Raw genomic sequence first — 144,179 nt, forward strand, 5'->3', positions numbered from 1 at the left:
TGAAAGTGATAAAACCATGGGTCAGCTGTTGCTTTGCAAAGGGATTTTAATCTTTAACAAGAGGGCAATCCACAGCTCACATCAATACCTTGGCAAGCAGAGAGTAGCCAGCCTGGCTGGACAGAGTTACAATGACATTTCAGATGTTCAGAACTAATTCATCCTGTAAAAACATTGAGCTCAGGTTGACAGCCATCACTGACACGTGTCAGTGTTACTTTGCAATATTATGCAGTAATGGATTCCAAAATGGCTTTATTGTTTTGACCTAGTATCATGAATTGAGAGGCAATCCCTGGGGAATATCCTTTCACTAAGACATAGATATGAAAAATGCAAAATGCTTAATATAAAATTCAACTCTAGTGGGATTTGGGTTGGGTTTTGGGGGGTTTGGTTTTGGTTAGGTTTGGGTTAGAGTTTTCTTAAGGATTAAAACAATGTGTCCAAGGAATAAGCAAAACCCCCTCAACTGGTATCCTACTAAAGAACTATACAAGGACTGCAACATACTAACCTTTGAAGAGGAGCCATATGGAACATTCTGTATTTAAGAACATCAACTCCGGATTGTGTGGAAAACTCTAAAATAAGGACATGACTAAGCTGGCCTCTTTAATCACTAGAAAAAGAAACAAAACGGGAAATATCCACCTTCCAGGCCCCACCCTGTGCAGGGCCCTGGAAAACAAGCCCTGCTGCACCAGCAGTCAAGCTTTCCTGTATTAACTCCCCAGGGGGTTGATTGCACTGTCCTTATTGTGGGTGACTGCTTGAGGTCCAAAATTCTTTCCACTGTAGTTATTCCTCAGAAATCCAAACATGATTAGGAAAGCAGAAATATATGGTGGTAGACAGTATACAGTAAGGCATACAGAACCAACTGTTCAGAACTGCCAATCAGGAGGGGTGACAAAACAAGGCTACCAGCATGACAGCTGTGGAGTTTATGATTTTCAAGGCACCTTTTGCAAAAGGAGCAGGAAAGTAGTTCAGAACTCAGAAAAGCACTGCGGTATCACATCTGTTTCTCTCAAATAGGCAATTTTCAGCACTATTTTCAATGCAAAAAATCCACATATTCTTGAAGTACCGTTCACCAGAACACATTCTCTTCTAATCTATTTTTAAGAAGTTCTAGTTTAATCTTGCACATAGGATTTGATCAAAGAATGCTTGAAAAGTTATCTTCTGAAATCAGCAAAAGCCTTTAAGCATTCTAAATAGGTGATGGGTTTGCTTCATTCACATTTCTACCTTACATTACTCTAAAATAAATGAAGAACAACAAATGTTCTTCCAATATTAGCTTATTACACTGACAGTTTCTCAATGTTCCCCTCACATTTTATTCTTACTAGGATCAAATCACAATGTACCAGCTAGTACAGGCAGTGTATTATGCCAGGCACTGTACGCACCTGTTGGAAACGGCTCTTATCCGAAGGCTTCACAACGAAACAGAGAAGACAGGCATAAATGAGAAACTGTAGGCACAAGAGAGATTGCTTTTCCTATGATTATAGCACAAAATAGGTCTTAAAGTAGGAGATAAACTTCACATTTCCTAGTCTGCTGTTCTGTCTCTTTCAGCATGCTACTTTGCAGTATACAACTGGGCTGGGGTTTTTCTTTCTCTTCTATTTTTTATAATTTGGGGGTTTAATAAAACTTGGGATCATTGGCAAATCCCAGCTGGAGATCACAGGGAATGTTGTCTGTTAAATGCAAGTCCAATGGCTCTGGCCAAATTAGTGCCTGCCAGCTAACCAGCAATATTTCTGTGGTGCTAACTACTGTGCTTGAAGCGTTCACACTCGAAACAGAGGTTGGATTGTATAGACATTTTTTCCCCTTCAACTTTGATAAACAAGCATTCCTGCTGCTTGCACTCCTCTGGGGAATTCACATTCAGCATTATAATTTCCAATTCCTCAGCCTATCGAGTACTGTTGACGTTTTATTTCATAGCTGACAGAAGAGCATGAAGTGACTTTTTTTACCTCAGAGCTGGTAAATCTTCTCAGAGGCCTTAAGGAAGAAACAGTATCAAGCTATGTAAGAAAAAAATGGAAAAGTTCACATGAAAATTGCATATATCCTTATTTTTACAACTGCAGTGAAGGTCAGCTGGTATTAAAGATGACATATACTGATCCATATTTCACTTTCTATTCTAATTATACACACTTCTTTACTGCAAAGTCTGGCAAAAAATACCCTTCTGTAACAATGTGTTGAACTTTCATCCTAATCACATAACTTACGTTGGAAACTGTTCTCAGGAAAGACTGGTTAAAAAGCTTTAAAGATGAAAGAACTGCATACTTACACATTTTATTGCATGCATGGCATTATTATAAGCTTAAAACTCAAGTGAACATTTCTTCTGTTGAACTGGAATCTGAACTGAGAAACTTTTTAGCAGTAGATCTTCACTTCTACTGAAAGCTTCAGCCCTGAGGTGATGAAATCACCCTGAATGCCACAGGGAGAGAATGCCATTCAGTAAGCAGTGATTGTCTAGTTGGAAAGACCAAGAAAGTAATCTGTAGCCTTTTACATCTTTAATGCAGGACAGAGTTTAGTCATTTTGGACAGAGATAGATTAGATGTGTCTGAGTGAGTAACCTGAGGGCAATTCATTAATTAGAGAGAACATGCAGCTGTGTATGAGTAAAATTAGGAAGGGAACGCATTTGCAGATACATGAATGACAGCATCAATGATTCCTTCTCAATATTCCTGTTTATACTGTCATAAAAGCTTGACATTTTTCTGCCAACTGATTGTTTACTTTTGGAGACTTTAGAGGTGGCTGTGTAAGTACAGGTGGATGAACAGAGCACAACTAAAATCCTGTTCCAAATTGCATTTATCCAGCTCCTCATGGTTCACTTCAGAATGGCAGTGCATGGTGTTTTGGCCAAATCAAAAAGTGCGGTTAACTGACTTATGAAACTAAGTTTGGGAGCTGAATGGCCTTTCTTATAGGTAGCTATACCCAGGGCACAGGTGGAAGGTGACAAAATAAAAGACCAGACTCAGCAGTGAGAGAGATCAGGAAGTGAAACAATGATTATGAAGCTATAAATATCTGCTGCTGTCCTCCAATTTGCAAATTTCTGATGGATAAGACAGAAATCCTATTCAACCAATACCACCACAGTAATGAATATCATTATACCACTCACCATTTCCCTGTTCTCCTGAGAAAATTATTGTTTAGAGACTAGAGATTGAGGCAGCTTGAAATTAGCCATCCTTAAACATGATGGAAGAGGAGGAAGGGTTGACAGTGCAGTACATTCTCGTTTAAAAGGTTTTTCTTTATATCACTGTGCTTCAAAACTCAGACATGTTCTTTAATTTGCATTTAATTTCATTACTGACAAAACATAGAGAGGGGAAGAGAAAACAGCTAAGCAAGCAGAATTGCAAAATTTTCTCTTTAACTTCAGAATTGAGCATATTGATATTTTTCTCCATGTGCTTTACAAATGAAGAGGTCATAGTTCCCACATTTAGACCATCTAGAATCTGCTTTGAGATTCTAAAACATTAGAAAGAAAAAAATCTTAATATGATGAATTGCCTACGCATATTTCATGCCTTGAAAGATTAGCCAAGGTGTATGACCTGAAAACACTACAGCGAAGTCCTTAGACGTCAGATGCAGCAAGTAGTTTTCTTTGTATGCAAAGAAAGGAATGTAGCTTGGTCCTGTTGGTGCTATTGTTCCCTACAATGATCAGGGGTATATCTAGTTGAGATACTTCTTTAATCCCCAACCAGCTCAACTTTCAATTCCCATCCCCCTCCCCGCCCCAACCAAAAACATTTGCAATGAAGACAGATGATGAAATTTAGAAAGGCAAATAGTGAGATTGATGGTAACACTGAGAAGGAGCCACAGCTCAAAGGGTAGGTGTTTTAAAGGTCAGGCTCAGGTGTGTTGCTGGAGTTGGAGTTTACACAATAGACTCATTTGCCATGTCTAGTGAAAGGTTAGCGTACTAACTTCTGTATCAGAAATCAGTCAGATGTAATACAGGCTTAGTCCATCAAAGCTTTAGGTGATTCCCATGCATGGGAACAGATTTTTTTTTTAATGGAATCCAGGATTATTTTGTCTGAGTTTAATTGAACATTGTAAGTTAACTTTCGCCCAGGACTACACATTGTATTTTAGGAGCCTGATGTCAAAGAAAAAGGTGCACATTATTAAACTCTCAGAAATACCCATCTCCCACTTGGGCAACAGAAGAGGTACCCAGAATTTTACTCACTTGGAATTGGGTGGCAGATTTATTTGAAAATCTGGACTAAAGCATTGCAAAGGTGAGTTTGTAAGGTCTTGAAAATCATTACCTTTTTGCAAGGGGGTGCTGAATCCTCTTGATAATCTGTCTCTTAGTAAGTAGTTGAAAACCAATATGTCCGATGGCATACAGAAGAAACAGTATGTCAGAAAAGATAAATCATAACACATTATTAGAGAAATACTTTGACATGGGCATGTGCTGAAAGGGTCTTAAGCATCTGAAGTGTCAGAAGTTAGCATTCCTTTTTTTTTAGTGTTTAATTTTGATTTCACAATAAAAGCCTGTAAGACATCACTGCAGTGTCAGTTAGTTGGAATGGAAGCTACATATACAAAAAGATGTAAAGAATCATAAAACAGAAATGCCTAAAAGGAAATCAGACACTATTAACAAATTAATTCTTCATGGGTCTGACAAAAAAGGGCACAAGAGAATTACTTAAGTTGCGTACATACTCATGGGAAAACAGATGCTTACAAAATCTAAGTAAGTATAAAATTCTTCAGCTACCATAGTTACTTTGGTATAGTTTGGATGGACCTCAGGTTAGCAATTTTGAATGTATCAGAGTGATAAATAAAATCCTTGGCAGAATGTAAAACTGTGATAGCTTAAAAGAGGAATTCCTTGAGGAAATCTGAGAGGCAGAACAGATGTTCTGCTTTTCAGATAGATGTGTTCAGCAAATGTTGTTCAATGGAAGAACCATGCATCCTTCATTTTCACAAGGTGAGGGAGACACTTGTTTACTGATGGAAGGGAGTTAACGGTTACTCCTTCTTTTTCGATAAATATTTCATTATATAACTACAAAGAGCGACAAATGAAACCTCCAAAGACAAGCTAATGGTCCAAAGCTTAATGGTTCTTTACAAAGCAAAGGACATATGACAGTTCTTTCCCACATTTGCTTAAAATGATTAAGCACATTCCGGGAAACAGAAAGGAATCTTATTCTGGTAAATTACTTTTGCAACATCAGGAAAAAAAAATAGACTTCTTTGCAGACATATAATAGTCTCTAAAGGAAAGATATTTATTTTCAAGCAAATGTAAACAACAACTTTGGAGTTTAGATGATTCCCAGTTCAGTTCAGCTAAAAAAGCCAGAGGTGAGAGCAAAAAATACTAATTGTCAGCTGACAGTATACCGTGTCTCACCTCGAGCTGTGAGAGTTCAGAAACTTGAGAACTGAGGTTCGAGAGATGCTCTGCTCTCCCCCAGGGGGCTGTATCCCTGCAGTCACGAGTGGCTTTCTTCAGCCCCTGCTTTGTAAGGGAGAGAAGGACTGTGATTCATACCCACACCAGTGGGCGGGAGGAACTGCAGCGTTGCTCTTGATGGTTCTGATCCACGTTTTTTAATATCTTTTGTTTCACGCCAGAGGGGCCAGTTGTTCAGTTTCACTTCCTCAGTCTCACTTAGCCAAATATTGAACCTAATAAGTTATGAGTTGACCAAACCTCACTTTGCTTGGCCAAAGAAACAGATATGCCCCTGTGTTTGGTCTGAAAACATTCAGGAGCATAAAACTCGTCTCTTTATCATGGCTTGTCCCAAAGATCCTGGCAAAACCTTGACAGAAATGTGACACAACCTAAAAATTACCCAGGCAATGAAGAGAAATGTGATGGGATTCATTCCTTACTACATGCAGAACTCCTCATTTGACATTAGTTTCAGCAGTTTTTCATGGAAAGGCATGGGGAGGAGACAACGTCTGAGCAGCACACATAAAGACAAAGGTGAGTTTCATGCCTTCGGGTGTGCTTAGGACATATGCTGCTGAATCACTTGTAACTGCTGCTCAGGCATTTTGCATGCTACTGAAATGTGACCCATCTCAGACAAAACATGACTATAAAGATATTTTACCAGCCTGTACTTTTCTGCTTTCCATCTCTTGTGACACACAGAAAGAAGTTTTGAAAAGTATCCCTCACGTTTTTCAAAGTTGGATTGACTCATAGATAACTCTGCACTGAAAGGAACTTGTTTCTTCTCCATGGTAATTGAGCTTTCTGCCTCACAAAACGTAGGTAGAAATTGTTCAGTAGTCATGGCACTCATGCCAAAGGATTGTTACTGAACTGATTAATCTCAAGAGCCTTATGTCAGCTCCCCATGCTCACCAGATTTTTGCGCCAGAAGTGCAACTAATTGAGAAGAATGGAGAGGTGGGAAAGCTTGAAAATTCAATCAGTGCCATGGCCCTAAGGCACTGCCACCCCTTTCTGTCCTTGCCCAACCCCCAGGAGTCCCCCCACCCTGCCCACAGCCCAGGACCCCATCCATGTCAGTTCCCTAAGGCCATGAGTCCCTACAACAGCAACACTATTAAGAGGGCCAGTCTGTAGCTCCCCAGAACCCTGCCCTGCCTGGCTATGGGCCCTGCCAAGCCAAGCCTATCTTCAGGACCATGTCCTGGCCCAGCCTTGGCCTGTCCCCAGCTCCAGGGAGGTGCCCGATGGCCAGGGCTGGGGCTGCCCCCGTTCTCCCCAGCTGCCCTGCTCCCAACTGGGGCAGTGGGACAGGCACGGGCTGCCAGGACCTGCCCTGGTGAACTCTGCAGGGAGCTCCCATGGTCCCCAGGGGGCCCCTGGCCCCTGCAGCACCTGATGAGAAGGGAGATGAACAGCTTCATGAAGATGAGTTGGGATTTCCAACATGTACAAATCTCACTGGATTTTCCAAAAGTTTTCCCTGAGGAAAGCTGCAATATACCCCTGGGGTAAATGCTTTTGAGGGGTCCCAACGCTACCACTTCAGTAATGCATCAGGAGCGCAACATTTGCCACAGCTGGAGACCCTCCAGGCCTAGTCCTGCTCCTCCCACATTTCCAGTCCCACCTGAGCAAGCTAATTTTGAGCTTTTTTTTGTATCTGCAAGGGCTTCTTAAACAATCTGTTTGATTAAAATGAACACACAGGAACCCTGAGGCTACAGCGAATGGGAAGCAGCCATGGAGTTCAGGGAGCTCCTCTGGTCCCCATGGGTGCTTCTGCAAGGGCTGAAGCCTGCTCTGACTGACAAGCCCCTCATGGTGCTGCAGCACTGGGGCAGTGTCAGCATGTCAATGTAAGGGGACAGCAGAACCTTATTTATGGACTTACTGACTTTACTGAGAAGGAAGACTGCATTCGCAGGCAGAGTATGGGGCAGGCTGTGAACTGCTGTTGGGTCAAACAAGAGTGCAGTTGACCAGTGAAAGAAGGTCAACAAGACAACATTTTGATTACCTGTTAAATATGTAAGGGACTTTCTAACAGAAAAGACAGTGAGTCTCAGAACCAAGGGGCAGAGAAATGATGAGGGATCTCCTTTATTCAAGGCATTTATGAATCATGTGACAAGCATCTTTGCCAGTGGCCTAGATATACTTGATGCCTTTCACCAAAACATTAGATGATTTATTGAGGTCCTTAACACGTTAGATTTCTGTGATTTCTGTATCTACTGCTGCTAAGAGCAAGGTATTTTTGCACTGTAGAGCAACAAACAGTATCTTATCCATATTTCTTACACAGTATCTAACCACATGTGTATTCGGCAGCATAAGCCCCCAATGGCAGTCCAGAAAAGAAAAACAAAACCCCATTTTGCTTCTGCCACTCCTAAAAGAAAGATTGTCTTTGATACCTTTGCATTAAAACAAAATTGTGGGAAGTAGAAAATGTTGGTGGTGTTTGCCTACAGGAAAACAAAATAAAATCCAGACTGAGAGTTTGACTTATTCTTCCATTTAAAAGAAAAATAAAAGGAAGGAGAAATCATCTCTTCTGAAAGTGCTAATCCCAGCGGCATTGTAATAGCTGAAAAATATCTTCTTCACATTCTATATGCAAATAATCTTTATCCACTTTTAGATAATGACATTTGGGTAGAGAAGAATAGATTTCCTGTGGGAATGCTTTCATGTCATGTGGCATTCGGTTCCTGAAAACAGCAATTGATCTGTAGGGGTCAAATCTACTTAAACTATGTTTAATATTACCAGAAATTAGTCCCTCAATAGTCTCTTTTCAAGCAAAATATCAGTAATCAGATGGCTTCTTTTCCATACACCAGTTCATACAATATTGCTGTTACTTTGTAGAGTTTGTATTTAGCAGTTTTCCCATTTTTGGATTCACACACTTGTTGGTGTTAATACACATAAGACCATAAAATGAATTCCCAGCAACATTAGTACAATCTGCGTGACCCCAGGTCTTCAGTTTTAGCAGTATTTATGCTACATTAGCAATGGGTCTTGTGTGAGCAAGCTTTTGTGCAGAAATTTTACTGTTCTCATGTGATAGCTCTACTTGATAGGTGCATTTGTAAATAAAGTGCTTAGAAACCATCAACAGAAAATGGCAGCTGTCAAAATCTAAGCTTTCACCTACTCAAAGTTTTGGTGAGAGGAATTTATCTCAGAAACACATCTCAGTTGGCTAAGATGTAAGTTTGATACCCTGCTTTGATTTTCTAGGAGCACCCTGGTATTTGCTTGTACAGACATTGGAGGAGCTGCACAAGATGCTATACAAATGCTATAACTTCCTGTGTTTTGCTATGAATACGGTGCTTAGGGTATTTGCATGAAAATACATACAACCCCACATTTGATGTGTTTATTTGCAATACAGGACACTTGGATTGAAGTCCCTGGGGCTAAAGGACTTAAGAGTTGTAGAGAGCAGAGTAGGAGATGTAAGAACATTAAAGCTGCTGTGTTGTCTCAGACCAGAGGTCCATCAAACCTGTTTGACTACCTCCAACAGCAGTTGCCAGCAGATGCTTAGGAAAGAATACAAGAACGGTGCATGCCTATATTGATGCTTTTTTCCTCATGCACTTACTGTTTCTGGGTCTCTGTGACTTAATCAATTACTGAGATATCAAGTGTATCCTCACTCTGATGTTCTGTCCTTATTTGACTTTTCCCTTTGAATGTGTCTAATTGCATTTTGAACTGTTTTGCACCTTTGACTTGCATTAGACATGTGAAACGAGATTCACAACATAATTAGGAGTTGTACCTAATCAAGTGTCTACTCTGGATTGGACTTTAAGATTCACTGTATCCTGGGCTGCATCAAAAGGAGCGTGACCAGCAGGTTGAAGGAGGTGATCCTGCCCCTCTACTCTGTTCTCGTGAGACCTCACTTGGAGTACTGTGTGCAGTTCTGGTGTCCTCAGCATAAAAAGGACACGGATCTTTTGGAACAAGTCCAGAGGAGGGTCACGAGGATGATCAGGGGGCTGGAGCACCTCCCATGTGAAGATAGGCTGAGAAAGTTGGGACTGTTCAGCCTGGATAAGGCTGCGTGGAGACCTCATAGCAGCCTTCCAGTATCTAAAGGGGGCATATAGGGATGCTGAGGAGGGACTCTTCATTAGGGACTGTAGTGATAGGACAAGGGGTAATGGGTTAAAACTTAAACAGGGAAGTTCAGATTGGGTATAAGGAGGAAATTCTTTCCTGTTAGGGTGGTGAGGCACTGGAATAAGTTGCCCAGGGAGGTTGTGAATGCTTCATCCCTGGCAGTGTTCAAGGCTAGGTTGGACGAGGCCTTGGGTGACATGATTTAGAGCGAGGTGTCCCTGCCCATGGCAGGGGGGTTGGAACTGGATGATCTTAAGGTCCTTTCCAACCCTAACTATTCTACAATTCTGTGATTCACACTGTGTCTCCCTCCCCCCCCGCCAATCTTATTTCAAAAGCATCTTTAATGTGACTAGAATTTCAAAGTTCAATACTTTTCATAAACCAAAACTTTTTTCCATTCCATTCCCTTGCTGTGATGCTCCAGTATACAGGGCAATACAAAATTGCCCTCTGTTGGTAGTAATTAAATTCTTCATCTGCGTATTATTAGCATTAGTGACTAGTCCTTCATATATAACCAGAGTCCATGGGGCAGTACCCAGTCTCCAAAAGCTGGTGCCAAGCTCCCTGCAGGGGCCTGAATCCATACTCAAAACTTACTGCCAAGCATATTTAACCCAGACTACAGTTTTGCTACTGAGGCAAATGGGAAGTAACAGCAGATGATGTCCAGGCTTTCCAAACTGATGTTGGCTAGACATCTCTTACTAGGCAAGAGGAAGATATAAGTTAATTTTTTTATCAGGTTTAGCATTCTCAGTTAATACGGTGTCAGCAATGGCTGTTTATAAGCAAAATTCAGTCAGTATTGTAGCTGACCATACTTACATATGAATCTTTACAAATTATTAATTTACACATTCATTACTGCTGTAAAAAATAGGACTATTGTTATTCCACTTAAGTACTATAGAACATTCACTTAAGACACATGAAATGAATCTAAAGAAAAGCCCTCAGACCACAGGTCATCCTCTGCTGGGACCCCTAGCACTAGGAATATTTCAGAAGAGGCATATTTGGAGTTCTACAGGTCTTTCTCTTATGTCAGGCATACCCGTTTCAGCAACTGAGAGAGGCAAATGTAGCAGAGATTTAAAACAACTAAAGAGCCCAGTACAGGCTCTGATTTATGTGGCTGGAGTGCAGTCTTGCTGAAAGGGACTTGAGGATCTTGGTGAACAAGCAACACGGGAACAAGCTGCTACAGTAGAGCACTGCTGCAGAAACAGAGGCAAGTTGCATCCTGGACTCTACCATTACTAGCAGAGATAGAGACATGATCAACCCACTCAGTACAGATCAGGCCACACCTGGAGTACTGTGTCCAGTTCTGGTCCCCACAATTCAAGAAAGTCCAAAGGAGAGCCACAAAGATGATCAAAGGATGAAGAACCTGCCCCACGAGGAAAGACTGAAGGAGTTAGGTCTTTTCTCCATGGAGAAGACTCAGGGTGGACCTCATGGCAGTATGCCAGTACGTAAAGGGCAGCTACAAAGAGGACAGAAGCTCTCTCTTCACAAGTTACACTGATAAAAGTTTTGTCCTAATCTAAGAAATAAACTTTAAACAGTGAGAACAGTCATTCATTGCATCCCCACTGTTGGAGGGGTGCTAGATAATCTCATCTAGGCTCTCCTTCCCACAACAGGTTAGGTCAGATGACTTTTCAAAGTCCCTTCCAACCTAGGTTGTTGATTCTATGATTTAAATCAGGGCAGGCTTGCTCTGCATGTAAGGCCACAGCAAGCTCCAAGATGAGAAGGACCAGACTGTGTTTGTGCCATTTCCCCAGTCTTGTGCCAAGAGGAGATCCTGCCAGAGATGCACTGGCTCTCATATGTCAATTGCAGAAGGGCTACTCTTTTCTGAGGCAGTTGTGTGCACAGCTGGTACAGCTGTATACTGTTGTGCCAAGTATTATTTGTTTCAGTTTTCAAGAAAAGGGATCAAATTCGGCTCCAAAAGACAAGTGAGAGCTGGTTAATAGAGCTTGTTGGGTAAACAATGTTGGAATAGAGAATTTAGTTTCATTACCATTGATACATTTGCAAAATAGCATCATTTCCTCAATAATTTCATTCAACAAAGGGGAAAGAAAAAGGAGACAAGTTGTGAATTTTTGCGAAATGCCCTTTTGTCAGATATTCTGAGGTTTGGGTTTTTTTCTTTTCCTCTTTTTCTTTTTCCTTTTTCTTTCCTTTTTTTCCCAAAAAGACCATTCATTTAATTTTATATTTCATTATATAATCTAAAATTTCCATATCTCAAAATGAAATATCCAGGACACTAATCCTTTATGAAATATCCTTCTGTGTAGAATTTATGAAGTTAAAGGTGCCATATCTAACAAGAACAAGTGGCCAAATGGAATTCTCACCTCCTGCAAGGCTCTTTTAATAAAAAATGGGGTCTATAAGGTCATGCTTTTTTTTTTTTTATTGCACACTTGCAAGAATCAGATTTGCTCACCATGCATAATAGCAGCTTGGGGACACATGCAATCCTATTATATACGGTCCCATTACCAAACTGCTTTGCCGGATACAGCTTCTACTGAATGATTTCTGTAGTCAGCTTTCCTTACACATCTTGTAGGAGTTACCTTTTGCTGCTGCTATTGTTCCTAACTCACCTGGTATGGACACTCATTCTCTGCTTTCTCATAAGGTTTTAATAGCACAGTCTGGTATGGTGGTAAGTTTAGAATTGCACCCATCATTTTATTACTGCTACCATGCCTTCTATCACACAATCCATTTATTTTTCTCATTCACCTGCTCTATTTTTGTCTCATAGCTGGTACTCTCTTTTGAGTCAAGTATTGTCATTTTCTGTGAGTGTCTGAAGGGCACCTACCACAACGAAAGGCCACACCAGCTGAAAAATGCTATTACATAATTGTGCAATAATTGCAATTATTATCAGAGACAGATACATATTACTAATCATAAAGACATCTGGAATAGCATTGTCTTTCTGCTTCACTGCGGTGGTCTTATTTTCCCAATTCTTGCTTTTCTTTATGCTTTTTAATCTAAATCTTTATTTTTCTAAGCAGGTATCTTTAAATAACAGGCTCCCTCAGTGGAAATGTCCCCTCTGTGTTTATCTGATGTGAACGCTGCATAGCATCCCAATTCCACAGATAGCTGTAAGTGAGACTTAGGTGACTGGCTGAATAATGTCCATCTTCATGGTGTCACAGAAAAAAATATGTGCTGAAGTTAAATATGAATGCACTCTCACTTGCTGTGTTTTGCCTTGTTTCCCATGCTCTGAAGCACTCTGCGTCAGTGCTCCAGGCTGGAGAGAGATGGCTGCAAGCAGGCAGACACATTGCTAGCAAGATCATCACCTCATCTAAGAAATGTCTGACTCTAAGCAAGCTGCAGCAGATTTCATGGGTCCTCCCTGCACAGAAGGCTGACAAGGTCACATACACTTCTTAGCCTCAAAGCTCCTTTCAGTCGTAGCTCAGCCATTCTGCCCTAGTTCAAAAAGCCCCTTCAGACAGATGGATAACTTCTATTTCTTTTATTCCCTGGCAGTGAAAAAGCAAACGAAATGCTTGGGATGCAGTGGAATTTTGTTCATTCTCGTCAGGCTTCGCAGAAGACTACGCTCTGCACGCTCTGTGATTTTGCTTTTTGACCACAAGATGTCTCCTACAAACCATGGAAATGGCAAAAGGCTGTCAGACGCTTGGCACTTAGGCTCAGTTTGCCTTACACCTGCCTAGTATGAAAATTGACTCAGATTCATCCCGCTTGTTCCAGCAATTCCAACAACAAGAATTCTGAATCATGGAAAGGGATTTTCAAATTTCATTTTAACTTTCATACTAGTTTATTATAAAAGTTAAAATTTCAGTCCCCGTGCAGTAGTGGTAAAAAGAAAGCTCGTCAGACCAAGCAGCCTCCAGGAAACCACCTGAGAGTACCTTCACAATGCATGTCCCATCTTCCACCCAAGAGAACAGCCTCCAAACAAGCAATGGTTAGCTTTTGAAAAAGAAACTTAAACTTCTTGGAGGGTCAGACTAACTGAAACAATCTGTAAGCATTCACAGAGACAGATTCTAAATGTCCTATGCGCAATAAGGGACCAAAAGACTGACAGACACAAGGTGCTGAGAAACAGCTGTGAAATACACACAACAGTGTGCACAAAACCAGGAACTTCCTTGAACTGCAACATCTCCAGGATAAAATCTTCAAGAACAGAGCAAGTATTATTAAGCTTTAGCTTTTTTATTAGCAGAGTTATTTTTAAGCTTGTCCAGTGCTGGTTTTGTCCTGGTCCACAGTAAAGCAGCTGTGCATGTAGCCTGCATTCATTGTTTCCATTCACGTCCAGTGAGGCCCTCAGCATGTAAACAATGCTTTACTTAATGCATTTCTTCCTCCACACTCTAATGCTACATTAAAAAGCAGGCTTGACCTTTGACTGCTCTTTTTCTACTACTACAGGTTCTCCTTCTGGGAATGTATTTGGCTGTAACTTGTAATGTACTGGACTGTCCACTTTGAAGTTAGAGCTAGTGAGGATGCTTGAGAATATTTGTTTATAAAACTTTCCATTAAAAAAGAATGGGAAGAAACCCACTGTATTTAGAAATTCAGCACATTTATTTTAAAAACACCAATTCACTGGTATTTTTGCAGCTTGAAGTTTGGGGGATTTAAAAGAAACTGGGCAAATCTTTAGAGATATTCTGACAAAATGTATTTTTTTGCCTTCATTGATTATCTTTTGCTGGAGGAAACTCAGATTGAAATGAGTTCTTAAAATTGAAAGTGTCTTTTATATTAAATTATATACTCTTGTAAGTGTGTCATTCAATTGATATTTATAATTTATAATTGCAGCTTGTAAGGCACAGAGGCATGAAAAAAAAAATTAAGTCATATTAATGGCATCCTTCAGATTGACAGGAAAATTCCCATGATTTGGGAAAATCACAAAGATGGAGGCAGGGAGGAAACCCTGCTCTCAGGATTACCAGTGCTGTACCACATCAACAGATATGCACAGATATCTGAATCAGGCTTCCCACCTGAAATCAGTGTCAGGGTGGTTGTGGTGGCAGTTCCCCAGGCAGCAAGCTCTGTGGAAAAAGAGCCTTAAGCAGATTTTGGGAACGGTAGCCTGCAGTGTAAGTCCCAGAGGCTGTGTTTAAAAATAGAGCCATTATGGATAGACAGGAGGCTGGATTGTTTCCCCTCCCTCACAAGCTCTCTACTATTACAGCACCTTTCCCATCAATAGGCTGCTTCTTCTTCCACATTTAAAGATGTGAAAGGGCTCCCTCTCCTCTATGCATTTGTCTGCCATTTAGCTCTACAGGACAAGCACATGCAATACATGTAAGGGTGTAACTTCATGCTGATACCTTGGAAGTTACCTTCTTTTTTCTTCATGGGTATGCTCTCCTCAACAGCATTTTCACTCAAGAACACCACTGATGTGGGTGAGGCTCCTTTAAAGGCTGTAGGATTCACCTGCTGGCAAATACAAGTAACTACCCCTCCCAAAAAAGTCAAGATTAAAAAGCCTTCTGGCTTTTGAATTAGGTTTTTATATAACTGATACCAGGGTCTGTTCTGAGGTATAATACATAAACTGATTTGTGCTCTTCATGTGAAATTGAATATATAGCTCCAAAGTGTACTATTAAATATTATGGTATGAAGGAATCACTCTAAGCACTTAGGTAAATTTCTGTTCTTGAAATATTAAACAAATTTACAGGGGCACTACGATTTTCTATAAATACCAAACCTATTTAGCCACATCTGGGGTTTGTATAAGTGCATAGGCTACTGCATTCCTTTATACAATGTGCATTATGCAATTTATTATTTATGCATGTTGTTTCTAATCCATCATGAATCATTGTTAAAATAAGATGTAACTCAGAATACTCAGAAAGATGTTTGAATGTGTTTCAATTTCAAATAAACTGTGGAAAATGTATAAAGAAATTTGTAATTACTACTGTCTGAGTTCTATGATGGTGAGAATTTAATTGACAGTTAATGAGAATTTAATTGAGTGGTGGCCACTGTCTTTGCTAAAATTGGTAGATAGGCCTTGAGCTAAAGTATTCTGATTTTCTGAAGCCTTCACACAGTGGTACCTCAGTTCCTTGATTTTCTTAGAGCTCACACAATTAACCACGTGTGTGTGTGTGTGTGCAAACGTATGTTATGTGTGCATTTCCTGTATGGGACTTTGAGAACACTGGTTAATGTTTGATTTGCCAAACACCTTTTATACAGGTGTGTTTGTGTTTCCTGCTCATTTTAGCCAGCATACCTGACATCTGACTAAAACCTTTGAATACTTAGCTATTATTTATTGGTCAAGTCACAAAATATGTTCACTTAGAACCAGCTTTAGCTTTAAAATAGTCAAAATTGGCTTTGTCCGACCTAATCTCTTCTCTCCTCCAAAAATGGAACAGTCCCATTAGGAGGTCTCTGCCTCCCTTGGCAGAGCTAATACAGAAAGAAGCAAACACTAACCAAAATACTAACAAAACACTAACCTTAAACTAGACAAATGCTCTCAGCATCTAAATGTACCAGGTTCAGCAAGAAATCAAACTCTTTGTACAAAAGCAGCAAGAAATTAACCCCTGCTGCACTTAACTTCAAATGTATTTAAGCATAAATCATTCCTTTGCTTGAAATAAGCTGCTGCACTTAACCTGAAGTAAACAGAATGCTTTAGCCCTCGTGTCTTAACCCTTACAGTCAACCAGAAACACCTAATTAACTCTGAAGGAACTATAAATTATTTGCCAGCACCAATTGTTTTTCATGTACATCTTGCAGAATTCAGCAGTAAACTGAACCCTTCAGTTCTTGTTTTCTTGAACTCAAACACAATTTCAGATCTTTGATATAAGACTAATTCCACTGTATCCCAGAACAGATCAAGCTATCCAGCTTTTGTTATCCTGAACTTAAATTCAGCCTACCCTTGATTCATTTCTCCTCCTATGGGTCTTAGAAGATCCTGAATTTTCCTGGATTCCTCAGATACCTGTGAACCAAACTACATGGTTTACATATATCCTGCTAATCCACTCCAACACTAGCCCAAACAGTGAGCTATTTTCCCCTACAAGGGTCAGTCCACAGCTTAACCCCGTGCATGTCTTGGATCCAGCAGTCATCTGACTGCCCTCTTAAGCCCTGAGTTAGGGCCAGACCCTAACCCTAGCTTTAATCAGAGCTCAGAGTTTAATCTGCAGTTGCGATTAGCATTTCCCACCCCCTGCTACCTTTCTGGATCAGACCTTTCCGGGTCAGACCTTTCCATCATAACCTCTAGCTGCAGTTTACTCCAAGGACCCACATCCTATCCTGTCCTGCTACCCTACCAGCAGTAGTCCCTATTCTAGCTTTAATGTTCTTGTAGAAATAGACAATAAAGACAGATTTTCATGCTTTGTTTTTCAAAACCCAAATCGTTACTCTAACCCTCAAATTAGGCTTAGAATTGACTCTTGTCTGTTCACTCCTGTCACCCCCAGCCATTGTCACATTTCAGTGGGACAGCAAGGAATAAAGAAATTCACCAAGATCCTGCAGCATCCATGTGAGAAGAGCTGAGTTTACTGTGGGAAAGCACAGTGCTTAGATGTAAGGAGTTGATTTTGGGCCCATGATGCAGTCAGGATTATGATTAGAGCTAAAATTCACCAGCAATGCCAAGACCAATGAGTCGCATTCATTTCTAGGCTCTTCAAGGTGCATGGTGCTTCTGCTAGGAGGGATGAGTGACAGGCGCAAGATTTGGGAAGGCTTCTTCTAGCTAATATTCAAGATAGGGTTTCAAAAGAAATGAGCTGAGAAGGAGTTTTGCTAATTGTTGAGTTTTGTAAAGCCTAATGTCAGAGCGACCCAATTATCTTAACTGGATGTCATGATTTAACCCCAGCTGACAACTAAGCCCCACACAGCCGCTCACTCACTCCCCCTGCCAAGTGGTATTGGGGAGCGGGTTAGAAGGATAAAACTCATGGGTTGAGGTAAAGACAGTTTAATAGGTAAAGCAAAAGCCACACTTTTGTGCAAGCAAATCACAATGAGGAATTCATTCACCTCTTCCCATGGTCAGGTAAGTGTTCAGCCACCTCCAGGAAAGCAGGGCTCTGTCATGTGTAGCGGTTACTTTGGAAGACAAATGTCACCACTCCAAATGCCCTCTTCCTTCTCCTCCCAGCTCTGTATGCCGATCATGATGCCATATGGTGTGGAACATCCCTGTGGTCAGTTGGGGTCAGCTGTCTTGGCTGTGTCACCCCCGCCAACTTCTTGTGCTCCCACCAGCCTGCTTGCTGGTGGGGTGGTGTGCGGAGCAGAAAAGGCCTTGGCTCTGTATGAGCACTGCTCAGCAACAACAAAAACATCCCTGAATTATTGACACTGTTTCCAGCACAGATGATAGACTGGTTTGGGTTACAAAGGACCTTAAGATCATCTAGTTCCAACCCCCTTCCCATGAGCAGGGACACCTCACACTGTACAATCTAAAACACAGCCCTATACTAGCTTCTATGAAAAAAATTAACTACCCCAGTCAAAACCAGCACACTGGAGCACAAGTGGGGATTCATGGATAATGTTTAAGCTGGAAGGAGGGACAGGATATTCAGTAGGACTTAGGTCACCTATAAAGAGAGAGCTGGGTTTCTTTGTGGACTTTCCAAGGCCAGAAGGCTGGTGAAGAAGAGAGCCATGGCCACATTTACTTTGATTAAGATGAGTTGGGAGAAATGGAGGACACTGCTTTGTCACAATTCTAGGACTGGGATCACAGATTCTGGGTGGGAAGGACAGAAAATTTGTGCTTCTTGCATCTTGCAAGCCTAGTACATCCTAAAGTCAACCTCTGTTTAAAGCTAGGTTTGGAAATGGCACTACATTTGGAGTATGGGACAAGGAGCTGGTACCAGGGATGGGGGGTTGTATCTGACAGAGATGCTCAGGATTATGAAGTAGGGGATCAATACTAGGAGTTGAAAATGGCTTTTCATTATTTATGCACCACATGGGAACTGTTTTAGGTAGTTGAATCTGCTTGTAGATCCTTGGCTTTCAGCAATGAGTTTTTTTTTTTTAAATGAGACTGGACATGCTCCTTTCCCCAGGGGAGACTGGGAAATCAGCTGAAATCATGCAGAGACATGAAGCATGGCTACAGTGGTGAATTCTGGGTACGTGAGCTTGAAAGAAGTCGGATTACAGAGGACTAGGTAATGTGCCAGGATTTCAGCAGGGAGGTAACCTCTGTGGCAGGCGCCCAGGGAAACAGGCAGGCTGGTTCAAGCGCAATGCACTGCAGTGTGGGATCATAGCTGAAGTGCTTGGAGTGATATAATTAACTTGAAAGAGGGATGCAGCTGCATAAACTTCACATCCCTACTCACTCTAGAGAAGGAGCAAGCTCCCATGATTGAAGCGTGATAAAATGAGCCCTTCTGAGTTTGGCAGCATGAAGCGACGCAAGCTGAGATCCAACAAGCGGCTTTTCCATATATGAGGGTGATCGTAACTCCTTTTGCCCATCCATCTGTGTGTACTTGCATGCTCCATGGAAAGATGTAACAAAATTATAATGTCAACAGTCATGAGAGTACTTGACCTGTTTCTTTCCCTTTATGACAGCCCATGGAGCACAAAGCTGGTCAGGCTGTGTGAGCCACCCCCTCCGAAGACCCACAACCATAGCTGCTCCTCCTGGGTAAGCCGGCACAGTGCCAGGCTTACTGCTGTTCTGCCAGAAACACACAAAGAACAGAGTGCAAATATCCAACAGAGATATTAAAATAAGGCTCATATCCTCATCCGGGGTAAATTACCGCATTACTGACTGCAGAAACATATATCATCTGAAGATGGTGAAGGGCCCATTAAAACACAGAGCAAAAGCACAACGGAAAAGCAAGCAGAAATCGGAATTTTAAACAGTGTGATGATTGCTGTGGAATTCCAGAAAGCACAGAAGCCTTGTCACAGGTAAGGCAATGTTAGCATCGGACCAGGACTCCTTAAATGCAACTTTCAATCCAGCATCGTGAATTCTATTACCCCACCCAGAGCTGTGGATAGGTTGTATTTCACTGCTCAGTGAGCCATGCTGGCAGTGCAAGAACATGTTCAGACATAAAAATGCAAATCAACTCACCTCATTAAATTCTACACAGGGGATCAAATGCTGTATAACAGTTACTTTTTTTTGTTACTCTTCTTTTTAATCAAGCATTTACAGAGAGGCAAGATGAATTCTTCCAGCTTTCTCATTTATATCAGGGCAAGTTCTCGGTTAATTCTTTGCTCTGAGAAAGAATAGCAGTGCTGTGGCCCATAAAAACCAGCTGCTGCTTACATGGGAGTTTAATGCCTTTGAATTAAACCTACGTATAATTTTTCAGCATTGTTTTACAATTTACTTACGGAAAGTGGTATCTTTATAAGTACCTTGTTACTTGAGGGGCATCTTTTCCCTTTTATCAGTCCCTCTGTTTATGGCAGACATAATGAATTACATTTTTTTAAATCTGCATTTTCTTCATTTTATCTTAGTCAGAAAGTCCTTGTGTTCACACCAACTGTGGAAAAAAAAAGTTTGAGACTTTTATTTTTTGCAGGAAAATTCATTTTCTGGGTGTTTGTTTTTTTGTTTGGTTAGGGGTCTTTTGGTGTTTTTTTTTTCCCAAGGGAAACATTGTATGACCCTCTCTCTGCGAGCTCATATACTGCACAGTGGGAGTTGGACATGCTTCACCAGTTGAAGGAGTTCTCAGAGACCAGCGTATAAATGTGCTCATGAGTTCAAATGCACTCATTGTGAATAAAGTGTCCACAGGAGTTGCAGAATAAACCCAACATGCTGAGATTTACAAGCATTCCAAGTTAAACCTTTAATGTGCAGCCTAACTCGCTCCCTTTTGCAACAGATTTGCCTTCAAGAACATGCAGTATTACACACGTAGAGAATGAACAGTAACTGTTTTCAGGTCCAGGATGGATATTCATCTTGAATTATTGTCCTTAGACTTAGTTGTAAATGTAAGATTTCTACGTATATAGCCATGTTAACTTTGTTTCTCTTGAAGAATACATTACGAAAGGGATCCCCAATATAGCTAAGGACAGGGAGGTCTCCCAGGGTGACTTTGAAAGTCTTCCCTGCAGAAGTTTGTCTTCAAAGGCTATCCGAGTTCAGACATTCCAAAGTTGCAGCTTTTTAAGTTCTCCAGGACTCTTCGCTGCTGTGTGGCCTCGGCACTTCTGCTATTTGGTTTTATTTGACTTGTCCAGAAAAAAATAAACCAGGTGGTACCAGGAAACCAAGATCATGTACGTACTAGCTTCCACAAGAGGGTGCAGTTGCACCGTTAAATCCGGAGCCAACTGCCCCTAAGAAAGATTGCAGCAACAGCTGCCTAGCTGCCTAGAGAAATGGCTAACAAAACAATAACAGGGAAAAAACAACCCAGATATACCCAAGAGCGGTGAAAGACGAGAAATGTATTGAAACACACTGTATGTATTAATAAACAGCAGTGTCTGTCAGGTAATGTTGACTAAAAAAACCTAATATGCTTAAAATACCTTTTAAACCTCAGCAGGATCCATTTGTAATTTGTTTGCTTTGAGCTAGTGAAGAGCTGCAAGTGCTCCAAAGGGAAGCCCCCAGCTATGAAATCCACGCTTCCATTTTAATTTGACTTCCCAGACATTCCCAGAAACATCATGCAGCAAGTAGAGTTATTTCCTGATTTTGCCAGCATAAATCCGCAATGACCCTGAGCCCTTCACTAGCTCACCCGCATTCCCTGCTGTGTGATGAAGCTCAGAGTTGCTTGTGGCCATTTTGCATATGGGACTAGCAAGGGTTGTTTATAGTACTGTAGTTTTTATTACGAAAGTACCCAACAGACCCACCAGGTGGACTAGCATCCCATTGTGAAACCTATACACACAAAGGACAAAAATAATTATATATGCCTGCAAGAACCAGGTGAAAGATTGTATAACATAGCCAACCAAACCATCCATGTGCCAACAGGCATGATGCCAACAGTCTTCTTCAAATACCTGTCTAGCTCAGTTTCATTTCAAATTTCAGTTTCTTGCTTTTCTTCCTCATTGGTCCCATAAGCTTGTGCACTCAGCGCTGTGCACTCCACATCTCTCATTGCTTTCTATCACTATTGAAATACTTTGGTCTGGCACAAGAGACTGGGCTCAAGTGTGGGTGAAATATGAACAGTGGTGGTAGATATTCAGAACATTTGACACTGGCTGGTCTGTGGGTCACCTCTGTCTGCTCTGAAACTCAGTGAATCACCTGTTTATTGTACTCAGAAGAGCGTCTGATTTACTTGTGTAATGGGAAAAAACAGGCTGTGTCTTCTGCCCACTACTGTCAAGACAAAACTTGCCCTGATATAAATGAAGCCAAGACAAACCTCATCACATTTAAAGCACAAGTTGCCCTGGAAAATAGACATTGATACAACCACCAGTTTTAGAAAGTCAGTGACTCACAGCCACTTTTACAAGGCTGTAAAATGGCACATCAGGTTATCATAACTACAAACTCAGGAAGAACACTGCATCCCACCTTTCCCCCAGATACTTTGCTGTTGTGAAAAAGAGGTTTGTGCCCATTTTTTAGAACCAAATTTAGCAGTAAGTTTCTAAGTATTAAATAATGGATTTTGCTGTATGTTTCTAAAGCTAAAAGTACAGTTTAAACATATAAGCTTTTGCTTGGTGGACAGAGATTTTATTTCTTTTTAAAGCAGTTTTCAGGTTTTTTAAAATGCCCAGTCCTAGGAAAACAGTTCTGAAATATCAGATGTGATTTTTCACCTCAAAGGCTCAAGCGTTCCACCAGAGCTCTTTCACATTCTTAAACAGAGTTTTTGAGTGCCCTTGTGAAACATCACATTTTAAATGTGCTGAATACTAAGTCATGCCACACAGATTTCATCACATTATTTTTGGTGCCTATGAAATGTACGTACCTTCACGTAAAATTCTTATTGCTAGGTTGGAGTTGCCATAAGATTCTCCAAGGAGGACATTTTCAAATGTGCTTGGTTTTGGTTTGACTGCTTCCCTCTATTGCTGCTCCAGAATTTTCTGTTCATAGCTTTTAACATAAAAGTGGTTTCTGCAATACTGACTTTTTTCCACAGGAAAAATTTGGTTATGCCAAAACAATGTAATTGGGAAAATAAAAAAGAATCCAAAGTGTTTTGAACTGTCGAAGCAAATATTGATGTTTTGCTTCAGGATGGTTTGTCATTACTCATAATGAGTTTGTCATGGTTTAGGTCCCTCATTTCCCCTGTCATCTGGGGTTCCTGAATGGATTACACTTTCCATCAAGAACAATAGAGTCCCTTCTAGCTGGGTTATGATGATGCATCAAAGATGTCCCGAGCCCACATTTTAAAACCAAAATATTTGTGAAGTTTCCAGGTCTATTTTTCTTCCCAATTAGAAAACAAAAGCAAAAATATGGGAAACAGTGTAGAACACAGAGTCTGATTTTCAATAGATTCTGTTTTGAAAGAATGAAGAGTAGGATAAGCAAATTCTTGTGCTTTGGAAAATCCCACTTGAACCAAAAGTGAAAGGAAAAACAAGCAGAAGGAAGCCGCATGTAAACCATACTAACGTAATATTTAATGCTATGTATTTTTCTTTAGCTTATATTTTTCTTTTCTTTAGCTACATTTATCTGCATGTTATTAACTACCATTGCCCCATTATTATGAGAATGAGAAACGTATCTTCTTATCCCATCACTTACAATGAGAAATTAAATACCAGATATGCAGTTTTATCTGGCTTCCACAATTGTTTAACGAAATGTAGGAAACCGAACAGTCAAAATACAATGCCACTTCTTTCAAAAATTCAAAGATTTTTATAGTCCCTCTAAAGTTTCACAATTCTCTGAAACAACAGGATCAGTTACTTGCACATTCAAATAAGGAGGGTGGGGAGGAATATTTGCAAGCTCCCTTTCTTAAAATAACTTAAAATTTGGAGAAATGGATGTTGGTAAAAACTGTCCTTTATATATATGCATATAAAAAAAATTAAAATTGTCCTTTTTATAGCTACCAGTTGTGCATTCATGGCATTTACTTAGTTCTCCTCAACCTTTATAGTAGCGTTTTTTTTTTCTCCTTTTGAAGAATATGAAAAAAAAGGTTCCGAGCACCCATGACGTATAATCACCAGCTTCAGCACTTGTGAAGGAGGGGCTCAGGTTGGGTTCTATTCTGCTCCTTTCCTCCCCTTAGAGCCAGATGCTCAAGAGACACGGTGATGAGACAGCATGACAAATCAGGAGCTTGCAGAACAAAAAGAGGAGCAACTCGGAAGTAGGTTTCCTTTTTTATTCATTCCTGTATGCTTTCTTTTTAAGCCAGAGGTGGAAAAGGGAAGAGCCTCTACCATTTTCCCACAATAGTTGTTGTACGGTGGGAGGTCCATTACAGCTCTGCGTTCCTATCTAATTGCAAAGAAATGCTGGCTTAGCCTTTGAAGCCTTGGAAGGGAGCATTTCCAGCCTCCTTGGTGAGTAGGGCTTGTGGGAGGATATGCAGATAGAGTTTTGGGAGAACTCACCTCCGATCTACTAAGCCCCTAAGCAAAGTGAGACTCTGCAGAGGCTTACTTACCATCAGGTCAGATGTGGATGTATTACTAACACACTATTAACACAAAGGGTATCCCTGACATCTGCATAGCAGACTTGTTAGATTTCAAATGACTGCATCCAGTTTGGAAGTAGAGGTGCTTCTCTACAATTCAGTTGGCAAAGTTGCTTCCTTTTAACATGAGAAAGCAGCAGATTTTCATGCTGCAAGTGTAAGAGCAGCAAGGCAGGCAATCACCAAGAAGAATCTTAGCCTCAGAAGCTGAAGTTGGGTGGCTATAGGCAACTGAAAACTCTTACAAACTGTACTAGTGACCATTAACCACAGGAAAGGCTACTGGCTCTGCTTTTAATAAACCCAGATTTCCTGCATCCCTTAATGAGTTTTTCAGATTTTAAAAATTAGGTTTTCCTCAAGTGCCTCTTCTTGAGAGGTTGTTACCTTGGCTGCCTCGTTCATGACTCTCATTTGCCCTGACATAGACTCTCAGGGAAGAAAGGAAGAGACTGCGGCTGCCTCAGGGAAGCAAAGCAGATAGTGATAAGGAAACCAAAGGGTATTTATCTGGAGTGCGCTGGGAACTAAAAAACATGCATGCAGAGCCACAGCAGGAGTTACACATCAGGAAAACAGAGCCATCTAATTCTTTCCTATTCACCACCACCACTCCCCATCTATCAATGCAACCACATTGGTGTTTCCCAGGTTCTGAAAATTCAGCCTGTTCTGACTGCAGCTGAGGTGGGACAAGAAATAACTGGTCTCTCCTTAATGGTGTTACCTCTCTCCTCATGTTAGTAAGCGAAACTGTATATATGTCACTTCCTGGCAAAACTGCATCAACACAATTTCATATTTTAGAAAACTATTTGGAGACTTAAACTGACCAAGCTCATGATGGAAAAACTACAGAAAAAAAAAATAGTTGCAGTCATGCCAGCAGACCTGAAGGGACTGTAACCTCCAGTTGAAGGACTGGTGATGAGAAAATGGAAGATGGGAGAGAAACAACAGAGATACAGGGCATGCTGAGAAAAAAAACCCTAAACATTTGACAACTGTCCAGTTTTCTGAGATCTCTAAATGGTGCACAACACTCATGTCCACCTGAAACACTTCAACAATGAACAGCCCCATCCGGATTGAAGCTCCACTCTAAGGATTTCTCTGTAATCCTAGACTGCAGGGATGACTGCTCCTGCAAACATTACCAAAACAATTAACTTCATCATGTTCATTTCTACATTAGGAAATAAGGCTTCCTGGTGCCCTGGGTTGTGGGAGACTATTATCCTCAAAACATGGCAAAAGCAACAACCTGGCATGGAAAATTCAGACGATCTGTTAGGCATTAATGCATAATAAAGGGCACCAACACATTTGTCTGAGAAACTTGTCCATCTTTAGTCAGGTTGGGAGCTCAGAAGAAAGGACACAGACTTGAGCAGGGCTGAGCATAAGAACTAAACACTGATGATGAGGAGGCCAAAAGATGGAGGAATACAGCAAGGACAAGAATGATGGGAGTGAATGGAGGAGAGGCTGATTAGGAAAGACTAGTCCCAAAGGGCCACTTAGGAAAGACTAGTCCCACAGGGCCACATTGTATCTCCGTAAGGAGGAGAGCACATGTTCCAAATCTCTCAATGGACCAAGTAAATGCATTAAATCTTTCTGGACATGTATGATTTCACACATTTCAGAATTTTCAAATATGAAATTTAAATAAAAAATGAATGTATCGGTGCAGCTTCCAAATTAAATCACGTGACAACCAAAGATACAGGATGTGTAGTGCTGCCAAAGCAGGGCTGAGCGTTAAGTGCTCATCATAGTGCACTTTCAAGTGTACTGCCCTTGAAACAAAAGCAGCAGTTATTTTAAGTAACCATAAGCAATACTCATGTGCAATTCAAAGGAGATTGGATATAAAGAGATAAAGATTAGAGTACAGCAATAAGGCTTTCATTACACAGTGTAATCCAGTGTGTCTGATATAACTGGATGTGACAGAAATGTAAATAGCAACAGGTTTGGAAGTACCAAGATGAGTTACCAAGATGAAGTCTAGCATGCTTTCAAAAATAACTTTAAATAATTCCAAATTGTTTGAATGAATGTTTTTCAAAAAAGAACCCTCCACATACTTGCTAAAAGTATAATATGCATAAGTAATTAGCCATGTTACACAAGATCAAACAGAAATGCTATTTGAGAAAGAATGGAATATTTAACCTTGCAAATAGATGTGAGAACTAAACACAACCCCCCCAGCCACTTGGAGAACGCAGAAGCATTTTAAGGCAAAAGGGGACATTTGTGACAAAAACATTTTGAAGTTTAACATAAAGCTTTGGAACAGGAAACAACAGGTCCATCACACAGTGACTGAGCACTCCCATTTCCTTACTGTACTACTATACTCCTGTGTAATTAGCATTACATCCAAGGAAGGTGTTTCACTTTTTAAAAATCAGTTATTTTATTAATAGCTTCACTTGAAGAAATTAACAAAACAAAAAAATCCCCACTTATTTAACTAACAATTAGAATATTCAGATTCAAAAGAAGTACCTAAGCTTTGCTAAACTCCCTATTCTTAAAAATATTGATGCAAGTGCTTAAAAGTAAGCATGTTACTGATAATAATTAATTCAAAGAAAAAATGCCTTTTGTAATATGATTACACAGTACAATGAGCAATGGGAACTTGGCACATGAATTTTAGGAGATGCTGCTATAAGATACTGCTTCCCACACTTTTAAAGAGAAAATGGGTAGGATGAGACCTTGACTACCATACTTATTTCTCAAAGTAAAGGCATGAATTTAGGTCCAGCAAAAAGTTTTTTCCTCTTAAAAGAAAAACGTTTGCAGGAGACCATGAAGTAGCACAATATTTTTCTGTTTATTCCGATTTATTGTAAAACAATCCCACTGTTTTCAAGAATGTCTCAACGTTTCCAAGTTCCTAAAAAGTAACCTTTGCTAAGTACTGTTAAAGCTCTTCAGGAAATCAATCTGCTCATCTCCTTCAAAATCTCCGGATATAAGTCCTGTATTCCCTGACCACAAATCACTGAACCCCCACCTATGCCTGAAATATCTTACTCTGCCTTCCTCCACCGCTGTTCCTTCTTTCTTTCCGTTCTCACACCTGTATTCCTCCTTATAACGCTAAAAAATATTTCATTTGGCGTAATATGCACTTTATCCTACCAACTGAGTAATTTGAGGAAAAAAAAGAAACATTAAGGATTTTAAAAATGACCACCTTTTGTAGGAATTAATTCAAATACATCAGGAAAAAAAAGGTATGTTTTCAAAGACAGTCTACACTTACAAAGGCATTGTCCACGTATTTGCACAAATCTTTAAGATTATGTTAATGCCATCTAAAAATACAGCACAGTTGCAGAGTTACTGAATGCTGACCCTATCTGAAGGGCTATTTGTTAACTGTATCCAACAAATGCAAAGATGAAGCTTATGAGGGCAGCTCCTCCCTTCCCTTCCCCATTTGAGAAAGTCAAAAATATTAATTTAAACCAAAAACGGATGGGAAATTCCTAAAATCAGGCACTGGCCTCGGCTGACCTGCAGCTGAGACTCGTGCCAGTTTCAGATGCCTCCTGAACAAGTACCGAGCAGCGCCACAACTTGCAAAGCGCATAGCACAGCACTGCCACAGATTTGAGACCTCATTCTGTAACAGCAGTGCAGCAGCATGAGGGAACTTTACCTAGATAAAATGTGGTGACAGGCTGCCGGCTCACAAGCCAAAAGTGGCAATGAGACCCCGAGTCCCCTCCAGCACACGAACACATATTGAACCACCAGCAGTTTGATGATTTTAAGTCACCTGTTCAACATTTCCTTATAAACATGAGGAACACTCAGACTACCAGTGACAAGTGCAAGACAATTTAAGCAGCAGCCAATTTTTCCACTGCAGTGAAAGCATGTCTAGCCTCCAAGACTCCTGACTCAAACTCCCATCTATTCTTTTACACCCATATGGTATGGGTCTGAGCTTGCTGTCAGTTATGGAACTGGTCATCTCATCTTCTCCCCAACTGCTCTGCTATTTTAATCACACTGTGCTTGAAACTAAGCATGCCAGTCTCTCCATTATTGACCAAAGTCAATCACTGGTGTGGCCCCAGTACTATCTGTGGCAGCTGGCAGCACATGTACATGTAAAACAGCAAGTGAGGGCCATGGTTAATGGCTCAGTCTTTCAGAAACCCGCCAAATCATTCCTTAGAGCAGTACTAAGGAGTGAAAGCAATGGGAGAGGTGTAATGGACTGAGAATCCCAGCAATATTTAGTGCCACACAGGCATAGCCAGGTGCTGGGAGAAAGGATAGCTATGTAACCCTACCCACTGACTCCAGGCCTGAAGCCTGGAAGCCAAATTACAGGGACAGCTGGCAACAGCCAATTTGCCTCAACTACGAAGCTGTAACCCAATGCTGAAAATTTTCTTAAGAAAAATTAGTAACTTTGAAGCATAATGAAGATGATGACAGAGCCCATTCTGCTTTTCAGGTATGTACATGTTGCACTGTAAAATTAAGCACGCAGCAATGTCTGCATGCATGTAACATCACCATCAACAGTGGAGGTCAAACCTTGCTCTCACTCATGATTACTATTAAGCCCAGCCAGTGCTGTGAAGTTGTGGCAGACCCAGAGCTCCAACCAGACTGCAAACACTCCTCAGTTAAATAATTCATTGCCCAGGACAATCTGCAAAACTCACTTTTGATTTCTAAATTAAAAATCAATTCTGTATAATGTGATTTAGGCTCCTGACATAACAGGAATATGATAAACTCCACCACTCAAACAAGATTACATGAGTGCAATTTATGGTAAGGAGCCTCTATATCTAAAACAGTTTTGCTTTTTTGTATTTTGTTGAGTGCTTCTATATTTATGGTCCCATAAAGGCAAATGTGTGTTTTTGCTTTATCTTAAATCAAAAAACACAAAATGGCTTTACTCTACACCACTGCCTGAAGGATAAACTGGACATCCTGTTTCAATGTTTTTAAGAATAAAATATATTACATTCTCATTAGTGAGCAATACAATTACTGGTTTATATTCAGTCTTTGAATGAAATAAAGAGGCAAGAGACAAACGCTACTCCAGTACCAAATTTGACTATTAGAGCACTGGAACAGTAAACTATAATGACGAATAAGAACTGCTTTTGCCCATGTAAACTTCAGTCTTTGGTTCTTTAGGGTTTCTTCCTTCCGCTTCTAGCAGTCCGCAGTTGTGAAAGCTAGACTGCATTTGAACGACCTTTCTCCGTGAAGCCCACCTTGACATAAATCCCGTTTTTTATTTCTTAAACCGCTAAACGCAGACTTCTGGAATGACGACGAGTGGGAAATCCGTAACACAAAATACCACGGAATTACTGGGGCGTTACTCGTAGCTTTGTCTATGCTCTATGTCACGACCACAGGTTTGTCCCGCGGGACAGCACCGGGCTCCCCGGCGCCGCTCCCGCCCCTCGGTCCCTGCGGCCCCCACGCCTCGGGAGGATCCTTATGCATGTTTGACCCGGAGAAATGAAATTCACCAAGCCTAAGCCGTAGCCCACCTGATTATTTTTCATTGCCTTTCCCATACCATACCACGCCACGCCGAAGGGCTCTGCTGCTGTGATCCTTCAGGTGCAGCTTCTCTGTCGAGAGGCTCACCGAGCCCCCCGTATTTAACCCGACAAGAGTCTCACGACCTAGCCCCGGCTCCCCGCTACCCGCACAGTGCGACTCCACCATGTTGGCTCCGTGCGCCGCGGCGCGGAGGAGGAGAAGGAGCAAGATGAGGAGGAGGAGGAGGGAGTCACCGCCAGCCCGACTCCGCGGGGGCAGCCCGGCTCCTCCCCGCGGCCTCCGGATCGGGCGTGGAGCTGCTGCCCCGGCCGGGAGGCGCGGCAAGCCTGCCCCGGGGCGCATGGGGCGGCTGCGAGGGGAAGCACGCCACAGAGGAGGAGCTGTGGTGCCCGCCGGAGAGCCCGACCGTAGGGGCGGGGAAGTCTCCTCCTCCTCCCGCAGCGAGGCTCTGGCTTCCCGCACGCACCGGAGCAACCGGCTCCCTCCTCCTGCTCCTTGTCCCTCCTCCCTTCCCCTCCTCCCCCCTTCCCTCCCCGGGTCGCCGCGGCTCCGGGAGGAGCGGGGGGGCCCCGCTTCCTTCCCTCCCCCCCTCCTTCTCCCACCCGCCACGCCGAGGAGAGGCAGGTGAGGACCCGGCCGCGTCCCCGCTTCCCCGCCCCGCGGGAGAGGCGGCCGCGATGGCGGCGGCAGCGGCGCCCGCCAAGGCGCTAGGCCCCGGCCGCCTGGCCCCGGCCTCTCCCCGTTGGGCGGCCCCGCGGGAGGGGGTGGTGGTGTGGGGGGGAGCGTCCCGCATCCCCGGCCCCTTCCTCCGCAGAAAGTTTCTCCGCAACTTTCTTCCGGGCCCGAACCCCCGCCCGCGGGGCTGAGGGGTCGGGCGGGAGCCGCGGCGTTCCGCGCCGCCCGGAGCTGCGCTGGGTTGGCCGCGGGGGGCGGGCGGAGTGGAAGTAAGTTTGTGAGGGGAGGCTGCCGCTGCCGGGCTCCCTCCGCGGCCCCTTTCCCTCTGGCTGCCGCGATCGCGGGGCGGCTGCTCGTTCCCCGGTGCTGGCGTTCACCGCCCGCGCTGGTGCTCCTGTCCTGGCTCGCGGCCGGGGGCAGCGGGGCGTAAAGGGGCAAAATTCGGGAAATAGATTTTCGAGTCGCTGTAGCTTGGCCTGCGCGGAATTATTTCATATTCTTTTACTACTGCTTTTTTTCTATTTATTTATTTTTTTACTCCCTTACTGTGCTGATTTGTGTCCCGGCGTCGTGCAGGAACACGACTGCTTTAAATTTCTGAGTCATTAATTTAAATGTTCAATCATCACAGTTCATCATGCCTCCTCGTCTTAATACGGCTAAACCAAAATGCATTGGACATGCACAGAGGCTCCTGTTCCTGTGGGGGCTGCGCCTAACTTTCTGCGCTGTGTGGACCTGCAGGCTTGCTGTGCATCCCACAGGCCAAGGGTTAGAGTGTCTTCCCCTCTTATACAGTATTATAAATATACAGGTTTATTGACTTAATTTCAGAATGGGACATACCAGACAAATATCTCCTATGTACGTGGGTAAAGTCCGCTTCACACTGGGAAAACTGGGGTAGAAGTATTTCGAACTGCCTGTGATTAAGGAGGCTTATTCAGATGTACCTGCTGAATTAAACCCTGAGCAGAGGCTAGTCATTAATTTAAAAGTAAATGTTTGGACTTAATTGAACTGGCAAAATGTTCCAAAACCAGAGTAAAACTTGGAGTATGTTGCCAAGGAAAGTGTATTGTCTTTAAGCTGATAATTCATAGCTGAATGAAATTTCAGGCAAAATTGACCTTTACTCAGGGAAGCAAGATACGAAAGCTTACCTCTGAGTCTTTTTCTTTCATTTTTGGACAGTAAGCCTTTGAGGAGGGATTTATAATTAAAATGGCCCTGTCAGTTGCACCTGCAGTTTCTCTGTCAGTGGGAAGAACAGTTTTGCTATAACTTGTATGTTTCTGCAGGCTTCATAGCTGTAAGATCTGTTCCTTTCCAAACAACAAAACCTTGTACTTCCACTCGAGTTTTGCATGCCTGTTTGCAAATTCAGCTCTAGGAGGTTGTTGCTGAACATGGGCATGGAGCAGGGATTATGGGGGTGTTTTGCACAGCCAGGGTGTTGGGCTTGATTTCGGGACAAGGTAGCGTTTGTGATGGCAGCAGGAGAGCAGTGTTGGTGCTCTGTTAAATTTCAAGCAAAAAGATCCAGCGACAGCAGGCATGTGAAAGGGTGACAATAGTTAGCAGGGATCACCAGTGATTATTCCACAAGTTTTGTTACTTCCTCAGGAGGTGCTGCAGCTTTATTTCCTCAAGAGGGTCAGCTCAGCAGCAGTGTCTCTGTGCCCTCAGCCCCTCTAGTAACTCTTCTGGCTGTTAGCCCATTTCAGACAAATTTGGCAGCAGTGGTCTCCCAGGTGAGCAGTTTTTACAAAATTCGTGGAAGTAAGGAAGCCAGGTAGGAGAGAACTCGTAACCGGCACGCTGGAGAGTTCATGCCATCACTTATCTTGAGCTGGAAATTGATGCAGGAAACGGGGCCTCCCTGGTCTTGCTGCTCAGAGAGCTACTGGTCCAGTTTTTAATAAGTGGACACCAGTACTGCTCTTTGAAATCTGAAAAGCTTAATTTGGAACGTGAGTAGTAAACATAAAGTAGCTTGAATCTGTATTTTGTATTATAAAGAGAGATTTTCAGGGGAATATTAATTGCCTGACAACAGGTTTTTTGGCTGTGAAATGAACAAAATTGAAAGAAAATTTAAGTTATTTGAAATGGCTAGAAGAATACTTCATAAATATTTGGTGTGCTGTGTGCTGTGTAACAGATTTATTGAAAGCCTGCAATTCAAAATTTAGGGGTTTTATCAATATGCATGTAACAGAGCAGAGACCTGCACTTCTGAACCAGAGGAATAGTCTTTATTTTGAGCTTTGCATACTTTTGCTGCTCCTGAAGAATGAAATCAGCACTCAGTTTGCTCCAATAAATTATGTCTGTCATGTGACAGTGATATGAAAGTCTGTGGTGTGGCAGATGTTAGTTTATGTGGTCAAAGTTTATGTTATGAATGAACTAGCTGCATGGTTTTACTTTTCTATCTGGCTGTCTGGGGGGCAAAAGCTGTGTATTTTCAATAGATAATTCCTTAGTGTGATCTGTTAGTTAAAAGAAGTACATTCTTTTATCTGTATTCCCTACTTGGATCCAACTATTTTGCCTCATGCTTTGATCACAGTTTGAGTAAGCTACGTTGATGTTAATTTAAAAATTGGTGTCAGTATTAGCACAAAGACAGCTTTAGGAGCATGTCCTTATTGTGCTGCATCACATCAAGCAGCCCTTTTCAGACAAGACACCTTCCGTGAATCTGTGGTTTGTGAAGCCTTCATGAAAGGTTTTGAGCTTGTAGTACTAGATGTCCTCTGCTAGTTGATGGAACAGATTGATTAGTGATGAATGTAGTTTCTCAAACTTCTGTAACAGAACGGTTTAGTTGTTGTCTTGGAGGAACCACCTCCAAGTAGATAGCACATTCTCAGAATTTATTTCATTTTTATTCTCCTTGAGAATGGCAGTAGGATGCTGATTTTATGATGTGGTAGCCACTATTATTTATTTACTTTTTTAATCCAAACTGCTTTGTGGTTGCAATATGATAACTTTTTTCAATCACTACAATCCCCAGCTGTGTTCAAACCAATGACTTAGGGCCTTAGGGTTCAGGATTGTGGTATCAATTGCCAGGTTTTGAAGGCAAACCTCAATAGATTCCCATGTGTATGCTGGATTTACTAGGGAAAAAGTCATATTGCAAAGATGCTGTCAACTAACTGTAGGGCAAGTTTAATTTTTGGTTTTAAGAGGTCATTCTCACTGCCTTACCCACCTGTAAGGTTTATCCATACAGATGCCCATGCATCAAAGCAGAAGCTGTCACAAAAGCAAGTTACTGAAATAACCGGGACTGCACCCTCAGGTAAAGTGAACAAGCATGGCTGATTGCAGGACCAGAGGTCACAATGACAGTAACATTAATGCCAGAAATTTAGTAAGTAAATGCTATTATGTGTGATTTTTGTTCCATTTAGATTTAAACACATATTCTTTAAAAATGTAAAGAATAACTGAAAATAGGATGGGAGATGCTTTTTCTGTTGTCACATTGGGTAGGCACCTGCATAGAGCACCTGGCTTCACGCTGTGTCTCAAAAGTCAGTGGGTCAAAGTTGTGCTCTGCTGAAAGGAGGCCTCGAGCTGAAGAGTCTCCTGCAAGGACTGTTAGCTCTGGCTTATCCAGGCTCCATAGCCCAGCAGGATACTGCCATAGGGATCAACATTAAGTGGATCCAGGGCCGTGTTGACTGTTACGGCTGAGACTGTAGTTTTGTTTCAGTTTTTCTTGACTGTAGTGTTAGGTAATGTTACAGGAGAGTGCCCAGGAAGTAATGGCCACTAGAACCTCAGACTGGCATCATCTGTATTTCAGCTACTTGGGTGTTTTAAGATGTTACACAGTACATTAGACAACTTTTTTTGTTAACCTGGCTGTATTTTATCTTTGTACTTTTGGAAGGCAAATGCTATTATAATAGTGTTACATGAAACTCTAGTAAGTATCTATGTTGACTACATCTGTATTTTAAATATTTATGTAAATTTTGAATTCTGATGGTGCTACTGAACTTAAACTCCATTTGTCTTTCAAATTGGTACTTCAGGGGGATGAACAACTGTGGCTTAAGATACATGTTTCTGTGGCTTTCTTCACACCAGAAGTCTAAAGAAGTCTGGGGAAAAGAAATGATTCTTCAGAAATGTTGAACCGTCCCTTCAGTTCAGACATTAGGATCAACTAGATAAGGCTTACAAAAGCAAATAACTTCATTTACTTCCATTGACAGTGGAGTTGAGTAAACACACTCGTATAAGTAAATCTTTGTAGATCAGGGTCTTTTAACTTAGTTTTGGGGAAACTTTCAGGAGCATTTTGTGGCATTAATCAGACATGGAAAGTCAGTCTTCATATTGGAAGACTTTGGTTCAGTGGGGTGAATTTCCTTTGTTTGCACATGCCCAAAGTACCTTTCAATCTTGCAAAACTGAGACAGTAATAATGCTTTATTCATGATGTGAATGACGGAGCATAAATGCAGGCAGGTCTTGGGTATGCTTACCAGGACTGAAGGCCCTGTAGCAAAAGAAGGGTCAGAGTGGAAGGTGGTGTTCATGTTCAGTCCCGTTCCAAATGTTTGCCCATGATTCAGTCAAACCCTCTGATGGCAGGCATAAAGTTCAGCTTCAGGAAGAAAACCACAGTATCTGGACTAAAGGTTTTGAAATTTTCAACCTTACTTAATGCCTTCGTGATTGTAAGAAATGGCAGTACTTATGCGAGGTATTTAAAGAGTAATTAGGGGTACTGTGATTCTCTTGGGCCTTCCAGTTGTATATGGTTATAGCTGCTTTGGCAGTCAGCCAGGAAAAGAAGACTTAAAACAAATTAATAGTGAACAATCCGGTTTTAATAAGCTATTTTAAGTATGGTTAGATAACAAAATTAATATTTATGCTTAAAGTGTGATAAAAGAAAAACAGGTCTGAGTTGTTACTTGTATCTTCTTGCTTTTCAAGAATGTTTTACTGGAAACTAAAATCATGACCAACACTTGTAAGCACAGAAGAATAAAAAAAAAAAACCAAAAAAAACCTCTAAAGTCCTTCTGTATACTGTGTTCTTCTTTTCCACACTCCTCCTGTTTCTACTTGGTTTTTGCCAGCTTGGTTTGTTCAACATAAATACTCTATTTTGCCAGCAACAGTACCCCAAAGTCCAGAAGACTGTGCCAAGGACTGTGGCCACAGGCTTTCCTAATTATTAGGCTCCCTTCCTGAGGATCGAGTATTGCCCAGCATCTTGGATGGCGGGGATCAGTGGTGAACCTCTGGTCTGACTCAGAGGTATTTGGGTTAGATGGGCTTCTACTCCAGTTCATAACAACTGGCCTTCCAGTAGGCTTAACTTACTGAACATGTACCTTAGAGATGCGCAACACTATTAAGGCTTTGGTCAAAGTATGATTCACTGAAAAATTAATGTAGAATTAATGTCTAAAAATTATTATTGTTTTCAAAATTACATTTATCGGAATCTGGCATTCATTTGCCAAACTGTGGGAAGGAAAATGTTATACAAAGAGCTGGTTGAGGAAGGAAATTTAAACATAAATACAAAGATCTGTATTTCATTGTAAAGTGTGTAACATAAACCAGTAAGTTTAGTAGTACATCTTCCAAGTTATTTTTTCAGTTCTCTTGTGTCTCCTTTCTTTGTCTTGATTCTGATTCTGGTTTTCTGCATGAGTGCAGTTTGAGATTAAAACCTTACCTTACTGATTTCCAAACCAAGATCTTCAGAAGCATGTTAACAGCCAAAATTTGTAGTGTTTCAGGTATAAAAAATTAAAAACATCTTAAAAATTAAAAATCTGCCCAAACCTAATAGCAAGCTTCACATTCTGTAAATCTGTAAAGACGTGACATTTATATTTATGTGAGGACTAAGCAAGGGGGCGATGAAATGGGAGGAAAGCTTACAGTGATAAAATGAGTGTTTTATGTCCCCTTTCCCATAAGTTCTCTCACTGAAAATACGATGTACCAGCAGAACTTACTACTGCTGCTGGTATTTTTGTTGGTACATAGTGTTTATTTGGTATTTGTGATTAACCCTGATTTCAGTAGTTCAACTGAAGCATTCCACATATCCTTAGAGATATGAACTTACATTGGCGCTCTGATGAAGCTGAAAACATGTAATAGTGCAGTTTATGCACTTGTAGCTAATTTCTGTTAATAGAAAATCTTGCAATATTTCAGTGACAAGTGAACCTGGAAAAAAAATTACTCATTTTTTTTTCCTTTTCCTAATGCAAATTTGTGCAATGCTTGGGTAAGATCCGTAGGGCAAAGGCCATTCTCTGCTTTTCGTGATAACTAACCCAGGTGAGCTGTGTATCATTCTTGTGAGAACGCTGTCCCATACTGCATGGAGATGGAAGGCTTGTGGGTTTCTTGTTTGTTTGGGGTTTTTCATCATAAATGTTAACAGTGCTTCTCCTGTTCGATGCACATGTTCATTAAATAAAGCCTACTAAAAGAACGACTGTGGTAAATCAGACCAAAAGTCCATCTAAGACTTTTTTTTTCCCCCTCCATCCAGGAGAAATTTTTAATGTCTGAAGTAAAAGGTTTTGGAAGTCTAGTGAAAGGGAAAGGCTCAGAATGGGTTCTTTCAGCAACAGATGGCAGTTCTCATTCTGCTTGTTTTAAATAAAAAGTGTTCAGGTTTTCTTCCAGCAGTAGTACCTGGAAATGTAAGTGTGCTCTCTGGTTCCTGAGGCGTGTGATATTTGGGATTTTTTGCCAATGTATGTTCTTTAATTTGGCTTTTCTGGGCTCATCCCCCCAAGCCTCCCCCTCCCATAAGTTCTAGGTAGAAGATGCATTAATAGAATGACAAAGTCCTGAAAGCAAAGAGAGGGAGGTGTTTAACTGATACCAATGATAAGTATTAAAAATTATTAAATATTATTAAAGGTTCTAATAGTATTGGCCAGATCAGCTCCTCTGTAGCTAACTGAAAAACATGCATTGGAGAGAGAAAAAGTGTATACTAGTCTCACTGTGGACACCCATGTTTAATTCTGTTTTCATAGTAAAGTTAAACACTGTTAAGAAACACAGCATGGAGTGATATACTGTTCATTTTGAATACAATTACTCATGAAGGAAAGAGAAGGGATAACCAGGATAATTCCTGAGCTGTTACTACTAACCAGTTGGGGAAATTTTCCTGAGTAAATTCCTTTTCTCAGCAGCCACACTTTTTAAAGCCTGAAAAGTCAGAATCATGATAATATTCTGTAGGAGTTGAAAAAAGGATTATGTGTTTGGGGTGTTTTCAGGTTTTGTTTGGTTTTGTTTTATGGGGATTTTTATTTTTTTAGTTCCTGCATTTTCACATGAATGAGCAAAATGCAAGTACAAAATTCTCAACTTCAGAAGACATAATAAATGCTGATTTGTATATGGCTTTAGAAACAAAGGTGCAATAGTAATATTTTTTTTTTTTACTCTCAGGTACAGTTTTGTACTGTATTTTAAGTACAGTTATACACTTAAAACACAGTTTATGAATCGTAGTGGTTGAGGCTATTTAAAGTGATAAGCTTTCAAAATAGCTTACTGGATAATTATATATATTATGTAATTTGCTAAAGATATTGATCCTTTCATTTTAGGAAGTATTTCTTAGCTTGTGTGCTGTATAAACCTGTAGAATAAATTGATTCAGGCTATCATGATGTACGTAAAATGAGACAAGTAGTTTATAGATGAGAAGTTATTTCCCTGGAAACGTTTGACTTGTTCATACTAAGTAGGTGTATTTAAATATTCTGGAATTAATTTGCATTGCCTATTGAATCTAGGGCTCCTTCCTCCCCCCTTTAGCTTAGGTCTGACATACCGTCAGAATACTATTGCAATTTGGTGCATACATTGTGAAACCATAGCCAAGTTAATACAAAGTGAGTTACGTTAACAAGCACGACACTCTGTGTATCCTCTGTGTTTTAGTCTTTTAGTCTCCAAATGTTTCTCACATTCTAGTGAACAGACAAATAATATTAAGTGGGGGATAAGACAGTCCTTTACGCTTGTAACAGCTTATATTTCTTTAGGTATTCTGGTGTTCAAATTCTTATTCCTGGTGGTTATGAATGAGCTCTCCTTGTTTGGCGATTTCAATTTGTTTCAAATTTTCATAGCTAACAATGTAGTTTGAATAGGTTTTTATCTTAGTATAGGTCATACAAAGAGTAAATATGGATATTAATAAAAAAATTGATGTAACAATATGTAATTTTTTTTTTTCTGCTTTAAATATTAAAAAATGCTATCAGAAGGGTGACTTTCAATTCTAACATGCACGTGGTCAGTCAGCATATGATTTGTGCAGGTCTGTATTTTATTTTTGCTGTTAGATGCTTAGAAGTAAATGTTGTTTACTGCGCTATAGCTAGTATATTATAGTCAGGTAACCAGTTAATTTAAGTTACAGAATCAAATTCTATTTAGGCATAGTAACCTGCCAAAACATTTGAGGCAGTGGAGTGATCATAGCATAAGAAATTCTTCAGGAAACCCTAACAGCACTGATGGAGAGTTGAAAAAGTTTATGTTACTGCTGCATGATTCCTACAGCTTGGAAACCATGCAATTAAACTTGCTTCTCTTAAAAGTATTTCCTAGACCTGAGCGGTTGTTACTTTTCCCCCTCAGTTCCTCTGAAACTGAAAAGATGAGGCAGATGCAACAGATAGTGTAGTTTTACAGTCACAGTATTTGAATAGAACTGTATTATCATTTTTTAAAAATTGCCACATAAACCAGTTTTCACATGCTTTATCCTGAAATGGAAATTAGACTTCCATTTTAAAAAAAATGTTTGTTTCATCAAATCGGTTGGGGGGGTTTATGTGGTTGTTGGGGTTTTTTTTTGTTTTTGTTTGTTTGTTTGTTTGTTTGTTTAGCTAACTAGGATGTGGAAAATCAACCTATTCTTATTCACAGAAATTGTAGCATTTCTGTTCTAGGACCTGATCCTTTTTCACACTAAAGTCAAGTGCAAAATTCCCCTTGACTTCAGGGAGAGCTGGATTAGCTTTACACAAAAGGACCAAATTGTCCTCTGGGATAAGGGGAGGCAACTCTATTGAAATAGACTTCATTAGAGTATAAAATGAAGACAAAGAACTGTTGCTTGCCTTTACAGGCGATGAAATTGGATCTGTTAGCTCAAACAGCTAGGGTAGTTTAGTTGAATCAAAGACCTTTCCCTTCTTCGAACTCAGTAGTATGGTTATACTAATTCACTGCATTGAACAGTGAGTGAGATCTTGATTATTTTTTACTACAGATATTTTACAGAACCTCGAATCTGTTTATGAACTCTCTTGTCTACGTGGCATAAGAATTAGAAAACTCAAACACCTTATACACTGTTAGAAATGTTAAAGCAGTTTATCCTTAAGTAGCTGAAGGGGATCCACAAACAGTTTAAATTTTACTAGGCTTTGTATGATAAATTGCATGGGGCTTGGTGGTCTTTGTATTTTCAGCATCAGGCTGGCATCCTGAGTGGCTTTCTGTAGCCTTGCTGAGGTGGAAGAGGGCAATTCATTTACACCAAAAGTTGGACTGGATTTTATCCCGTGTGTTTGCTCCTGGTGTCTGGAGTAATCCCAGTGATCTCCACAGTAGACAGTAGTGCCTTTGGCATCTTTTTTTTTAAGCTCTACACAGTGATATTGTGTACACAAATGATGATAAAATAGTATTTGAAAAATGAACTCAAATACAGTGATTACTTATGTAATGCTCTGCTATATTTCTTGTAAAACCTATCGTTTGTCACTCTTGCATATCAAGTGTTTCTTTCAGTGCTCCTGATATGTGTTGGAATCATGAATTAATTCAAGACTGTGATTATTTTGACCTAAGCACTGTATGGCTTTCTTGTACTTTCTCTTTGAACTCTCACAAAGGGAGGGGGGCTGGAACATTGTAATCTCCTTAGAATGATTTGAGAATGAGTCCTTAAATGCTGCTCCACATTTCTTTATTAACATTTCACATGTGAAATAATATCCTCTCCCTGGGAAGAATGCAGATCCACAGAGCTCCTAGCTGTTTAGCATACATAGCTCTGCAAAAACCCCCTCCACAAATAACTGCTACTGCAGTATTTAGCTGGTGTTGGCGGGTTAAGTACTAAACTGAAATTCTCCAAAACACTTGAGGTGCTAAATCTACAAAACAAGACGCAAGAACTTTTTAAGATTAGTCATAGTTAGGAAGCTTACTGAACCACCAGCATCTTCCTGGAAACATCCTGTACTTTTGTCATCTTCAGCTAGCTTCGTCTATTCATGGTCTTAACTGCCTTTTGGTTTTTAGAAAGTCTTGCTGCAACTTCTTTGTGACTAAGGCACATTGTCAATCAGTCCCGTCCTCTCCATGCCAGCCAACTGTCCCCTTAATGCAGCAATTCACTTGGATGAATAGTGCTCATACTTTAAGGAGACAATTGCCTACCAGAGAGAGTGCCAAGTTGATTTAACTTTGCACAAGTGTGAAAGAGTTTTTAAACGGATGCTGTCGACTAACATTGGCCCAGGGCTTCAGCTGCCTGGAAATTGTTATAATCTTATTGGGAGTATGTCCAAATTTGTTTAAAGTATTTTAGTCAATCACTTGGCTGCAGAGAGCATTAGTGTCCAAGAAACTGTTGTCAGATGATTGTCCTTGGTCTGTTGGAACTATAGCGGACGTGTCCTGGCCAAATGCACAAAACTGCTTTTAAAATGGACTCTTTTTTGGCAGTACATGACTAAATTGGTGAAAGAATATGGGATTCTTGTTGTAATGTGCTTTTCTAGTTCAGTTTAATGCTAGTGTGTGTTTGAAGCACTTAGATGTATAAAACAGTGTAAAACCACAACTGTAACCTGCCATTACTGTAAGACTTACAGAGCTGAGCAACCATTTAGCCAAACTAGCTACTGGATTGCCTACTACCTGGGAGTGTTTAGAACCAGACAGAATTCAGGTAAACTGTATCACTTCTTTGCTAGCCAAAATTTTTTTGATGCATTTCTTCTAGTTTTAATGGAGATTGAAAGGATCCCTGCCTTCTAGGTACACGATTGCTTGAATGCAGAGGGTTTGGTGCTGTATATTCTTTATTCTGCAATACTGTAAGCCCAGGCCTTTTCTTAGCATACTCTGGCATCTGATGAGTCTTCACTGCACTTCTGAAAGGAAGAGAGAAGGTGAAAAAAGTTAAGTAAAAAATGTGGGGACAAGATGCTCCCTGAAATTCCTGTTGTCTCTGTTCCAGGGAGGGTGGGAAATCTGAGAGAAGGAGCTGCTTCTGTCAAGAGTCTGACAAAATATTGGGATTATAATAGATGCGTAGAAAGGATGCTATTAACAAAATGCTTAATTTAACTGAGAAAAATTCTTACAGGCAAGATGGTTGGATGGTATGTCTGGTGAACTTTTATTTTCACAGGCAACAGTAAGTAGCGAGTATATTTGGGGGTGGGGAGGAGGGTGTTTTCCTCGCTTCTCTGACATCATTAGGCTATTACAGCTGCAACAGCATTGCTACTAGTTTAGATACATTTGTGGAGAAAAGAGGAGCATTGTTATTTTAGCGCCTGGCTGGAATCAATAGTTTGTTAAGCAGTGCCATGGAATTGTTAGTTGTTTTAAGGCTATCCCAGTCAGTAGATGTGCAGTTATTATAATGAGTAAGTATACTGGAAAAAGTGAAGATCAGGAGCTAGAATAATTTCCAAATATGAAAAACTAGGTGTTGATTGGGAGCTGTCAGCATAACATGGATTTATGAGGAAGAAATCATGCTCAATGACTTTCTGTGATGAGGTGACTGGCTGGGTGGATGAGAGCAGAGAGCACTGAGTATCTTGATTTTGGTAAGGCTTTCAGCATGGTCTCCCATATCATCCTCACAGACTGATGAAGTACGTGCCAGGTGATTGAACACTGAGAGCTGGAAACTGGCTGAGCTGCTGGGCTCAAAAGGCTGTCATCAGTGGCACATAGTCCAGCTGGAGACCAGTCACTGCTAGTGTACCCCAGGGCGCAATACTAGTGTCCATCCTGCTTAACACGTTCATTACTGACCTAGGTGGTTACACAGGGGTGCACCCTCAGCAACTTTGCAGAGGATACAAAACTGTAGAGTGATAGATAGACCAGAGGGTTGTGCTGCCATCCAGACAGACCTCAGCAGACTGGAGAAATTGATGGGAAACTCATGAGGTTCGGTAAAGGGAAAAGCCTGGTCCTGCTCCTGGGGAGGAACAACCCAAGGCTCCAAAATGTGGTAGTGTCCAACCAACTGAAAAGCAGCTCTGGAGGAAAGGACCTGGGAGTTCTGGTGGAAAAGATGTAAAAGAACCAGCTATGTGTGTTTGCAGTGAATAAGGCCAGAGAAGTCCTAGATGCATTAGGAAAAGAGTTACCAGCAGGTCTGGGGGGGTGATCCTTCTGCTAATCCCTGGTGAGGCCACACCTGCGTTACTGCATCTGCTTCTCTGTACTACTCAGTACATGAGAGACAGTGGACATACTGGAGAGTCCAACAGAGGGCTGCAGAGATGACTGAAAGGTCTGTAGTATCTCTTCTATGAGGAAAGCCTGAGAGAGCTGGAACTGCTTAGCCTGGGGAAGAGAAGGGTGAGGGAGATGTTATGTGTATAAACACCTGATGGGGTAGAATAAAGAGGACAGACCCAGGCTCCTCTCATGACTTGTCTGCTGACAGGACAAGAGGCAGTGAGTACAAGTTGTAATACATAAGAACATAAGAAGAGAACGTGTTGAGTTCTTTATTGTAAGGGTGATACAATGCTGAAACAGGTGATCCAAAAGCATTGTGGAATTTCCGTCCCTGGCAGTAACTAAAAACTGGACACGGCCCTAAGCAACTTTGTCGTTGACTTGCCTTTGAGCAGGGGAGTTAGAATAGGTAGGCACCCTTCAGAAGTCCTTTCCAACTTCGCTGTTGTGTGATTTTCATGAAAGGATTTAAGAGGGCCACTACAGTAAGCGTGGTAGTTGAAATGAAACAAAACACAGGTGGTGGAAAGCAGAATATTTTTGTATGTTTGTTTTGGCAGCCAGATTTTTTTTTTCCCCTGTCAGCTTGCTTATGACAGCTTGGGAAGGCGGGGAGATGACTCTAAGCCAACTGCATTGTTCTCTTGGTTTCCTAGCTTTCTGCTATTAATATCAAGTATGTGTTTGGCTTTATTGTCTGCTGCGTCTTCTCCCCACTCCCATGGCAGCAGTGGTGAGGATACTGTTAACTTCTCTGCTGCCTGGAAGACTGAACAGCACCAGAGCCTTTTAAGTCAAGGAAATATTTTAATTTCTTATTTGGAAAGATTTTTTTTCAACATCTGCAATAGGATCATTTTTTTCTCAGTGCTGTAAAAACTTAGGATGCGAACTCTATGCTTGCTTCAACAGTCTTTTTAGTAATGGTGATAAGGTGGTGGGTTTTTTTTGTTTTTCTCCCTCCATTTGACTAAGCATACTGAATTGATGAGTTCATGCTGTTCTGTTGGTGTTAGAAATAAGGACTTCTATTAGACTAATACAAAATACAGAGGAGAAAAAGGAGCTAAAACAGTTGAATATGGATTTAAACACATTATTATGTTTAACATCTTACCAATAGAAATACAGTCATAATGAAACCTAGAATTTGAGCTTGCATCACAGAAAATGATCTGATCAGTTGAAAATTGGTTTGATTTAGTCCATGTCTCAAGTTGTCTGCTCATTGGTTGTAGTTTCCACAGAAGTTATCAATTCCAGTTGTCTAGCAAGATGTTAAAAGTTATACTTCCCTTTGAATACTGTCTCATTTGCAAATGAATAACTGTGTTGTCACAAGCTCATTTGTTTTCTGGTAATTAGGACAGCTATTAAATAGTTGAATGGCTACTACTTTAGGAGCATATATATATGGAACTGGGTGGAAAGATAAGAGAGTTCTTTTACTACAACTGAATACTTGTAGTATTACTCTTATGGTAAATCTTTATCATTTACTGGTCTTCCCAAAGACATAACTTAAACCTTCTAAGGAAATGAAACAAAACCCACTTACATCTCTTTAGAGAGGCTTGCTTTTGCACTTATGAAAAAGAAGTATGGCTTTACAAATGGCAAGCAAGTAAGGATTACTGTACCATAGATACTAAGCAACAAATGCAACATCTAGCTAAGATAAAAAATCATTTATGTATGGTCTATAATGTCTTAATTTGAATGTGACACTGATTTTATTTTTGTCTAAAACAAAAAAGGCATCAGGAGCTATCTGGGGAACTACAGATCAGTAGGCCTGACATCTATTCCAAGTAAATCAGTCAAAATAATAATGAAGATGACATGGATAAACATGATGTATTGAGGAAGACTTAAGAGCCTGCTGTGAAGGGATGTCACAATTTGCAAATTCACTGGAGGTTTTTTTGAAGGCAAGCACATGAATAACTTAAGATCTGACAGAAATAGTTTACTTGGATGTCCAACAGGCATTTGACAATGGCCCCCACCAGAGAATTTTGGAGAAACTTAAGCAGCCATAGGATAGAGGAAGAGGACTACATGTGGTTACATTAATGACTAAAATGCAAGAAAGGGAGAATTGGAGTAAATAGAGTAGAGAGGGGTGGAGGGTAACAATTCTCCAGAGTTATATTAGTGGAGAATGTTCAAGTTCATAAAGGATATTAAATAAAAGTGAGCTCATAGCCTTTACTGATGGGTAGCAGATGCAAGGCAGACCACTGCGCATGGACTTGTCCAGTTGCTGAGCAATGTCGTTAAAATGGCAGATGAAATTTCTCACAAATTGCTTTACATGATATATTTTGAGGTGCAGAGGAGCAAGCTTGCCTTCTCATCTGAAAAGAAAATGAGCTCGAAGCTGACTGTTGCCACTAGAAGTGGTTAGGAATGAAAGAAAGAATAATGATTATACTCGAATTATCTTATGTAGTTCTGCTCTGATCCCTCCTCTCCCTGTCATCATCTCAAAAAGAGCGTAGTTGAAGTTTTAAGGAAGAGCAAATCCATAGCAATTATCTGTAAGAAAAGCAGCTGAATTCATTATTGTAGAAGAAGTGACCAAGAAGTGGTGTCACAGAATCCTGTGAAGTGTTCAGCAGCTCAAGGGGACACAAACAGGGAGTGTTTATTCACTGTCTTTGTTTTCAGTGCACACGCACTACAAGGTATCTAATGAAACAGCAGCTGATGAATTGAAAACAGACAAAAGGAGGTGGTTCTCGACAGAACATGTTAAGCTATAGAATTTCTTGCCTCAGGAATTTAAGGAAGCTAAACATTACATCAGTGCAGAGGGAAACTGCTGTTGCATGGTAGAAGAAGAATCATCAAAGGAAAATACCTATTCTTGTTCAGGAAATCCTGCTTCTGCAAACTGTTGGGGGCTAAGGGAGTATTCTGGGGAAGTATTACTACATGTTTATTGTGTTCTTAAATGCTTCACTTGGTATCTATTGTCAGGTGCTGTTGGTGAGAGGGTAATTGAATGGACTTGGAGCTTTGGGTCTTGCTCACTACAGCCATTACTTTGTTGTAAAGCCCATCCCTTTTTTAAATTTGATTTCTGTTACTCATTTTCCAGAATCCTTTCTAGCAGTAGCACTTAAACTTTGGCCCCAAATGGGGTGCTAACCTATTTAGAGGGTGTTTAAGTCCACTGGTTACATACTGTTCTCTTTCTGTGAGCTGGTGTGTGACACCAAAATATAAAATATCCATGAGGAAAGGATTGTGTTCAGAGCAGGGATAGGACTGCAGGTACGTGCAAGTCGACGGTTTAATTTCGTATTACTTCATCCTCTTACTGATGTATAGTACTTTTCTGGTCGTGTAATGGATGTCCTTCCAATCGCCTCTTTCTCATGCTCCTCACACAATGCAGTGCCTTTAGGGAAAGAGGGTTTTTTCAGTGAATATTGATTAAACAAATGCATGGTTTGGGTTGCCTGTAGACTGGTAATTTCTGCTTTTCCTTCAGACTCTTTTGAGGTGATTTTTGTATTGCCTTTCCCTCCCCCAGACAATCTAAGACCCTGTATCTGTCTGTTGCATGTGACAAGATTATTGGTAAAAATATACTTCTTTGTGTCTGTAATATTATTGAAATAATCAGGAGACCTCTCTACCTGTAAATGGAAAGTAACATTAAGAGGACCTTATGCTGGACAAATACTGCATTTGAGAAGATTTGTGCTATTGGAAACAAAAGGCTGCTATTTAAGGTCGCTGCCCTGTTCCTTTTTTTTTTAAGGTGTCAGCTGTGCAAGTCACAGGAAGTTTTACTGTTTGATTTAATCCTAATGATTACTTTGATTTAGTAGTATGCTTTACTGTGTCACTGGTTTTTGAATTCTATGTCCCCCCTTTATGTAGAAATATTATTAGAGTTTAGGCTGAGTATAGGCAGTTAGTAGACTCAGTAATATATTTTTATCCAGTTATGCATCATTTTATGAAAATACAGAATTTTGGATAGCTTTCTATGTGCGGTTGCATTGTTAAGATTTGTACAAAGATGTAAGATGGGGGGGTATTTAAATGCTTATTTTTCCATGAACATTTCTAATGTTGTGCAAGGGGAAAACAGTGACTGTGCTAGTGTTTGCACACACAACTTAAGCTAATTCCAGATGCTAATTTAGAACAGGGCTGCTTCTCACCTTGTTGAAAGAAAACTTTACTAGCCTTTTTTTTTTTTGTTGTTGCTGTTGTTGATTCAGTCGTAGAAGACAACAACCATTAGGCATGCTATGCAAAGTAAACTTGAACATTAGCAGCTTTGGCTGCCTATACATCAGCTAGTTCTGTAGGCTCCCTTTATAGTCAGTGGAGAGAAATAAGCACTTTCACTGCATGATTCATCTCACCCCCAGATGGATGTCTAAATTTGGAAGATTAATTCCACCTGAAGTCCATTACCAACTATAAATGTCATTAGTTTAAACTAGGGAATTATTTAAAAGGACGCTAGCTTGACTGGCACAGCAGTTGAGTAGAAGTTGTCTTTTTATTTCCATGAGTTGTATTTCAGACATTGAAAATCAGCACTCTAGCCTGTTTCATATTTTGTGTTGTTTGAAGTTGCTCTTTTTTTACAGCAGATTTGAAACTTAACAAGTAGGATATATTCACATTACCTAATTTCTAAGCATCTAGCTCTGAGAGGCTGACTAGTCTTGTTGCCAACTGGTTTGATTTTTGGGATGCAAGGATGACGACAGAGACTAGCGTAATGAGAAGAGCAGGGCATATAACACAATTTTTTTTCTGCTCTTAACTTTCTGTTGACTGTTAGGGATAAAAAAAATAATTTAGGTGTCCTTAAAATCAGTGCTTCTCTAGAGGAGCCTGTGTCTTTCCACTGGTTGTACAGCAAACCTGTGTGAGGTGGTCCAGCCTTCACATTTTCAGGACCAAAAGGCAGGCAGTGTAGATACCTTCCTTATTTTTTGCTTCTGTTTGTCTGGAGCAGGCACTTGGAGTGGTTGGTGTCCTTTTTAAGTACTTTCCATGCTGTGCCATGCTTCCTCACTCTGCCATGCTTGAAAACTCTTCACACACCAGCCCCCTCACCCCCTTTTTCCTGTTTATAGTTTTTGATTCCTGTCAGTGGCAGTCTCCTCCTCTTTTTTCCTCTTTCTTTCAGGAGCTCTGCTTTTTTTTGTCATAATATGTGGCAACATTATTCTCTTGATAACACTGATCAAATCCCGCCATCAGACTCTATCCTTACACCTGAATTAAAAATAAATTATTACAGTCCCAATTCTATTCTATCGTATTGTATATTGTCTGTATTTTCTATCCTATTATGCTTATGTTCAGTTATATATCAAAGCCGGATTTTTTTTAAACATTAAAGTATTTTTTTATTTCCTATATCAGCCTGAACATTCTAGAAAAGTAGCTTGGAATTAGAAAATAACTAACAACGACATTTAAGGTTATGTGTATCATAGAAACCTGTATCCTTCAAACATTTTCCTCCACCAGATACAAACATAAGGAGGAGTTCCTCGTTAGGAATTTTGGGGAAATCAGTGGTTGCAAACTTGGAACTGAAGGGTTATTGGGATTTCTAACTGGGAGAATGCTGTACAGATACTGTTTGGACTCTTTACTTGTTCCGAAAAGGATGTAAAACAGTTCTCAGCCCTCTAACGAAACCAGCAAAAGTCAGAAGTCACAGCTGTGACATGCTACAGGAAAACAGGAGGATGGATGAAGCACATTGTCAGCCCTTAACACTGGCAGAGCATTTCTCAAACAGAAATTGCCAGGCACTCCTAGAAAAAGCACCTCCCTGCAAGAGAAGAACATAAAGAACTCTATGAGTCTTTACCAGTCGGGAATGGCTGGATAATTCTGCCCATTGCTATTCTGACATTTTAATGCTGGGTGTTGTAGGAGCAGGAAATGCAAACCTGTCAGTTTGTGAGTTAAGGAGCTGTTGCTGAGCCCTCCATTTGATACTGAACATTGCCTGGGGACAATACCCTTTCTTCGTGTTGAGTTACAACTAGTATTTGGTAGAAATATGAAGTGCTACCTACTCCTTCCCTGTAAGATTGTCCCAAGGAAGTTACTTGCTGCTGGTTTTTCTTGTCTTTTTACTGTGTATTTGGGGTATACTGTGTATTGTGCACATCTTACCTGTCTTTACACCAGTCACCAGTGGACTCTGCCGTTGCTCTGGTGGCTGAAGGTAAAGGTATTTATTCTAATTATACTCACCCTCATGGTTGTCACTCTTAGTAGTATTCTTTGTGAATAGCAGTGGATTCTGGCAGCAAGGAGTCCACAAATTACTCCAAACAACAGAAACTGGGTTTCAGCAGAATCATTTTGTGTTTAGTCTAGAAAATAGTGTTTAAAAATATGTGAAATTGATTCTTAAAGCTAACCTGTGGGATGATCATATTGTATTGCATCCTGCTTGAAAGATGACATTTGGAAGCATTAAGTTTATAAAACTGGTGAGGACTTAAAAGCAATTTTAAAGTTTAGGAGATTAGCAAAGAAATCCGGTTTCTGGTAGATAGGAAGCACCTTTAACTTTCAGATACAGCTTCCTATTTAAGCTTATGCGAAGTGAGGAGTTTTAATATGTTTGTAAACCATTGGTTTAGATCAGTATAAGATGAACCAGAGCACAAATGGATAAAACTACGCGAAAGGACTTAAAAGACCTCTCCCCACCCTCCAGGAGGAATGTGGAGCAAAGGCTATCTCCCCTTTCTCTTGTTTTATGGCAACATGATAAAATAATTTTTTAATATTTTTTTTTAAATTTTGTTTTCAATGAATAGTTGGGTTTATTGAAATTTTCAGTTGGAACTGTCAAATCTTCAGCAATGTGTTTTAGCTGGCTTGAGCATGCTGCTTATTTTTGTAGATAAGAAGTTCTGTTGTTGCAGTGGTTCTATCAGGCAGCATCAATTCTATTTAAGTATTGTTAATTTGTTGTTTCTTTCATTATTACTCATAACCTAAATTCTTCTGACATGTGACCAAAATTTGAATAACTCGTGGAAGTTACTGAAGAATAGGTTGTTTGATATGCACACTTCTGCTCAACCCCTAATATCTTCCCCCACCCTTCAATTTAACATTTAATTAAAATGGAAATTGTACTTCCTTCTGGCAATACTTTTGGAGTAGAAAGGGTATTGCTAAAAGCTCTGCTTATTGGTCAGGAACAAGAAGATCTGCTACTAAACAGCAGTTATTTACCCCAGAGAGAATCTTTAAATATACATTGTGTACTCCTCAAAATAAAGTACCAGAATGACTGAGAAGACGAAGATGGCCAAGGCATTTTGCATACCTATTTCGTAGAGCATTATCTGAACCTGTCAATGAGAACTGCAGGATGTCTTTGTACTGGGTTGTACCCTGTTGTAGGTTAACAGTGTTTACCTACATGAACTATGACAAGTTTTTTCTTTGGTCTTTGATATTCTTACCCTTTTTTAAAGAGAACTTTTAGCACTCTGGTTGTTGTTGTCTTAGCATCTCTTCACTTTGCTCTTCACACCCTTCTCTCATCTATTCATGTTTTATTTTGTATCCTGTAGAGTGACTATCAAAGCTATTGGTTGTGTACACTGATTGTGTGATAGTGTGGACAGTAGTGACAATGTGTTTTACATGCCACTGACTCGTTTGTGCTTGAATTGCGTTGTGTGTATGGTAAGAAGTAATCTGAGCTAGAAAATGCTGAATCAGAAGGAAGGCCCATTGCCGAATATGGAAAACCTTTAAAAAAGGTGAACAAAAAACTGATGTCATCTTTAATGTAGATGTCTGAAGACTTCAATATTTTTCAAGCTGTATTTAATAAACCTCCCATCACAGGGAATGCTGAGATGGTTCCCCTTTGTTTCGCTCCATCCGTCAGGAAAAGCTTGTCTTTGACCTCTTTTTCAGGAATGCTTTTATGAGCTGTGGTTAAATCCCATTCAGCAGTTTTAAGTGGTAGAGGAAAAATCAAGGGAAGAAGAATCTAAAGGAAAGCCAGTAGGAAGGGAATGCTGTGTGGTTTTGCACTACATGCCATCATTGCAGGTTTGGTACACCCAGTACATGTCACTCTTAATTGCTAGTCTGGAACTGGAAAGAGTTCAGTGTTTTGATTCTTTAGGCAAATGAAACAACATGAATGTGAGAGAAAGTAACACCTTGCTTTGGAAAACAAATAATGAATTTTGGTTTGGGCTTTAGTTTTGGGGTTGTTTTTTTTTTTGGTAGCAGGCTTAAAAAATCACTTGCAAAATGCCCACCTTCGGAACAAAACTTTTCTGACTGTAACCTACAAATAAGCCAGTTTTGCTTCCCAAGACAAGAAGAAAGCGGGTGCTTTCCTTCTGCAGTGTGTTTGCTGAGGTGCAGCAGAAATGTCTCTTTCCTGCAGAAGCAGATGAGCTTGGTAGGTAGAGCTGCTGTGTGGCTGAGCTCCATGTATGTTGCAAAACACAGTGCCAGGTACCTGCAGCATAGATGATGAACAGGGAATGGAGTATTGGAGATAATTATAAGAAACCCCGGGTAGGGTAATGGTGAGACTGTTACCGTGTCCTGTTGTTTCTGTTTTCAGATGAGTGATAGATCTGTTGGGGTGTTTTTTTCCCCAAAAAATTTGTCTCACAGCTCTACTGTTGGATTAATTTGGATTAGTTAAGTCATGCCTGCTTAATTACAGCGAAATTATTGTACTTCTAGCAAGAAGGATGTGGACTGTGCTTTCAGGATGTAGGAGTTTCTGGTCTAGGGACAGTGGCTGCTGCCAAAATAAATACTAGAGGCTCAAATGGGCTCATGTGAACATCATGAAGTTGAAAAAGGTAAAGGGCAAGCTTCTGTACCTGGGTCACAGCAATCCCAGGTATCAGTACAGGCTGGAGGAGGAACAAATTGAGATCAGCCCTGCAGAGAAGGACCTGCGGTGTGGGTACTGGTGGATGGAAAATCGGGCATGACCCAGAAGTGTACTCTTGCAGCCTAGAAAGCCAGCTGCATCCTGGGAACATAAGAAGAGTGGCCATTAGGTTCAGGGAGGTGCAGCTCCTCTGTTCGGGAGATGCCACCTGGAGTACTGCAAAAGCTCTAGTGTCCACAGTATAAGAAAGGCATGGACATATTAGAGCAGGTCCAGAAGAGGGCCACAAAAATTACCAGAGGGATAGAACACCCCTCGTATGAAGAAAGGCTGAGAGAACTGGGGTTGCTAGAGCCTAGAGAAGAGAAGGCACCGGAGAGACTTACTGTGGCTTTTGAATATATAAAGAGAGCACATAAGAGGTGGAGAGAGACCTTTTATCAGGGCCTGTAGTAACAGGATAAGTGTAATAGTTCTAAACTGAAAGAAGAATAGATTTACATCAGGTATGAGGAAGAAATGTTTTATGATGAGAGTGGTGAAGCCCCAGAACAGGTAGGGCAGAGAAGTTGTGGATACCATGTCATTGGAAGTGTTCAGGGTCAAGTTGGACAGGACTTTGAGCAGCCTGATCAGTGAAAGATGTCTCTGCCCATACCCATGGTCTCCTTACACAGGGAATAGAAACAGGGTGGTGTTAGGGCTCCAAGGCAAGGGTGTGACAAGACTGCTGTCTGGACATTTGCATTAAATTCAGATGGGACACACAAGGCATGTACTTTTAGTGGCTACTGTGGACTTGCCCAGTGTGAGTGAACTTTTCATACAGGTCACTTTGAATGAATTTGAGCATGTGCGTACATTCAAAACCATGAAAAGATGATTTAGTGCAGCCATATGGCCTCTATTGTGCAAGATGCCTGACAAGCTAATTAAGGTAATTTCTCCTGGTCTTCTTGTCTGTGAATACTATTATATCTGTCAGTATGGAAAGCAGTGCAATAGCAGTAATGATAGCTATTAGGGTAATAAGTCTTGTTTAGTTAAACATCATCTAGCTCTTCCCTTTTAAAAAGGATGTTATTTCGCAGTTGTCATCTTACTTGTTTTTTTGTTTAGTTTTGAATTTCTTTACAATTTAATTGTGCTTTTCAGTTGTTTTTTATGTAAAAAGCAAAACACAAGCTATTCATGAAGAACACCGTACATGTGTGATTGTAATTGTTTATACATACTTCCACTTTCTATTTTAGTCAGAAAGCTGATATTTTCCAGCTGGCTTCTTGAAATCCCTGTTGTTCAGCAAAGAGCTAATTGCTGAAGGAGATCTGGGTATGTGGCCTTTGAATGACTGAGTGGCAGCATTTTGTCAGTAATTGGATTTAAATACTTTAATTACTGATTTTTCTTTACATGCTAATAATGTCAATTATATTCTGATAAAAAAGCTTTGGGAATAAAGGGGAATCAACTTAGTGTGACATTTGGCAAACAGTAGCTGAGAAAATTCATCTCAACAAGGCAGGTATGTGCAAATGTTAAGTAGCAGCGTGTCAAACACCAAATAAATTACTTCTAAATTCCCTGAGATTCCCTAGCAGTATTCCTGTGCTATAATGTGGGTGGATATAAGTCATTTATTATAGGTCTTTTTTTTGATTAATCGTCCCAATTTCTGTGACTTTTCCTTTCCTTTGTATTTCTAAGTTGATTAAATGAATTTGCAACTGGATTCTTGCTGATACTGAATTCATCTGTCATCTTAAAATGTAATTGATACTTCAGCTCTGTCCCCAGCTGAGAAGATGAAAAATACTATAGTTTCATATTAATTTCAGTATCTCTGAATTTTGGAGAGTTTGCAGATGTTGCAGTCCATTTTTCATATATATTTTCACAGATGAACTTTGAAAGAAATTGCTTCCTAAATTATAGAATTTTTCAGAACAAAAATTGCAGCAAATTCTTCTTTTACCATACAAGTTTTACTTCACTTTTTCTGTAATGCAGATGTCCCTTGGGAAGGAAGTTTGCATGCTTCCTGCTGCTGTGAGACCCAGAAAACAGAACATAAAAGTTGCTTTTTGAATAACTTTTGGAGGTATCTTTTCTTGGAAATAATACAGTGAAATAGAACTGTTGAAAGCTGAATGTATGAAAATGTTCTGTGGTACCAAGCATACATTTTGTTGTTTCCCTAATAGGATTTAATGGAAACAAAGTCTTTCTATTTATAAATTAGTTCCTAAATCCTGTCTGAAATGGACTAGATAGTTTTGGCAAGGTATGACATGCATCTTACTGTCATCTGAAACGATTTTGAATGTATAAGACTTCTTGAATGTATGAGCCTTTTAGTTTTCAATGTAATTGTTATTATTTATAAAATACTAAAAATGGCTATTACACTGAAACAAAACCCCACAATTGTCCTTTTCTGCTTACATTTATTTATTGACTCTGTGCTTAAATGTTCAGCACAATGGAGCAGCAGTAATGCTGTCTAGACAATATATTGGTTGGTTGTCTGTGATATCATCTCTTGTCAGAGAAGATGTCTTTGTGTGGTAAAGGCATGAAATTGTATGGCTAGACATTGTAACTCTGAACATTAAAAATGGTCTGATGTGTATGTATTATATATTATAAGCACATAAAATTGCTTTTGCAAGTCTGGTATTTTAGTTAATCCCTCCCTTGTGACCTTGATTGCTGGAATAAAGAAAATTAATCCATCAGGTTGTGTATCTTGTCAGTGTTGTATATCTTGCATCATCTGCCTTAGGTTCATCAGCAGGGTTTTTCTTGGATGTACAAAAGCACAAGTTATTTTTCCCTCTTTGTGGATGTGAACAGTGTGCCAACTTCACTGAAAATCCAGAACAGATCCCGAAAACAAACTTTCTTAAAATAGAAATTCTATTTACCCATTGATAAGGGTTTTTTTAAAAAATAAGTGTAACCATTTAAATTTTGCGTATTTCCTCTTCCCTGTTCTGCTTTGGAAGTTCGAAGCAGCTCCCTTTGACTGTCAGTCAGGTACCCCCAGCAGGGGCTGTGCCTACCGCAGTTAGGTTTGGGGTGTAGGGTTTTGGTGGGGAACAAAATGTTCTGGTTTGGGTTTGGTTTTTTTTTTCCTACCCAGCATCACCTTTCTTTTGTGTTTTCTGTTGACATGCACACAAGGAAGGCAGTTTCAAGCGGAGGTGAAGATTGCTGGTGTTGAGCAACTGGGAGACAAGGAGGTTGATGATGGGAATGTGCTTTTTCAGATCCTTGAACAGCTTTGAAGAGGAAACCTTACTAAAAGTTAGGCCGCTATAGTTAAAATTGGAACATCTCACTCCAGGTCCAGGCTGTGACATTCCCGTCCTGTGGGTTTTCAGAAGCCTTGTCTAGAACAGAAAGTCAGGATGTTTTAATCTGTATCATTATAGAAGTAACTATTTTTATTTTCATGGATATGATTATTCTGACTTAAACCAGGCATCATAAAAGAATTCAAGTAAAGCCATATACTAGAATGCAAATCCTGTGCAGACGTTACATTAGCATAACTATGTTAGTTTAAATTTGTATGCTGGGTCACACCTGTATGACTTGTCATGTAGCTGAGTCCTTAGTCTCCATTTGGCTGTGGACTTTGAGCTGCAGATCGGTGGAAGTCGGAGCTATCTGTGCTCATCTTGCTCCTCTCATCTTCTAAGGCATTTCCTGCTGGTTACGTATTCTGCAGAGAGACAACCTTATTCATTGTCAGAGTTCATACCAATGGTGACGGAAGAGCTCCTGTTTATAGGCAAAGGCTACTCTGAAAGACAGGATACTGAACTAGAACATCTTTGATTAGAAGAGTCTTTAAAATTACAGTAGGCTGGCTGTAGTAGGAGTCTGTCTTTCCTTACCACTTGCCACTAATCACTTTTACTTAAATGCAGTTCCTGCTAATCCTATTTTCCAGGTAGTGTTTTGAGGTCTGATGTTCCTACAGAGCACAGTTGTACTGATTTTGTCAGCCTGGTATCTAGTTCCTTCAGTTGAAAGATCAGTCTCCATATGTAATCTAATGCCAATTTAAAATTCTGTTTCCTGTAAAAAACTTGAACAGAAATACGTAATCTTTCCAACAGCTTTTAACTCTGAAATGCAAAATGTCCAACTAGAAAAGCAATTTTATAGTCATTTTTCTCTCTTTGTACAGAGTCCTCTGGGTTTGCTAGGTGTAGCTTGATTAGCAAACATTCTGGGGTTTGTGATGCTTCTACGAAGTCAAAAGCATTACCACAGCAGCCACAGAATTTTTCCTTGAATATGTTTCTGTAGTCATGATAAAAGTGTGGTTTGGTCTATAGAAAGAAACATTAGGATCAAAAATCTCAGATTGCATTAGTTGGTGATGAAGATATTTTTCTGGGTTGAACTGAAGATGTGTGGTAAACGTTGAAATTCTAGTGACATAAGTCCTTGCTTCAGTGTCTTTGTTTTTCGTTGGTCTTTTTTAATGCTACTGCTTCACTTTTTGCTCCTTACTAGATCATTAATTACAATTAATTAATTATCATGTCAGTTGCACTTTAAATGCATAATGATACAGACTCTCTAAGGTCTCATTACACTAATGTTACCGCTAAGTATAAAACTGAATCCAGTAGAACATCATTCTTTGAAATGCCATAGGTTGTTCATGGTAAAATAAGCAAACTTTATAATTTGACAGCTCTGAAATTATATCACATGATAAAAACTGCATCATTTTTTAAAATTGCATATGTTTTGCAAAGAACACAAGGCAATTCTTTATTTTCTTTTAAAAACATGCCAGGTTGCCTTGTAGTTAAGAAAGCTCACCCATATTTTTATACCAAAGCAGTGACCTGTTAAAGATGGACTGAATTAGCTGTATATTATGGTATTGGCCAAATGGGTTGTTGGCCTCTTTTCTGGTTATCTTAATTTCTTTAAGTCTATGTCACTTTTAATAAATATTTTTCCAGTACCACAGCCTGAAACCAGCTGTTCGGCAGATGCTCTGCATTGTTTGCCTAGTGTTCGAAAAGCTAGTATATAGGTTGCATGTCTCCAGTGACATATGGAGTCAGCTCGCACTTGTTTGAGCAAGTAGTCAGCTGTCGGCTAATGGATCCATTAGCTAACTTTCCACAGATATCCTGTCTTCATCATTACATGAATTTTTAATAACTTTCTATCATGACTTTAGTTGAAAGTTTTTGAAGACATTTGTTTCACACTTGAGAAGTGTGGATGCTTCTTTTCTTGACAGAAAAAAAGAAATACTTTTGCTAACACTGAGCAGTGAAGGTAGAGTTACGGAAATCTTGAATTTTTTTTTTTTGTCTTTTTATTATCAATTTTGACTCTCAAATTCTTTTTTGTATTATGTAGCATGGAGGGGTGGCTTTTTGTTTTTTTCAGGCAGGAGAATATTTGCAGTCTTGCTTTATCTGTCTAGAAAGAGGCTTGACTTGCTTGTTCTTTTAACTTGACTCATCATACTGAAAAATTACTTGTGTGCTCTTTTTGGCCATATGTGTACAATTTCAGTAGTCAAAAGGAATGGAAAAAAAGAAATGTTGCAGCCTATCCTTCCCCTTAGTGACTTTTCTTTTGCCCTTCCTCTTGCATTTAGTTCTTGCATAGTTTAGTACCTGGTTTAGTTTAGAGGTTGAAAAGAGAACAACTGCCTAGAGTGTCTTTCTCGTTATGGCATGTCAGAATGGCTACGTGCGGTCGTCGTTTCTGGCCTTACATCATGACCAAGTCTCCAGAAGCATCTGGGCACATGTTTTATCATACCAGAAGTGAAAGATGAAAAGAGTACCTCCAGTTGGCCCCAAGGTTGGAAAGTCCTCATTTTTCTTGTGTTGTTTTTGGTTTGCCTGTTGAGTTTTTGGTGGGTTTTGTTTGTGTGGGCTTTTGGTTTGTTTTGTTTTCTAGTGAAGGGGTTTTAGTACCAAATTCATTGCAGCAAGTGAAACAAATGTGAGGCTCTCTCAGCTTTAGGTCTTCAGGGTTTCAGTGGCTAACACCTAGCCCTCAAAATCTTGATGCTGGTGGGTAGAGTAAGGGGAGGAAATGAATATGGTGTTTAGAGGCAGTTGCAGACTGCTTTGCTCTGAGGCAGGTGGCTGTTACAGATTGTCAGTTTATCCACCTGTGTTAAAATCACCTCTTTCAAAGAAAGCTCTAGCATCTTCCTTCAGGGCAGTGGGAGATAATTCTTTGTGTCCCAAGGAGAACCAATGAGTAGGTGACTTCTGTAACTATCAACTGGGAAGAGCAAACACGCACTGGATGAACAAGTGGTTCCTTTGTGACACCCACCTCTCAAACCTGGGTGGATGAGTCTGCAGACACCCCGAGTTGTTGGTATCCTGGGATATGATGGCTCTTGAGGAAAAACTTAACTTTTGTGGGCTGGTAGGTCATCCTTCTGAAAGGAAAGCAGAAAAATACAAGACTTTACTGGACACACTTTTCAATTGTTGCTGAACAAAGCTTTTCATGTGATCCAGCACTGCTATAAAAAGCAGTTGGGAAGAGGGCAGCATTGACTTTCTTGGAGATCTCGTTTGGCAGAAGGTTGATTAAGGATCCTCTGGCATTGTTTCAGGTGTTTGTAGAGTATTGAACGACAGTGAACTTTTGCCCTTTGTGTGACTTCCAAAAATCCCAAGTCAAATTAGATGTCTCATTTGATGAGTGTTTCCTGGAGTAATCATTCTTTCATTGATTTTTGTGGGCAATCAGCTAACTTTCAGATGTCCTTCTAGTAGTCTTTCAACTGCTGTTTATTCCTGAAAATCTTCTAATATATGATTTTTTTTTCACCTAGAAAGCAGAACAAAAGATCTGTGCTTTTTAGTCCATGGCTTTCTGGATGTGGTTTCCTGATAGACCTCAAGCAGGCTGACTCTTAATCCCTTCACCAAACACATGGACATGCTGATGAAAATCAACAGAAGAGTATTTGTTTCAAAGAAAGAACAAGATGCTAAAGTTAATCAAGTAGTTTTATTCAGGCACTAATCTTGTCTAAAATAATTATTTAACTAATGGGAAGTCAGTGGCTTTGGAATAACCTACCTTGGGCCAGTGTTTCTTTGAATAGATGGACTTCTACAGAGCAAAGAGGGACTTGTCATATGTATCTGTTTCTAGAAAGAGTTCCATGCTTCAGAAGGAGTGCCATGAATTTAAATGACAGAAATGTATTCCTTTATACTTTGTTGCTGGTCAAACAAAGGGTGATAAAAATAGTTATGAAGTTATTTCCGTTACATACATTTTTTCATAACAAATGCAGTACCAGAATAATCAAATCCAACATTCCATACCAGCTGCTTAGGGATTTATTTTTTTTTCCTTATTCAGTAATGTATTACAAGACTAAACAGTAATAAGTCTTTGGGTTTTTCCCCCCATAGGGTGGGCAATCATTTTTCCCTTCCCAACCGCTCAGTCTTGGTTTATGTCGTCTTCCCTCCCCTCATTCTTCTAATTTCTCCTTATAAATGCATATGCAGTATTTTGTAGTAATTTCCACCTACTTTTTTGCTTTTAAAAGTGAAGGATTTGCTTCCTTAGTTTTGTTTTGTGGGTATGTGGCTATAAAAGTAGAGCTTTTAAATTTTCTCTGCGATTTCTGAATGGCTTTCTATTTGAAGTGCTGATTAAATCTCTGTTGTTAATCTCATTAACCCCTGAAGGAAGATTACCTTAACAGTGAAGTGGCTGGGGAGGGGAGAGAGAAGGGAGAGGCTATTTCTCTAGAATGAGTTCAGGTCTTCAGTAAGGGCTTTTCTTTGCGGCACTCAAGTGTACTAATGCTAACTTCTTGCTGCTAACCACAGCTTGTGTGGGTGAGCACGTAACTGTCAATAGCAGTTGTAAGTGCAGTGCAGGGTAGCTTTGATATTGGCCATTTGGCCAAATAAGGAATACTGTGGACAGAATCCAGCAGTTTTACTGGACTTGGGAAGTGGTTTCATTCATTCATTCAGTCAGTCATTCATTTATTTATTTATTTTAAATCTTGAAGTCTTATCAGCGTGTTACAGGTTAACCAAATGCCAGAAGCAGGGGAGGAAAAATATTTGTGATGAACATTTAATCATAGAAATGTCCATACATTTCCCTTTTAATCTACTTTATTAATACAAATAGTGTGCTGGACTTCCCAGTCATGCATGATGCTAAAGTTTCAGCCGAAGGCAAGGAATAGGTTCTGTTATCAAAGATATTTTTGCAAAGGTGATTGGAATTTTACTCAGTGTTAGCAAAAAACTTGTTTTGAAAAGTCAAAGAAATGGGCCTCTGAGTAAAGCAAGCATTCAGCATAGGCAGCCAAATGGCAAGAAAAAGAAGTGGCTCAAATTACAGAATCTATTTGTAGTGGTAGAGAGAGTAAAAGGATGTGACTGGGCATTTGATCGACTTGTATCATGAATTGATAACTGGCTTTTCTACTGCAGAGTGTAAGGTGCCTTTTGTAAGATATTTAGACACATTACATTCTTCATGCATGCAGTTGAGTCTTGTTCCATTAATGTCTTTGCACAATTAATAAATGGGCAATAGTAGCATCAAAAATGGAAAAAAAAAAGTATTATGTTTGTGATGATTCGTTATTCTGTGTAAAACTCTCAGGTGAAATTTATAAAAATGCCTTTATTTGACTTTGTTCGTGCTTGTTTCAACACCAGTAATTGTTTTGTATTGCAGCATTAGGGGCTGACTTGGCAGGGTGAATATTCTTAATCTTTATGAGCAGTAAATTTCATATGGTGTTTTATCAGCTATGGACTGCCTTCTTTTCAGTAACTCTGATTCACAGTTTGTGAGGAAATTAGAATATCTTTTCTGTTGTAATGGTTGGTTATACAGAGGGTATTAATTTCTCTCAGTGTGACTTATGTTAAGATAGTATTTGTTTAGAAAGATTTACTTTATTCCTTTTTTTTTTGTGCATAATAGTTAACAAGGTAGGAGGGAATTGAAAAGGAAAAAAATAGTTAAACACACAGTGGGAAAGACTCTTTCCCTTACTGTTATTTAGACCATGTGAAACTGTTGTTGTAGTTACCAGAACACTTGTTTTATTGCTTTCAGACTGGTTTTTGTGGTGGTGGTTGGTTGGTTTATTGCGGTTTTCTCGGCTGGTTCATTAGATAATGTGGAGCAGCTGATTTCCTGGTTTTGTGGAGGTTTCTCCTTTCGAAGTTAAAGTAGATTTTTAACCTTTCCCCCCCGCAAGAATACAATAATTTCATGCCAGACTAGCGCTGCATCTAGTAGAGACTCCTGCTTACTTCCTGATTTGTTTCCCAGCTGAGATAAGCCAGAGAATGCCTGCCATCAGTTGTCACCACCTGATGAATGGCAGGTGGTGATTTCTTAAGACTCAGTAATTCTAATTGTTGGTGACATGTCTCTTCTCTGATCAGTTGCATCAGCAGGAAACAGGTATCCCCCTAGTAAACAGCTCTGGCACAGTGGGAGCTGGTGGCAGTCTTGGGTTGTCAGCTATAAATTGTCACCTGTCCTGGTGCAGTTCAGTTTCTAAACCACTGTGGATTTTATAATTACTCTTATAAATTATTTTTCTAATTCTAGTTAGACTAAAGCATGACTCTCTCCTGTGGCCATGAATATCCCAGGTTTGGCTTTGAGCTTCGTTTTGGGGGGCTGGCAGTACATGAAAACTTTTCTCTACATCTTCATATGCCTTAGTTGTAATACCACCAGCTGGTCAGGACTGGATGGTACAGGTGCTTAAAAAAGAAAGTGGGAATGCTCCACATCTTTTCTTTAATTGCTTTGAATAATTGACTGTGGATTTGTCACATCAGTTTTCCCTTCAGCCTGCTATGGAAGTCTTCAGTGTCTTTTCCTCACCTCATCTGTTGCCCAGTTCCCTCTTTCTCCCCCCTTCCGTCTCTTTTCTCTTTCACCACTTGCAGTCCACCAAAGAACTGGGATGAAGAATAATCCATATGTGCTGCTAGTATGTGACGCTGTAAGGGAAAATAATTGGGTCTTCTCTATTCTGGGAATGGCTTAGATTTTATTCCAGATCACTTTCATTGGAGTTTATAGTCTGCATGTGTTAGCAGTTGCTGTGGGTTGTTTGGTGCTTTTTTAAACAGTAATAAATCAGCATTTTTTGGTAACTTTTTGGGAATCCTCTGTGTTGATTATCAAAAGGCACAACATGGAGATTAATTCTTTCTTGGGTTTTTTTTCCCTCTCCTCCTCACAGAAGCAACCATGGGGTGCATCAAAAGCAAAGAAGATAAAGGTCCAGCCATGAAATACAGAACTGATAATACTCCAGAACCTGTTATTTCCCACGTCAGCCATTACGGATCAGACTCCAGCCAAGCAACACAGTCACCGTCAATAAAGGGATCAGCAGTTAATTTTAATAGTCATTCCATGACTCCTTTTGGAGGGCCCTCAGGAATGACACCCTTTGGAGGAGCATCATCTTCGTTTTCAGCTGTGCCAAGTCCATATCCTAGTACTTTAACAGGTGAGTGTTACATAAAATGATGTTGTTATAATTTATTATTAAAGCTTGACAGTCATATTAAAAAATAATATGATCCCTTGCCACACATAAATAAATTGCAAATTTAACATAAATTATCTTTTTGGGATTTCTGATTTTCAGTATCTTTATTACTCAGATAATAATTCAGCCCATATTCGGCAGTGACTGGCTTTTGGTTTGGAGGGGGATTACGATCACAGCACAGAGAAACTTAAGACTTATTAAAAGTAATAATGGGAATAGTTGATCAAATTGTGTTAAAAGCTCTAGGTTGTTGAAGGAATGCACATGGGATAATGGCCATTAACTTTTGGAGAGAGGCGCAAAGTGAAAAACACTTCAAGTTCAGAAAATTGGGGGATTTTAACGGATTTCAGACTTACTTGATTAGCTGTAAATTACCTATATTAATGCAGCATTGAATCTGTTCATTTATAAAGGTAAACAGAATATGCAGTATATTCTGTGTATTTTACTATATGAACAATGTGTGTGAAACAAATATCAGAATTCTTACTGTTGGTGGCCATATTAAATCCAAAGTTGAAAATGTGAAAATAGAATTTACAAGGCGCAAAGACCTTAGCTGAGATTAAAATATTGTATCTTCAGAGAGTTTATAAGCAGCATGCACATTTGGTGTTATAAACCTACCTTTATAGCAGAGTCTTAAAACTTCATTACAAAAATACTGATTTTGTGCACATGGCTAGTTTCAGTACTTTTGCTAGATATTTTTGAGAGGAAGCTTTAACTTTTTCTTTGAGAGAGAAGAGTAATTTATTCTAGAAAATTTTCACAGACACTTCACAAAAACCAGCAAATAAATCCTTACTAGTCTTATTTCTAGTTTTCCCACAAACCCTTAATGGTAGCAAATTACAGTGCTTAAATGTTTGCCTCATTACAGTGGCATTTAAAATCTTTTAAACACAAGAAATTTGAGATCCATTAAAACCTACTGTGACCTTGACAATAAGTAATTCAGGAAACTAAGTTGACAGGTAATGATCACCTCATATTCCCAGTTTGGGAATCCAGTAAAAATCAAATAATTAAAATGAGTATCTATTCTGTCTCAGAATTTTGACTCTGCTCTGAATCCCTGTTTTGGATGAACATACACAGAAATGAAATAAGGGCAGCATTTCTTTTTATTCATTATCTCCACTGAGGAAAATTTATTTGGCTTCACCTCCCCCAAGAATCTCTGTGTGTGTCTTCTTACTAGATCTGGTTCTTTGTTCACATGGGAGCCTCCATCAGTGTGTGCAGGCACTCCTGGGCTTTAACAGACATGAGGGAAGTAGCCCCCCACCAGGTACCACAAACCTGTGCTGCAGAGACCAGAAGGGATGTTCTCTTGCCTGTTCCTATTCCTACTGGTAGTTAAGCATGTTACATCTTGGATCAGAGTTAACAGGAAAGATTTTGCATGAGAAAAGATAGTCTAATTTCTCATTAGTGTGAATTCAGTTATCAGCAGATATAATTTTGCAATCAGGTAAAATGATGCTGCGTATGTAATTATGCCTTATCAGTTTGTAAAGCCAGCCTGTCCACAAACACACACACTTGAAAAATAAATAGATAAATAAGAAATACACCAGCAATTCCTTGTTACATTCAGTACCAATTTTGAGATCAGTCAAAATCGAATGGTTTTGTGAGTGAGCAAGATGACAAACTTCATCTAGCTGTAAGCTTTTTGTATTTGTGACACATAAAACACTGGGTTGCATTCTGTGGCCCTTTGATTTGCAAGAGAGGAGAATAGATGGGCTTGTTGAACAGGACATAAGTGTTAGTAGTACTTAGTCCTTCAGTGATGTCTGACAGAAAGATGATATGGTTGTCATTGTGGCCTGTAGTGAGGCTGAAAAGAGTTGGCCTGTCTTTTATTCCTCTAGAGCAGAAAAGGAAAATAAATCTGAATTAGTCAACACTGCCCATGTATTACACATTCTCAATCATCAGATACTTTGAATTCATAGAATGTTACTGAAAATCAAACAAAACTGGACCACTGTTCTTGCCTTCTAGGAAGGTATGTAAACACACTCATGCTGAGCAAAAAAGCAAAGTCTCTCCAAAATTACTTCTAGATAAGAGGATGGGAATACCGGCCCAATGAAAGGATAACCTTTAAGGGAAAATGTTATGACCACAAATAGCTTGAACGGCTGAACTAAATCACCTTTTGGTGATTCACAGAGAAAACAGCTGCAAGAGACTTCAAAATCATTTCAACAGTATCTGTTTGTTTAAGTGTCTCTGTGCTGTTGCTGTTCTCTGTAAGTACTTTATTATTATTTGCTATGAAATAGGTAACACTTGTGTGTGAGCATAATAAGAGATTTTATGATAGCTGAAGTGTTGAAATCAAAACTTTCCAAGGACTGTAAAGTAGCTTTTCCAATTATTTATTTAAAAATAATTAAGAGTACACAAATATAGATAATTACTGATAATTCTCCTATTGCATGGTTTACATTAGAATCCATTACTTTTGGCTAGTGCTCCACACTCTAGAAAAATTATTCTGTCTTGTTCCCACATTAGTATCTTTCTAGATGTTGTACAGTTTGTTTCCAAGTTCATCAAGGCTCCCAGTTTCTTTATGTACAGTTAAAAACTTTTGTGATATTGTGACATAAGAGTATTTATTTTCTTCATCTGCTGAAGAACTCTGTGAAGATGGTTTATTTCCACAAGACTTGGTTTCTGTTTGTGCGAATGTAGTATGTATCCCCACAATTTCCTTGCTCTGTGTAGCAGTTTGTGTCATCAAAATAACACAGCGATGTAGTAATGCAGGCAAAAATCGATAGAATTGTATTGATTTTTTTTAACTTGTATTAGATACTGTTAGCTTCTGGGGAAGATTCTAATTAATTTTCAGTTTGTAAATCACACTTCCCCCTCCCCCCCTTAATTACTCTGACCACCTGTGGGGATTTTTTGTTGTTTTTTTCCTTGAGGAACTGTAAATTCATTTCTGGCTGATACCTGCTGAGAGACTGTAATCAGAAGACAACTCTAAATCAAATTAACATATTTAAATGATTAGAAGCTCTTATGTCAGGAAGTGTACATTGCAAAAGAATATTCGATGTAGACAATACCCATTTCATTATGTATTCTTCCTTTCTGATCACTGTCATGTAAATTATAAGGTCTAAAATTAGATGCAATCTGAAATCAGATGCAGCATGTTTCTGTTGCTGGTCTTCCGTGTATATTCTGGTACATACATGCGCATGTTAGAGATGTAATATTATACATTTAAAAGTAAGTTATTGCTGAGATTGTCATTATGCTTCCCGAATGTTCATTAGACTGTGAAATAGCATTTCTAGAGCTTAAAAAGTCTTTATGGATTGCCTGTCTGCAGTTTTCTATTTTAACTTTCTCCTAGTTATGGTATGTAGTTCTTTATTTTCACTTGTATCTTTTACATCTCATATAGCCTGCTTTCCTTTCCCTCTTTGTCTTTTAGCCCAGTTTCATAGATTAGTCCTTTTAACTACAGTATAAGTTTTCCTATCATAAGTATAGGAGCTTCCCTGCCATCCATCTCGCACACATTTGTGGGACACTGTTGTGGTTTAACCCCAGCTGACAACTAAGCCCCACACAGCCGCTTGCTCGTTCACCTCACAGTGGGATGGGGGAGAGAATCAGAAGGGTAAAAGTGAGGAAACTCATGGGTTGAGATAAAGACAGTTTAACAGGTAGAGCAAAAGCCACGTGTGCAAGCGAAACACGGTAAGGAGTTCATTCACCACTTCCCATGGCCAGTCAGGTGTTCAGCCGTCTCCAGGACGGCAGGGCTCCATCATGTGTAATGGTTGCTGGGAAGACAAGCAGCATCACTCCCAACATCCTTTCTTCCTTCTACCCCCAGCTCTGTATGCCGATCCTGACACCATACAGTGTGGAACTTCCCTTTGGTCAGTTGGGGTCAGCTGTCCTGGCTGTGTGTCCCCTTCAACTTCTCATGCACCCCCAGCCTGCTCATTGGTTTGGTGGTGTGAGGAGCAGAAAAAGCCTTGACTCTGTAAGCACCATTTAGCAATAACAAAAACATCTCTGTATTATCAAGACCGCTTCCAGCACAAATCCAAAACGTAGTTCCAGCTATTATGAAGAAAATTAACTTTATCCCAGCCAAATCTAGCACAGACATGCTCAACAACATGCCCTGTACCAGAAGCGGGATGGGTAAGCAAATCACTTGGAGTTGGTGGAGTGGAGCTGCTTGTCCTGTAACATCACCTCGATCCTTGTTTTCTGCTATTGGATCATCCTCAACAAGGGTCTGCTTTGCTGATCGGGGAAACTTGATGGAATTAAATCATTAGTCCTAAAGGAGAGAAATGTTTTTGTCCCCAACAGAATACTTTTATTTCTGGCTCAATTCCATGAGTGGATCTGATGTATTTAACCTCAGAAAGTTAGGAATAAATCAGTTATAATTATGTTCAACAGGAAACTACTTCTGTAAAAATTAGTGTCTCAGTTCACCCTTGTGGTGTTGTAGGATCTTCTAGAATTGCATTTCTTACCAAGAAGCTGGCTTTTTTTACTGGTGATGTGCTGTGCAGGTTTCTGTATATAACTACTCTAAATATTAATGTACTTCCAGTGATGTATTTAGTTGCCTTTTGTGGCGTGAAAGCATATTTTTAGGGTGTTTGTTTATAGACTTTCTTCTGTTTTAAGAAATGAGCTGATCATTGATCCAGCTTTCAAAATGAGATGCAACCTGGAGTGTTTAGTTGCTTCCCAACCAAAATTGATAAGCTGTTTCACAGACAAGTCCTTAAATCAAGTGTTTCAACATTATTGCTATATCATACAGGTTCTTTTTCTTTTTCCTAAGGTGGTGTTACTGTATTTGTGGCCTTATATGATTATGAAGCCAGAACTACAGATGACCTTTCATTTAAGAAAGGTGAACGGTTCCAGATAATAAATAACACGTAAGTGTTCTCATTCACAGACTTCATTTGATAGTTGTTGGGTATAAGTAGATCCACACCTCTTCTTGAAATCTGTGTATCCTATTTCAGTGAAGAGCAGGTTGATTTTTATTTATTTATTTTTTTCTTGGATGCAGATGATGCTCTAACAAGCATGGGGTTAAAATATCAATATTGGTAAGACAGTACCCTTCAAGCTGAAGTCAGGGTTTGGATGTAGGTGTAGAACTTTAGTGACTGGGGCGGCCCCAAGCCTCTCCTCCTCAGTGGGTTGGGTGGCATCCTTCCACTTCCTGCTCCAGCAAGACACAGCTACCCACTCCAGGCAGCAGATACAAAGACACATACTGTCCCATCCCAGGCTCTGCACCTTGCAGATTCCCTCTGACAGTCTTCTGTATCTTCTGGGTAAGCAAGCACATTCACTGGAGGTGAGTGTGCAGCCTGTAGGCAGGGACATCTCACCATGGAAGTGGGTCTAGCTGGCCTCTGCAGTAAATCCACGCTCAGTTTATGAGTAGTTTGCTGTTCTAGTTCAATTCCAGCAGTGTTACAGTACTACAGCCTGGTTTCTAGAAGTCTCCTGAAAATGAAATAATTTGTTCACCTTGGAGATTTCTTTACACTCAGCTTTGGGCTGCAGTAATAGTTCTAATCCATACATGCAGCAGTTTTGATTTGTCCAGGTCTCTTAATTTTATTAGCTGATCTCCTGCTTCCTTTATGACTCACTGTCAGCGTACAGGTAGAATGATGTGGGAGGGGCAGGTGAAGACTAGAGAACTGGGAAGTTTCTTTACCCATGTCTGCCATAAGACATTTTGTTATAGATTTACATTTTGCATATATTGATAAATTCCTTTTATATTAAAAAAGTAACCCAAACAAACAAAAAAAAGCAACAAAACCAAAATCCAAATCCTTAAAATTAAGAATTCCACTAAGAGGCACTTGTGTTGCTTACAATGAAAAGAAAAATGTATTTAGGTGCAGCACAAACTTACTTTAGGTACATTCATAATTAAAATAACATGTTACCTAAATTTAATGTGCTTCTCATATGTGAGGATGTTATAGGTGCTAGGGAATGATGCATTATTTATATGTGGAGGAGATAACTGATGTTTCATTGCAGAGAAGGAGACTGGTGGGAAGCAAGATCCATTGCTACGGGAAAAACAGGCTACATCCCAAGCAATTATGTAGCTCCTGCAGACTCCATTCAAGCAGAAGAGTAAGACATCACATCCTTTCAGTCTCTTCTTATCCATTCTACGCTTTGTGCCCTGTGGTGACACTATTCCCTTAATTCAGTATCTGTAACATGCAAGGGTAAGGTAGGGTAATACTACTAATTAAAGGATAGCAATGCTACTTGGATGATATCAAAACTGTAATTAGTAGTAAGTGTGAGATACACTCATGAAAATGTTTTATGCCTGTTGCTATATATGGGTTAAAGGAAAAAGGACAGGAGAATACAATAATGAAGGTAAGAATTGGGGAGCATACACTGTGATTCATATAACGCAAAAATAATGGGTTAAAGAGTTCATACACCACCAGCTCTAGTTTTTTATTCTTATTTTTCCTTATAGAATCATAGAATGGTTAGGGTTGGAAAGGACCTTAAGATCATCATTATGAGGGATGCCTCACACAAGACCATGTTGCCCAAGGCTCTGTCTAACCTGGCCTTGAACACTGCCAGGGATGGAGCATTTACCACTTCTTTGAGCAGCCCATTCCAGTGCCTCGCCACCCTAACAGGAAAGAATTTCTTCCTTATTGCTAACCTGAACTTCCCCTTTTAAGTTTGAACCCATGACCCCTTACTACAGCCCCTAATGAGGAGTCTCTCCCCAGCATCCTTGTAGGCCCCCTTCAGATACTGGAAGGCTGCTATGAGGTCTCCACGCAGCCTTCTCATCTCCAGGCTGAACAGCCCCAACTTTCTCAGCCTATCTTCATATGGGAGGTGCTCCAGTCCCCTGATCATCCTCATGGCCCTCCTCTGGACTTGTTCCAACAGTTCCACGTCCTTCTTACATTGAGGATACCAGAACTACACATGGTACTCCAGGTGGGGTCTCACAAAGGCAGAGTAGAGGGGCAGGATCACCTGCATCAACCTGCTGGTCACGCTCCTTTTGATGCAGCCCAGGATACAGTTGGCTTTCTGGCCTACAAGCACACACTGCCACACCTAATTCAAATTCAGTTATATCCTTGGTAGCACCTAATCTTATATTCTAAAAATACCCATTTGGGTGGACTATTATTGCTAATCTGTAATAACTTCATGGTGACAAAGTTGTTAGGCACTCTGTGGACTACTATAAATTGGGGAAATTATCTTGCTTTTGGTACCACTACTTCCTGTATTTATTTACAAAGATCCCAGAGCGCTTACAGAATTGCGTAGAGTTCCTGTGGGAGTTTTGACTTGGAGTACAGTTTCAGGTTATACTTGTTCCAAGGGTTTAATTGTATTTGTTGTGCTAGAAATATAAAACTCTGCACCTCTTGCTACAATATACAGACACGGTACTACCAATGAGCAAGTTCCCTGACATGTGATCTGCGCAATTCTGTGTTTGCTACTGCACTTCTGGGAAGAGTGCCTGATTTCAAAGTTTTTTCCCCAATCTCAAGCTGAGACTAGCATGTTGCTGCTGCTCTCACCTGGCTCTTTGCTATTAATAAGTGATGGTGGTATCAAAGATGTACTGTTATTTTTATGCCCTTGAATTTCACCTGCTTTCAAACTTACTGACTTCAGATTTTTTTGAAGAGAAGTTGAGGTTTGTTGGAGTTTTGTTTTATTTTAAATTATGCAGTATTTTATTTAAATTATACATATTGCCATTGCAGCTGCGTGGTGGTAAAATGGAAATGATAGCCCTTTGCAAACTAAGAACGCAAAGTTTCTGCAAAGCAAGTATGGCTCCTAAAGACTGGCAAAGCATGACTACTGCATTTGGAATAGAGTTCATTTGGTTTAGAGTTCATTTGTTAGCCCTAGGCCTTGATAGGGTTTGCAGGTTTTGTTTCAGGTTTGCAGTTACAAGAGCAAAAACAATACACAGCCCTAAGTTGCTAGGATTTTCTTTAAGGGATTTTTTCTAATCCTGAAGGTATTTTACATCACAAACTGCTTGTGACAAGATCCATATTATCCATGTGACTTTTGAATGATACCGTAATAGAAATGTTTAATACTCATAAAAAACCCCAAATATAACCCCTACTATTATTTTACAGGTAATGAAATAAAATAGCACTTTACAATATAGTTTGTAAATTGTAGTGGTCTGGGGAGGATGTGAGGTAATTAAGCAGGGTTCGAGTTTGCGTCAGTAAGATTATAGGTTACATCCAGACTTTCTCCAGTTCTAACTGCACATCTACATAAGCAGTCAAACTGCAAATACAATAGAGTAAGTTTCAAATTCCGAAGTGGTTACACAGGCCATTCTTTTCACAGACCTTCTCCTTACTTATATTTTCCCCCCACAAAACATTTATCCCACAAAGCCATTGTTTTGTAGCAGTTTCCAGTGCTACTTTTCTTCTCCCAGCATTCATGAAGGTTTCATTCATCAAGATTTACTTGATGCTATGACAGTGCCAAATGGAAATTCTTTAAATTTACACTTCTGAGGCATGCAGTTAAAATAAAATGTAGTTAGAAGTAACTGTTATTCCAAAGTCTGGGGATTCACTGGAAGATGGACCTTGAAGTTATCACTGGCTCAAGACAGAGCTGTGTGCAGGCTGCTCATCAGGGTGAGCACTCTGTGGACACATCACAGAAGAAATCCTTTTTCTGAAAGAACTGAAGACAAGAAAAAATGCAGGTTCTTTTTTAATATCAGAATGATGCAACAAAGGTGGAGTGTTACTGATGGAGAAGTAGATGATACCTGGTTGTTTCTAAACGATCAGTAGAAAAAAGTGCTCCCTCTACTGAGGTAGAGAAGGATGGGATGCAATAGGAGTTGCATGTATGTAAGAAGCACCTTTCTATCCTGAGGACAGCCAGGCAGTGGCACAGGTTCCCCAGACTGGCTGTGCAGGATACATTCTTCAAGGTTTTCAGGACCAGAGTGTAAAAGGCCCTGAACAAACAGATCTGATCTCACACCTGACCCTGCTTGCAGCAGGAGGCTGGACCAGAGATCTTCCTAGGGCCTCTTTCAACTTGAAGGAACCCATGATCCAATGATATTTATGCACACCCACTTTGTACTAAATATTGTTTTCTAACATATAGAAGGTGGTTTCAGCAGCTGCAGTGTTTTGAGTGTGCTACTGAACTTCAGCTTGATCTGTGAACTTCTTCACCAAGAGGGTCTTATTTTCAGTGTTAAGTACTGTTGAGGTCCATTGTTAAACCATCAGAAAATCACAGTATTCATAGGTAGAGGCCTCTTTACATCTATTTTGCAAATAACAGAAATGAAAGTCATATAGTGATAGGTCATCATAATCTTTTGAGTATTTGGCTGTAATTACCTTTGTTGATCTGTAACTGCTTTGGGATATTAGTAGTCCAGTCAATGCTTGAGATTTCTGAATCTTTTATGTCATAGAATCATAGAATCTTAGATTACCAAAGCATAGGAGGCTTTTACTTACACGTTTCCTTTAACATTTTTAGGTGGTATTTTGGTAAGATGGGCAGGAAGGATGCAGAAAGGCTACTTTTAAATCCTGGGAACCAGCGTGGTATTTTCTTAGTAAGAGAGAGTGAAACCACTAAAGGTAAGTCTACTTATGTATGTGTCTGCTCTTTCCAGTTTCCACTACCACCAAGATGAACATAATGATGATTTTTATGTCTGTCACATTATACGTATGCATGTGCACACACGTATGTGTGTAATGACAGTTGGGGTAGGGGGGTTGTGGGTATTATTTTTTATGGGGTTTAATTTATGTTAATGAAAGAACTATTTGTAATAGGCTAGGATGGATGGGGCTTTGAGCAACCTGGTCTAGTGGAAGGTGTCCCTGCCTGTGGTAGGAGGGGTGGAACTGGATGATCTTTAAGGTCCCTTCCAACCCAAACCGTTCTGTGATTCTATGATATGTTAAATAGATCTTTACATTTTTGGTGAAGAACCAAGTATGACTTATTTCCTAGGTGCTTACTCCCTTTCTATACGTGACTGGGATGAGGTCAGAGGTGATAATGTGAAACACTACAAAATCAGAAAACTTGACAATGGTGGATACTATATCACAACCAGAGCACAATTTGAATCTCTGCAGAAGCTTGTGAAACACTACAGAGGTAAGCCCAAGTTCTAGTGTCCTAATGCTACCTTGTGCCTATTGAAAGGAAGAAAAACTGTGTACATAGCTTATTTTTAGAATTCACAACTATAATATTTCTCTTGATTTTGACAGACAGTAAATGGACTAATTGTTTATCAGTATTAGGATGTTAGTTTTGTCACAGTCTTATCTGTCTTTTACAATTAAGCTTCTTTTTTTTGTTTCCCAGAACATGCCGATGGGCTGTGTCATAAGCTAACAACTGTGTGTCCCACTGTGAAACCACAAACACAGGGACTAGCAAAAGATGCCTGGGAAATCCCTAGAGAATCTTTGAGGCTGGAAGTTAAGCTGGGCCAGGGATGTTTTGGTGAAGTATGGATGGGTAAGAGCTTAACAACACATTTCAATTGTTGATGCGAATGTCACAGTAGTATTTTAACTAAATCGGTATCAAGATCTGAGAAGATAATCTGATAAAGAATTGAGGAGGGGGCAGACGCTTATGATCAGAGATGTAAGGGTAAAATTAATTTTCAATATACTTTTAATTTATTCTGTTATTATAATTAAATAATTATAATTACTGTGTTAGCTAAGAAAATAAAAGCAAAAAGCAAACATGTTTCAGTAGAAAATCTCTTCGGTATTATACTGGAGACTAGAATCTGATTTGTTTCTCTAGGAACATGGAATGGAACCACAAAAGTAGCAATCAAGACACTAAAACCTGGTACAATGATGCCAGAAGCTTTCCTGCAAGAGGCTCAGATCATGAAGAAATTACGACATGACAAGCTTGTTCCACTGTATGCAGTTGTTTCTGAGGAGCCAATCTACATCGTCACTGAATTCATGACAAAAGGTGTGTGACAGAATAGTTTGAAGATACTACATTTAAAATATTATTTAAGATGCCAGATGCAAATTAAATGTTTAATTAATGTTAGATTTAAGCTGACTGGAGTATAAGTGGTAATTTTGATTAAATTAAAATGAGCAATGCTTGACCTACTTGAAGCAGATCTGATTTAGATCATGGGTGAAGGCATGATTTTTTTGCACATCTGTGTCACCCTTGCTAATCTTACAAGTACAAGATTGGGCTTTTTTCTGTCCTCAATTTTAGTGTGCACTGTTACATTTAATTTGGATGGTATAGCTGGTAACATCGTGAGAATATGCCTGCCTGTAGACGAGTCGTGCTCACCATGACAGAATCAGTAGGGTTTGGTTTATTTGTTTGTTTGTTGTTGGCTTTAGTTTTCCAACAGTGTAATAGTAAATTTTAAGAAGGTTGAGGGTTTTTTCACAGACTACCTCATTTATTTCCTTGGTTTTAGTCTTTCATCCTTCTTTCCTTGCTCTGTGTTGTTTGCCTCTCCCCTCACTGCTGAAACAGATGCAGAGGTTTAGACTGAATGTAGAAATAAACATAAACATATTCGTGTTAAGAAGCAGCAGATTTTCAAGTCAGTTATTCCAGTTTTTTAAAAATGCAGACTTCTGTTCACCTCACAGAGAAGTTCTGCTATCCTGGTAAGAAATAGAAGCAATATTAAAGTCCAAAGAGAGTGGCTACTTCTGTTCAGTACTCTGCCAGAATTATCTGGGGGGGTGTCCTGTGTGCGTGGGGTTTGTCGTATACTTTTGAAAAGGTAGAAAGTAATAGAAGTTCCAAGAAGTTCTTTCTGTGGTGGTGGTATTCCTGAATAACACTAGACTGTCTGTCAGCTCTTAAAAGCTGCAATGTAAAATCAGTTTTCATTGTCCAGAAATCAAGTTTGGCAGGACAATCAGAAAAATAAAAAATAATTAAAAGCTTTATAGATTTCTGTCTAAGAAAAAGTAAAGTTTGAAGCCAGAACCAGGATGTTACTTTCCGAAAGCAGAAGTGAAAAATTGGAGAAATAGTTGAGTGTTTGTCTAAATTATGGATTCAAAATGTCATTGGAAGCCTCTGTTTTAACTTGGAAAACTTACCACATTTTACCAAAGATAAAACTTCTTTGGTTCTTTGGTGGTTCATACTTGAAAGGTAGTAGAGCAAGTATTTGTTCTTTAATTATAAATTTCACTGTGGAAAGAAATTCAGCGAGGAAAAGCACTGATACCAAGACTACTGGGAACAATCCTTACATATTGCCATATAGTCATCAAGCAGCAGTCTGTTTCATTAGTATTCAGTTATCTGAATTATTGGAATGGATTTCAAAGTACTTGGATAAAACTGGTGCTGACTAGTTACCAAGACAGACACAACTACCAGGAGTCATTGAGTCATGTATTCTGGTAAATGATTTTTCAAATACAGTCTTTGAGCAATGAATATGTAAATCATATGTCTACGAAGACAAGAAATCTCATTCATGTTTTCAGATCACATCAATTTTTTTTTTCTTTTTTCTCCCAAAATGTGTTCTCTTTTACAGGCAGCTTGCTAGACTTCCTTAAAGAAGGAGAAGGGAAATACTTAAAACTCCCACAGCTGGTCGACATGGCTGCTCAGGTACATTGTATAAACCAAGAAAACTTTATTTTGTCCTTAGAGGAGAGATTTAAAACCATATTAGATATAAACTAAATGTAAATACTGAATGCTCTGGCTATTGCATGCTGTTCTGTCTAACATCTTATGTTGTAGGTTTGGAATTTGTCAAAAAGAAACAGTATAGTTCCCAATTAGAGATACTGTATAGCCACCCACACTCTAGTGAGTGCTGTCACAAGCTCTTGCTGTGCTATACATCCTGTAGTTATACAATGAGAGTGGAGCTAAAATAAAGGGGTACAGCTTAATGCTTGGGAGAAATGGATATAGTCATGTAAAGTAATCTTTAATAAAACTTTATTTTTAAGATTGCTGATGGCATGGCTTACATTGAAAGAATGAACTACATCCACAGGGATCTCCGGGCAGCTAACATTCTCGTAGGAGACAATCTTGTGTGTAAAATAGCAGACTTTGGTTTAGCAAGGTTAATAGAGGACAATGAGTACACTGCAAGACAAGGTAAGACCTATTTATTTACTGAATAAATAAGACCAGTTACCTTCAGATTACTTAGAATGATTACATTTAGCAGAAAGTGTCTGTATTCTGGCTGCATTAATAAAGATTATGCATAAAACTGCCTTTACAGCTATATTTAGGTGCCCCCCTCACCTAAGTGAATTTTTAGTAAACTTTTTAAAGGTCAAAATTATGCTTAGGTTTTCAGAAAATGTTTTCAGGTATTTTCGGGGGGGTAAAACTTGCTACAGTTTGAAGAGAGCTCAGACTGCAGAGACGTTGCTCATTATGAAGGTCGTCTCACTTTAAAACATATTTAATTAAGAATTTCAGATGTCTTAAGTGTTTCCATAAATTGTAGCCAGTAGCTGGAAACATCTTTCCAGTTTGAAATATTAAAATACTAAATCACCTTGAATTTTGTCAACAAACCAAAATGTAAGAAGTTTTTGAGTGCATTATTCTCAAAATATTTTGAAGTGTAAGGAAGGGAAAATTAAGTATCTGTCTTTCCAATGTTTGTAGGAGCTAAATTTCCAATTAAATGGACAGCTCCAGAAGCAGCACTGTATGGTCGGTTTACAATCAAGTCAGATGTGTGGTCATTTGGAATTTTACTGACAGAGCTGGTAACAAAAGGGAGAGTGCCATATCCAGGTAAGAAGAAAATGTAATAGCTTTTTCTTCTCTTTGTTGTATTCTGTGCTTCTGAGGTTACCTTTTATACTTCTTGCCTTCATTCAGAGCCCACAGTTGACAGGCAGAGACAAAAACTTAGTCATGCTTCACTGGTTCCTTTGTTCACAAAGCTACTTGGTTTATTTACAGATTAACTATTATATATATATATTTAAGTGTTTTAAGATAATAGCATTTGTAAATGTGACTGATAATTCATTTCAGGTCATTAAGTATCCTTATGTTTTCCGATCCGTGTTTCCCTGAAATTTCTGCTTTTGGTATTTTCTCAGACTACAGTGAGCATCAGTAGACTGAACCTGCTTGACCGGTTTTTGAACTAAACATATGTAACATATCTTGTCAAATATTTTGCTGGGACTGGAATTTGTAGGGCAGTCCTGATAGGTACATATAATGCCTTTTTCTGGGCCTGATTTCAAATTACGTAGTCCTTGAACGGGTCCTGAGGAGGGCAGAAGGTTATTTGTGTTTAAGTCTGCTTTTTGACAGGACAGGCCTAAGGCAGTGGGAAAGTAAATGAATAAGATAACATACAAATGGACAAAGGACCAGGTATTGAAGCATTACCAGTGTGATAAAATAATTTTCAGAAACGTATTTAATGCAAAATGTGAAAAATTAATTTGCTATAAGGTACGTTCATTAAAGGTTCTGTTCTGGTAGATTCATGTGCATTGCATTACTTCGGGAAACTGTTCTTTGCATGGTGTCATTCAGAGCTAAAATGGTTTTCTTTTAGGGATGGTAAATCGGGAAGTTCTTGAACAAGTGGAACGTGGATATAGGATGCCTTGCCCACAAGGCTGCCCAGAGTCTCTCCATGAGTTAATGAAACTGTGTTGGAAGAAGGACCCTGATGAGAGACCAACATTTGAATATATACAGTCTTTCTTGGAGGACTACTTTACTGCTACAGAACCACAGTACCAGCCTGGAGACAATTTATAAGCCAACAGTCTACATAACATGCACAAATCTGCCAAATGTAAAAGACTTGCAAAGAATTCCTGACATCTATAAGGAATCAAAGGAAAGAAAATCTTCGCTACTTTGCATGCTCTTAATGGCAAACTGGAATTTCATAATGCAGTTGCACAAAACCACTTTTAAAGTGTTATAATCTAATTTACCAATGACATGTTTTTATTTTTTCCTCTTTCCCAACTTTATTTTCAGGGTCCAAAGGAAGCTTACTGAAAATATGGGGTAGAAAAATGAGTGTTGGTGTGAACAATAGCAGAAAAACCAATGTTTCAAATCCTTTATGTTGCTGACATTTGATAATCATCCTACTAAAGAGGGAATTGTCTGGAATGGGTCATCTTGGGGTAAGACATTTTTAAAGCAGAAGAACTCTGTGGGACCAAGCAATTCTATTCCAGTTCCGTAAAACTCCCTGTGCTCAAATTACACACATGTGCCCCCGACCCCCAGGAAAAGATGGTACCACTGTATTTGATACATAGTCTTGATCTTTAAGCTTCCTCTTGCATGGACTTAATTAGGGTAGGCAGGTTAAAAGAGAAATTGGAACAGTGAATGATGAACTTGATCTAAATGGTAGACCTCTATAGTGAAATTAGAGAGCATAATGCACTGTGTTAATACTTGTATTAATATAACTGGAAAGTAGCACGAGAGATTTTTCTTTTATTCTTTCTGCATAGCTAATTAAGAATAATGAAGGTAATTAGAAAATGAGGTAATATTTTATAAAATTGTGTTGATAAAGTATGATGATATTTGAAGCTATGTAATACAATCAGCGGGGAAAAGCCTTTCACTTTTAAGCTCCAATCCAACAGCGAGCTTTTGTATGGGAAGACTACCTGAACAAAGCTCACCAGGAAAGCAAGATTGAAGCTGGTAAACAGCCACTTTAAGGTCCTTTTTCAGACAGGTTTGGTACTGTTTTATGTGGCTTATGTGTGTTAACAAGGGTGGGTGCCATAAATGCTAGCTGTCACAAGTTCAGGGATTTGATTGCACTTTTGCTTTTCTTGACTATTAAGACACACACAGTTGCTCTTCCCACTTCTACCCTTTCTACAGAATTATTTAAATAAAAACAAACAAATGAAAATGTGAAAGTTTAAAAACTAAAGGGATAAAATGTATTTAATATTGTCCAAATATACTGACATTGAAATTTGCTGGTATTCAGCCCAGCTGACACTACATCTAGATTTATTTTCCTAGGCTACTGACATATCAAGCAATAACATCATGTCTTTTACTCAACAATTTGCATGAGGTTCTTGAATTTCTGATCAAGCTTAAGTTAATTTTGAAACACTAAACTCTTACTTAGCTACCAGGTTGGAATTCATATTATCATTGTAAAGCTATCTTACAAATGAATTTCAGAAAAGCTGGTGATACAGTTCTGGTACTAAACGTTCTTCATGGGTTTACACTACGTGGAATCCAGCTACCAAACAGATCTTTGTGAGAACAGTGCCATCGTTTGTCATTTTCCCTCATCATCACTCATCACCTGTACATCTGTGGTTATCAAATTTTCAAAGGGCTTTATGTAAGAAAAACAAAACAAACAAACAAAAAACCCACCAAAAAATCAACCCAAAAATATGATGGAATTTTAATTTTTCTAAATATTTTAAAATTAATAACACAATCATATGAGTTTATGTATTAATACAGTTATAACAAAAAATGCCAAAAATGATACTGGCATTGTTTGGATTTTTAATTAATGAATGGAACAGTCATTGTAATAACACTTGTATAGCAAAGGAATAAAACACTAACTTAATGAGCGTGTTCATTGTAAATGGTTGTGTATTATAAAACTGCTCCAAATGAGTTTGTATGTTTATGAAAATTTATTTGTTTCACCTGAAGACCTTGATGTGGTTCTTACCCTAACAGAGTTTAAAATTCACATTCACACTTTTTATATAAATAGTAATAAGTTTAATTATGTAACTAAGTATTTTTATAAAGTATGGCATTGTTGAACTGTTTTGCAGAATTGGTTCAAAATAAATTTCTCCTTGATTGCATCTGCTTATTTGAGGGGTGGGGGGAGGGAGATGGGAGGGGGACAAAAGCAGAGTAGCTTTCATATTGAGAGGGAAAGGGGGGAAATTAAACCTTCATGAGTTTGGGGTGTGTTTTTATCCTCTGTAAACTATTTTAATGTACTTCCATATAAGATGCTGAGTTTGTGGTGTATTATTGCTGTGAAAAGAGAGACGTTTTCTAGAGCAGAAGTCCTTGGCAGGAATGGGCTAGAACAATTCTGTCTGGACTTAGAACTAACCCCTGTGATGGACAGGCAGACACACAGACTTGCTCTTGTGAGAGCAAGTCCAACGTAGACTCTCAGCTGGCAGTCAGTGCCATGCTGCAGGGCAAACACGTTTCCTCTCTCTTACTTTATCTGGCATTGGCAGCCACTGCTGACTTATGTGCAGTTTTTCAGGGAATTTTATACATCTGTTCTTGGGATAGATGATTTTTTTTTATCTTCATTGAATGTTAACCTGTCTCAGTGACCACTGCAACTCAAACTGCAAATCCTCACGTGTATATACGTTGCCACTGTAGATTAAGAAACTAGAACAGTTTGAGTTTCAGCAATAACTAGTGCAACACTAAAACCATTCTTACTACACACTGCAAAGTTTACTGTATTTTTAGTGTTTCCTGTAATGTAATAACGTTTTACATAATACAACAATCATTTCTGGTAATCTGTGCTCTACCAGTTGTCCATCAGAACCTGTGATGCCCATTCTGCATGCTAGGCCTGCAGATTGTTTCTGCCCTGCATTGTTTCAAGCTTTAGTACTTTAAGACTTGTTTCATACTGTTTTTTGAGTAACCTTGCAGGCATAAAAATGTGTATGATCCTACTGTTTAGATAGAATACATCTCTATTTTAGCATGAAAAGAACCTTATGTGTTCTTAGCCTTGCAACCACTAGGCTCATGAACAGCTCTTGCCACTGAAAAGTAGCCTTGGAAAGGTTCGAGGTTTTTTTTCTCCTCAGTCTCGTAGAGTTTGCTGATGGGTAGAAATAAGCCAGAATGCCATGTCACCCATCGTCACCTACAATACTGTTTGTTTAAAAATGCATATCCATAGCTGAAATGCGTATAAATGAATATAAGCAACTAAATGAGCCCCCACTTTTGTTATTTATTTGATCTGTTCAATCCAATAAACTTCTTAGTTTTTAAGTTTTCTGTGAAGAAGCTCTAGATATTTGTGCCAACTTGCCTCCAAAACACGATACTGCTTAGAGCTACACAGTCATGTTGGGTTTAAACCACTGAAGCATTCATTTAAGCTGAACAGTACATTGCAAATGGGAAACTCACATTCTCACACCTTGCTAAGGAATTTGGGACTAAACTTGGGTAACTGATTTGGGCACCATAAGCAGGTCTGGGTGGGTAACTGCCTGAGTCCAGAATTGTGATTCATCCAATAGCTATTGCAGTAGGTACTTGGACTTCCTGTGTAAGTGCCCAGAAGTGCAAGTGCCTTCCTAGTTGCACACCTTGCCTCTACTTCAGCCTCATCCTAATGCAGGAATGAGACGGACATTGCCCTTCCTGGCATGGTAGGAGCCTGGAGGTCAGTGCAGGGCTGGGAACCTCCGTGATGCACATCTCTGCAGACGCCTTTTCAGGGCAAGGTGGGAAGAGTCAGGAGATGGCAATGGGGTGGTTCTATCTGGTTTTGTTACAGTGGCCTTTGGTGTAAAATCTGGGCTCTGATTAAAAATCCTGGATAGCTGGTGGGTCTTCCACAGGCAGTTGTCATCTGTGAGAGACTGTTAGGAGGTTGTCGAGAGTGGGGAACAGAACCCATTGCAGGACAAAGGCTTAAGCATTTGGTTGAGGGCTGTGTTTCGGTGTTCCTGTGCACTTTTCCCTACTGACACAGGGAGGGCGTTAGCTGGAGAAACATACACAACTTCATTGCTTCTCCCTTAGCATGGAGACAGGAGGATGGAGGTGAACAGCTGAGGTGCTAACACTGGGCAGAGGGAAGCAGGTGGTGAGGTGGGATGTGGCATAGCATGTGTCATCTATTCTCTCTGTCATAGTTTGAAAAGGAGGTAGGAATGCAGGGGAACTGAGGAGCATCTGTTCCCTTGTGGAACAATGGAAATGAAGTAAGGCTAATGCCAAGCGCTGCTACAGTGTTTTCTATGGTGGTTCTGGTCAGCTCACCCTAACTGGTTCCTAGCAGAGCAGCCCTATTAGAGTGAGATGCATACCAGATGCTTCCACTGGAGTTTTGATTTCATTCTGTATTACCGTCTTCACTTCTGGGATGGCTCTGTCTTTCTTGGCTTATGACTAGCATAAAATGTATATTTTGTGCTAAAAGACTGCAAGTATAATAGAAATAGTTTCCATCACTTACACTTTAATGTTATTAAGGTGAGTGCATCAAAGTCTGTGCATTTAATCGTGCTGATCTAAGGACTACCATTTGGAAGGGTAAATTTTTTCCAGTATGAAACTGAAGCTCAATCAATAGCTTCAGTGGTTTAAGGTTATAATAAGTAATTACTAATAGGCTAAATATAATCTCTGGCGCCACTGCCATTAGAATGGCTGAGCCTTTTCAGACTACTACTAAGTGTTTTGAGAAGCAAGTGTATGTATACTTAGCAGTAGATACGCTCCCTGAGGTCAACTGATCGTTAAGGTAAGAAGGAACAGCCCTCCCTACAGCTTGCAGATGACAAATGGCATTCAGGAAGGTAGTGGTATACATACCCACCTTGACAGGCCAGCCTGCCTTGTGCAAGTGCTCCTGATTTATTGACAAAATAGCTCAATTTCTTCTGAGTCCCAAGACAGACATTCTTATGCCAGGCTATAGGCAGAAACCTGCTGATACACAGCATCTCTCTTTGGGGTTCCCAAGGCATCTGCCATCTTACCAGCAATTCGTTTTATCTAATATATAGCATTTCTCACTCTCAAATGCTTCACAAATGAGATCGGTTTTATCATCTCTGGATGGCAAGTTAAGGCAAGAGGAGAAGAGGTATTTTGACTCATTAAGGATGAAGTTGAAGACCATAACCGAGCCACAGCCAGAATCTTTTCTGGAATTTCTTTTTGGATGGGCAGCTTTTAGAATTGCTTAGCAACCTCAACTCCTGGTCTACATGATTTCCTAAGAAAAGCCCGCAGTTATTTCCTGTTATGCCCCACAGTGGCCACCTCTGAGCTACTCCAGAAGATGTAAAAACATGGATAAAACCTGTGGGCCCACAGAACTGGTGTATCCACCATTATGTGCAGACAGTGTGGAGCTTGAGTTGGGAAAACATGCTCAGCCTGGGGCTAGCCCAGGTTGCCCAGGAGTGCAGCCAGACAGCACACAGACACGTGTGGGCAAGTGCTCGACCTCAGCCTCTAAGGATGGCAGGAACGGTTAGCAGCATCCACCTTCCCAGCTTGCTGGACAACTGCATCTCAGACACTATGGTACACACCAGCCTTGCAGGCACAAGCATTTTGTTAGGCAAAGCCATTTGTTACAGCAGGATGTGGCTGTGATGGTGCTCTACGAGCAGCGCTCAGTGAGTACATGCACGAGTTCCTCTGTGGTTCTCATTGCTCCCTTCTCATACCAGATATAACTTCCCTACATTTGCAGAAGGGCTTTCTAGTGCCCTTTCAGCCAGCCAGTGCCCTAGACCACAGAATGATCAATTCCTTCTTTGCCATTCAGGTCTTGTGTTTCACTGGCACTGAATATGTCAAAACCCTCTAGCAGTCAACTGAACACCCACAAAACTGGTGACTTAATATCATGCTTTTTCCTCCTTTTAGCTACCTTTGCAAGTGCTTCTCACAGAAAACTCTACTTTTTTCTTTCTTTTTTTTTTTAATATATATATCACTTGGCAATCCAGAAATTACATACTCAGTTATTTTAAGGATAAACCATTATCTTTAGTCAGCCTAAGACTGGAGTCTGTGTATCACCTGGTCTGTTATAGTACAAGACGATGAACACCCTTCTGTTGTCATGGTTGAAATGTGCTTGGTCCAGCCTGACTAGATACACAATTAACCTCAGCCACTCCAGTACGTGATTTATGACATCCAAGGAAAGTGGGATGGGATTTCTTTCCCCTGTGTAGCTAGGAACAGCAGAGGACCTGAGACACAGGCAAGTGTCTTAGCCAGAATCATACAGAAAAAGTTCTTACAAAACTGAGGCTCAGACACTGGTTTCTCAGATCTCAAGCTAATACCCTGCACAGGGGAGACCTCACAGAATTGGACTCATGGTCACGTATTTCTGAAGACTCTATTCCATGCTGCTAAAAGAAAATCACAATCGGCACAAGGTTTCATTCTGTGTCTGTCCTCTTTCTGGCACTCTGCAGTCTGCTAGACATGATGTGCATATGGTTTACCATAACAAAAACCCTTCCTGGGACTGTATGTTGATGTTGGGTAGTGAGTGGTATGCAGGACTGGAAAAAAACAGAATTTAGCCTCAGCCCTGAGTCTTAGGGACTTTAAACAGCTGGACCACAAGTGCTATTACCTCCCTGCCAGAGGTAATGAGAACCTGAACATGATTTCAGGTACCAAAACAACTCCAGGAGACAAAGCAGTTGCTTGAAAGGAGTAGTATGCAAAGGCTCTCTCATTTATAGAAATGCTCTTTTCCTCAGAGGAGATGTGATCTGGTGGCTGCTGTTTCTTTGACAGTGTTCTGGACTGTTGGTCTAGGGTGGCTTTTTATTTCCTCTAGGGACTCGGAGGTGATACAGGAGCCACTCTTCATTTTGAAAATCCATTGTAATTCTTCATTTTTTTGAGGAAGGCATCAGCATCTGGAAAATGGAAAGATGAAACATAGATGGCGATGCAACTAAACTGACAGTGACCACCCAGACGTGGGTGCAAAGTGAATGATTCCCTCTCCTGGTTGCTCCCATTTGCACATCTGGTCTTGATTTTGCAGTAATTTATACTTATGTTTAGCTTTAAAGTATCAAATAAAGCACAAGCATTGCTGAGTTCTTGGACACGCTGCATTTGCTTCATTTTTGCAGGATGAAAAATTGCAGCAACTGCACAGTGCTTGGAATTGGTCAGAACATTTCCAAGTCATTTTGTTGGAGTTATGGCACTTCTGAAAGAAAAGATTTTTTTTTCTAGCCTTGCATATCTGATGTTTCTCTGTATGTCCTTCTCTTGATTTCATCTTTCTAACTTGGAGGTTTTAACCTGAGCTTTTTATCTTCTAACCATTTCCCTACCAAACATGCTGTTGATCTGGGAGCCAAATCTTACACACTTAACATGTTACTGGATATTAAAAATAACTGATTTAGGCAGTGATGTGAGCAGCCACAAAGGTGGCCTGGTTAGAATGGGAAAACACTGAGCAAAAGATACTGTCTGCTCAAAAATACTGACAGAGAAAGGGCTGCTGCCTTGGAACTGTGAGCCTGGGAACTAGCCCTGTGAACCATAAAGAAAACATCCCTGAAAAGTGCAGGTGGCCTCTTTCTAGCCAGGGTACCTAGAAACTAGAGACATCCACAGATACCACTGATAAGTGCAAACCAACAGACTGTAACGGCAATTTATCACCTGAGAAGGTGGAAAACAATCTGAAAAAAAAACAACCCTGCCCTGAAGGAACAGAAAACAGCATCATCTATTGTCTGTTACAGATGAAAAGCAGAAATTAATAGCATGTTCTAGCTGCTCTCAATGTCCTACTTCCTCCAGTGTCTGTGATATAAAAAGGACTTAGTTTTTATCTGAAATGGAGCCTCTCTCTTTCTGAGACCTTCCTGGTAGAATCCCATATGAACTTCTGGAGAAGTTGTACTGTTTGCCTTGTCTGGCTCTAATGTCACAGAGGGCAGTGGGAACTGATGTCTACTGCTAATAGGAAGCTGCGTACTTAAAGATTGTGCTTTCATCTGTAGGCTTATGATTTGGCCAAGGAGCTGGCTTTCCTTTAAATCTGTATAACTGAGGGTTTGGTGTTTGTTGGTGGTTTTTTTTCAATTGCTGGGGGCTTTTTCTCAAAAATAACTCCTTACTCAGTTAAAATCTCAGCAATTGAACTGTGTATGTTACCATTGTCTGCTAGCAAATGCTTGGGCCTTATGTGTTGATCTCTTTGCTGAAGTGATGAGTCATTTGAAGAGAATTCTATTTGGTATTAAGATCTAAAAGAGCATGTTCTAAAATAACCTGTTTTTTCCTTTTCTGAGAGCAGGAGGTGTGACAACAGGGGTGCTTCTCTCTCTTAATTTGACAGCTGAAAAGTGTGACTTGGCTTTCCTGTTTAATTTTTTACTCCTGCTTGGATAGAGTTTATAAGGAAGGTGAAAAGAATTTATTATCAATTACTCACAGCCATGAAATCAGGCACACCTAAGTTTGGTAGTGCAGGCTGCTAGGGGGAAAGGTTAGAAATAGCAAGTCTCTCAAATCCCTGCTTGCTTCAGAGAAATAGGAGAAAGACTGACAGCCATTCCTCAAGTGACTAGCATTACTTTGTCTTTTTTTCATCATAGAAGCATAGAATCAACTAGGTTGGAGAAGGCCTTCAGGATCATCAAGTCCAGCCATCACCCCAGGACTGCAAAGTCTACCCTAAACCATGTCACTGAGGGCTACATGGTTTTTGAACACTTTTTGAACCACTTCCCTGGGCAGCCTGTTCCAATGCCTGAGCACTCTTTTGGTGAAGAAATTGTTCCTAAATCCAATCTCAACCTCCCTTGGCGCAGCTTGAGGCTGTTACCTCTTGTCCTATTGCTTGTTACTTGGGAGAAGAGACCAAACTCTATTTTATTATGTTACTCTTTTTTTATTTTATATATCTTCCTTGAGTCAGGATGCCAAACAATTTGTATTCTGCATGGATTTCAGATATATTCACTGATGCGCTAACAGATGAAGAAGCTTATGGTAAGTCTTCTTTCCTTCAAACCTGACTTTGGTACCTCTATCTTCCTAATCCTTAAACTTCCTCCTTAGTTTTGGCGGGAGTAGCTCACTCAGGAATACACTACAAGCCTGCAAGACTAAATCTGGAGGGACAACCGTAATGATGAAATCTGAGGGTGAGAAGTTGTTGTTCAGTAATTTGATATTTATGCTTGTTCCTCTCGGGAAATTCTCCAATTTAGCAGAATTTATCTATTTGATTAGAATTATGGCTTTCAACCAAAAAAGAATTCATAACACCACCAATCCCTTTGTATTCCCCCAGGAAATATTTATGTGAAATATCATGAAAGCTTTGGACAGTTTATTGGTGTCAGATTTAGTTAAATCAGCTGGGGTCTATCTTCTGGGAAATATACACCTTGGTATATCTAGAAATAGTGTTGCCAAGTCATGGGATATACCTGCACTAGAAAAATTGATCATATGTTACAGTTAGTTGGGTTGAGGAGTTTGGTTCAGCTGGATATTATTGATATGCCTGATACAATTTTCTGATGGTTTTCTACAACCTCCTAGGAAGAAATAAAAAGATTATTCTTACTGTGAAAATGTGCAAATTAATATTATTCTAGATACAGTGTGGTAGAGTTACTTGGAGATGTATCACTGATGTAACTTGGCTTGCTGCTGCACACGTAGGCCTTGAGAGAAGGCTGGACAATGTCTAGTAAACACTTGCATTGAGTGTTATTCTTCTATGTTTTATGCTTTGAACAGACGGACTAGACCTAGTCTAACTTTTCCAGGTCTATGATACGGACAGTGATGACTTTGCTTCCATCTCTCTCTCAGACACTTCCCTTTCTACTGCTGCATAATGCGGCATTGCAGGAAAGTAGTAATGGTATGGCAAAGCTGAGGGCTGATCATAAATGAAGATAAACATGTTGCCATTGATTTATGAAAAAAAAAACAACCAAACACTGCTGGTTTGTTTTCAGTGTAGGAGGAAGCTTACTCACAAGGGAAGAGAATTAATAATAAAGATTCTTCAGTGATGCTGAAGTTGCATATTCTAGTTTACAATCCAGTGGATGGATTCCAGTTTCCTGCTGCATTAATCATTCAGAAGAGATCTATATCTAGATGCATCTAGGTTCAAAGTAAAGGTGGGTGCAGATCTGTAGGATGATATTTGTAGATGCAGACTTATACAAGAAATGATTGTCCTGGACAAAATAATGGTGAATCTCACTTTTTGCTATTATACCATGTTATTTTCTGGTTAAAACTATTAGATGAAATATCTCTCACTGTATAAATGTCTTGACAAATACTTTTTTCTTCCTTTTTCAAATCCTGAATAATGATGGCAACAAAGGTGGACATATACCAACAAAAGCAGTATAGACGTGACCCAAGCTGGCAATTCCAGCTTTTCATTTCCTTTTTATTTCCTGAATTTATGTCACTTTATATGAATATTTCTGCTCTTTTTATGAAAGTTTGACAGAAAAAAGTTAAAGGAATCCTTCAGTATTCAGGATATTTGTTTCTTATTTTCCTTGTCCCCAGATGCTGGATGCAAACCAACAATGGGAGATGAAGCAACAGAGTGGGTCACTAAACCAGATGAGTTTAAACCCCGATGGATTAAGGAGCCAAGTTTTCCAGGTGGAACATGCGACTATTTCAAAGCTTGGACAGTTATTTCTTTTCATTTCAGTGATAATACAGTGTCTCTGGTCAGTACTGTCATGCATTGTTGATACTGTTCCTTCACATATTCAGAGCTTAGGCTGAACATTTGGAGTGCCATTAAGTGTATTTCCTACAGGACCTTGACACAGATTCTGCACCTGTATTCCCTTAAGTTTAAAGAAATAGTTTGCTTCTAAAGAAACCCCAAACATATGAAGGGACTGTAATGCCTGCATGAGGAAGGCAGACAACATTTAGTATGAAATGTGAATGAACTTTTAAAAACAATGTGTGGTTTCCAGTGAAGCTGGAAATTCAGTTCAGAATTTGTCCTCCCAACACGCACCGCTAAACCCCCAGATGTACTGTATGTGCATTTCTTTACTGCTTCGCACACCCTGCCATGTAATTCTTCACATTACTTGCAGAGCAAAGAAGGGGAAAAAAAACCAATAAAAAGTTGTATAACATGTGTTACATTTTCTGTAAAACAAGTAGCAAACAGGACGCTGAATCAAGCGTCATTTTAGCCTTTATGCCAGTGAGTGACTCTGCTGGGAATTAAAAAACAGAAGCAAGTCTTGAATTTTTCTTTCCTTGCAGGTCTTAGCACTGCTGGGAATTGGTGTGGCAGAGAACATGTAGAACTGCTTTGGGCTTTTTTCCTAATTACTGCTTTTTAATGCAGCTACTGCATAACTTGTGGAGCTGGTGCCAAAACTCCTTTGCATTTCTCACTAAAGTTGAATACTACAGACAAAAATTACTTGGTATCTATTTCAGCTATTCCCTACTAAGGTTACCTCCCTTTAGGTTGTCCCCCTGGTTCATTCTTCCCACACACAATTTCTGTGAACAACCTGGAAATACCTGGAGTTTTTTATTATTATGAGAGTATCTGCTAAAATTTCATATTGTCACATCAGTGAGAAATATAAAAGAATGCATCCATGATCGTGATTGCCTGTACGAAATGTAGAGAAGTAAGGTACAAGGATTCCACGCTGCTCCATGGAGCACACTGTACCTCCATAAGACAACTTGGACAACATCTGTGCAGAACGGTATAGGGTGGACAATGTGGTCTGTAGAGAGCTGCAGGGCTGCTGAAATGGATATCCCCTGAGGCCCAAGGATAATGGTCACAGCTCCTATTTTTCTCTGCAGGTTTGGTGCCCAAGCAAGTGTTTTGCTGAGCACAGCAGCTCATGTGTAGACATGACCTTGCACTGGCTGTATGAAGGAGTGAGTTTTAGAGTGGTGAGGCTCCTGGCTCCTCCTGCATCAATTCTATTTGTGCCCAACTCTACATCAAAATCCCCGTAAGACCATGCTGTTAGCAAGCTTTATCTCATCCTCTCAGTGGCACCAGCAGCACTGTCAGTGGTGCAGGGAGGGCTGGGGAGCCAGGAGCTGACAGCATGGCTGGCAGGGCATGGCTGGGGACAGCAGCCAGGGCCAGCTGAGAAGGCTGCCAGCTGAGCTCATGGTGAGGGGACAGCTCTGAGGATGCCATCTGGCCCAGTGTCAGGAACCAGGGTCGGACACAGCCCGGTGACTGCCAGCCTGTCCATGATGATCCCAGACCAGGTTGAGCTGGGCCATCAGCTTGCTGTGCAGGGTCTGGATCAGTGATGTCCACGTCTTGGCACAGTTGCAATGTGAGATGGCCCCTGAAGAACTCCAAAGTCCTCCTGTGAGGGGTTCACTCAGAAGCTTGGGTTTAGTTGGGTTAGTGCTGTGGAAGGGTCAGAGCCCAGAGCCAGGCCAGGTTTGTAGGGCAAGGCCTTATGTAGCCATGTGCCTGGCTCTGGCTTATGGCTTGACACCACCAGAGGTAGCTGGCAGGGTGCCACAGGGGGCCAGGAGCTGCAGGGCAGAAGCCTCCCAGGCAGGCCTGACCCACCTCCAGACAGCAGTAGGGTCCGCAGGACACAGGGGCCCCAAGCCCCAGCCCCAAGGCCTGGGCACCCCCCTGGGGACACAAGGACAGGGATGGGCTGAGGCCAGGCCAGGCAGCAGTGTGTGAGCATGGCTCAGGATCAGGCCTGGTGAGGGGAACCAAGGTCAGGCACAGTGCAGGGGCTGTCCAGGCAGGACATGACCAAGCAGGGCCATGGCCAAGAGGCCAGGCCAGGGTGTTGGTCCATGACCAGACATGTCCACAGCTGTGTCTGGCCATGGACCAACAGGTACACCTGCAGTGCAGCCCAGGCAGAAACTGACAGGCAGAGGGTGTGGGCCCCAGGTGAGACTGGTCAGAGTGAAACCTGTCAATACACTCAGTGCCCTGACTGAAATCAGGAGGAATTTGGCTGGTGTGTATGCAGCTATTTTATAAGGCTGAAACCTTTCCTTTCCCCCAGGGAACCCCATTGTTAGCATTAGTAATGTCACTGCCATCAGCTATATTTAAATAGTTTTCACATGAAATATTTTTAATGAGCCCAAGGACCAGAACTAACTCACAGATGTACCATAAATACTGAGGTGTCAATAGACAGGCTGGCACATTTTAGAATACCAGCCTTTAACCTAAACTGTTTTTTATTGCACCCATCCTTTTGCCAAGCCTTGACACCAAATCTACAGAGCCAAACAATGTGAATTAACAAATTCTCAGTTCTCTGCAGCAACTGGAGACAACAGCGAGAGCATACAACATAGCTTCTCTGCTGCCAGTTCCTCATGCCGTGCCCTGCTATCAACATATTTCACTGTGCTTCTCGCTCTCTGCTGTTGTCTACCAGTAGACAGGACACTTAATTTGATGTCCTAATGAACACCTATTAGGATATGTTTGAATTACCCATTAGCATAGCTTTGCTTTACAAAGTAAAGGCCAGTCCTGAATATTAGCTTTACTTCATGGTTTGTATAACCTTTTTCTTCTTTTTACCATAACACCTGAGAACCACATACAGATTTATGTATTTATCTACAGAATGCCCCCATGAATAAGGGGATTACTATTATCTGTGCTACAAACACAGGAAATTAGTATGAAGCCTGAACTGACTGAACAACTTAGCCAAGCTCCAGATACAAAATCTGTAGCACAGCTAGAAATTGAATCCTGACTCTTATCCAAGTGTATCTTGTCTGCAAGGCCATCTCTCATATGGCTGGACTGGCCTCTGGAAGGATTTCCTACATCAGAATCATGGCTATAATCACTTTAGCTGTCTCAAAATGGGAATAGCTGCCCATTACCACAGGCAAGCACATCCCAAAACTGTGTAGTCCTGAGCATGCTGAAGTGGAGCTAAGACAGTCCAGTCCTCAGTGTACCCCAAGTCCCTGCCTGGGGACATGGTTAGGAACCAAAAGGGGGCGAGTTGGTTCCTAAAGGAGCCTAAATGAAGATTCTGAGGCAGTCTGTGAATTACCTGTCAGAGCTGCCCAGTCAGTTCATGTGAGCATTATATAATGGTTTCACTACAAATACCCTCACCTTTGCATTAAGCTCCTGTCCTTCTCCTGGAACGGAAGAGCCATTTTCCTTCGGCATTTTTGTTTCACTTTCATTCAGGCTGTTCAACGTTCATTTAAAGGGCAGTAATTTCCAAACTCATTCCAGTACGACTATGCCATTTTGCACAGAGTATATTTCAGTTCATTATGTCAGGTGTTGTGCTCGTATCATTACAAGTATAAGCTGATTACTTTTAATATTGGCAACATCCTTGAATTTCACTTCATCCAAATTCTCATGTGTCTCTCTGGAGACATTAAACAACCACCTGGATATGTTCCTGTGTAACCTGCTTTAAGTGGCCCTGCCTTGGCAGAGAGCTTGGACTGGATGATCTCCAGAGGTCTCTTCCAACCCTAACAATTTTGTGATTCTGTGGATTAAAAAATTTGGATTTATTGAGATACACAAGAGGGACACTGTACAAATGTTTGTATGAGTTGCAAGCAGCTCTTCTAAGATGTTAATTTGGGAGACTTCAGGTCTTAACTTTTTTCTTTTTCCCTTTACACTGCCACAACAGAGTGATATTTAACACAGCTTCTACACACTAAGGCCTTGAGCTATCTACAAATGCAGGCTGGGATGTGTGAACAAAAACTTGCCTGTGCTGCTGATGGTTCAGAGTAAGGCTCTGCAAAATACAGCAGAAATGAAAAAACCTTTCTCTCTCCACTCTCCAAGCCAGTCTGATTAGTTTCTTCAGCTGTAACGCTTGTGATTTCTGAGCATAAGCTTGCATGCACTGAGTAATTTTTTCTTTGTTTCATGTCATGCTCTAGGGCTGCACCTAAGGGCTTTGGATGCCTTGGTTTTGAGCACTCTTTCTCTAGTATGGACTTGGGGCTCTCTGTGAATCAGTCCAGCACTTGGTAATATTTTATTATATCCCACTATTTGAAAGCCTTGAAAGCAGATTAGTTATACAAAATACTCCTGTAGCAAATTACTATGGTGATTATTCTTTTTTTTTTTTTTGTCTTAAAAAAGGTGTTGCTACATGGTGGTCACCATATGTATTTGTCTTAACCTTTAAGCCCACCTACCTGTGGGCTACAAAGGAAAGTTAGAAGTGTGGATTAAACTTCAAGCAGGTGAAAGTGAACAGTTTGTGGGTTTGATAAAGGTATTTGAAACCTGGGCTGCATTCCATGTTCACACTTCACAGATGACAGTCACTACGGTAGCATACTCACCAAATCAGATCAATTAAGAGACTATTGAATTTAATGGCTCATCAGGTGGGTGTCCATCTCAAAATTCAGAAATGGTTCTTTCTTTTCTGACCCCTCATCTATCATAACCATATAACTAATATTATTTCTGGTATGGAAGTAAAGCAAATTTTGCAACTTATCATAACATGTCAGAAATAATGTGGGTTAGTAAAGCTTGTCTAAGAAAGTAGATCATAGAGGGAGCTGATATTTGAGCACAGTGGTAAGAAATTTCTATGCTATCTCCAAGTCAATTGAACTGCCCTTGGAAAGCAGGGAAATGCTAAAAGGATGCATTCAGAGGAATAACAGAAGAATGGAAACTCTTCAAGGCCAAATCATGAGAGAGAATGAGTAGCAGTCAGCAGGGCAAACAGCAAGGACCTGAAATGCTATGGATAGGCAGAACTGCTAAGGAACTGACTTCTAATGCCACCTGTAGAGCTCTTTAAGTCATCAGCTGGTGTGTGCATGGGACAGACAGCTGCTGGGACAGCTTGTTCAGTTATATCAGTTTACTGACTTTAAAATTAATGAAAAAAACCCATGCATTTCTCCATGTGTTCAAATACGTATTGAATATGCTATGTGTCAATATTAACCGTAGATCTATTCACAACTGAATTCCTGGAGAGGAATTGTATAAGGACTGAAGTTACTGGGGAAGTTGCAAGGATAAGGAGAGATGAAAACTGAATTCTGGCAAGATTTAATTAATAGGCTCCAATCCTACAAATACTACTATCTCTAACTTGTACTGCTCCAGGCTACAAAATTAGTCCACAAGTTTGTGGGATCTGGTTTTAAATGATGGCAGACTGTTACTAACACTACTTGGTAACTGTTGTTTAACTACAGGTCTGTTTGATTTATAGCAAAGTCATCATTCATGTAGGGTTAGGAAATAATAATTTAAAAAAAGTTGATAGATGTTATGCAGATTGCATTTCAGGCAAGGCTCCATTAACATCTTTCCTCTTCCTGCTGATTCATCTATGAAGACCATGTGCAGTTTAAGTTTCTTTTCCACTGCTAGCTCTCACCCTCTGAGATCCTGAAGTGAAACAGCATTTACCTTAGCTTTCCAACTCTTATTTATTACTGCTATAAACAAACAAACATATTGAAACGCATCATGCCTCCAGAAGATTTTTAAGATTTATTAAAGATACACTCTTTAGAACATATCTAAACACTTCCACAACCTTAAAGGAATCATATGTAAAAGTTCTCATTTTCAGTACTAAATAATGCACGTAAGTGCTACTCACACACAGTAACTGAATGGCAACAGAGGTGGCCATTGGTAACTGAAACAATGTGTAGAAGATGATTTCACTAACAAAACTGTACAGCAGGAATAAATAATCATCTGTTCTGTACAACTACAGCTTGGTACTGAAGGCAGAACTCCGTTTCTTTTTCACTCATAAAATATGTATCTTTTGAAGTATATAAAAACCCCATAACTTTTAAAAACAGAGAAAGCTAAATAGCTTAGGTACATTTTCACATTAATAGAAGCTGGTTTGTAGCATTAAACAGCCATCTCCATTTTAATAGGTGGATGAGGATTATAATCATCAATCTGAAAGTCTTCTGCCTTAAAGTCACTGATGTCTTCAACCTTACGAAGAATTCTGAGTTTGGGGAAAGGTCTTGGCTCCCTCTGAAGCTGAAATAAAAGCAAGCTTACTGTATAAAACCAATACTTGAAGGCAGAGATTTTATGTTATACATTAGATCTCAATAATCTCTTAAATCAGATTATACTATGTAGATTTTCCCTCCTTCCCAAGAAGATTTATACTCAAAAAAAGAAAACCCAGAGCAACAGTTAAATAGAATCTACTTTAGTATTTTTGATAGGGAGCAGTAGCATAATTTTAAAGTGGATTCCCTAATCATCCAAATGAAAGCATATTCAGTTTGCAGAGCAATTCTGGTGGTTACAGATTAGATCCCTTCCAGAGGAAACTAAATTCCCAGGAAATTCTGACCCAGATGTGCATCATATGTGCTGCGGTTTCCTAAAGGAACATTCAGGTCTGAACCAGCAAGCAGTTCTCTGGATGGTTATGAACCACAAGAATGGTAAGGACATTCAGTGTGAGCTAGGTCTGATTTGCTCCTAATGCAACAGATTACTTTGTGAAGAAAACATAGCCTTATTTAGCCAAATACTAATATTGGTTAACTCTGTTAATTGGTAAGTTATCCTTTTCTGATATACTGCAAAGACATTTTGTGTTTATCTGTGTTAGGCTGAGTGGTTTTGTAAAGTTCTGGAACGATGAAGTCAAAGTAAGGGTACAAACTCTGGATCTCTAATTTGGTTCTAGAATAGTACACTGATGTACATTTCAGTCATGTTTGTATTGTATTTCTGCTTGCAACCCAAGTTGAACAGAGGTTAAGGTGTTGCAACTATTAGGCTAGAAATAAGAAGAAAAGCCAGACAAATGTTTGCAAAAGGATATTTAAATATGTATCAAGATAACTTAGTATTGGATAACCACTGTGAAAGACAGAAAGATACAAGAATACAGATTAAGTACTTACTTGAACTTTTAGAGGTTCCACATGATTCAGATATATGTGAGCATCTCCTAATGTGTGTATGAACTCTCCAGGCTGAAGAGAAAGGAGAATACACATGTTTTTTAAATACTCGGGTTTCAATAAAGAAAACCATTACAGTTCTCACAGTATTGATTCTTAGCCTTCTATATCTAATGTGGAATTGCAGCTTCTGTACTGGATCATTAAGACAACCTTGCAAGCTTTGAAGGACACTATCTTCCCAGATTAATGCATAAGTGATGAAAAATGTCATGAAATTTCTACTAGCTTATCAAAAAATTCATCTTTGAAATCCTGCTAGGATAGCTTTGCTAAATGTATGGCTTTTACTTTGCTAATAGTTTTGCTAAATGTATGGAGCACTGCTGATATGCCCACCAAGATGGAAACAGATGGGACAGTGACAACTAGCTTTTCCACTCTGCTTCTAGTAAGTAGGACTTGCAAGGCTGGTTTTAAACTAGTTGCCTTAGCCGCTACTAAACAATGTAATTTGTGACAGTGGAGATGTCAATCACAGGCTAAACCCCAAAGCACTTATTAAGCATCCAGATGGGTTTTGCAAGCTCCCAAGTGCTGTAACTTAGCAGCCTCTAGGCAATCTAATTTAATAAGGCAAGTTTTATCAGCTATTTTACTGGCCTCTGACCAATACAGATCAACCCTTATATATGATGATAAAACCCACCAAAAGCGTGAGAGGAAGCAGCTCAGAGGCAACAGTTACTTAATGGACATAATGTTAAACTTCACTTTTCTGGTACCTTGGCTTAAGTTCTTAAGTATGTCTGCAACTGATGTGAAGTCCAGTTCTCTACTGCACTATTTTAAGTTCCCCTTCATGCTGCTGATAGCAGAAGGGTCAGGCCCAAAGGCCTTGCTAGTATAATTTTCTACATGCTCTAAAGAAAAGGGAGTTTCACTTGTACAAGACTGTGGTGCATTTAAATTATTCCTTCAAATTACAAAATACATCTTTGGAGTCAGGACAATAGATATATGAGCACATACTACCACTCTACATAATCATATACAGTAGAAAATGAAAAAAATACCCAGCTGAAATTATAGCTGGAAATGGGCAGAATATCCAAACTGGAACCTTGACAGCAACCACTGAGCTACTGTTTGCTTCCAATAAAAAACACATGCTACAAAATTTAATCAGTCACATGTTACTATCTCATAAGGACAAGTGCTCAGTTCAGATTTCTAAGAGGTATACTAGCGGAACAGGTCAGTTTTGACATTCAGTTAGAAAGACCTGGAGGATCTTCTGTCTGGTTGACGTGAATTCACTAATTCTTACATTGCCAATCTTAACTGCCTGTACAAATCCAAGACAACTCACATTAAATTCATGAGGCCCTTTCTTACACATATTTCAGCAAGATTTTGAACAGTATGTTTATTCTAGTTTTTCTTGGACATGAATGACATGAAGAGCCTTATCTTTAAGTCCCCCACTTCTCAGACAAGATTAAGTAAAATGATTGAATAGCCTACCTTTAGCCCTGTGACATGGGCAATCATATAAGTAAGCAGTGAATAGCTGGCAATATTGAAAGGCACTCCTAGTCCCATATCTCCAGACCTCTGGTAGAGTTGGCACGATAATTCACCATTGAGAACATAGAACTGGCAAAGGGCATGGCATGGAGGCAAAGCCATCAGAGAAATATCTAGTAATTGCAGTACAGGAGGAAGAGTAAAAAAAAAAACAACAAAAAAAACAAGTGCAACAGCATTAGTGTTATAAACGTAGGAGATGCAAAACCTGGAAAAGCACTTTTATGGGGCAGGAGAGCAAAAATCCAACTGCACTATCATTTTGTTGCTTCTTCTCTTGTTTAAAATCGCCTGCTGCCTAAGCAATTAAGTCTGGGTCATGACACACTGTCTCCTGGGCTGTATGACCAGAAAAGTCATAAACAGATATTCCACAGAGCAGATTTATGCCATAACGCTGCACAGCAGTTTAATTTCACTCACCTCGGTGAGACAGATGATTTCCCTAATGGAAGACATTAAGGGTAAAATTAAGCACATAGCCTAAAGCGATTTCCAACTGCTTTATCTTACTCAGTTCCTATTGCCATGTGCCTTTACCACTTGTTGAGACATAAAAGTAATGATCAATATAAAAATAATAATCAGAAAACAAAAGATCTTTTGTGTGTTTATCCACACTTAAAAGTGCAAATATTACAATTACAGCTTAGTAAGAAAAACTTTTATCCAGCTATCTCCTTATATCTGACAATATTTAACCTTAAAAATAACAGCAATGGTATGTGGCATCCCCTTTCAGAGACACGAGTCTGCTCTGCCTCTGGATGATTTTTTTTTTTTGTGCACAGATCTACTGCTGCTGAAGTTAAACATTATTTGGCAGTAGCTCTTATTTAGAAGAAATACAGTGAATGGCTACCTAGACAACCTATTTTCAAGGAGATGATTGAAACACAAATAATAGTTTTCCACTTCTAAAGTTTCTGTTAAGTTTATAATTTATTATATGGCTAAAAAAAACAGACACACTGCTTTGGTATATTCTTTTTTGGTTTTGCTTTTTTAACCTTTTTAAAATAATAATTGTTGTCTTTGAACAGAGACTGTATGTCCAAGATGCTGGCAGCCTGGTATATCCCTCACTTTCACGTGAGGAGAAAAACTTAGAAGTAATGGTCCAAAAGTTTTGAGAGTAAGCAAGGACACCAAGTGGAACTGACTGTTGACACAGGATTAGAACACAGTTTAGCTTAAAGCAAGATAATGTGCAACTGCATTTACTTAAATGTCTGCTGTTCAATACCTTTGGGATTCCAAGCACACATAATGATTCTTCGGTCATCTGGATTGGTTTTGATCATTTCAATCACTTTTTGCAACTGATCAACTCCTTGGTTGGAGTAATCTGAAGAAAGATACCAAATAAAATCTAAGCCAGAGAGATTCAAGTCACCTTTTTTTTTTTTTTTCTTAAAGCCCAGCCCACATCCCACTGGAAAGTGATACCCAAACAACAACCTCTGAAGATTTTATTGTAACTTTGAAAGTGATTGAATTTATCGGTTGACACCCTCCAAACGTAAGTTATTCTTGGTCTTCCTTAGCATACTCTAAGGCTTGTAAAATTTTCATGATGGTATTTTTGTATGTTCCCTATTTCTTTTGTGTGCTTTGAGTACCTTTAGCACCCACCAAAATAGGACCATTCCTATTTAGAACATTTTATTCCAAGCCTCAATATCTTTTTAAGACCAAATAAGAAGTCTGCAGAAACACTAAATCCCAGGAGACAAAAGCTGCAATACAAAAAAATTAGCTGGCCAAAGTATTTTACTTTATCATTCATGATGACTTGTTACCTAGATAGGACAAAAGCTGTATTGGAACGGGCAAAGTATTACTACTTAGTTATTCATAGTATTTAAATTGATTAGCTCAATGCATTTCTGGATTAAGACGCCTTTCTAGATTTTAAACATGTCTGCTACAGTGCTCTTTCTTTCAAAAAGTAAAAACCAAAACAATATGCCCAGACCAGTAACGTGGGGTGCTGGCATCCTTTGCATGGTCAAAAGGAGGAAGTTCTTGGCAGATGAATAAACATCTTCATCTAGCACTTACAAGGTTATGTGTGAAAACTAAATTTCCATAGCATTTAGTGCCAGAAGGGAACTTTAATCACGTATAGCACAGGATATTACACTTCACCTGATGACGTTCACAGTCTGATTTTTAGGTTCAATACCAGTTATATAACAAACTCAGTGGAATTAACTGAACCTTAGAATGGATTCCAGAATAACAGTCATTAGTTGTTACTCACTGTTCTGAGTCATGCCAGTGAATCAGCATGGCTGGTAACTAACTTTTTCTAATAACTCCTATAGCAAAGCAACACCAAATAACAGTCACAGGGAGACCCAAGCTGCAACAAAGGATGCTAATACTCAATTAGCATCTCAGGGAACTTTTCTGCCAGCAATACTGTGTCAGAAGCCTTGTCAAATGGTTATGCTGGCTTCTGAAGCTAATTACCTATCCATGGGTAATGCAACCTAAGGAAATCTATTAGTAATGAAACCTACGGGAATTTATGCTGGTCATTTTTTCCAAATTATGTTATGCCTCAGACCTTTTACGTTTGGGAACGTGAAACGTTTTAGTAACTTTGTTAGATATGTCATTTCACAATTTGCATCATTTGTGTTAGTACAGAACCGTATTCTGCCAGCAGTCAACATGCCAGTAAGCCTAACTTATGTAAACTTTTAGACTACCCTGAAAACACAACAGGAAAAAAATATAACTAAGCATGTTGTTAATCTGAGTTAAAAATCACACCAACCAGATAGGGAACATTTATTTTTGACTCTTTTTTTTTTTTTTTTTTTTTTAACAGCAGTCCTCTAAACATTTCGTATATCCTCTCCTTCAGTGAGTTAGAAAAGAGTGAAGACACTTCAGAGTAAGCTTAATGAACGAGTTCCACTGAAAGTAATACCAGTAGGTACTGCTCACATCATAACTTGCTACAGCTATTCTGTCCACAGCATCATCAGCTATAGATACATCCTAGTTTGTTCCAGCTGCAGAATGGAAAAATCTTTCTTTCACAGTCTTCAATGAATGTAGTGCACAAATGTCAGTTCTTGCCAGCCCAATTCATCATGAAAATTCAGACCCTGCATTGGTATTCAGAGATGGCAGCCTGTGTTCCACTGCTATCAAACAGAGCTAGCTCACATTTCTCGACTGCAATACACACAACCTTCCAGCTATCAGTGACCATACATGCTCTAGATTGAAGTAAAAAAAGTAATGTATGCCTTGTGACTGATCTGTGCCACAAATGCCAAACTACAATATAAAAATGTACATCTTTCAGGATAACTAGACTGAGTTAAAAAAAAATAAAGTTAAATTACCCTTCTCCAACAGTATTTATTCTGGCTATCAATTCACACTGTGAACAGTCCCTTTAACCACAGTCCACTCAACCCAGGCCTCTAGAACTGATGTGTCACAGTTGTCTCACTAAGCAATCAAGACTTTATTTGTATGTAATTACCTGTGTGCATATCTTTGTATTCTGCTCCAAAGTGCCTCCACTGGAAACCATAAACTGGTCCCAAATCCCCCTCCTCTCTGGTGCTGAAACCCTGCTTATCCAGGAACTCACGTGACCCATTAGCATCCCAAATCTTCACACCTTTTGCAGAGAGCTCTTTGGCATTTGTAGAGCCCTACAAAACACAGACAGTAAGAAGCCTATCTCCTAATTCCAGCACAAAGGACATGACTTGAAACATCTGTATTCAGCTTTGCTGGTCTACAGTACTTCTCCGCTTACAAAGGATGGAACAGTCTGATCTATGCACGGCATGAGGATATCGCACGACAGAATAAATTTAGGAGCAACATACTAGGATGAAGTTTGAAGTGCCATGCTTATGTTTAACTTGGGATTCTTCTGATTTTGTGAATGCACAAACAGTACAGCCTCAAGGTGAACTCATAATGCACATTTGCAGACAACAAAATTTTACTTTACAGATGGATGAAAAAAGACAAAAAACTTTATGGTCTCAATGTTGCCTTTGCCAAGATATCTACAATGAGCTTAAGGTCTTAAAAAACCCTTTGTTAAAATGACAAAATGACCCTGAGTAATTTCACTGGCTTCTGCAACACTCCAAGTCAGTATGTCCAAGTCAGCACACTCAAAAAATCCAACACAAGAAAGTGTTGTTTTGGGGAGTGTCTAGTCTTTCATAATTTTAAGAACATGAATGTGTATATGAGTCTTGCTGTCTAGTGAATGCTTTGACAGACTTTCCTGTACCTGCACAACGCCACTACATATAAAGGAACACTTACCTCATAATGTATTATCTACCATTGAATTTTAATACTCTAAATACAGCTATTAGCTCTATTAGATCTCGGGGGTTTGCTACTAAAAAGCCTAGTGTTTAAATCAGTCTTACGTTTCACCTCTGGTTCCACACTGCTTATTTCTGTTCAAATCAATACAAGCTATCTCGGTATTAAAAAGCAGATCATTAAGCTGCCTACAGTCTACTTCATATTATTATTTCTTATTCAAACACTAATAAAAGAATGTACTAGGTTTTCTAACTGTGGGATATAGTCAGATCAGCAAAAGAACTCTCTATTTCACACTACTTCCCTTAAAAAGAAATAGCAGAAAAACTCTCCTGACTGGTAATGATGCAACAGTCTCCACTAAAATTCACAGAATGTTTTGAAGATAATGGAGTACCAAGTGCAGTCACAGAATCACAGAATCCCAAGGGTTGGAAGGGACCTCAAGAGATCATCTGGTCCAACCCCCCTGCAAGAGCAGGGTAACCTAGAGTACATCACACAGGAACTTGTCCAGGCAGGCCTTGAATATCTCCACAACCCCCCAGGGCAACCTGTTCCAGTGCTCTGTCACTCTCACAGTAAAGAAGTTCTTCCTGATGTTAACGTGAAACCTTCTATGCTCCAGTTTACACCCATTGCCCCTTGTCCTATCACTGGTCAAAATATTATTTGGCTGAATTTCTGCTCTGTTGTATAAATGGAAACACCTGCAATTACCCCAAATTCCTTAATTCACACTAGTCCATTCTGTTGATACCACTCTCAGGCACACCACCCACAGAGGCATCCCAATACTGAACCTTGATGAACCATAGCAGCTCCTCCAGCACTCCTTTCCAGAATACCCTCTTTGTTGTCAGCAGTGGAAACTGATCTGAAAAACAGTTGTCAGAGTGTAAACGGAGTGTCAAAGGTAAACAGCCGTTCATAAGGAAGGGTGAACAGACTTTAGTTTTTAGCCACATAGAGGGCAATGCCACCATCTGACATGCAGAGGTTTGGATCTGAAGGAAGAAGCTGGAAAAGACTGTGTAATTCCCATATTCAGATCAAGGAAGGCAAGAACCCGACTTTCATTTTCCTGGACAATGGGGGAAGATGAATTATCCGTGGAGACTAGAATGAGCTCTACCGAGAGGGCGCCACGGTGCAGCATAAGGATGTATGCGTAGGCATTCACAAGGGAAACGGGAGGCTTAAGATAAAATTGTTCGCAAATCTATGTCACAACCATCCTTCCTAGTATGTTTTAATGGTAGGAAGGACCAGGTCAGACTCTCCCAAGATCTAACCCGTTTGTTCACCAGGTAACAGCTATGGGACGGGGCAGGGCATGGTCAGGCCGGGCCGTTAGGCAAAGGGGGAAGAGGGGTGCGAGTTGGTGCAGGCTGGCAGACGGGGAGAGGGCGAAGGAGCTCACAGAACGGGACGAAACCCCGCTACAGCCCCTGCAGCCTGTCCGAGCCCAGGCCCCGAACGGGGGAAAGCATCGCCCTCAGCGGGCGAGGGGGGGGACAGCCCTGGGGAGAAGATGGCGTCCCCCCCCGCGGAGCAGGGGTCGGGGCGTCCCGCGGGTCCCGGCGGTGCCGACCTCTGAGGCTGTACCGCGCCTGCATGCCGAAGATGGAGATGGTGCCGGTGCCAGTGCGATCCTCCTTCCGGTGGCCGTGCTGCAGGATGTGCCGGACCTGCCGCAGGTACTGCGGCTCCCCGGCCTCCGGCAGCTCCCCCTCGGCAGGCATATCTGCCGAGAAACACCTCGAGAGGTTCCCTCCGGGCTGGGATGTGCTCCGGCTGCCCTGCCGTTCTACTCCCGTCAGCCGCTTCTCCTACGAACCCGCCAACTGCCTGCTTTTCCCGCCAAGCAGCGGGAAAAGGGCGGGCAGAGCGGGGGAAGCCACCGCCTCCCTCCCGCCCTCTTCCCGGCGGACCGCGACCGTGCGCTACCTCAGAGCAGCGAGGGGCGGGTGGTGTGTGGCTGGTGGTCTGTTGCCCTTATAAACTTCCTCGCCTGGTGCTGGGAATCCTCTACAGCCACCCTCTGCGGCACCCTATGGGGCTTGTCCCCCTGACGGCGGGGTGGCCCGATCCCCTAACCTAAGTCCATGCTCCACTCCTGCTGCCAAGGGCATCTCATCAGCCCCCCAGCCTCTTTCGTGCTGGAAAGTACTGTTGGCATTTGTAAACTTTGTTGGAGAGGGACTTTTACAAGGGCATGTAGTGATAGGACAAGAGGGAATGGCTTTAAACTAGCAGAGGGGAGATTCAGATTAGATACTGGGAAGAAATTCTTCACTCTGAGGGTGCTGAGGCACTGGCAGAGATTGCCCAGAGAAGCTGTGACTGCCCCATCCCTGCCAGTGTTCAAGGCCAGGCTAGATGGAGCTTGGAGCAACCTGGTCCAGTGGAAGGTGTCCCTAACCACGGCGAGGGAGTTGGCACCAGATGGTCTTTAAGGTCCCTTCCAACTCTAACCATTCAATCATACTATGATTCTGTGATCTTCCTTCTTATCTCTGCAACCTCAATCATCCTGTTCCAGGGCTGAAAAAGGGCAATGACTTTGGCTGGGCCTAGCACACCACACACGTCTTGTGATGGACCCCTGCAGCCAGGATATACTGAAATGCAGAAGCCCCGAATGCAGTCCAGTGCAAGCCTCACTCATCTTTGGTGTGGTGCTTCTGCGGTGCCATGGCTCACCTTCACACACAGGCTCTCCTCTGTTGCAGCAGTGTTACCGTGACCTGCACTTTTAAAGATGAGATCCTTTTATGCCATGCTTTGTCAGCTGCAGACTGCTTCATATTTTATTTACACACTGGCGTTCTCACTAAGGGTACTAGTCAGCACTTGCTTTTATTGAGTTTCATCTTGTCTATTTCAGCTTCTCTCCCATTTCTCAGTGTCATTTTGAGCCTTGACTTGTGTCTTCAACACTGACTGAAACTGTTTCCCCTCTGGTGTCATCTGAAAAGTTTCTAGGTATACTCTCTCTGTTAGTGAAAACAAACTGACTCTTCTCGGAATATTTATTTGTTACTATATCTTAGAAGTCAAGCATTTTTAAGAGTCACTCATCTCTCAGATAAAGCCTATCTGACATCTGGTGTGATTGCAGGAGTTATGACTGCTATTCTATCGTTAGGAACCTGTAATACAGGCATATATAGTGGAGGTTGAATGGAACAGAGGACTGTGGGTTAGGAAAAGCTACATTCCCTTACAAGCAGGCAGGAAAACATCTTTCCCACTAATTAAAACAATGAAATGGCCTCTTTCTTGTATAAATGTGTATCCTCATTTGAATGTATAGAAGTAAAGGACAAGGTGTGATATAATTAAGGTACAGTTATTTTTCTATACTCACAGCTAATATAGATGGTTTGTACACTTTGAAATTAATACAATTTATTTAGCAGAGATACGGTTGGAAATTATGGATATAACTGTGTGCAAAAAATACTTTGAAATGCCAGGCACAGCAAATGAAATGGAATTACCTGCCATTCTGCTTCTGAGAGGTGTATCAGTTTTCAACCTTTATTGTGATTTGCAAATGCTATTGAAAGTTAATATGTATAATTTAGGAAAGAACAAACATATTTTCTGATAATGGCTTCCCTGCTAATTAATTTAGAACTTGATTCCAGAGGTGAACTACAAATAAGAAATTCCAAAGGCACTCATTACTGCATATTCAGAAAAGTCATTTAATGTACGTGATAAACATCAAAAGCAACTGGAAAAAGAAATGGAACATTTTCATTGGAAAATAATATGGTACATGCATATGGAAATGTGGCTGATTCAGACTTAGCTGAATGTGTAACATCTGTAGGGACCAATCTTGAAAAGACTTAAGAATGTGCTTGGAGTTAATTATGCAAATAGTAATTACTTGTATGTTTATAGCTGATTATTTTCTTAAATATTTGCATAACCAGAGCCATATCTGGTTATCAAAAATTGCCCAATTTGCAACATAAATAAAATCTTTTTTAAAATAAATGAACATTAAAATTGATTTCATTTTTAGTTAAAAGGTTTCTACAGTTTTCAGTTGCTAGCTCATATGTCACAGTATTTACTTAGCAAAATTTTATTGATATACAACTATTTTAACCACAGTCATTTAACAGCTGTACGTTGATCTTAGGGGTACTCCACCTCAGGAATATATACTGGATTACAGAAAGAAAGATTTCAAACATCTTTTCCTAGAATAAAAAAAGAAAAAGAAGAAAAATATTCAATATTTTGTATTTGGACAGAAAACAAAATAGAAAAATAAGTATGTGTGGAATGTATCAGTGCCCTGCTATGAAACATGATATAAAAAAACCCAAAACAACAGACAGTAACAGGGTTGTTTTTTTTCTCTTTTTCTCTTCTTAAAGATCTTTCCCTTTCCTTGTAGACTTTTAACTTTACTTTTATCACACTTTCACATACCCTAAATCTGTTGTGCAAACTGAATGTAAAATGGTATTGTGATTTGGAAATCAATGTCACTTACTTTTCTCAGGTATGGAATGGCTACACAAGATACTTTGCACTGAAAAATCAGACTAAGATTTAGGCCAAAAATCATAATCAGACTAAGGAACTTAATATTGTATCATTTGGCCTTGAAGGTTAGTCTTGTATTATCTAAAAGAGTATATATTGTCAATAACTGCGTATAAATTACAGAGGATTTTGAAGAAAAACTAGGGAAACTGTGTTGATTATTTTGTTCTATATGTATTTATAAACATTAAAAAATGATAGTGTTTTAAATACAATATAACACCGTTTCACCAATATTTACCTAAGCAGAGTTCATAGTGAGGCTTATTATATTCTGTTTGAATTGTGCAACCTACCTCAGCCTTTCTGGTGGAAATGATTTCTTTCATCTGTTTAAAAATAAATAACCAGAGTAAATATAAAATAATATTAAAAAAGGGGGCCTACAAGAGATTTGGAGAAACTTCTTACAAGAGCATGTAGTGACTGTGCAAGGGGAATGGCTTTAAACTGAAAGAGGGTAGAGTTAGACTGGATATTAAGAAGCAGTTCTTCACTAGGAGGGTGGTGAGGCACAGAGAAGCTGGGGCTGCCCCATCCCTGGCAGTGTTCAAGGCCAGGCTGGATGGGGCTTTGAGCAACCTGCTCTAGTAGAAGGTGACCCTGCCTGTGACAGGGGGATTGGAACTGGATGAGCTTTAGGGTCCCTTCCAACCCAAACCTTTACATGATTCTATGAAAATGCTGAAATTTTCTTCATCTACTTTGTTAGTGTTGAATCCTTTATAGGGCCTTCCTGAGACTTCTGTGTGCATTCAGGTCATGCTTTATTTGTTGAGATGAGGATATCAGACACCCGTGACCTAAAGAGGAGTTATGTCAGAAGCTAGTGCTACTCAGAAGATTAGGGGGACACTGCAGTGATTTTCTTGTAGGTCTCGTATGTCTTGTGGCTCTGGCCCCTGGGAGAGCCGACTGTGAGAGTCTGAGGCCACCAGACCTGCACATCCTAGAGCCCCCTTGGTTTCCCTGGATGGCTGGCTAGCATTGCAGCAGTGTGATGCCACTTGTAACCACCCTGTATTTCCTGGAGATTCTCTGTGAGATTAGAGAATACGAAGCACTGTTTTCTCCTGCCTCTCTGTCTGGTTCTTCCATCTCCATCCAGAAATCTGTCAAGCATGGAGAAAGGCCTCTGTGAGCCGTTTCTACAAAAATGGTTAGGCCATGAGAAGGATCTGTCTCTGTGCCTGAGAGTCAAACTACAGACTCTATTAACACCACTAATCTAAGCAGAGTGCTGCTAATAGGAAAAATGTTATAGTAAGTTCTCATGCCGAGTCTAATTTTGCACTGCTTTATCATCAAAATAATGTGGAACATGCTCTTAAACATGTTCTTAAACACCACCAAAAATAAAAACCATAATAGTGGTAATTCCAGTTCATTGTGATGGATGAACACAGAAACATAAACACAGAGACATGCCAAGGCTCTCAACTGTGGTTGTGAGGCAGTTCTAGTCTGACGGAATATTTATGATCACATTGCCTGATCCCAGATGTTACTTCAAGATTGAAGTTTTCACAGCTAAATAAGTCAAGTCTTTTAATATTGTCATGTCTGTGTTTTACAGGCTAGAACATTGAGCATTTGGGTTTTTTTCCTGCACTTGTGTTTATCTCAATCAGTGGAGGAGACGGTCTTCTATATTATGTGACTGAATCCTGTTCCAACTAAAGGGTATTCAAATGTAAAGAATTGCATTTTCTATGAAAAGAGGAAGAATGAACTTACCACTTAAAAATTCTGCTTATATTGTTGCAGTGCTTTGCCAGCTATGTATTCAATGAATTCAGCACTTTTTGGGTCTAAGTTGGGAGGAACTTTAATGGTGAAAGTAGGTGAAGTTAGGATATTCACGTCTACCACAGTTTCATTTTTACTAGAGGGATCCCCAGGTACCACCTAGAAGAGAACAAATCAGTACTTTAGACACTACAAACTACTGTGTGCTTTTAGTTTTGTTTATACCCTCTGTGCCTACTGTCTTTAATGAGGGAAAATTAATTAAAGGAATATTTTAAGCTTGTCTACTTTCCTTACTTTCTTCTGTAAAGACAGTGGGTGTCTCCATTTATGCCAAAGCTTACTGTAGGTGGTGGAAAGAGCTGACACGGCACTGTGAGACCATATTAAAGAACTGCATGTTAATGTTTATAGCATGAACTACACCTATAAAGAACTTCTGCTCTCCTAATGAAAACTTGTGTATGTGAGTCGTCCCGCTACTGTCAAGACAAGAGTTTGTGTGTTTGCAGTTACGAATTTCTGTGTGTTTTTTAAACCAGACTTAGTAGCTTTATTTTTCTGGAGCAGATAGACTCAGCTGGGACAGTGTGCTTACATATTGGCTGCCCCCTTGTTCCTGATTTTGAGCTTTTTTGATGGATTGCACAATCATTTTGTATAAAGTTCTTGTAGTAAGATACCTTGGATTTCTGAGTTGGAAGGGAGGGTAGGATTTGTCTCTTGGCCAAGAAACCGGATTTAATTTACTTTGACTATATTATAGTGTGTGAGATAAAGTTATTTATTGGAATATTAACTAACGCTGTTAAAGATATGCACCTTCCACTGCAATAATGTGCATAACATTTGCCTTCTTTGAGCTCTTGGATATATAAGTGCAGACATAGACATCTAGGTAGGTGTTCAGTGATACAATAAAGAAGTGTTACTGACTGATACAGGGAATTTATCTGTGAAGGTAATCTGAGGCCAGTCAAAGCTGCTAGTGTCAATTTACTCTTATCAGACAGTGATTCAAGTTAGCCTGTCAGCCATCTATCAAGACTAAAAGGATTTAGAGGAAAACAGTTCTGATCTCTGGAGTTTCAGATTCAAGATGAGTAGGAACTTTGTGTTGTTGAAACCAAACATTACACATGTACAGACATCCACAGTCCCCAAGAGCAGCGTATGAGCAAACCTTAGGTCAAAGGTAGCACAGTGCAATAACTCCCTTTGGAAGACAGCCCTTACCTTAACTATATTGAAAACGTTTTCTGGTCCGATGGTCATATTGGATAACTCAGACACCCACCCAAATCTTTCTTTCATTTTGTTCAGCAAGTAGGAAGTGTCTTCTGTATGATGCTGAACCACCTGGAGAATCTGCTCGTACTGCTCCCCTGAGAGATTAACCAGCTTAAAAGCTTCATCAAACTTTATATGCAGTTCTGGAATGTTTGGGCAATCTGTTAGAAAAGACAGCCAGCATGAAGCTTATATGAAACTAGTAAATCTTGTACTTTTCTATCTGAAATGTAGAATACTATAAAAAGTCTAGCACGGGGCATTTTTTGGCTTGGTGTTTAAATAATGCTAAAGAAAAAAGAGTAATTTTTTCTGATCTCTTCCGGTAGATTTAGTTTAGGCTTATGATGACTAAATGGATTAATTATCACATTTGTCGTAGTACAATAACTTACCAAGTACTTTTAGTTTATTCTATATTTCATGGCAATATATTTTCTGTTACGTTAAATAAAAACTTGTAGATTTTACATATAGCAACTTCATAATCTCCTTATACATTATATTTTGCTTTTAATTGCTCATATTTAAAAGAGTTACAAGGCCTTCAAAAAGGCCAAGTGCAAAGACAAGCCCCTGGGTTGGGCAAACCCCTGGTATCAGTACAGGCTGGGAGATGAAGGGACAGAGAGCAGCCTTGTGGAGAAGGACCTGGGGACACTGGTGGATGAAAATATGGGCATGACCTGGCAGTGTGCACTCGCAGCCCACGAAGCCAACCAGTTAGCCCAGAGAGGTGATAAATGCCCCGTTCCTCATACCATTCAAGGCTACGTTGGTCAGGGCTCTGAGCAATGTGGTCTCACTGAAGATGTCTGTGCTTATTGCAGGGGGATTGGGCTACCTAACTAACTTCAAAGATCCCTTCCAACCCGAACTATTCTATGATTCTATTATATAGGTTATAAGAAGGAAGTCCACAGTCTGTATTAGTTTTCCTGACGCGTGTTAAGGCCCAGTATTTGTCTAACAGTTAGACATTAGTTTGTGACTAGTATCAACTGCCATGAATTTAGAACTGAAGATGGCTGTTTTTTTTCTTTACTGAAATATGTATTTAGAACAAGAATGTTACATGAAACCTATACACAAATTGCTATGGAAATATTCAGTTTATTCTCTGTCAAATAGAACTATCAAGGGACACCTTCAGGCTGATAGTACAGTACCCACGGATACAAACTGCTATCTGTAATACTCAGTTTAAGACAAAAAGATATTTTTAGTGAGAAGGAAGTGGTCCGATACCCATTTCAAAATGTGTCCTTGGATCATTAATATTTGCCATACTGTAGATATTCTGAAGCCGTTTGGGTTTAAGCGTGTTCTGTGGCTTTTAAGACCTAAATAATTCTGGAAATACAGATGGTTTAAACTTCTGTGGGAGTCCTGAGACCAATTCTAGCTGATGCAGTCTGATTGTTTTTCCATATGCCCATGGAGGGTGAATGTCAAGAGTTTTGCCATCTCCTTACATATTGACAAGCAGACCCCTTTCTGTCCTTCATGTCAGGCCTGATTCCTGACATAATTCAACAAAGAATAATTACAGGCTTTTCAGTGTTTGCTTTCCTCTTGAGGAGCTCAGTGCTACCTGACATTATGCCTGGCTGGCTGCAGGAGAAGCAAGTGCCAAGAGTCTGGGCTTCTTACTTACTGCTTGCACTTCTGCTGATCCCAGGCAGGATCAATTAATGCCTAACATCTTGCTTGTCTGCAGGACGGCAGCACAAACAAAATAGGTGTTTTGTTAGAGAATGTAGAACGTCTTTGGACCTCCAGTGGTATGTTAATAACTGAGTTATACTGACACTCTGTGGAGACAGCGGGGAAAGGGAATTGAACTCATCTGGAATGAGGAATAGTGCTTGTATCCACAGTTACAGTGACAACTCAGTTACTGGATATTTCATTCCAAAAATGTGGAAACAGCACAGTAGAGAATGACAGCCTCAAAATCTACAAACCAGTGATTAGTGCATTCCAGAAAAAAACATAATCAGAAAATAGCTATTTACCATGCAAAAGATTGTCTTGACATTTCTGGCATCTCTCATGAAACTGTGGGCATCCAGAGGAGTTCTCCCGAAGCTCCCTGCACAGAGGTCTCTGGCGCCCTGGCACAATTTTTGAGAATATGCCACTTCTGTCAGGATCTAGAAAAAGTTAGTATTTTTAGACTGCTGTTAAGCTTAGGGTCTTGATAAATACATGTTTGTCACCTGCTCTGTGTACTAGAATATGTTTTTTTGCTCTTTATCCAGAATATCTGGCATAAATCCTTCCCTCTATCCCTCACCCAAAAAGCAATAAAACATTAAAAGGTAGAAGTCAGGGCAAGATACAAATCATGCTTTCTTCCAAGGCATTCATGCCACTATTGTATATTCCCTCATAAAGTCTTAGTAGTATATTCCACAGTAACAGCCAAACAATTGCTAATATTATATAATAATATTTCTACATCATGCAGGTGCTGATAGGATCTTTTTGGCCCTTGGAAGTCAAGATGTTTCGTAATCACGTACAGATAAATGAGAGCACAGTATCACAGCTTATTTAGGAGGTAACATGGGTCATGATACAAGAAAAAATATAAAAACACTGAATCATTTAACTTTTTATTTCCTGATCACCATATAATGGTTATGTCACCTGCCACTCAGTTATGTCATATGCTTAGTGTGATCTTCTTATAGACAGGGACCTGCATGTATTTAAATGATGCTTGGGTTTTATCTGCACTAGTAAGATAAAAAGAATAAGGCTTATTTGTATTCTAAAAGTTGACCATGGGTTTTTTACTCCATTAAGAGTTATCACCTGAAACCAATGTTATGCCCAGAATTTTTCTGGTCACTGGAAAACCCGATAGCTGGTCTGTATTTGATTGGTACACTGCGTTGTTGCAGTAGCCTGGAACATGGCTTGTAGCAATCTGGCTGTGCTTAATGCCATTTGGCAAGGGCAGGGATATGCCTATGCTGATTTTTTTTATAACTGGGGACATGTCAATGACATAATACAAATAATATCCTGACAGGTGCTGGAGTCATACCTGTCAGTCAGCCTTATGAAAACCTGCAGCCGTCATGAATTCAAGTGCTCCCGAGGGACTCCTAGAAATAGTTTGAGAGTTTCCATGAAGATTGGGCTGTGTAGGACCTGTAAGTCCCTGTGTGACATTTCTCTGATCCCTAGGTGATTTGTACCTTTTCATTTAACTGGTAAAGTTATCCTTGACCCATGCCTGTTTAACCAAGAAAGCCTCCAGAGCTTCCATATAGTATCTCACTAACATACAGCAAACTGAATCATTAACTGAGTTTAGCAATCCCGAGGTGTTTGTTGTCACTGACAGTTGATTTTAATTTTCTAACACTTACCTTGTTCTTGTTCTGGCACATCTCTTCTATTATCTCTGTATTCATCAAATACTTCAGTAATCACCTCACTGACACCTTCAAACACCGTCTTACTGAAATCAAAAACTACCTGTAAGAAGACAGGTATATCCCAGCCTTTCTGTAAGCTGTCGTTTCTGGTGGTGACCTCAGGTAAAGCTGGCGGGCTGGGGGAATCATTCAAGTCCAGCTCAGACATGAAATATGTCTGAAAAGATTGATCAAATTCTTTTTGCATCCGCTTGAAAAAAATTAGACTTCTGTCAAATATGGAGCCCATGTCTGATAACAGTTGGCTAAACAAATCTTCCATTTTTACCAGCTGGGTATCCTCTTTCTCAGGCTTTTCATTAAATTGGATGTCTTTTCCTTGATCCTCATGAAAAGGAAAAATGAGTGGAGGTATTTTCCTCAAGAAATCTTCAACCTGTGTATAAGAAGGAGATGGATGAGCTGTCTGACAAGTTATCAGTTTTTCATCTCTCAGAGAAGTGGCTCTAATTTTTCTCCTTCAAATACCCATAGAAACAATGCCCTCTTAATAACTGCAAATACAGTATAGTCTCCAGAGTAATTTACGACACTAGACTCTAAAGCATGAAAGTGCATTCAGTCTAAAACATTAGCTCCAAACCAGATCTGGACTAAAAACATTGCCCAGTTGTATTTTAATCTGTGGAGGCTCAAAGTTGGTATCAGCACTTGGGTTTCTTCCAACAATTTGGACTTTATCTTTGAAACATTTCCATGGTACTTATACACAGTGTAGGGAACAGAAGGTGATTGTTCTTGCTGTGATCTGTAAACACCCTCATGTCCCTGTGCAATCTGAGACCCAACAAAAGCAACAAAACAGTGGCTCCAAGTCCATGGTTTGATGATGGAAGAGGCAGAGTGTCGACTCTGCTTTATAGACCAGTTCCTTGGTCTCAGCCATTGGTTCCCTTGCTCTGTGCTTCAATGTACTACTTTTGAGCAGGTGGTGTTTTGCGGAGCCACGCTTCCTGGCATTAGAAAACTGGTGAAGTGTTAAGAAGCACCCTGCCAAACACACATATAGATATACATATGCTTATTTTTTATTCTGTTTTAATTGGATCAGCTGCTTGATCTGACCACTAGTGCGGCTCAGAGGGAAGGTGAATTGTGAAGCGGCACTTCAGGAGCAGCCTAAGTAAGCCAGTATTGCCCCTGCTGCCTGTGTGTCATCAGCTACCAGGTTTGTCCTCTTTTTTCAAAACAATTTAGGTCACAGCACATTTCTTACTTTGAATGCTTCAAACAAACCATACAGCTCACTGAGGAAGTTACCAAGAAGGTCAACGATAGTGACATTGCAGTGCATAACTTTTACTGCAGTGATTTCAACCTGACATCCACAGACCCTTGAAAGACCAAGAGATACATCTGAGGTATCCATGAGACGTATCTAAAAAGCTAAAACTATTATCAATTGTCTTAAATTTAATATCTTCAACAGTTTCACCTGAATAATTTTAAGAATACTCACAAGTGTTAAACGCTTTTGCTCTAACCCTTGTCACTCCTGAAACACACCATGTTGAGGTTTCAAGTTACTGTATTTTTCAGTGCCTGGGCTAAAATTTCAGTAGCAGTAATTGCACAGTTTTGGTTTTTAAGCTGCACTTCAAGCATATGCCCAAATAAAAAGTGTGATTACGATTTTCTTAAATATTGAAATAATAATGCACCAGCCAGGAAAGCGTATCTTCTTTCTGGTTGAATTATGGGCATCTCCTTCGTTGACAGTTTGCTTCATTAAAAAAAAAGTTAAACCTTTTAAAGCTGTTTTGTTCCTCAAAGGGCAGATTTAAAATAAAATAGAGGAAAGAATGATATTGTATAAGCAGGTGATTTTTATTCCCCATGGAATTTTGATAACTATAGCTACACTTTTAACTCTGATGATTTTCAGATGGACCATAAAGAATCTATGTGGCATTTTTCACAGTTACTGAGCATCTTAATGCAAGTCTTACTGTGAGAGACAACATTGTATATATGGTGTGACTCTCTTGGAATCACGGGAATAATCAGTGTCCATGGAGTCACACCAGGGTGCAATCAAATTCATTTTGGTTCATTGTTCAATGAATATAGTCGCACATAATCTCTGCCATATAACATGTAACATTTCCAGACCCTCCAAATCAAATTAATACTAGTAACCACATAATAACTGGCAGATGCTGGTATTCTCTGAAACTGTCAGGTGAATTCAGGAGCATTTCCCAGATACAAATTTTTTTCCTACCTTTCTTCTAAATGTTGACAAACCATGTTTGCAAGTTGTATAATATCTCATGCAGGTACTTTCTAAACAAGAATCACATTCATGCCATAGATTTTTCAAGGTTACTTGACATTGTCTTTCTTCTTCTTCTAATCTTTCCTTTACTTCATCCATGAGTCGCAAGGCTTGCTAAGAAAAAAAGATTCAGTTGAGGGCAATTTGCAAATTAATATTCTAAATACTTATCCTAGTGCTGATCACTCATTATGGTTCCTAGTTTTGCTAATCGTTAACTGTTAAGGGTAGATTGTCTTCTCATCTGAGTCACATATGGAGGGAACTGGAAATTGAACCCTTTTCCTTACAGGGTTTTTTCATGTCAGAGGGCACAGCCTACAAAACCAAATGGATCTCTACACTCTACCTGGATCTTTGACGTTAAGAAAAAAAACTTTTTTACACATCTTTCTGTTCAAGAAGTATTGACCCTCTCACAGGGTCATGTGCTCAATTCATGTAATTTTTCCTCCTTATCATATCTGCAGTATTCATCTGTTCCTGCTCTATTCATTAAGGGACTGGCATTTCATGAGGCTAGGTCCTTGTCATACATAAATTCTTATGATCAGAAATACGTAAAAGCACAGCATTTCCTCTGGGATTATACTAATCAAAAGACTGTAGTGGGGGCATTTCTTCCTGGTCTTGTGGAAGCATGAGGCGCTTCTTTATACTGAAGGGAAACAAGATGCATTTTGCAGCACTGCTTCTATTTACTGGGTCATGTAGAGCACAAAGCGGAACAACTCAGAAACATCATGGCTTAGATGACTCAGCAATAGAAAGACAGAGAAGTTCTTCCCATTGAAGTAGATTGCACATCATGAATTTCTTTCTGCAAGTACAACACATTTTACTGGTTTAAAAATGTTCCAAACAATGTTCCAAGTTGTTCCTAAGTGTGACAGAAACCTTTTAACTTGTCAGTCTTGCTCCTTTTTGGCAGCATTTCAATAGGGAAGAGGCTCACAGGAAAGAAATTTTCTTTCAGATTATGCTTGGAGGAGAAAGTAACTTTGGGCTTCATAGTCTATGTTTAATTATTTTCTGATCTTTCTAATACATTTATTCAGTGTTTTTTGAACTCTTGCTGTAGTTGTAAGTTCTGTGTAAGTGAAATCATCCAGTAAGAGCTGTCAACAGCGTAGATCATGGGAGTAGACTGTTGTTCCTAAAGATGTTAGAAAGCTGTATCAGGCACTTTTGGCTTTCTAATACAAATAGCTTAAACTAACTACCACATGTTGGGCCAAGAAGGAATTTTCCTTCAGCTTCACTGAAAGCAAGATTCGGGATCTTTGTATTTTCTTAAACATACAGTAATCTCTGTTTCTCAGGATCATCTGAGCATAAGGCTCTGAGCCTAGGCATTGCACTAGGGCACTGGAAATTCCCCTGATACCCTGTACTTTCTCTAGGGCACATTAACACTTGTGGCTTTGGTACTTTTCTGAAGGTCAGGTCTGAAGTTTGCAAAGCAAGCTGGGAAGTATCTTATGGCCTGACATGCAGAGCAGAGCTTCTGTAGCTTCTGTACAAAATACCTTTGTACGGTTGCTTGCAGTTGCCTTCGTGTGAATTCAGTGAAGCAGGGGATTTCTAGAAATAAGCACTGAATGCAATACTTTGCTGTTAAGCAACACATTGCTGTTGCAACAATTCTGGCACCTGGATGTTACAAAACTCAGGTTCTCTCTCCAAAGTAATGTTTGAGTCCACATAACAGCATTTAATGTCTCATTTTACTGCAGGACTTCTGTAACTCTCCGTGGTGGTCACCATCAGCTTGACTAGGCTGCTGCTGGTTACCTCCCAGTTGCTGAATAAAATAACAGCACTCAAATCTCAAGGAAGGCTGTGTCAGATAATGCATTTTACTTTGCAATGAGGATGGGTTGGGAGAAGGTAACTCGCTAACTAGTGGTAAATCAGCTGTATTTTTTCTAGTGCTCACTCTTTCTGTTTCATTTTAAAAATAGCTTAGACGTTCTGCTGCAGGGAAGAATTAACAGTATGCCACTTTGTTAGAAAGCTGTATTTCTGAGGAAAGACAGAAACTCTTCACCTCTAGCTTTCAAAAGAACCACACAATCTGGAAGAGGCACCAGTGAGGCAATCAGTGCTCTTGGTTCAGTGCTTTATTCCAGTGCAGTCTGAAAGCTTCCCTTAGGGTTGAAGCATCAGTCTGCCAGGGTCCTGGCAGCAGGCAAGCTCTTTCTTAAGAAATTGGCAAATATAAACTAATGTTTTAACGTCTGAAATGTGAACATGTAGGTTCCTGATAAGCCATTAAAGAATGTCTGTTGGCCCAGCTCCTGTTTCCAGGAGACAGGCAGTGAGACCCTCTGTGGAGATGCCATTACAGTTTTCTTCAGCTAGTGAGAAAAAGGGGCAGAAACAGATTTCCTATTAATCTGTGACCACATAAAGAGATGTATGCTGCTTAGAGTGTACATACACTGTGGTTTACATTCTTCCCAGAAAAAGGGAAGACACCAAAGGATCCCTGCTGGCTTGCGTATTGGCCTAAGCACAATGGCATGCCCTACTACTTCCAGGAGGCAGACTAAACCCATATACAACCTGGCTCATCTTTGATTAAAAATAGCCAGAACTTAACAGAAATACAAGCAAAAAAATTCCAGATGCGCTTCAGTTACCTTTTTTTCTTCACTGCTCTTCTTCAAGGTTTTCATCAGATCTATGTGCTTATCTTCATTTCTTTCCATCATAATTTTCATCTGCTTAATACCAATCAAAGCTTTCTTTACCTCTTCATCTACATACTTCTCTCCAACTTCAGATAGTACTAAAAAAAGCCAGAATATACAGTGAATTAATCAGATATTAACACTATCACAAATTCCCATGCGCTGATGATGGAGAATGAAACAGCTCTGTGTCTCCCTACAGTTGCAGAGCCAAATCTTTAGATAGTGAATGCTGAATAACACAGAGCCAAGACAGTTGCCATCACATAAGAATCTGACCCAGAGCCTCTGCCACTGATCAGCTGTGTGTAACTCAAGCTGTATATCCAGCTGTCCCACTGCTGATCACTGAATCCCAGAACAACTGCGGCTGCAAGGCACCCCTGGAGACTGAGTCCACCCCCCTGCTCAAAGCAGGGTCAACTAGATCAGGTTGCTTAGTACCTCATCCTGGGTTTTGATGTCTCCAATAATTAGTCATCAGTTTTCTAATAACATAATATATATATAAGGAAGAAGTTCTTCATTGTGAGGGTGGTGAGGCGCTGGAACAGGTTGCCCAAGAAAGTGGTGAATTCACCATCCCTGGCAGTGTTCAACGCCAGGCTGGACATGGTCTAGTGTGAGGTGTCCCTGACTATAGCAGGGGGGCTGGAGCTAGATGATCTTAAGGTGCTTTCTGACCTTAACCGTTTTATGAGTCTATGATTCTATACTTTATCTAAAATCAGTGATAATTTTCCTTTACAGTTAGAAAATGTAGACTACAGGTGCCTTCAAGCTGCTTTCATAAGAATACAGTCTCTAGACTTCTTGTGAAGTAATGGCTGTAGATTTTTGGTGAAAGCCCAGATTGGCCCACAGACAGCACCTTGAAGTTCTGTGTGGTTACCTGTCTTTCATCTGTATCTGTTCCCTTTCCAGAAATACCCTGAATATCACCAGGGCTATACAAAACAAGTAAAAATCCCAACACCCTGAGACTACCAAAAGCATGCCAGTCATTTCTTCCTTTACGACTTTCTTCCCCTCCCCCAGCTTTTTGTTTGTTATGGAAATATTATTAACATGGACTGAAACAAAGGAATATTTCATCGCTGATTCTCTTGGAATTCTTATCCACAAAATAAAACCATGCTTAAAGGTGACTATATGCAGAATAGCTGTTTTTTTTTCTAAATTAAATAATTTTGCTTCAATTATTTGTAATAACCATCTTTTCCAGTGATTTATTTAACTGTACAATAAGCATTTTCAAATATTATTTAAACAAACAAAATAATTCAAGGTCTGTTGAATTTTGAGTTGATATCCTAATGATCTATGAGAGACCAAATAACCTATAAAAGTGCTTTAATACTTTTTTGCAAGGGGATGCTTATTTGTTAATCCCTTTACTTTCTCATCCCAGTTGTTCTTATCTCCCCACTGTGTGTGTGTGGATGCATGTAGTCAGCTCTATGATGGTTTCTAAGCTCTGTACATAAAAGCAGATCCTCTTGACAGAGGTCAAAATGTACCAGGAGACTGGAGACCTAGGCTCAGGGGCTTCCAGCACACCCTGGTAAGAAAAGCATACATACGCTTCAGGTTTTCTCGAAGATTCGTTTCCTCCTGCTTTGTCGGTGCACACTGATGACCATTCAGCCATAGCACATATATTATAAGTAACCAAGAGGACTTCATGTTCTTTCTGTTAAAGAAGCAGTTAAATGTAAGCATCTTCATGATGTTAAAATGCCTACGTAAAATGTTTACTGAGTATTATACAAGATACCATTAATTTTTACTTTAACTATGGTTTGAGATCTCTAACATGCAGCTAAATGCTACTGTTAGTGAAAATACATGAGTAAGAAGCTTGACCTCATTTTTAGTTATCTATTCAGACTAACTAGATGAATTCCACTGAGTTTGCACAATGGTGTAACAGAACCAGGACATATATATAAAATGAAAAGCTTATGCATCTCATCTGTCCCTTTTCTTCCTTGTGTACTGCTCTCACACTTTGTCCTTACTGCATATTATGAATGCATCTATGTTAAATATTACTGCCAAATTTGAAAAGGCAAATTTCTAGATTGTTTTTCCCTTCCTTGTCTCCATACATGCAATTCTTTTTCTTATACTTCAGGATAATACTTAATATAGCAGATGCAATAATAGGTGTGCAAAGAAATGGCAATTAGATCAGTTTTGTAAACATACACATCAGCAACTGGAAGAAATTCCTGCAAAATAAAGGAAAGAATTGCCCTTTGCTTTATTTGCCACCCAAGAACAATTAGAGGAGAAAGGTTTATTTTTTAGAAACCATGCAGCTCTATTTCATAGTTCTCATCTGATTAAGTGAACACAGTATTTAAGTAACTTTGTTAGCCAGTATAACCTTCATGGAAATGGAGTTACCAGCTGCAAGTGCAAATGCAAATTAAGAGCCTGGATTTATTTATAGCCTGGATTTACTTCCATAGTAAATTACTTGCATATTGTATCTTTACATTTATAGCAAAAGACCATTTAACTTTACAAAGAAATACAAACCCATCACCAAAGAAAAGTTAAAAAAAACCCTAATACATTTACCATTAATACTGAAGCACCTCCTCTGCAAAATTGCTCCCCGCATCAGGAAGGGGTCGGGCTGTGTCTGATCTAATTGCTGGGCGTGTCAGGGATTTTGCCATGTTCTACTTATCTGATGAGAAGGTACTTAATCCTATTAACCGGACGTTTTGTCATTAGGCTGGAGGACTTTTGAGTGTATGGGACTCCATGCTCATGTCTGTGGGCAAAACCACTAGAGGGAGTGTTGGGCAGAATTGCATCATTTAGCGTAATTTGGTTCTGCTATTTTTCTGCAGTCGGTAGCCGTTCCTCTGACCAGCTCTTCCATTGCCTTGCTTTTTACCTTAGGAGACATCTGCAGCTTATGTTCTTAGTGAAATTGTTGCAATTAGTTTGGCTAAAAATAGCTTCCAACATAGAGTCTCTTCAGTGTAGTTTTAGTTTGCTATAAAAAGCACGGTATTACATAATGGCCTTCTTCATGTATCTTCTGAAGATACAGGGGAAAAAAAATCAGGAACCCAGATGCAAGCTGGCATATGACTAGAGTCTGAAATGAGATAAGCGAATTTTGGTATTTTGTACATCATTATACTTGCTGATGTTTTGGGAGTTTGCCCTTTTAATGATTTTCTTCAGTTAATCCACGTGTGCAAAATATGTCTGGGATTTGACCTGCGTGAAGTTTTAGATGCTTGGAAATGTGATATTTAAACACTAACAGATGCTTGATATAAAATAGAGACAAGTATTGTTAGCAAATCATATCCCACCTTGTGATGTTCAGAATAATACTCCCTTGAATTCAAAGAGGAGATGGGGGAAAGCAGATGTCTGTAGCTTGTGGTCTGTAACAGCAGTTTTAAAACAACCCATTCTTTTTTGTTTACCTCATAGCTCATAAAAGCCAACTGATGATTGGTGGTTAAGATCTAGCATGATTAATGCTGCTTAGGCAAGAGATTTGAAGGGTTTATTTTTAAATACGTTATCAGGAAGAGTGGAAAACCTGTTAGCTCTAATGAGAACTGCAAGTCCTCGATTTGCATTAAAAATTAAGATAGTTCCACTCTTATTTTCTGAAAATGATGGATGGGAGTGGAATATGTATTTTATTTTAATATATATGAATTGCTGGCTCACTGAAATGCTGCTAACTCCTTGGCCAAGACTCCTGCCTATGCAAAACCTTTCAAGTTCTCTTTTGTGGCAATATCAAGCAGGCACCCTTGCAAACTTCACAATGCCCTAGCCAGACTCTTTGTTAAACACCCCTGGGGCTTGGGCTGAAGTAAAAGGGGCATTCTCTCTCTCTGGGCCTCATGTTTGGCTAGAGATAGAGAGTAAATGGAAAATACATTTGAACAAAGGAAGACAAATCTATTACAGACACTTGTGAAGTGCGTATTATTGGCCTACATGTGTAATGAATCCTAACAAAGACTTTAATCTTTCACTGCAAGGCTTTGCCTCCTCTCTTTTGGCATTTATGTTTGCTAATAGTCATTTACTAGCAAAAGTTACTGCTGGCCTTTCTGAACCTTACTCAATATAGACAAAGCTTTACTTGATCCAGACCATAAAGGGCAGTTTCAACATAGTTCACAGGGATTTGCAAGAAAGCAGGTAGCCTCAGCCCTGCAGGGAGGGAGAGCAGTACCCCTACCCCAGGGTGGAGAGGCTGGAGGCTGCCTAGGGCACAGATCCCAATACTTACGTTCAGAATTGCCCATCTTCTGAATGCCTTTGGTGGGGGTGTTTCTGGTCAAGCAGTCCTTAAGGGAAATCTGTGCTGAAGCTAATGCTGAGACATGTCACACTGGTGTGTGTCAGGCTTTTCTCAATTCAGTTGATTTTGAACATTGCAATGTGTGTTGCATTGTCTTAGAGGTTATTCCTCACATTTTATTATGACCACTGTGTAACCACCTGGAAATAGGCATTACTATGTATATATCTATATATACTATATAGAATCATAGAATAGTTAGGGTTGGAAAGGACCTTAAGATCATGAAGTTCCAACCCCCCTGCCATGGGCAGGGACACCTCGCTCTAAACCGTATCACCCAAGGCCTCATCCAACTCGCCTTGAACACTGCCAGGGATGGAGCATTCACAACCTCCCTGGGCAACCTATTCCAGTGCCTCACCACCCTAAAAGGAAAGAATTTCTTCCTTATATCCAATCTAAACTTCCCCTGTTTCAGTTTTAACCCATTACCCCTTGTCCTATCACTACAGTCCCTAATGAAGAGTCCCTCCCCAGCATCCCTATAGGCCCCCGTCAGATACTGGAACACTGCTATGAGGTCTCCACGCAGCCTTCTCTTCTCCAGGCTGAACAGCCCCAACTTTCTCAGCCTATCTTCATATGGGAGGTGCTCCAGTCCCCTGATCATTCTTGTGGCCTTCCTCTGGACTTGTTCCAACAGTTCCATGTCCTTTTTATGTTGAGGACACCAGAACTGCACACAATACTCCAAGTGAGGTAGTTGCTATATGTATCTATTTCTTTTTACAAAACCACCAAACCCTAGTTCTTTGCTCTAATGTTATTTCATCTAATAAATGAAAGAAGAGGTCTAAGGAACCTGAGGACAAAATTGTCTAATCTAGTATGCCTGTTAAACTTGGGCTTAAACTTAACCTCTATAGTGTTACTTAAGAACCCAACACTGTTCCTGAAAGACACAGTGGTTGTGCTCACTGTGGAAATCTTTTCCTCTCTCATTTCTGTTTTGAATTTAATTAAACAAAAATATCACCAACTATACCTTCAGGTTTCATGTCTAATATCCGCTGTCTTTTCTTTTAACGTTCCAACTTTGATTTGCAGTGACCCTTTTTGGAGATCTCCAATTTTTATCTCAGCTGCCATTTCAATAGTTTCCTCTTAATATTTTATTTTCCTCTGAATTTGAGTGCTTCAATCAGCTACAGTATTACCCTGTCATGACATTATGCTGATATGTTCATTTTTTCGCAGTCTAACACAGGCAGTATGATTCAGTGCTCACTAATGCTGTTGCGAATCATAAGGTACTCTTCTAACATTGAATCATATTGGAGATAGTCTAACTTGTGAGCAAGTTGTAGAAAGTGTCTTTTTCCCCATCCCAACTGTTATTCCAGTGCTGTTATATTTTAATTGAAATTCATATGTATATATGAAGTATAAAAACAAGGAAAAAATTAAAAGAAATACCTTGAAAAGGGATTTCAGTAAAAATAGGCTTTTTGCAAGACGCAGATAAATTGGAACATAAATAATTATAATGATACAGCTAGATATTGAGCTTGACCCCAGCTGAACTTGAGCAGTGAGAGTCGTAGCTGCTTTATAGAGTTTCCTTCTGTCCTGTTGGATGACCCCCACAAATGTATAACATTTTTTCACAGTGTAGTCTTGACTTCTCCCTTTTTGTTGATCCATTCCACCTGGCAGGATTAAGCATCAAGAAATATGCTGAAATGGAATTTCCTGTGTTATACATCAGCTGTAGGATTTTGTTCCAGTTATATATTTACACAATTATTTGCTGTTTGGAGAGTTGTTTCATACTATGTACTTTTACATTTCTTTCTGAGCTAGGCCAGTCATATAATGATCTGTCTGAAAATACCTGTGCATATTTTATTGACTCTATGAGTCATGAAAATGGCTACATATTGGCATTAAATCTCTTGATATCTGTATGAAGTAGTTCCCAGTCCTACAAAATCTTAATCAGCTTTATTTGTAAGCACACCATTAGTTCCACTGGTTCCAATTGAAATTAAATCCTAGTGGGGGTTTATGGTGTAATTACATGGCTTATCTGAAGCATGAACAAAGCTTTGCTAACAGTTTGCATGGGTTTTATGCTATAGAATTAACTTTTGTTGTGTAGAGTTTTTTTTGGTTTGGTTTGGTTTTAATCCTTTCTTATAATTCAGGAGCCCCTGCCTGGTTTCTGCTTTTCCCTGTATTTCAGTGGCTTTTGGAGACCTTCTTCCATTTGTATTCAGTCTGTCTTTGAGCCCTACCTGAATAGCTGAACTTAGAAACCAAGGCTCCTTCTTTAGCCCAGAGAGAGAGGCAAGCTCCTGAGATTCTCTCAGTCAATGCTGGAAGGCCTCAGACTAAGGAGCTGAGGCTACCCTAAGTTGGATAGTTAGTCTAAGCTACATGTCTTGAAAAATACCCTCAGGCCCCAAAAGTAGCACAGCTGTGTTAGTGTGACAGGATCCCAAAGTTCATGAGCCCTGCAGCTGACACAATTACCCTGTCTGATGAATGGTCGGGCAGTGCCAGGTCAGGACTCTGCACTATGCTCAGCGCAAACATGAAACCAGCTGAAGGCATGAAGTCAGCCTGCATAACCTAGAGCATCACACTAAGATTTTATGTGGCTTTATTTGGAACTATGAAGCTACAGCATTTGAGGTCAGCAAGATCATTTTCACAAGGCTTAGCATGTTTTAAAATGATGAGCCTTTTCTGATTTCCTTTTGCTTGTCTGTCCCTAGACCATGAGGATGACAATTAAGTATGGAAAAAATCTTCCACTTCATTGCTGATTTTTTTTTTCCAAGCCCTCAAGGGCCTTGACACAAACTTCTAAATACCAGTCCCAGCAGTGACGTGACAACTGTTGTTCACAGGGGCATGCAGAGTATCTTCACACCTCATCCAGAGACCTTGCAGAAGGACCTGTTGTGATACTGAACACCTAGTCTAGGAAAACAAATCTATGACATAAAGAAATATAGTGAATTTTAAGGAATAGAATATTAAAAACTTAGAGTCGACTAAAACACAATACAAAACTGAAACCCCCAAATTATGTGGTTGTCTTCAGAATTTGTGCTTGGGATATCAACTAACTATTGAACTTGGAGTAGCACTATCGCTGATGTTATGTTACCAGCAGGAGATATCAAAGTCAGAGCAAGGATAACAAAATGAGTTAGAAACAATTTATTATAAAGCTACGAAGCAAACCTGCATGGTACAGTTACACAAACATTTCAGGAAGCATTTAATACTAAAATGCTGCAATTTTGAACCAGATGTTTTGCAAGGATTTAGTTTCAAGCTTCCCTAGGAACATTAAAACAAAAAATTTTATTGCATGCAGGCATGTAATATATCAGCTTTCAGCCTGCAACTGAAAGGAACAGGGTTCCTTGTGTGTTCATCTGGTTTGCTTAAGCATATCTCCATCATTCAGCTCTATATCAGCAAGTTAAAAGAGTGGCTGCTTGTTGGAAACAACTCTGGAGTTTAATGAAATTAAGAAGGATGAATTATTAGTTTGTGAGGTGCTGAGCAACTCCTGAAGATGCTGCTAACTGCCCTAATCTGCTGCTTTCTTGAAAAGTGATTGAATCATGTAGGATACAGACTTGATAATATTTGATGAAGAAACTGGAAACTGCTTTGTTGGGGAGTAATCCTCTGGCTCGTAGTTTGGCTTCTTGCTTTTGCTGCATTTAAAATGGAACCTACTCTAGTGCCTGTGGGACAGCAAGCCCAAAGAGGGATGTCTGAAGTTAAAGATTCCTCAGTGTAGCCAATAACAAGACACATGCAATCCCCTTGCTTGCTGTAGCATGGAAGTGGAGGAAATAAAGCTGGAATGCTGCCTGAAGCTGACTTTTTCTCCATTTCAAGTATTAGGGACAGTTTCTAAGAAGAGCCTTACTGCAATTAGAATTAATGACTTCATGCTTCTAAGAGTTCTTGCTTAATTACCATCACACATGTTTTTACAGCTGTCCTTTTATATAAACAGTACACTGCCCCATGCATCTGCCTCAGTACTCAAAGCTTTTAAAGCCTTGTGAAAAACATTAGTTACAGATACCTGACGAATAGGAGGAGAATAAAAATGAAAAACTGAGTTCAGAGCAAATGAGAATTAGAAATTAGACAAAAAGGCAGAAAGGGAAATGGAGGTGAGATATGAAAGACTACAAAGTACCAAAATGTCAGGGGACATTGATGAGAACACTCTCCAACTGGAAGTTTATGAAGTGTAATACACTTTCATATCATCTACCATCAGCTAATTAGTCATTGCAAACACCAATAATGTAGGAAGCCCATGAAGATGCACATGTGGCAGAACAGGACAACTATATAACCCTTGAAATCCTTTCTGGCTCCTTCTGTTCTGGTAGAAAACCATCTAGGAAAGACTGAGGGATTTGCACATACTTCAAGCTGATTAATACATGTGCGGGCACTGTGGAATACTATGAAAAGAACGGTGGGACTTACCAATCCAGATCTGAGTGTGCACAGTGTGTGCACCTCAGCTAATGAGTGATGTAGGTTATCTTTGTAGCCAAAGAAGAGCTCAAGGCTAAGCTGTAGTTTAACTGGATCTGTGGACCTTGACCTCAGAGTTAGACAAATTCACTTTGGAACACCCTGTTTTTCTCCCTGACTACAAAGTGAACAGAGCCAACCAACTTAAATGTAGATCTCTAAAACTGGGCCAAATTAATCTCATCGATGTGGCATGCAGTTTCATTCAGCAAGATGTGGCTTGTTTGTGTTTGCCAGCAGCTTCCTGAGCTGCATTAAGAAGAGAGGTGCTAGCAGCTCAAGTGAGGTGATCCTTCTTTTCTACTCAGCACTGGTCAGGCCACACCTGTGTCTGGGCTCCCCCGTAAAAGAGACAATGTCTTCTGTCCAGTGCAGAGCTACAGTGATAGGACAAGGGGTAATAGTTTTAAACTAAAAAAAGGTAGATTTAATAATTGCTAGTAAGCAATTATTGACAAAATTAATGACAAAAGGTTTTTACTCTGGAATATTGGCAAAAATCTGGAGTATTGGCGTAGTACTTTATGTTAAAGAGTAGTCTCACTGTATATTCTAAGCACCTTACGAAGGAGTTCGGCTCCACATCTGGTCAACAGACAGATATAGAAGCCTTCAGAAAATAATTGAAAACATGAGTTAGGCAATACTTAACTTCCTAGCTTGCCTGATCTGAAATGGCCACTTCGCATTGTTTGCAAAAGGAGCCCGAGTCCCCTGGTCACTCATATGTGGGACACAAGAATGGTCAGTGGCTAATACTAAAAATTCTGAAATAATGCAGATTCATTTGAAACACATTAAGTGGTGGAAAGCTTTTGAAGGTCCGTAGTACAGATGTAATTACGTATAAGTATTATTGAAAAGTGTTTTGCTATTAGCACTGGGAGATAATTGCGTATTACGTATTTTCATACCTGACCTCAGGAGGAAATAAGCTTTCATTTTAGGCTTTCACCCTTGTTTCTTTAATACTATATCTCATATCCCAAGAACAGAGTGTCGAAGGGTTATTCCTCTGCCCAGGTCTTACATGTTTAACTGCACACATACACATATTTATACATTAACACAGTAGACAATAGGTCAGATCCTTAGCTGATGTAAATAAGCCTAGCTCCTTCATCTCTGCAGACAACTCTGATTCATACCAGCTGAAGACCAGTATATTTTCCCTAGGTCTGGATTCAGTAAACCACACACACAGAGCGCAAAGCAGCCTATTGTTTGAAGAAAACCTTTCTTGTTTAGGGCACTGCTGAACAAATAAACTAGGCAGCAGAGGGAATTAACAGGAATGAAGAGCATTAGTTCCTCAGAGAAAATAACATCAGAAAAGCGCTTGGTATCCATCAGTCAGGATTCTTTCAGCACTAAACAAAAGCTGCAATGGAAATTGCTGTGTTGTAACCTATGTGATTCCATGCTGAACAATTTACTTGAAATGCTGCACTTCCAACACATTGTACAGATCAAGTGTCATGAGCAAGGAACGAGAGTATATGAGAAGTTAAAAAGAACTTAAATACTATTCAAGAAAAGCACTTAACCATGCATGTAACTTTTAACCTGAGAATAGTCCCATTGAAGTCAATGGGATTACTTATATACTTAAAGTAAATCATGAGATTAAATGGTTCTGTGGATCAGGATTTTAAAAATCTGAGTAGCTGTTACTTAAAATGGGATACAGTACAACAGGGGAAGGGAATGAGAAAAATCTGTTTTCCATCCTCTGTTTCAAGTGTGCTGACAAAAGGCATGGTAAGATCTAGCACCGGGAAGTTAGAGTTGGAAAACTTCAGCCTTGAAATAAGACATTTCCTCATAGCTGTGAGGAAAATATTGAGACAGCTTATGAGAAGGAAGTGGATTTACCCTCACACAGACTTCTTATAATGACATAAAATACATTAAAATGAAAAGGGGATTAATTTAGATTCTGAGAGTAAATTCAATGGTTTAAAAAGTCCCCTATAGCCAGTTCCTGGAGGAGAGGTCCCTCCACCAGTTTATTGCAGCATCCTGGTCCAAGTCCAATCTCCAGTTCAAAAGGTTCCTAAAAGACTGATTATGAGACAGATTATTTTATATTGCCCCACATTTTGTGTTTCTTGTAATCATCTCTACTTTTGGAAGTATTTTGGTCTAGACATTTTTTATTAAACCTAGTACAACTGTATTTCTTTTCAATATTGTGTTATACATACACCCACATCATGAGAGGATTAGGCTGGCTGGTATTTGCAGTCCTTGACTCTAAAGTATGTCAGCCTGACTTCTGCTTATGACCTTTGTTCATGATTCTGATTTGAAACAGCATTGATTACATTTTCTGCAGCAGTCTGACAATCCTGAGCTTCCTTCAGGATTTGGGAAGGAAGTGGTTGCTGTGCTGGGTGGCCAGTTGACTGGATCTCAGTGGCTGGCAATGGAGCTGGAGTCACCCAGGAGCATCTCACCTGAGCAGTTCCCAACAGCCAGGTGCCATGCCATGAGGAAGTGACCTCCGTTTCTCCTCTACATGGCACATCTAGTTTCCTAAGGAAGAAAGTGTTATTTCATTACTGGCGTATCTGGATAAAACTTCCATATCCTGTGATTAGCTACAGATCAGACCAGATGATCTCATTCTTTTTTTTTTTTTTTTTTTTTTTTCTGGCTCCAAGCACCATAAACTTTTGTGCTGGGCTAGGGCCCCTCGAATCCCATCTGATTGCCTGGAAATACTCCTATTGACTTCACCCTGTATGAACAAGACTTCAACTCAGTCTACAGCCTCTGTCCGAGTCAATGGGAGTCCAGAGGGAATGTAGCTCAGCTTGCAGTAAATAAATGTACCAAAATGACCACAAACCGAGCTATTCAGACAGGACTAGTAATAGCACTTTCACAGAAACTGAATGTGTGAATGCTCCATTAGCTAAAGATATCTGCACAAGAGATTCTTCTCAGCTTTCTTTATGAAAGGTCTGTTGAAGTTAAAAGCTTTTAAAGTTACTTACAGAAGAGAAGTTTAGCACAGGCTATAGGGCCCTGCAGGATTCAGCCACTGGAGAAAAGCTGCTTTACCACAGTTTGTCCATTTCCCAAAATGAACCTGAGATCAGGCCACATAATTTACATGAGTATTGGATGGGTTTTAAATGAGAAAAGTCTCATGCTCTGGGCCAGAAGCACAGCTGGTATAACCCTAAGCATCTAGTTCATAGCAGTAATATTTTTCTGCAGTTTGAAGCCAGAGCTCCTGCAGGTTTCAGTATGACAGCTCTTAGCTTTAGACCCAAGGCATAACAGAGTGCTGGGAATATTTAACTGTGCACTTTTCCACAAAATATTAGAGTTTAAGATGCCTATGTCTTTCATGGCAGAGATGATCCCACTTTAAATTTTAGGCTTTTTGCTAAATAATGAGCTGGGTTTGTTTATGCAATGCTATAGAATTAGAGAGAAATAGATGCATCTTTGCATAAAAACTAAGTCATCATTATCGTAAGAGGTGTTTATATAGCATTTGTCTGCCATTTAAATAACCCCATTTAAATAATAAGATATTTACGAATGTTAATTAAAGAATGAGGAATATTTCACTTTTTACAAACAGCAATGACACAAACTTCTCGACAGCTTTGCATTATTGACTTTATGCATAGTCACAAGAGGGAGATTTGTGTATGATGGTTTTGTGTCTTTGTGGGTGGATTTGTCTTCTGCACTTTCTGTTCTTGGAATATAAAAGCTCAGGACTTTATGAGATATAACTTCACTCTACTTGGCAATTCAAAATTCCCATAGACGAGACCAAGAAATTTAAAGCATATAAGGATTAGGGTCAGTTTTCTTAATGTGGGTATATTAAATTAGGAAGGTAGCTGGTTAGCCAGGCATCATAACAAAGAACCCAATTATCAGATGTGCTAACCACCTCAAATTTCTTTTCCAGGGTCTAAGTTTCCTTGGCTCCATCTATTCTGCCACACCAAAATTTGGACTTTTAATTTACCAAACTGTGACTCAAAGTGCTGTTTTCTACACTGTCTGAATGAAAGGGCCAGTTCCTCCCTTGCTCCTGGGCTTTTCTAGTTGTCAGCCTGTTACTTTGCGTGGGACGTCAGCGGGAGCTTGAAAATTCATGTAGGCAGTGTGTGCAATCTGATAGTCAGGCTCAAGCACAAGTCTCCCAGAGTTAACAAGTACTGATGCACCCAGGACTGTCTTCTGGAGCTGCCTGCCCTGGCCCTAGCAGAGGTTGAAGGTGCATCACCTCAAATAGTTTGGAAATCTGGGCCTTGTGTAAAGAACAAGGGAGAGCCCAACGTCTGGCTCAGCCTCGTGGACAGGCAAGCAGAGACCACATTCATGGCCATCAGGTGTGACTGGGACAGCAACGAGTAGAAAACACAAAGGACTAAGTCTGTACCTTAGTGGTGTAAAATGCATTAACTGCTCAGAAAGCAGGGCTGTGTGAATTTGAGAGGGATAGTTGACCTGGAAAATTTACTTGTGGCTAAGACAATAACCTGTTTTCGTAAGGGATTGTTTTCCCCTGCTTTTTTGTAAGTTGTGCTCTGTTTGCATTTGTTTTCAATTATATTATTTGTAATTGTTGCTTTTTCCTGAAAAATTATAACTTTGGCACACACAGTTGAATACCAGTGTTCATCTATGTCTGAGGCATGCACTTAGGGCAATTAGAAGTGACGTGTTTGCTTTTTAATAAGAAATTAGCTGCCACAGGAAATCATCTTGGTAAAAAAATCCAGCAAAAGTTGCTTTTGCTATATGATATATTTTAGAAATGTTTTGGCTCTCTCCGAACTGCAAAAACTATGCCTGTCATTTCAAAATGCTCTGGGGAAAGGCAGCTGAATTCCTCTTCTAACTGTGAAATAATAGGCACAGTTTCATGCATTTGGGGGAATGTAAAATATTTCTGTTACTGTTTCTTGCCTTTCTCCGGATCCCTGCCTCCTCTATGTCTCCTTTTCCCCTCACTACTCAAAGCAGCATTTGGAATGGGAGAGCCATTTATCAGGAATACATATAAAAAGCTTTCCCACAGAGTTTCATGAAAAATAGATATTGATTAGAGGCTAGGGGAAATAGGATTTTTCAAGAAAAGGCTTAACAGAAGAAATCGAGCATTTGATACAGGAGTGTGGAGAGAAATGCTGGACCATAGTCATAGGGGCTGGCAGCTGGAGGAGAGAGCAGAAGAGTGTGGGGTAATGAAGAGAGATCAAAGAAGCAAAAAAAATATCCTAAATATAAGAGGAAATATCCTGTCTCTATTGGACTGGAATAGAGTCTAAAGGGAAATTTTGGTGTTGGAAGATAGAGACTGGACGAAGGACTGGAAGCACTTCCTGGGCAAGACCTCTGCACTGTCAGGGAGAGGATGCATGTCTGTCAGCTCAAATACCATAAGCAGAGACACAGGATTAGTCATGAGCTATTAACTTCCACATGGCAACCCTGGGAGGTTGCAGCACTGACACTGCCCGTTATAAATCTCCTGTGAAGAAGCAAGGTACCCAAAAAAGATGTTTAGCACACAGATAAAGAGATGGGAAATTCAACTTCCATGTGTCTTAATACCATGTCCTTCCTGGTTGTCTTATTTGCTCAGATGCTGAATTTCCTCTGGAGACACTTAATTCCAGGGAGGCATCTCAATTATGTAGATCAGCAAATCACAGCTGTTTCTCAAACCAGATGTTAGAAACTGCCTCTGACAAGCTTCTCCCAGGAGCTGAGTCGCCTGTGGTTGACTCTGCAGACAGCTCCTCTGCCCTCCCCCCAGTCCCACCAGACCTGAAAGCCAGTCCCCCGTGGTCCTTGGTGCCACCCCACCAGACTGGTTGTTATTATGAGTCAGGACAGATAAGCTGCAGTCTGATAGTTCAGCGCTGTGGTTGAAAGAGAACTAGATCATTATGGAGCTATGTGTCTTTTCAGATTGATAAGTGATGCTTTCACTGGAGATGAGGATGCCTGGGCAATATGTAAGTTATCAGAGCTGTCTTCACTTCCAGGCTCTGTTTCCAGGTTGATATTAGTGGAGTATGTCAGCTAGCCATGCCCCCTGTCTACCCAGCCCTGACATGCCTGCACAACCTAAACAGCCTATGCAACCAGGGAACTGTCACCTAGGATATGTGCCCAGGTGTAAACTAAAATGCATATGGGGAAGCATGGTGTATCACATCATGATATTTATCACAAAAACTTTCACTGACTGGGTGATGATCCCAAAGGAGATGAGGAACAGCTGCAGAAGCCTCACAGAAACTCATCTGCAGCTTAAGAGCCATAGCTCCAGGAGGAACTGTCTTCTGCAGCCACTGTTCTTCATTACCAAATGAAAGGGCTCCTGTCCTCTCCTGCCTCAGTGACATTCCTCCATTAAGGGTTAATTGCCTCCTTAGCTGTCACTGTCTGAGGGAGAAGGTTATAGCTGAGAAAGAGTCTTAGAAGACCTGGTAGATAACAAAGTATCTGGCCAGTACATTTAATTCAGTAGATAAAAGGGGTTTGAATTCTTAAATGCCTGTTTTGCATCTGACCTGACAAACATCTGAAGTTTACGTTCCTTTTCTTCAAATAAAATTTAGTTAAGATTTACTAAAGAGTTGCAACTTATACCTTCTTCACTGTAATACAGATTCTCACACTGAACTACATTTTTTAAGAGTGAATAATACCCATTCTTTTACCTAATAAATACATAAAATAGTATTTCTTTCTCACCCCCTAACAAAGGAATTTGATTCTGGAAAGCCTCCTATTATTACATGGGTTGAACATTCTCAGTACATCTGAGGAAAGAAACAAGATAGAGTCACTTATTCTGCAAAGTATACTTTAAAATGTTTGTTTGGCACCTCTGAACTCTGTTTCTTTTCACTGCTGTTATTGAAACCCATGATTTCATATTAATAGTGAGAAGCTTTCTATTCTTGTTTAAACAGAAGTAAACTTGAAGACCTTGTCAAAACAAGTAGGTTAAGCTTGACTAATCAGCTGAACTCTTTCTATTAATAGCCAAGATGGCATCATTTTTCCATTAAGCTTTGTCTAGAGCATTGGGGACAGGTACATAAATCCATACAGAAGAGGTTAAGCTAGATTAATTTTTCCAAAATGAAAATACAATAATTGCCATTTACTTCATATTTCTTCATTCTGGGAAGGAGTATTCTACCTACTGAACAAAATAGGACATGAAAAACTGAGACTTTCAGAAAACCTTGTTATTTTGTGTTCTGCAAGAGGACAGTTGCTTTGTTATGACTTGGTTAGGTGGAGTCTGATGTTGTCATGCTCATGGAATATGATCATGTCTGTAGTCAAACTACGTGCACTGCTCATCTTGTTTAAAGTTATTTCTCAGACAAATCATGTCTCAGCTGGGTTATTAAATGCAATCTGATAGTAAATGTGTATAAAATTGGCATAAAATTGAGAGAGAGGTAAAGTCAGGTTTTATATTTTCATAGAATCATAGAGTCATAGATTGGTTTGGGTTGGAAAAGATCCTAAAATCATCTAGTTCCAACCCCCCTGCCATGGGCATGGACACCTCACACTAAACCATGTCACCCAAGCCTCTGTCCAACCTGGCCTTGAACACCGCCAGGGATGGAGCATTCACAACTTCCTTGGGCAACCCATTCCAGTGCCTCACCACCCTTACAGTAAAGAACTTTTTCCTTATATCCAATCTAAACTTCCCCTGTTTGAATTTGAACCTGCTACTCCTTGTCCTCTTGCTACAGTCTCTGATGAAGAGTCCCTCTCTGGCATCCCTATAGGCCCCCTTCAGATACTGGAAGGCTGCTATGAGATCTCCACGCAGCCTTCTCTTCTCCAGGCTGAACAGCCCCAACTTTCTCAGCCTGTCTTCATACGGGAGGTGTTCCAGTCCCCTGATCATCCTCATGGCCCTCCTCTGGAGTTCTTCCAACAGATCCATTGAGAGAAACAGTGTTGGTTTTGTGCATTGAGGGTAGGGTTCTGGAATATTAAGGCTTTGCAATTGGGGCTGGGGCTAGGTTACTTAGAGAATGAAACAAATGGTTTAAAATACCATGACTTAAACAGATATACTCTGTAGTTAAAGATAATGTCATTTTTTGGGCGACAGACACACTCTGTGGTTAAAAAAGAATGCTATATTTGTACAACCTCTGAAACTAAGCTGGTGCAAACTGGTTCTGTTATTAAATAGTAAGTTGGGGTACCACATGTATGCCAGAGAGTTATAAAATCAAACCATAAAAGGAGATAAACAAATAAGAGGATGGTGCTTATGAAACTGAGTAAAGGGAGATGTAACCAGAGGCGGGACAGTTAGCATGTAGATTATATGTGTCGGACGAGCTCTAAACCTTGGAGTACTCAACCAATGAAGAAACAAGGGAGGGAACTTGCAGAAAGCTTAGGAAATACAAATCAAAGTTCTGCCTTTGCTGTATCTGCCTACTAGGACACCCATTTTTGCAATGTTAATAAATAACTGGTGCTTCACTGTTGTGTCTACCCTGAGCTTTTACGAGAAATGCTTTTCTCTAGAGACCATTTCCAACAGTTCCGTGCCCTTCTTATGTTGAGGACACCAGAACTGCACACAGTACTCCAAATGAGGTCTCACGAGAGCAGAATAAAGGGGCAGGATCACCTCCTTTGACCTGCTGGTCAGACTCCTTTTGATGCAGCCCAGGATACGGTTGGCTTTCTGGGCTGTGAGCGCACACTGAAGCCGGCTCATGTTCATTTTCTCATCGACCAGCACCCCCAAGTCCTTCTCCGCAGGGCTGCTCTGAATCTCTTCTCTGCCCACCCTGTAGCTGTGCCTGGGGTTCCTCCAACCAAGGTGTGGGACCTTGCACTTGTCATGGTTAAATGTCATGAGGTTGGCATCAGCCCACCTCACAAGCATGTCAAGGTCCCTCTGGATGGCATTCCTTCCCTCCAGCGTATCAACCGAACCACATAGCTTGGTGTCTTTGGCAAACTTGCTGAGGACGCACTCAATCCCACTGTCCATGTCAGCAACAAAGATGTTGAACAAGACCAGTCCCAACACCGATTCCTGAGGAACACCACTCGTAACTGGTCTCCAGCTGGACATTGAGCAGGACCACAACTCTTTGCATGTGGCCATCCAGCCAGTTCTTTATCCATCGACTGGTCCATCCATCAAATTGATGTCTCTCCAATTTAGAGACAGGGATGTTATGTGGAACAGTATCGAATGCTTTGCACAAGTCCAGGTAGATGACATCAACGGCTCTACCCTTTTTTCTCAGTTCCGTAGCTCCATCACAGAAGGCCACCAAATTGGTCAGGCAGGATTTCCCCTTACTGAAGCCATGCTGGCTGTCGCCAGCCACCTCATTGGTTTTCATATGCTCTAGCATGGTTTCCAGGATAATCTGCTCCATGGTCCTGCAAAGCATTGAGGTGAGAATGACTGTTGTTCACTGAGTCTTCAATTAACCCAGTCTTGAAAATGGGGGCTATATTTTCCTTTTTCCAGTCATTGGGAACTTCACCTGACTGCCATGATTTTTCAAATAAGATGGACAGTGGCTTATGAAGTAAATGCAAATTGACTTAATAAATTAAAGCCTGTATATTGTTATATAACTTAATACTGTCTTATTTATCATACTTATTAAGTAAATGCAAGTTTATCAACCACACCCAAGCTATGATTTATTACCTGAGAGCTCTTATTCTATTGTTGTTCACCATTTCCTTCATCCATAACATGCATCACTTAACCCAGCAGTGCCTTGTATAAAGAAGCTGAGTCAGCACTACAGCATTGTATAAAGAAGCTGAGTCAGCACTACAGCACTGACAGGATTTGGACTTAGTTTTGTTTTTTTTTTGTGACTGATTTCTCTCCAACTCTAACCTATGTGTTTGTCTATGGCTCCAGGAGGGAGCTGAAATTTACATATTTCTGTGCATAGTTTCTCTAAGTGATCATCAGCAGTACTGAAAAACCGAATTTTATTAACAAAAACTCTTCCCCAGGAGCACTCTCAGCTCTCCCAGGAAAATGTGTTCATCTCTGAATCTTTAGCCCAACAAACAGTAATGCAACAAAATCTTTACCTAAGAGAAAAGGCCTGAGACTGACATTTAGGCATTGCTTTTAGCCACCAGCTGAGGAAACAAACTGCAACTGAGAGCTGCTATCAATATACTGCCAAAACCATACAGATAAACAACTAGGCCAAACATCCTATGATCACAAGTATCTGGGGTTTATGTAAGAGCTGCTTAAGCCACCCAGAGTATGAGGGCGTAAGAGGAAAGCCTGTATTTTAGTTGGCATACCTCCAAAATGCTAACTTTACCACTGAAACATTTCCTCATGTTAGGAACATGGAAGTGTCAAATGGACAAATAATCCCCATCTTCCCAAGAACTGTCATAATACTGTAAAGCTATAGGGTACTCAGATCTCACTGCTTCAATAAAATCATGTAACAATCTTTGCCACAGTCCTTTGTTGCCATCTCCTGGCATCTATACTTTCCCTTTAGTAGTATAATCACTTACTGCAATGATTTCTTACAGGTCTAAATTTCCATGACTTGAGACCTTGAGATCAGATCCATCACATAATTCGTGGTAACATCAATGAGAAAAAAATAGACTACAATTCCCCACCAGACTGAAATATTTATCTTAAAAGAGTTGCATGTGTAAGGGCACAGTGGATTAATAAGAGATGCTACCGCATAAGTGAGTTTTCTTACAGGTTACTGTGTTAACACAGGATTTACCACTACTGAAATCACAGTTAATCTCTATTCTCACTACACATGGCAAGTATTGTAGTATCTAAGTCAGGCTTCACTTCTTACATGTACAAACAGATTTGGGGTTTTTCAGTCACTAAATAAGTGCACATATTCACATATAATTCCGAATGGACCAGCTACCTAAGAAAGGATAATACAAAGTCATGCTCTGTGACATAAAGCAGCATTAGAAAATAGAAGTTGTTTTAATTGTCAGATTGTGTCCAAAACCCACTTCCAGTTTTCTTGAAGAACGGAAGTGGTTTTAGTAATGAAAGATATGTACTTCCTTTTGCAGTGTGTTCAGAGATACTAACACATTCAGACAAAGTGATCCCTGAGATGTTTTTAGTGTCCAGGCATAAAAATAAAACATTCCAATTTTTAAAAGTTCCATGTTTTTATACTCACAATTCCTGATAGTACCATCTTTATTCCCTCCTGCTTTTAATTTTATATGAGGAAGTTCTCTTTCCATTTCTTTCCGCTAAAGCAAGAGCTTCCTTCCTCTTCTAGCTTCTGAGCTAATAGGTATTTATTTTTTGATCAGAGAAATGAGGATAGAGACATTTTGACAAACAGTTCTTCAACAAAATGCTTTTACTTCTGCCTAAAGGCCATGAGCAACCAGCATGAGTTTATCTTCTGTACCAGGAGAATCTTGAAATGTGTAACCCCCTCAGCAGTATGCTCTTCTAGCAATCCAGCAAACATTATTTAGGACTGAAATTGTCATATGAAGTGCTCACTTATCCTTCACACATCTTGACTTATAACTGTTGTCAGAGCAGGGAGCAATCTAGAGAATAAAGCCTTACAATCTACTTATTTCAACACTGGTCAATATTAAAGAAAAATGTATACCAGCAGTCTTCCAAGTGGGAGCAGCTGAGCATTGATGCTGTATTGGAGGCTGCATTCACTCTATTACATGCACTTAAAGCAGTTGCTTTTTGCACAGAAAAATTCCATGTAAACTTTACTCAAGTTTATAATGTTTGTTTGCAATTCAATAGCATTTGCTGCTATGCATAAGCCTTATTTTTGGACATACTGCAAAAACAGAAAAGGGATTTTTCATGTCATGGATAAAACAGAAAAGTTAAGTTTTGTCAGCAACTCACAACATTTATCCATATCACAGGAAAAGTCCACTTAAATGTGGACATTTGCCAGAAATACCAGGTCTGTATCCTTAGCACATAATTTTTCTATTTCTTACTTTTCATCTGGGTCCTCCATGGTCATGCTCTTCCATTTCTTATTCATTGTGTTCCAAGTAGCCAAGAAACTGATGTTAAAATGAAAGAGATTGACTGACAGACAGCTCTCACTTTATGATTATAGAAAAGCCTTATTTGCGTATGCAACTGGAGGCATCCAATTATGTGGCTCTGTTTGCCAAAGCAGATTTTCCAAGATATCTCCGTAGCTTACCAATCAAAAGTTCTCAAATGTTCTCTATAAATCATCTTGCAATTTCACTGGCAGGATGATTCACACAAAGAGCTCCAGCCAAAGGAAGCTGTGCTGATCATGTTGGCATGGCAAAGACGGGACTGCCTGGGGAAGGAGGCTTCCCTGGAGAAACCCTAGGGCTGGGAGGAGTGCTTGTAAGATCTCCTACCTTTAACCCTTATAAAATGCTTTGAGTCAAGGTGGCAGCATGGTATTGAATGTTGTTTGGCTGCAATGGCAGTATCACCCACAGGGTGAGAGACTGTGCTATGCTTTCACTTGTGAAGGAGCAGTCTGTCTTCACAAGGGATGAGGAGTTTTGACCAAATGCCATTATACAGGTAAATATATTGTCTTTGCCTAGTTCATCTGATTTCTTACATTGAACAATGTGTTTTCTGCACCATCCTTGCTTCTAAATGCTTTTGTGTTGATGCTAGCACACTGCAATGGCTGCATATTGCCAATACAGTCACAGTAAGGGAGATGCTTTCTCTTCCTTGAAAGCGCTTGGTATGTGGTGTATTATGTTGCATATTATTTTATTTAATCCTCCACAAGCAAAACACCAAACACGACAAATCTAAGTAAGGACTAGAAGTATTTATCCCACTAGTGAGTGCCTGTTTGGAGCATTAGCTGTGACACAGCAATAACTGCTTAGCATACCCAGCTCCAGCTTAATTTTAGCTTCCTCCTGGTTAGTCAGAACAGGAAAACTTACACTGTCTGAAATGCCAGAAATAAAGGTATTTCTGCTTATTGTCGCATTTTCCATAACTCTTAAGTTCAAGCCCACCTGCTTCACTGCTTTCTTCATGGTATTTTCTATATGTGCTTTCTTTCTGTCTGTTTGGATCATGGAGGTAATATATTTTGGCTGAAAACTTCTGAGCTGCTTTTCTAAAAAGCGAGATTTGCTTTTCCATTATTATTTCTTTTTTAATATCTCTTTAACAACCTTGCAGGGTAGTCATAAAGGAGTTGAATCCTAATGTCTCTGCAACTAGTTATACAAAGGGAAGTATTTAGGAACAGAAAGTACCTGCTCTCCAGGCTCGGGCTTGGATTTTGATATATTGAGCAAAAAGCATTGTCCGTCCACTGTCTGGGAAATACCCTGCTGCAGATTTCTGTGGAAATCATCTGAATCCATACAGAAGTAGCCCTGCTATGAAAGGGTGGGTGTTTGCAGAAGGGTGGTTTGCTTGCTGACAGATAACCTGCTTTCTTAGGGGAAATAGCTCTCCTACCCGCTAAACGATCAGTGGTAGTAAGTTAAATCCTGGGACAGGTTGGGTGGTATTTCCACTGAGGAAAGCAGAGGCAATCCCACAGACAAGCATCAGGGAGAAAACCTGGCTTGCAGATTACATCCTGTAGGAGCACCTGATCCCAAGCAGTGGCCTCCCAAAGAAACCCAAGATACTGCTCTTCAGTTTGGTCACAAACTAAATGGTGTTATTTCTGGATAACTTTGCTTCTTTTTTCCAGTCTCTTCCTGAGAATTCTGTGGGATTTTGCTCATTCCTTGTTATCCACCAAGCAATCAAAACTGCTTGGTGTGTATTAGCTCTTTGTTCTGTACATGTGGACGGAAGCAAGCAAGATTTCTTTGCTGCTGTCCCAAGCAGTCCTTGCAAAAACAGCTGCTATGATGTCAAAAGAAACAGTAAATCTCTGGCATAACAAAAGAGAATCAAAGTGACTTAAAAAAAAAAAGTTAAAGCCATGTTATTTTCCACACACACACACACTCCACAGTATTGTAGAAAATCCCTTAAGCAACAGAAATGGAAAGAGAAACAAAGTTTAACATTTCAGTGTCTTACTCAGCAAAGATTTCTGAGGAAAACAGATCAGCTGAAATAGTACACTTTGTTAGTTTTTCCATTTTCTTTATTCAAATAAAGATATGTGAGCTACATATGTTCCTGTTTAATTCGAAGATTTTATTCTAAATGCCTTTGATGTACACTCACTTGATATTTTTATTTATTAGTTATTGAAAAGAGTGACACATGTGGATAATGCTGAATGTGCCGTACACCAGTGCAGTATTTAGTTTGTAGAGATTTTATCAGAAAAGCAAGATCTGTAGTGAGAGGAAATATCTTTTATTAGCTTAGCTGCCATAGTTGGGGGGGGGGGGAGAAAAATAAGGCTAAAAGCTTTGGCCATTTTTCCAGTTAAGTCATTCAGTTTAATAAAAGATAGTACCCTCAAACCACAAAAGCTACAGCAACACCAGTATTACAGTACAAAAGATGAATCATTCATGCAGACATGGCCAGGAAGCTGTGTAACCTCATTGTTTGCATCTTCCCCTCTGCCCAGAATAAAATATATGGTTATTGCACTCACATCTAATGGTTTTGTTAGGAAAGGAGAGGCTGTAGTTGGTACATTTCATGAGGTACATGAGTTTAGTCAGATAGGACCGGGCTGTCTCAGCCTCACACAGCAGGCGAGAGGATGGGGTGTGCGGGACAGCTTCAGTATAGCACAGCACATGAAGCCAGGAGCAAACCTCTGTTTCAAACCCTGAGCACTCACAACAAACCGAAATACAGCCCAGCTCTGTGATCCTTGTGTAAGTATTGCTCAGGCTCATGAAAAGATGCAAGACTGAGTTTGAGTGACAAGGTTAGACTCCTCTTAGGGCAAAGGTTTGAAATTCCTTTACCTAATGAGTAATTGTATCATACCACCCCTGCTGAGCTGCTAATAGCAAATGAGAGACATTGTGGGGCAGAAAGAAACTAGGAGTCCTTTCTAATTAAGTGTGGCCCTCTCTGAGTCTCCAGATAAAATCCACAATACTTTTTAGCCCATACTTGCATACCACACCTTTTTCTTCTTTCAGTTTTCCTGCATGCTCTATCCACTGCTCTGCAGGCAGAAAATTCCACTTGAATTCCTTTTGTGTCTGGTCATTCCATAGATTAAATCAGAGCCCCTTGGTTTGCTAATAGGAATGCAATCATCTCTGCTATCAACATGTCTCTGGACCTGTCCTATTTCTATTTCCACCCTTAAGGTTCCATTGAGTCTTTTATGAAGCCCTATTTCTTTAATGTTTCTAAACTACAACCTGTGAACTTATGCATCATCTGGTTTATCTCCAGCGCTTTGTCTAGGCCAAGAAATACACAGAATGTCATGAAGAGTGCTTGATTCTGCTCTCAATGTGTCACCGCTTCTCTCAGACTTCAGCTAGGTGTGTGCAAGATCACCTTGACCCTCGGAGCCCTGCAATGGCTGAGGTGCTCTGCAAGGGCTGAAAGGGGCTTACCACAAACTTGCACTGCATAACCACTAGTCTTCTTTGTGAATCATCTCATTTCTTCTTTGTGTCTTCAGGAGCATGCCATTCTGCCCTATGCCTTCCTTTCCTCTAATGTCCCCCATGCTTCCCACCACTGCAGTACAAATAACCCTCTCCAGTGTCCTTCAGTGCCCCTAAATCTTCTAGCAGCACAAGCTGTGGCTGGCTGGGGCATACCTACATGCCAGCTGGCTGGCTAATGTGCATGTGGGGATGGGTCGGGTGGCCACCCTCAGTCCGAATAAAGGCTGAGCTCTGTCTGCATTCCCTTGAGGAACAGATGCTCCTCTGGCTCTTGTTTCTCTTGTGCAGACAAATGGTTCAATCAAATGTTTGGAAACTGAACAGCTTTGAGCCCTCTGCCCTTCTGCTGCATCTGATTGAAACTGGAATTGTGCTGCAAAGCTCTTAAGAGTGATAGAAGACACACAGATTGTCATGCAAACAGGCTGCAAAAAGCATGTAGGAATCATTTTCTTAGGAAATAAGGCTAAAAATCTAATAGCCTGGGTGGAAAAGGACATCAGGGAAGCTGGATTTGGCTTCCTGATTCTGAGACTCAGCCTGTGCATTACCATAAATAATGTTGCTGACAGGCAGTTTTAAATTGCACAACAAATGGATCAGGGCAGGGCTACTCCATGGAGCAGAGCAAAACACATCCCCTGTTCTTTCCTGCTTTTGTGCTCCTTGCTGCCAGATGCCTCCTCCTCCCCCTTTACTTACACAACCAAGTGTAAAGAGGAGTATCAGCACTAGCAGGCTTCTCTTGTCCTGAAGGCAAAATAAGTCCTTATGGTTGTTGAACCCCATGTTTCCTCATGCAAAATATATTGGACTTGTATGAGTGGATCTCGGGCAGCTTGCAGCAGTGCTGACCCTCTTCCCTTATCTACAGCTGGCTCTGGTGCTGGTCTGAGTCTGGTTCTTCTGTGTGCCTTAGTTCTGGTGCACCTAAAGCTTCACATGCTTTTGGTGGTGGACAATGGCTCCTTACAAAGGTTTTAAGGACAGACACTAAAGGAATGAAGGCACAAACTGAATAAATAGACTAGAAAGGCAGGGAGTATGCCTGTGACGCAAAGTACGTGGTGGATGGGCTCTTTGCAACAAGTTTAACAGAAACCAGCAGAAATTTTCTGAGGTCTCTGTTACGTTCCATCTTCCTGGCGCCTCCTCCATGATGTGAAATGGAGCTGTTTTGGCACTGGAATTTTGTCATTCTTTAGATATTCTAATTATCTGCCTTAACAGGAGCCTGGTTTCCTAGTTCACTGTTTCTTCCCCCCCCCCCCGGGAGACTATTTCTGGCATCTGTTTCCACATCATTATGTGAACATTGAGTGCAAAAATGTCTTTAATGTTTTAGCAAGACTCTGCCTAGCTTTATCAAGGAAACACAAATCTGTAAATCAGTAAGATCTACTGTCTTTTTCCTTGATCATTTTCCCCTTCAGGATGAGCTTGAATAGCACCTCATAACATGCATGAAAAACTCATGGTTTCCTCTCCCTTTATTACCCCCTTACGCAACACACCTGATTTGAAGCATTGCTGGCTGATACTTTATTTGTATGCACTTGGATCCCAGTCCTTGCTGATGGTGATGGCTGTAGGAAAGGAGGGAATGTGGCACCTCACAGAATTCATCTCTCAGAGGTAAACCAGAAATAAAAGAAGTCAGATCTTAAGTCTCAGGCAAATTTTGCAAAGACCAAGTTAAATTCATTGGGGTACTGTAAACAGACTTCAAGGATTTCAATGATTATTTTAAATTAAGCTGAAAAACAGTGGGAACTCCCAGAATAAACCTCATATTTGGAGCCGATCATACAATGGATACAGACTCCTTATTCTGCAGGATAATCCAAGCATGGTAGTATGGGTAGATCGACATTTAAAACATTTTCTTTGATGACCTTCCCCTTCAAAACTTTGCATCCCTGTAAGATTATCTGCATCCCGCACAGACCTGCAGAGCTTCCCCTGCTCATAGAGACATGTCTTACCCGCACCTTTAGCTGTTTCATGCAAATACGTGGCACCAAGTAGAGGCACCGAGGGCTTTGCAAGCCCGCCACAAAAAAGAGGGGGAC

General features: G+C 40.0%; 3 protein-coding genes and 1 long non-coding RNA gene across 5 annotated transcripts in view; 1 reads left to right on the forward strand and 3 right to left on the reverse strand.

Moving 5' to 3' along the window:
* The first annotated feature begins 30,518 nt into the window (after window positions 1–30,518).
* On the forward strand, window positions 30,519–79,757 carry YES1 (YES proto-oncogene 1, Src family tyrosine kinase). Its single transcript, XM_061360464.1, has 12 exons — window positions 30,519–30,670; window positions 62,455–62,727; window positions 67,634–67,733; window positions 68,869–68,967; window positions 72,397–72,500; window positions 72,883–73,032; window positions 73,246–73,401; window positions 73,702–73,881; window positions 75,449–75,525; window positions 75,876–76,029; window positions 76,555–76,686; window positions 77,471–79,757. Exons 2-12 carry the CDS (start codon window positions 62,463–62,465, stop codon window positions 77,677–77,679), a joined length of 1,626 nt encoding a protein of 541 aa, XP_061216448.1. The 5' UTR covers window positions 30,519–30,670; window positions 62,455–62,462; the 3' UTR covers window positions 77,680–79,757.
* A 14,444-nt stretch (window positions 79,758–94,201) lies between these two features.
* TYMS (thymidylate synthetase) lies at window positions 94,202–103,473 on the reverse strand. Its single transcript, XM_061360453.1, has 7 exons — window positions 103,139–103,473; window positions 102,348–102,421; window positions 100,727–100,901; window positions 98,462–98,563; window positions 97,153–97,328; window positions 95,626–95,697; window positions 94,202–94,738 (listed from the first exon to the last, which is right to left on the reverse strand). The coding sequence occupies exons 1-7, from the start codon at window positions 103,287–103,289 to the stop codon at window positions 94,601–94,603; spliced, it is 888 nt and encodes a 295-aa protein (XP_061216437.1). The 5' UTR covers window positions 103,290–103,473; the 3' UTR covers window positions 94,202–94,600.
* Window positions 103,474–104,973: 1,500 nt separating this feature from the next.
* Window positions 104,974–120,702, reverse strand: CLUL1 (clusterin like 1). 2 transcript variants are annotated; one of them, XM_061360554.1, is made up of 9 exons: window positions 120,502–120,702; window positions 119,171–119,280; window positions 117,537–117,685; window positions 114,838–115,005; window positions 112,545–112,989; window positions 111,177–111,314; window positions 109,105–109,319; window positions 107,857–108,027; window positions 104,974–105,767 (listed from the first exon to the last, which is right to left on the reverse strand). In XM_061360554.1, the coding sequence occupies exons 1-8, from the start codon at window positions 120,573–120,575 to the stop codon at window positions 107,860–107,862; spliced, it is 1,467 nt and encodes a 488-aa protein (XP_061216538.1). In that variant the 5' UTR covers window positions 120,576–120,702; the 3' UTR covers window positions 104,974–105,767; window positions 107,857–107,859. The 2 variants fall into 2 exon arrangements, with proteins under 2 accessions (XP_061216538.1, XP_061216539.1); XM_061360555.1 differs by lacking the exon at window positions 120,502–120,702 and adding an exon at window positions 120,177–120,484.
* Window positions 120,703–143,622: 22,920 nt separating this feature from the next.
* The window catches only part of LOC133216111 (uncharacterized), a 12,592-nt gene continuing 12,035 nt past the window's right edge, over window positions 143,623–144,179 (reverse strand). The window contains exon 3 of the long non-coding RNA XR_009726557.1: window positions 143,623–143,735. This is a non-coding gene — a long non-coding RNA (uncharacterized LOC133216111). The remainder of the gene's footprint in view (window positions 143,736–144,179) is intronic.

This window comes from Neopsephotus bourkii, unplaced genomic scaffold, assembly GCF_033783945.1.
Source record: "Neopsephotus bourkii isolate Nb327-2 ecotype Australia unplaced genomic scaffold, CSIRO-AGI_Nbou_v1 NB_1027, whole genome shotgun sequence".
NCBI classification, from domain to species: domain Eukaryota; kingdom Metazoa; phylum Chordata; class Aves; order Psittaciformes; family Psittacidae; genus Neopsephotus; species Neopsephotus bourkii.

Coding starts and splice junctions, on each gene's coding strand:
- YES1 (XM_061360464.1), top strand. CDS start 62,463: ATGGGGTGCATCAAAAGCAAAGAAGATAAAGGTCCAGCCATGAAATAC. Junction 68,968..72,396: donor GACTCCATTCAAGCAGAAGA/GTAAGACATCAC, acceptor TAACATTTTTAG/GTGGTATTTTGGTAAGATGG. Junction 75,526..75,875: donor TGGTCGACATGGCTGCTCAG/GTACATTGTATA, acceptor TTTATTTTTAAG/ATTGCTGATGGCATGGCTTA.
- TYMS (XM_061360453.1), bottom strand. CDS start 103,289: ATGCCTGCCGAGGGGGAGCTGCCGGAGGCCGGGGAGCCGCAGTACCTG. Junction 100,902..102,347: donor AGCTGCTATGGTTCATCAAG/GTTCAGTATTGG, acceptor TGTGTTTTGTAG/GGCTCTACAAATGCCAAAGA. Junction 98,564..100,726: donor ATACAAAGATATGCACACAG/GTAATTACATAC, acceptor ATCTTTCTTCAG/ATTACTCCAACCAAGGAGTT.
- CLUL1 (XM_061360554.1), bottom strand. CDS start 120,575: ATGTTGGAAGCTATTTTTAGCCAAACTAATTGCAACAATTTCACTAAG. Junction 117,686..119,170: donor TCTTCGAGAAAACCTGAAGC/GTATGTATGCTT, acceptor GGCTTTTTTTAG/TACTATCTGAAGTTGGAGAG. Junction 108,028..109,104: donor ACGTTTTCAATATAGTTAAG/GTAAGGGCTGTC, acceptor GTTCTCTTCTAG/GTGGTACCTGGGGATCCCTC.